This window comes from Rhipicephalus microplus, unplaced genomic scaffold, assembly GCF_043290135.1.
Source record: "Rhipicephalus microplus isolate Deutch F79 unplaced genomic scaffold, USDA_Rmic scaffold_75, whole genome shotgun sequence".
In the NCBI taxonomy this organism is placed as follows: Eukaryota; Metazoa; Arthropoda; class Arachnida; order Ixodida; family Ixodidae; genus Rhipicephalus; species Rhipicephalus microplus.
The window spans coordinates 786,460-912,647 of NW_027464648.1; the positions used below are offsets into that span (position 1 = coordinate 786,460).

Consider the following 126,188-nt stretch of genomic DNA (forward strand, 5'->3'; position numbering starts at 1 on the left):
GTCTATCGATTGAGCGGCATGAGATAGAGAAAGACGGCAAAAAGTAAATAGGCCTTTTATACCATATTTTAGGAAAACAGGATTCTTGAGCTCTCGCCACCTGATGGGCTCATGCGGCCAACCCTAACTTATCCTCGAAGTTTGAGTGAGTCTCGGTTTCAGTGGCTTGGGAACTGTGATGACCTGAGTGAATAAATCGGCCTGACTCACCTGCTTCGAAATATTAGCATCGCCGGGAAATAAGTTCTAGGAAGAAAAGAAAACCAGTGAACCGTATTTAATAATAGGAAGTTTTCTTAAAAAACCACAAATTTCTGGGTCCCCAAAGCCCTTTTCATGTACTTGCTTAAGTTATGTAATGCTTAAGCAGACGCAGTGGCCTCGAGGCCATTTCCTTGAGGCCCCAAAACTATTGGAATCCCTATTTGGGCGTAATTTCATCCGCCGTACACGATTAAATTCAGCCGCATACGAATGCGGTTCAGCTCCTGTACTTCCGTCCTCAGCCATACCGCAAATAAGTGATTCAGATGTGTGTACATTGGACATTGACGCTTCATTCGCCATGTTCCTGATTGTAAGGGGAGACTGCAATCAGTAAACGAAGTGGCAAAAAGGACAAGTGCACGGATATGTTTAACTGTTGGTGTCTTTGTGACATCATGAAAAACAGCTATTAAACAGCGGAAGTCTTTAAGCCTAAAAACGTCAGTGACCACTGAAATTCTGAAGAGGTTATGTGCCACAACAATTGCACAAGCCCAACTACCAATTACATCAGATGTGAACGCTAAACAAAAACTGTTTCGTGAAATGAAGCAGGTGAAACATGGCAAAGAAACTAATCTAGAGTGAAGTATGGTGCCGTACGAAGAACCTTATTTAAGAATCCGGAGATGTTAGTAAAAAAAACAGACAATAATTTAAAAGTAAGGCGAACAACCATACAGAGAGCAAAAATAAAGACTTGTAAAGGGAGGAAAGAATCAGACACACAAAAGAAATAAAAAACAAGGTGAGCCTGATTAAGCACGACAAACAATAATGAAAAAAGAAAGAAAAATAAACAGACACAGAGAGAAATGGATTGAAAAAAGAGGATAAGCAAACAGGGATCGAGTAAAACGAAGAAACAAAAAAAAGAAAGCAGCGAGAGATAAGGAAAAATAATAAATACAAATGACGATATTAAATTTGGACAAGGCATAGAAAGAAGCAAATTGAAAGTAAAAGATACATAAAGAAACAGAATAACCAGAAAGAAAGAGAAGAAATAAACAAAAAAAAACACGCAAACAAGGAAGGCCACCCAACTACGCTATTCTTTCAGGCTTGCCACTACTAGTGCGAAGCCGCCAAGTCATCTCACTTTCCTGTTATCGATACACGTATACTATAGCGTTTGTCATTATTTTGGAACTTTTGGCATTTATGTAAAAAGTTATTGTGCCAACATTATGATTTCGTTAACCTAAAACGTGGTTTGCCTCTAATTTTGACATCTAAAATTGCACTTTTTTGATGCCTATTAATCCGGCCTCTTATCATTACCATCACACTTGAAAAACAGAACAAGCACGATGGTGTCAAAAGACTAGAACGAAACAACACAAACGCTTCCAGCTTCCTCATCTTTCTGCCCCGTCGCATTAGCTGCGTTACATCCACTGCAATACGAAGACCTATTGCAATTATCACCAACTCACCTTATCTTGCTCGAGCTTATTCAATTCTTTCTATTTAAGTCTTCTGAGTTCTATCGCTCTAAATGATCCTCTGCCGTCCAAAACCATGCATTGTATTGCTTCGTGCCCATATAAACATATTTTATGACTATCTCTTACCTGTTCTCGTAATATGTGTCAACTTATATCGACAAAGTTAATAGCGTACTAGATATTAGCTTGAAAGTTGAAGTTTTTGGCTTATCTCAGCCACCCACCAAGCTACCTTCCTTCGAAGACGAAACTCAGCACCATCAATGGAATGGCCTGGGTTGACACTCCTGGTTGGACGCAATTAGGAACCAGGACCCTACTTTCCCATTTTCTACAGTTGCCCATGCAGATGCCAGCTCCTCTTGTTCCTGATACGTCACCAGAATCAGAAGGGCTAATAGAAGCAAATAGCGTTCTCGCACATGCTCCACAGCCCCTTCCAAAGATTTTGCGGCAGTCGTTGGGCTACAATCACTTTCCATCGAGCGCAAGTGGTTCTCCAGATATAAGCCCGATGAATTCGCCGACTGCTACTTTCAGTAACCATGAATGAACCGTCAATAATTCTCCTGAAGCCTACAGTAATGCCCATGATGATGTACAGCCATCCGGCATCGGGTCGAGATTATCTGGTATGTCACTGTACACCTCCAGACAAGTCAAGTCATGATAAAACAAAAGAAGTATGAGCGAGTAGCTCCCTAATATTATTTTGGGGATTGTAGCTGCAACAAAAGGGTTCTTCGTTTTCCTCAAGCCATGAGAAACTTGTTTTGCTGAGGAAGGTCATAAGTGACCATCGTCTCATTTTTACAATGATGCGAATGTAATCTACTTCCTGAAAGAAAGGGAAAAACGTGCTGAGAATGTATAAGACCTCCTGTGATTCTCCGGATGCCATTCGCGCTATTTCTTTGTTCATGTCACATCCGCCGCTTACTGCGTGACGCAGCCAAAGGCGACAAACCATTTCCCAGGGAAAATCTGGTTGGGCGTGGCATCACGATGCAGCTATGATGCAGCCTGCACGTTAGCAGCTTGTGCGTGCGCAGATGCTTGAGGGGCGCAGCATAGAGAAATATACTACATAAAGAGTGGCCATTGAAACATTTTCGCGGTACAACAAGAAATGGTTTGACCAATCGCTAGATGGCGTACCAATCCTCGATTTTATTTCCTTTAAGACATGTAGTAGCCTTCTCAGGAGGACATTGAATGCCCAAGTTTGGCATCGCCCCGACGTGGTGGTCTAGTGGCTAAAGAACTCGGCTGCTGACCCGCAGGTCCCGGGAATAAATCCCGTCTACGGGAGCTGCGTTTTCGATGGAGGCGAAATTGTTGTAGGCCCGTGTGCTCAGATTTGGGTGCACGTTAAAGAACCCAAGGTGGTCGAAATTTCCGGAGCCTTCCACTACGGCGTCGTTCGTAATCATATGGTGGTTTTCGGACGTTGAACCCGACATATCGATCAATATCAAGTTTGGCATCAATTCTTGCAAAGAAGAAGTTTTATTAATTTGTGCTATTTTCTATATCCACTCTACATCATGTCCCACTGAGAATATTTATGCCTTACTATAGAAAACAGTAAAGTATGACTAGAAAGTGTTGTCTTTCTGCATTTTTCGCACAAAGAGGCACATTCATGTGGTTCAGATGTGCTGGATGTACATCTATTCCCTTCGCAAAAGCGTGGGTGTGTGGAAAAGATATTCACTTTCTGAGCATGAGGGTACGAGTTCAAAACCCAGTGCCGGAACGAAAAAAAATTGCTTTTATGCTGAAAACGTTATATCCGGTCTGACCAACCATTCGTGGTGTTCAGAGCAGCGCAGTAGCGGGGCCGCAGGGCCCTACGGGACTGTCCGTTCTTTATGTAAGTATGTTTCTCCATGGGCGTAGTGCTGGATGGTTGAACCGTCACCGGCTACGGCAGTGCGCGATGGCCGCATTTTCGGGAAGTGGGGGAATTTCGTTGTAAATGCGTGAACTGGGTCGACATCGTTTATCGCGTAACTTTACGCCTCACTTGCATCCAAAATCAGTGCCGTCATCGCTGTCGCTGGGGACATGACTAGATATTAAGTGAAGTTGGAAGCTCTAAGAGTGCATTTCAGCGCCGGCGAGAGATTGCTATCTTATGCAGTTATTGTCATCGAGAAGAAGCCGTTCAGGTAATTATCTTGACTTGCAGTATTCGTGAACTCAATCTCGTTTGCTTTATCATAATCCACCCAAACGAAACTGCCAGAAATTTCAACGCACTGAAAAGAAAAGTATGATGCCAGCTCCATTCGTATATTCAAAACGCTAAGGCACACGAAGGTGCTTTTAGGGCTCTGAAATTCGTGCGCGCAATCTCGGAGGCTACAACGTGGTGCGACGCGCATGCCACCCTGTTATTGGCACGATACAGTCACGTATCTTGTGACAATGCGAGCAGCACCTGCGTGATAGTGTGCATTTTATCAAGCATGGTGACTTGAGTATTGGTTTCGAACAGCCCACTCCGGTGTTGCATTGCAGCCTAATGGGTCATAGCTGAGAGCGAATAAAAATTCCTATCATCCAGAAATTCATACAAGCCATGACTGTATCACAGAGGTTCTACTGCAATCATTACCGCCTACCAAAGGCCATGCCACCAGGTCCGTGCGCTCGCAGTCATAACCGCTTGCGATGATGAACACCGGTGCCTTGACGAGCGAGCAGCTAGCGCGAATAAAACAATAAGAACAGCCGGCGAAGTGACCGCCTTCTGTGTCAAGGTCTGGTGTCGATGAACAAACTTGACATGTTGATCCAAGTGGTCTGCTTCAGTCTCAATAAATTTTGCACGTGGTGAGTAACATGTCTTATTTTCAAAACAGCGAAGGGTTTGACGGGTAATATTTCATTATCCATCAGAATTTACTTTAACTTACCTGACATCTTAGGGTAAATGTTATTGTCAGGATCATCTGCACATTTCATACGTTTTCGTATTCTTTGTCGGTATTATTAGTTGCTTAAGTCTCCTCTCGAATATTTTAATCACAGTATTCTTCTTTTTACCTACCAGCGTGTCAGCGGTAAATAAACGCCGCCTAAATGAGTGAGTTTTTTAGTAAAGGTCTGGTCTCTATAATTATCATAAATGCCATGTTCATGTAGTATACCAGAGTTGTATTAAAAGCAATCACGTTTCCTCGATTGCTAAATCCAAAAACAATTGCTTGGTTTATTGGAGCGAGAAGTAAAGCTCGTACTTGCATAAATTAGTTTGAATATCTACAGTATCAGGTTTCTGCAAAGTCTCTCAATACTGCATTTAATGCCAGTAACAAAGAAAACAACAAGTTGTTTATTCCACAAAATTTATTTTGCTAATGCCAACTCCTACACATTTCAGTTTTAATGTCAAATGAACAAACCGAAGCAAATGGGCCGGGTCGAAAGGCCCGGCTTTGGTGCGGGTACTACCTGAGAGCTGGAAAGAAAGAAAAATGAATTTTTGAAGACAATATGCCGAGTACACTATGAAAATAGCGACGAGACTAGTGGTCCTAGTTTTCTGCAGGCAGGATGTTTTTTTTTTGAGACTAAATTTCATATTTGCCTCACTTCTTATCGACCCCAGGACGAACAATAAATGTTCAAAACACGTGTTACCTAAAGGTAAAACTGCTTAAGTACTATGTGGCACTGCTAACACATGATTATGTTTTCTGGTCGTAAGTGTTTGACAAAGGCAAATCCTACGAGTCAATGAGACAGGTCTTCATCAATGTCGTGCTCCTTACCCCCCCCCCCCCCCCCCGGTCACTGACATTTTTATGAGTGCTCAGTGAGAACTATTGCAGTTCATGGTTCGAAAGCACTGTCTTTATAAGTTTGTAGAAAACGCGAGTGAAAGAATACAACAGAGTGACTTGGTTTTATAATGATCAGTGTACTGTATTTCTGTGCCCATGATCGAGTGAAATAGTGCAGCACTGCTGCAGGAGTTCATACTGGCTTTGTAGTGTTTTTTAATGCTGATTATCGAGTGATAGATTGCAGCGCTGCTGCAGAAGTTCATGCAGACTTTAATAGATCTTATGCGAATATGCCAATAGCACGAAATCATCTCTTTGCCAGTTGCACTTACCAGCTTGGACAGTAGCTGTGGCTGCGTCTTTGAAGTGACGAGATACAGAACATTCTACGTCACTGGAATATTTGCATTCGTTTGGCATGGGGCGTAACGAACGTCTACGAAGTCAAACCTTGATTACTCATTGTCTTCATTCTGAGGCGTTTTTGTGTAGCGAATTGTATATGTTTCGTGCTTATCCTGAATTCTCTTGAGTGACTTTACTATTCCCCGAAAATATAAAGTGGGTTTGTCATCAATACATAGAAATTTTTTAGGAATGCTCGAGGAGCCTTCAGGGTCGCACATGAATTCGACGAGATCAATTTTATTTTTACTACAAGGTCTCTAGGGTCGAGATTGGCGTATGTCTCAGACAAAAATCAGCCATTTTATGAACCTGCTAGGTGCTCATCAGCTCTTTTGTGGTCCAGCTTTGCACTACTTCGTGCAAGTGACGCGACCGTATTTGAAGGATTTCATATGGCAGCCACACAGTATTCTGATGTCAATGGGCTGCTGTAAAGATGGTCCGTGAACTTTAAGCTGAAAACTTTAATTCAAAGGTGCGCGTAAGCGCTCAAGTGTATTATGTTCAGAACATTTATTACCCTAATTATTTTGGTTTAGTTGCTCTTCATTTCAGTTAAAACTCAGATGCGGAACATAACACGCCGCAACACGGTTATGATTGAGGTGGAGCGTGCTACGAAGTAGGCAGCCTTAAAAATTGGTGGTTTATTGCCTATAGTATATCGCTTATTTTCACCAACAATAAAAGCTCAATATTAGCAGTTCACACTGTACTTTGTTATATTACTGCCATTACAATGTGTAGCTTGAACGAACCTATAGGCCGTTGTAGGATACGAATTAAAAATGAGTGCGTTGTTATTCGACTTACCGCAACGACACATGCAAGGAGAGACATCTGGGTTGCAATCAATAAATTGGTCAGGTGTGCAGCTGCTTTGAAAGTTCTCAGCGATAAATTCACAAGGACTTTCTTTTTCCACTGCAACACAAACAAAAAGGTACCGTTCGAAAAAGTGACATCGAGATTATACATTGACCTATACATTCATGGAGGATAGCCACAAAAAATTAAGAGCTTCGTCGACAAATACGTTAAAATATGAGCACTGAAAATGATAGCGGTAACCTTAAGAGACAAGAAGAGTACAGTAGTTTAGGGAGCAAACCGGAGTTAAAGAACATCATACTTGAACTCAGAAAGAAGAAACAGACCTGGCCGGGTGCGTAGCGCGTAGACTGGATAACCGCTGGTTCGTCGCATTCATTGTTTCGCTCTTGCAGTGAAATCGTGGCTACTATAACGTACCTACACTTGGAATGGCGGTCCCAAAGAAAGTCTTGATTTGAACACCTACTTTCCTATTTTCATAAATATTGTATCTGTGGAACAAGCACTAAAAAAACTTGCAATGCAGGTACAATGGTCTTTGTGCGGTAATGCAATACTCCGGACAAGATCATCGCCGAATGCGTAGAAAGTTCACTTTAGTGAGGTCATAATGTATACTTCGCACCGCAATGGAGATAAACGTACCATGTACTCACCACAGAAGCACTGACATTGGTCTGTAGGTATCAAGCATCCAGCGTCCCATCCTGATACACAGTTGATAAGAGGACACTCGGGATTTTCTGAATATCAAAACAATAGACATTCAACAATAGCTGACTACCGAAATTCCTCTATCATGTTCGAAATACAAAGCGAACCAGTCGGTGTTATGGCAATATACCCAAATTTCTTAATATGAAATGCTTATGAAGAAAAAACTTGGTGGTGTAAACAGGGCGAAGCAATGCAGTGACGATACGTGTGTTGCTTTGCCCTACAATTTTTTTGTTCATTTGACGTGGTGATCTGCGGATCAGGCTAACTGGCAAAGAGGAAACATCGCTGCGAAGTGCTTATCCGACTGTGGCTGTGACGCCTTCAATCCACGCTAAGTCGGATTACACCAAAACAACCTCAAGTTTCTTATTTTGTCCTGCACCAGTGCTGCACCATCTGTTATGAACATGCCTTAAGCTACAAGCGGCTCGTCGACGCCATCTGCGCTGTGCGGGATGTCACTGCGAATTGGACCAGACCAGTTCATTAGATATTTGGTCTGAATCGCACGCACTTCCTCAACTTTAAGGAGAAACACAACCACACACTTTCGAGTGAGGTGCATTGATGCTGTAGTGCAAACTGAGAAATTTAAATTAGCCGAACAAAACAATTAGGCACGAACTGCATGTATATTGCGTCAACTTAAACATTGTTGCTTCGTTCAAGTACAAGAATACAGAAAGCAGGTTAGCACTTCCACTGCCCGTCTTTGCAGTGGTCTTGTGGTCATGGTCCTGCCAAGCTAACTCGATGCTTTACCTTCGTTTTACATCACCACGTGGCCAATTATTCTTTATCTTCACATTCTTGAATAGTCCTGAACGTACCTTACAATTTTACTTTTCGTCAGGACGATGATCATGTGTTGCAAAAGGCGTTATTTTATGATAAAATTGGTTGACCCAATGCTTTCTCCTTAATATCTATGCAATATCTTTTTAAATGCGAAGCATTCCTAATGAACTTCTGCGACTTTGAGCGTATCTACCTATCTATCTATCTAGCCGCTCACGTTTGGGTGCTCTCACGATCACCCTCTAAACTTGGCGTGAACGAAAATAAGCATGGGAGAGTAAAATGGTTTGACGAATATGACGCGCTGGTCAAGACCTGAATAATGTAACAATCCCGTCGAGTTCAGCGTCAAACACTTCCCGTCACACAGTGCCATATACACACGGGCGGGTATGTGTCGCTGGTATGCGGGTATGCGCCACAGGTGATTGATACTTAGTGTCTACCCAGGAACGACGAGAACACGCACGGGCGATTCCCACGCGTCAGCGCTAAACAATACCCGACATCGGTAGCGTCGACTTAACTAAAGTATTGAATAAATGTCAGTGTTAAGAAAAGCCATTGGCAACGCTGAACGCTGAAGACATTGGCAACGCTGAACCCCAAACGAATGCAAATAATGAACTTCAGGGTCCCAGCAGGAATTGAACCCAAGTATTCGGCGTGGCAGTCAAGCATTCTACCACACAGCTACGCCAGGTCTCGAAACTACGTATTGAATGGACGGTAATCTTCGTGAAACCTCATAGTGGTTGCAGTACTGCGTACCCAATTTCATAAACATTACAAATGTTTGATACAGCCGTCATGTCAGGCTAACGTCAATTGTGGTGAGGTGTCATGCGGTGAAGTCGATTGATATAGCAGTGTCCAGGACCAGCATCAGCGTTTTATATCAGCTTCTGGTTTTGCTGATACGCATGTTCCAGTTGACATCTTTGCGCAAGTGCAAACTAGCGTTATAAACATCAATTGTACATATATATAAATATATAGTGTCACTTTATGACTTCTCGCTGAACGAAAATTTTCCAACACAGTCACCTTTCTCTGCATGCTTCGCATATTGTTGAATCCCAGTTACGTGGAATTGGCCGAATTTTTTTTTTCGTTTCTTTTTTTTTCTAACGGCGTGTTTCGTGCTTTTTCTTGAAAAATTTGCATTTCGTAACAAAGATATTCTTGAATATTTGCTCGCAGATATTGTTCGTCAATATTATTTGCCATGAATTGACTACTTTATACACATTTGATTATAAGAGAGACTCGATAACAAATTATTAGGTAAAAGCCTTCAGAAACGATAATATCATACGAGAATTCGCCAGTGCCAGATACACACACACGAGGACGCCAACAAGCATCTTCATCACGACCCTTCTGCAGAAGAAAGAATTTAGATGTGCATATAAGACACCCTACTTTTAGTTAAATATATTTGTTTGAGAGCATATTCTGTAAAGGCCACCTTACATTGACATGCGGCGAGCATGACGTCAAATTGCCATTCAGTAGTCGCTTTCATTCTCCTATCCTTTCACACATACGATCATTTCCTCCTTGTTAAAGGGTGTGACCACACGGGTATTCCCATATTGGGCAGCGTTTATTAAGCAATTATTAAGCAGAGATTTTTTTAAGGATGCGAAAAGATACTAACTCCGCAGATAATAACGGCCGTTGATCCTTTTTAGAAATAAATGGAGGCATGACTGACAGTCATCCACAGCCGATGTTTCCGCTACTTGAACACTGTTCTAAAACACTAAAACATCAAGTAAGCATTGGAGAGTGTCCAATTGTCCGTGGGACATTATTACTTACTCATGCTTGATCAACACGGCTCTACGTTTTGCAAGATGTACCACATAGAAATGAAGCCCATCAATGTGTGCTAAAATACTTGCAACTGTGTTTTGCGGTGTAACTTTGTTTATGGCGGAAGTCACGACAAAACACTAATAAGGCAGACTAAAAACAACTGCTGAGTTCAAATACAAAACAAATTTTCAATGCAGATGGCGTATTAGTAATGTCAGTGCAAAGAATATGCCTCCAATTGGTGCGACAAAATAATTTCATGAGCCCAAAGTAAGAAGAACTTACATATACTAGAAGAACGTTGGCTTTGCGAGGTAGACCTGGGATCAGGGTTTATTTCGAAGAACATAATTTCATAACAGGTTTGACGTCCAAGATATATACGAGAGGCTTGACTCGTGAAACGGTATAAAACAAACACCTTGCACATGGGCAGGGTGCAGCTTGAGTTTCTTTGAAAGATCTTGTTACAGACGCAGACGGTCAACGTAAATATTTTGATTTTCGCACTGCCTGCTTTCAGTTCCCATAATAAATCGGGATTATTTTACTGAATTTTTTTAGCTGTTCATGCCTACGCCCTGTTTAGGCCTTGCGCCAGACGACTTCGTACTGCGAACTACATTCTTACTTTTCTATAAACATATTGATTATATATACGCTTGCAGAGAAAAAGTTAGGCAATATCTGCATGAAGTATCCTATCGCACAAAAATGCTTCATTCTTGTAGTCCCTTTTAAAATTCTTAGTTACGATAGGTTGACAGATTGTTATTCGCCACAAGAAAGATACAAGTCATAGTTCTATAGGTTCACTTTTCGACTGTTTTTTTTTTAATCGTAAGTCATGTTGTTACAGGTAAAAAAGGAAAACATTGTGACCCTACCTGTTGTATTTGACGGCAAGCCTCCTTTGACCACATTGAAGCTTTTGAGGCCTGATATAATTTAGGCATATGTGCGGAGCGATATGTTCTTAAGTTGTTATCAATAAAATGAAACAAATATAGCACTAACACTCTATATTGGAAGATGGCTGAAAAAAGTGCTGTTAGTCGATGATGCCTTGATCACGGTCTGCGCTCTGTTTTTTCGCAACCAGCTTTAGGTTATTTGTGTGGTTCGGCAAGCTTTTTTTTTTTGCGCAACTCTAACTCTGTGGCGATGTGACCCTAATTTATTGACTTGAAGTTTATACAAGAGGGTTTGTTTCGCAAGAATTTTCTGTGGGCAATAGTGCCATCGGCACAGACATGACTTAGGAGACATGAACGTTGTTCAATGGCCGTGCTTCAATCAAATATCAAAATCTGCCTGACCATCCCGTGTTCATTTCCAGAATAGGTCTAGCCGCTATGCATCCTAATGTTCCAATCATTATTTTCTTTGCTTTAGAGGGCACTTTTTGGGGCAAAAAAAAGTGTTCATAAAAGAGCGAATGTCAGTTATTTCGGACATGCACCACAAAAGATATCTAGTACTTCGGAGGGGCAAATTGGAATCGGCTCATGCAAAACACAGACACATGGAGATTATTGGGAGAAAATTTCCTCCTTAAATAGACTTGAAGCAGACTGGTCCGATAATAACAGGTACAGTGGTGCAAAGGAAGATCTAGCAAGCACTTGTTCCACTTATGCATATCATCAACTGATATTAAAGTAGACTGTATACTGTGACGACCATCAAAAGCATCGGGGTTTCTTGTGTTTATGGGCTTTTTTTTGTGCCCCGCCGCACTGGCCTAGTGGCTAAGGTACTCGCCTGCTGACCCGCAGGTCGCGGTACCAAGTCACGGCTGCAGCAGCTGCATTTTCGATGGAGGTGAAAATGCTGTAGGCCCGTGTGCTCAAATTTGGGGGCACGTTAAAAAACCTCAGGTAGTCGAAATTTCCGGAGTCCTCCACTACGACGTCTCTCATAACCATATGGTGGTTTTGAGATGTTAAACCCCACATATCAATGAATCAATCAATCGTGTTTTTGTGTTTTTCGTGCGACCATTGTTCTAGTTTTTGTGGTTTTTCATTTCCCTTCTTTTGTCTACACAAAGCACGACGATCTGTCCTTGTGCTACTTGGGCGATTCGCTACGGTAAACGTGGCTGCATGACCAGCCAAGGTGCCTATGGCTGTCATGTAGAACAGATGACGACAGCCAGCGTTGTCAAACCATTAGTTTTTAAATAAAAAGTGCTACTGCCTGCCAGCTATGTTACAGAAGTGGTTGCGATGATTCAACACCCACAGTTTACTGGTCGGCTACTAAACGACATCGTTCATTCACTCAATTATCATTCTAAGGAGTATAACTGAAGGAGGAGAATAGTTCCATTTGCAACATATTCTGGTGCCTCGCCCTAGCACTAAACTTTTCATACCATAAAATAATATGTTGGTTTAAGCAAAGTGAGTACCATGGAAGAAGTGAAATGTGTAATCTTCATAATGCAAACTATGACAAAATATTGTTATAAAATACTACCAATGGTGCTGTTGGCTGTAACTTGCATGCATACTTTGCGTTACCCAATATCTAGTTCAAAAGAAAGCATACGTTGGGTGGAAGAAGATACGGGAAATTTGCAACCGTGGGGCGTCGCCTGAGCTGACGTTTCGACAAGTGGCCCTATGGAATCCAGATCAGCTAGTCATACTGTTGCCTTTTGTAACACCCGGTGTTGACCTTTTTTAATGTCTAAAAATTTGGCGTACGTTTCTTCAACCTTGCTGGGTTTAAACTGGCACGTGCCTTTCGTTTGAGCCGCAACTAAACATTTCCGCTGAACACAAATCAAGAGGCGTTATTTCACTGCGTTTTTCCAAGCAGCTGAGTCGACCACCCACGTAGTGGTTGTGTAGCGCAATATATGGAGTGCGACGGCACGTGTGTAGCATCGGTTTACTTGAAATAACTCCACCTTCACGTATGTAAGTCACCGTTGTAGAAGCCATCTTTATCACTTTGCTATGAGTTGACTCAGGTCATCATATGTATAAACGCACGGGAATTTTGTTTCATAACTCACATTAAATATTTCATCAGATAGCTTTAAACCTCAAGGCACTCTCATGTATTGCTCAACATACTGACGTTTGATGTGCTTGTTCTCATAAATTTTGATTGAGAAACTTTTCAAGAGAATGAAATGAGGTGCGACTGGCAACGTTTCGATTATCTTTAGTGAACAATTATAGAGTTCGGAAGTTTATACCGCATAGAGTACCATTAGTAGCACCGACGAAAACATTTGCCCTTCCTCATTTCATATTGCATGGAACCATTTACGTTCTGATGAAAGGGTCTGGTCGGCAGGCTGTATAGAGATATAAAAAAAAAGCTTCTCAGCTTACATGTATGCAAGTACATTTTAAATGTATAGTATGTCTTGAAACTTTTGCCGGAATAGACCGACATAGTTTATAAAAAATAGGTTCAATAATGGAACCACTGCCAAAATATTTATTTATTTTTGGTAGGACCTGCATATTTCCACCACAAGAGAAGTAGCAAACCAACGATGACACGTGCGGGCTTCATCAGTTGCACTAACATTGTAACGCCAATAAGGCTTTGGTAAAGCTATGCGATAGGTATTCTCAGTAGACGATAATATTAAACCTCTTTTGATCTGCATACATGAACAACGTTACGTATGCTTTTGAGGAGACCTTGTTCTTAATGCATTACCACCACTAGTCTTTTGAGCAAATCAGCAGGAGAGAAGCGAAGAAGTGAGGTATCCTTTATTGTATCTGTTCCTCTCTATTTCTTTATATTGGGTAATTTCACCATCGCTCTTTTGTTCTCCGTCTGTTTTTGTTCTTTTCTTTCTTGTTATTTCTTTCTATGTTATGCTGAATTTTCTCCATCCTTTTTTCCCCCCATTCCTCACTGTTACATGTCCCCTGCTTACCCTTTCTATTACTTCCAACCAACTTTGTACGCTTTCTAGAAAAGCCTATGCTATTGTTTACTAGTGTGCCTGAATATCCGATTGGTAACAATGCTAGTTATCACATGCTTGATAAGTGGCTACGAAATCCACGCCACCAAAAAATGTTTCCACCAGCAATTTTTCCATTTCTTTCTTGCTCTCTTTTCAAGACGACAGTCTTTTTGGTACACTTTAACACAAAAAAAGTTGGCGCGCTTGTATGTCTTTCAATTTATTCACCCACCCAAGCAAAACTTCTACCTCTTGCTGAACGCCCACTAGTATTGATCGCCTGGCTGCGTTCATGATAGTGAATGCTATAAATCAAAAATCAAATATTGCGCCTGTTTGGGCACAGCATCAACACATAAGTGTTAGGCAGTGTGTGTTATTGTTTAGATAAATTCTAGATACGTAATTCTAAATATCATATTGTTTATTGTGCTGCACTTACAAGCGATACTATGAACGAAAAGGTGGGTGTTTCTTTAGCATCACTAAAATGACACGCTGCTGCAACTTAACAGTCGTTCTTTGTTTTAAAAAAGTCTCTTCTCTTTCTCTACATTACTGCTAGACGACGCCCATATCTCACGCAGCGTAAATTAACTGTATATGCTACCGCAGTGCTTCCAGACAGAAGACTATATGATCTTTCGACGTCCTTTGCAGAAAAGCAGGCGAATACGGGGCTGCTTTTTCTTTCTTTTCATTTCTGTCTTTTTCGTTTCCTTCCTCCCTTCCTCATTCTTTGTACTCGCACGCCGCACAAATCTACGAACATGTTCCAGGACTGACTCGCGTGCAGCTTCCTCATAGTAATTTTCTGTTCAAAAATCACAACCGACGGTTGGCAAAAACAGATCCACTGTTATTTTAGCTGGACCTTATGTTGGGCATGTAACAAAGAAACTGCTTCACACTACAGCTATAGAGCAGTTCATAAAATTCCATTTTCAATTGTCACAATTGTGAAAAAAAAGGCATATATTTTTCATGTGTTTTCTACCTCCAATGTTTGGAGAGCGTTGATCGTGCATACCAAGGAAACCAAAGATGTGCCTTTTGGGTTGCATCAAAATCATATCAGTACTCTTTTAATTGATAAGGAAATGTTTCAAATTTTTTGCGTATCCAGTGCCAAGCAGTGTTGACACGTGTATCAATTTTTGTGGGGGAAGATAGCCCACAAAAATAATCAAACAAGGCCACGGGCTAATGATTTCCTTTGTAAAAAATATACCGACATTTTATACGTCAAAAAAGATACGGCAGTGCATGGCCTTATTACCGTTTATTAGCGAGATATTTACAAAAATGTGGAGGCGTTTTTTTTTCATTTCAGACAATATTCAATGTTTTATTCAGTATTACATAAAAAATGTAGGCTTCATGGATGAATATATTTGATGTATCTCTTCATTGCTTCCTCCTCATGACTTTTGAACTGCGGAAGAAGGAATAGGGACAAAGGTTTGAATGCTGACACACAAAAGAGAACAACGTCACTCTGAGAACATTATACCATATATTGCATGAAGTTTTTTCAAGCAGCTCTTTCGAGTAAAGCGCTCGGGCATCAAGACTAAAACTTGGTAGCTCAAACAAAAATTATTGGCTTTGCTGAAAGGCCCATTCCACCAAAAATAGAAGCAGGAAAACTGTCAGTCGACGCATAATAATGTACTTCCGGGCCGTGTGGGAAATGAAGGTTTGTGTCTTGGGAGTGAACGAAATATTTCTAGCAACTTGGCGGTTGTAACCTGCCAGTAAAGAAAAGTAGAATGACTCTTTTGCATTTTGAATGTAATCAAATGTCATACTACGATTCGAAGTTTAATGAGCACCAACGTGATTTGCATCCCCACTCAGTTTCTGCTTAATCCCCACAGTGTGTCACGCATGCAAGGTAATAGCAAATAGATATAGCTGAAAAATCATTTCATGCTTTAATGATCTCATTGTGATTATGATATGAAGCACTAGAGACTGAGAAAGTACTGGCAACAAAATACTTGTGCGACAAGCTTGCTTTTACTAGCAACAATATCACTCGTCTATGGGAGCGAGCGCGAAAATTCTTGAATCTAGTATATGCATACGGTATGTCATTTTGAGCGACCTCAGTTGCCTTACAAACGTAACAAAGCTCGAAGTCGACGTCATCTACCTATAAAAGTTTTGTCGAGAATTGGTTAGCAGGAACGTGTAATGCATCGTATGAATCCCTGTGACGTAAAATACACTGAGAAACCACGCTTTACAGTATAAGCAGTTCTGGTTTTTGCCTGTCCTGAATATAGTTCGGGGCATGCACAGTCGAATAAGTTGCGTATTTGTGTCCTAGAAACCACCATGTGAAAACGAGAGCAGCAACGCAAACTCGTCTTTAATCAACATGGCTTGTGATTGCATTATCCCGCTGAGAAAGTCTCGTATTGCTAGGATCTGGAAACACAATTTTTGTAAGCGAATGACGAAAGGGAATGGCAGATAACTGACACAACTAACATCCACGTATTCGGGAGAATGTCAATATGAGCTTTCATGCTTATAGCATAGGTCCACTCAGTGACACTATGTCAGCATTCATCACGGTGTGCCATCCATGCATTCAAAGAAGTTTAAGAGATGGAAATTCAAGGTCAATGACACGTGCACTGGCAAATGCACTTATGTATATCGCAAATCTGTGCACAACTAGAATGGACTGCTCACGCCTACACCACAAAATTTATTAAAAAAGCTTGCATATACTTACAATAACAAAACGTAAACTTACCGCAGCGACATTTGCACGCATTAGTATCAGATATGCAATGCAAAATCTGCTCAGGACGACATGCCGTCACGTTTTTGCGAACAATATATTCACATGCGTCTTCCTCCTCGACTGCAGAAAATTAGAGAGGCTAATGAAGGACGTAAACAAGAACACATTGCCAAGGTACGCCGAATTGCTTTATAATATCCTAGACATAAACACGCGAAGTATAAAAGTACGAATTATTTTTTAATAACACAAGCGCGATTCCTATGTCATGAGCAGGAACTAGACTACAACAAGCACGCTACTTGACGGCAGCATATTTTTGCCACACTTCAGTGTGCATAGCGACGGTAAATCGACACAATGTGGTTCTTAACTATATAATGCAACACTCGTTTGGACACTTCCTAACTGCACTTTTGTTTCTTTGCCTATTCTTTTCGCGGATGTAGGCAGAATATTTTGTCTTTTGAGGGCATAGAGGGGGTGGGGTTATCTTCATGATATTAAGTGGGGGCCGGAAGGCTTATCTGGTGAAGTGCCGTTCGTTTTCAGTGCAAAGTGGCGGAAAGTTGGCACTGACGAGCTACAGCCAAACATGTGGCACTCATGGGCTGCACCACTGATTTATTCTAGTAAATGACACATTCTGTACGCCAGCATAGTACCAAATTCAGTAATTATATTAATAGTAAAAATCTTATGCTTCAAAATTACGACGTAATTATGAGGGCCACCACACGTCAGAGCGCTCCGGAAATTTCAACTACCTTGAATTCTCTAATGTTCACCACTAGTATTTGCCATCTCAGCCCCTTCGAAAGGCAATAACGGCACCCTAGACCAAACACACGAATTTTCAACTAGCAGACAAAGATGGTTCACGCTATACTACCATGGCTACATCATTAGGTGGTGCTGACTTACCGCAGAAACACTGGCATCTCTGGTCATTTATGAAGCAACCGACCGTTGATACTCTCGGACAATCAAGTTGGGGGCATGGAGGATCATCTAGGCAAAAAAAAGGAAGTACATAGAGGTCATGGGATATACGTTTCTACAAAATTTTCGTACACACGAGAAAAGTAAACATATATGTGATGCACTGACAGTGCCCAAACCAACAGCGTTAAATTTGTTCATACGTGAAATGAAAATTAACTGAACAACTGTTTTCTCTCTGACTCCTGCAGATAGCATATGTTAAAAACACTAACCTCCTTTTATGCATAGGGTACCTTTGTGCTACCCCTTTTTGTATTGAAGAAATCATGTTTTTCCAAGTTTGCATTCCCTGCAGTACAGTCATGAATATGCTCGTTCACAATTATTTTAAAGAGCTCTGTTATAGTGTGACTTATTATTATTCTTGCTGAGTGCTAATGGCGATAATATTATTGAATACTTATCAATTTATAATATGCTGCATGTATATTGCTAGTAAATCCTGCCAGCATTGTTATGACGATTGAACTCTTTTGTTTTGCTGCAGTGAATATAAAAACTGATCTTGTCGGTCAGGCACAAAACTAGCTCGTAGAGTGATCCGAACGTAGAAGTTGCCTAATATATGTATATACAGAAGGCATAATGTGTTTGTGTTCGCCAGAGAAGCGGTGTGCGTATATATTATGCTTTAAGAATTATTTATATTTCTTAATTCGTGACATACTGAATAAAACTGAGGCATGCTCAAGCATCATTGATCATTCTAACTATACTTCGCCACGCTCGCTGAAAAATTTTTGGTGAGCGTGAAACAAAAACAGCTTATGTCATTGTTGAATAAATTTTATGGGAGTCATACCTGATTTCACCAACCCAAAAATGACGAAGAATATGACGGCGAAGGTTGCGTACTTCATCCTGTTTCTGCAAACATGGGCAAAGAAATACACAGGTGTGTTGCTAATATGAGCATGTATTTTTCTTATGCTCATAATTGTTTGCCAATTGTTGTAATGAGTTACGTGACGCCAGCAGACAAAAAAAGGTGTTTTAAACTTGCCGTAATGACAGCAGTGACTGTGGTTCCACCGTTTAAACAGACATACCCTATAAAGTGAATGTAGTGATAACCGTCACCGTAGCTCAATGACATTGCATGCGTTATTCTAAGCTCACAATTTTGGTCTCTGCTGCTGGAAAGTTATCTTTTCACCCGCTTTTCGTCACAACTACATTAGGACTGCGTCTGATAACATATCCTATGCTTTTTTGGTATAATTATCTGTTACTTCTAAGTATGCTGTGTCTAAGAAAGAAAACCAGTCATTAAACTTATATTTAATTCCTGCTGTGGTAAGAGGATAATGACAACACAGATTAGCTATAAAAGGTAAAAAAAAACAGGAAGCCAGCATGAAATACTAAGAGAGACAAATAAAGAAAGACAATAGGAAGTAAAATAGCAAAAATATAGAAAGAACACAGCAAAGGCGTGAGAAAAGCAAATGAAGAGAGGAGGAAAGGAAGAGAAGCCCGAAGAGGTGCAAAGAAGGCTGCCGGGCTTAGCAGATCTTCGCAGCACTAGGGTGAAGCTGCGTTAGTTTAATCGTGTGACGGGTACTTACCCTGAGCTATAGGTAAGGGCTACTTCACAGACGTGTCTTTAAATATACTTGATGGACGAGGACCCTAGCGTATACAGGACCATCTCTGCAATGCTATAGGATTCCCCCCAAGCCCTCTTTTATGGGCGTAAGTGTTTCCTGGCGCTGCACAGTGGCAACGTTGCAAAATTATGTTACCACGATACGATATGCATCGTCAGACACTGTATCATATTATCACCTCATCAGCAATATAAAAGGACGCGTAGAGATTTTTCGCTCATTGCGTGCCCGACTACAGTACTTTAGGGTTATTTTAGTGATTATAAGGTTAATCAATGCTATTCGTGTGCTGCCCTCTGTCTCTTTTATGCATATATGGGAAGACACACATTACTTGGAAGCAGATACGCCTTTCCATCCGTCATATATCTCCATATTCATGGGCATTGTGCATACTTGGCTCAATAGTTATTGCACTGTAAGACGTAAATAGGTTACGAAACTTTCATGAACAGTGCTAACTAGAAATGATGTACCCGCGTTTTTTTCTAAACTGGCCAGTGATGAAACAGCGCAGAACGAAATTGCTCGTGGCCGGCCACTTGTGTAGTTCTCAGTGCAGCTAAGAAAAACAATTTGTGAATATCATTAGCTTATGCTGTTCCTCGGATATTGGGATCTGAAGAAAAAAGCTGTTTTAGACATCGCAGATATAATTTGATTGGTATTTGACTTGTCTTGAAAAGAAATAGCATTAGTAGATTGAAATTTGAACGATCAATTCACAACGTTTTGGTGTTTTGGAAATAATAGATGCATTGAATCTCACGGGCTTAAGAAAAGTGATTGGGAATATATACGCATCATTTTTTGCACAAAGGTAATGCTTTCATAGGTAAAATGCACTCCATTCATTCGCCTTTTATAACTTCCGCACAGTACATCGGCTGCAGCGCCCATCACCCTAATCTTTCATAAGAAAAGTTGAAGGCTTAGTAATCTTCTTCCGACTGCTGCTTGCTCAGCAGCACACTCTGCAAGTACCTTTGCTCCTGTTCAATTTTATATGATATTGAACGTACGATTCCGATAACAAATTATTGAATGTATATTGAAATTATTGAAAAAAAAACGTCCTGCTAGAGCACTTTTTACAACTTCTACAACAATCCCCTTGCAGAATAACTCTTTATGTACACCTATGTGAAGCGCCTGTCTAGGTATGGGCAGCACTTGAAATGAATACCTTAAAAAGCTTGGCTCAGAGAAGCGTAATCTAAGAGGAATGTGCTTGAGAAAGTTGAACATGAATGCTAGGAACCTATGACTTGAAGTGTATCTTATAATATCAGGACTCCTTTTTAATGAACAATTATTCACGAAGTTCTCATTTCTCACTAGAAAGATTACCGTTATGAATCAAACCGCCTAAAATTATGATCCATGAAAAAACAGTCAAGAATGCCAAAACGTGGAAACAGTTTCGTACCCAACTGAAAATTCAATGCGTCAAATCAAAGGAACAGACGTGAGAGTAACCAACGAACACTTTCGGAGCATTGGCCAAAAACCGTATACAAGAAAGCAGTGAAAAATTCTTAGCTTCATATCTTCTGTAAAGCAGATCCAGTGAAGGTGATTTCCAGTGACATAAAATGAGTTGCCTATACATAGTGCGCGTAAAACGTGTCCAAGTTATGGCAGTATTTTTTTTGCGGACGGCAGTACTTCTTTGTAGAACGCGCAAGCAGAAAATCGAAAAAGAAGTGAGGCAGGATATTGCTCTTAATATTGTCTCCCTTGTTTCTTCATTGTGTCTGCACTACATTTTTGTTGTTGTCACGCAAAGAAAATTAGCCGATGTGAATCTTAGCAGCTTTTTACCGAGCGTAGTCAGCTTAGTAGTTTCACAACAATTTGAAACTGTTCACAGGAGCTAAATATTTAAAAAATGAATAAACAGACATGACAGTGCCTAACTTATTAGTGTATTACAGCGTCAAGACCTAGAATAAATATGAATACTTCATTATGAAAAATAGCCATACCTGTTGACTCCCAACTGAAGTCGACGTACTGAAAGTGTTTATAGACCATTAAAGGATGTGTGGTTTAGCTTATATAGAGGCCTTACGTCCGCTTCCGCTGTATATTACTATGCGCAGACTTCTCCGAAATTCGAGCATGTCTCATCTCCCACTCGTGCGTAGTAGGTTAAGTATGCGGGGCCACAAAAAAAAAAAACAAGGCAGAAACAAATGATGTTGCATACCATATCTGAAATAGGATATCTCAATCGCGTCACCACGGATGCTCTGACTCTCGGCGCGCATAGCGCAAGACAATCTCGTCAGAAAGGTGGGATTTCACTTGCGACAACTATATTATTTCTTTCATGTTAATCAGAAATGTGTATATTCCTAATTTTGATATTTTTTTAGTATATTTCGCTTCACCTCTTTGTGTTTGGCAGAGAAAAAAACGTACGAGTCGCTATGCCAAGCAACTCTAAAAACATGCACGCCTTCTCTACCTGCAAAACCATGCGGATGTTTGCGAGGCACTCGCGTTATTATTTCGATCATATGCGTGACCACGACTATTATTCGTATTACTGCATGCAAAAAGCAATGAAACGAAAATATAAATGCGAAAAACACCTGATATGATGCAATTTAGTGTTTATCAGCCTTGCATTGAGTGCTTTTTTACATCGTCTCTGGGCTGTGTCAAGTAACCGAAGGTGAAACAAAAACGGTAAACTGAAAACCATTTTTTTCCCGATCGATCTTGGCAACCGGTGAGTTGCTGTGAACCGGCCGTTGGCACGCGTTTGCTGTCACGTGTGCCGCGTCTGGCGTAACTTCCGAATAGACATAGCGACAGCGATTCTTTGTAGAAAGTACGCCTGCGCGACTTCATATGTACACATAAAGGGTTGACTTCTCTAGCTGATTTCAAGGTTGAGTAAGGCTAACTAGCGTGTTACTGTTAGTTATTTTCAGCAATCGATTACACCAATATAATGTGCAAGCACGTATCCATGAGGGTGAGGTATATTTCACCATTTATTTACTCATTTCAATCTCCGTAACTTGTTCTTTTGCCTTTATTGCCATTTAATGTGCACCGGGGAAACAACATCCGTAAGTGGCAGGAGCTGGAGTAATTTCTCTAACATTACTTTATAACGTTCATTTTAATTTATTGCCAGAATAGGAACATTTTACCTTTTTTTCGCATTGCACAAGCGGCATTAGCAAGATCATTTGAAGTCAAGTGGCTCCGCAATAGCGGTATTCAAAAATGGATTTCTATAAAAAATTGATAAAATTACACAATCCTTAGAGCACCTAAAGTTGCTACAGTTGGCTCAACATAGGCCAAGATGGTGTTTTGGCAAGTTCGGGCCTTGATTTCAAAGTCTGTGCGTCACACGCATGCAAAGTAAAAATACCATCAAATATTACCTTTTATGAACACTTTGACAAAAGAAATTCATCAATTTTGTCAATAATCAACTATGAAGGACACTTCCAGAAAGCTGCAATTTGCTAAAGTTAGTCTACGTGCCAAGGAATGAAAAAAGTTAAGGCTACCGTGAAAAACTGTCCTCTAACAAAAACAAGATTCACAAAAACGCAATGAAGCAGCTCTTGAGAGGATGCGTGGACTGGCCAATCGTAGAAAATATTTTTCCCGTAGCTTGTTTCTCACCACTTCGTGAATTTCAAGCGGTGGTCACGTGCGCAAAATATTTTTTTGCTGCTCAAATTATTTTGGGAAAATACTGCACATCAAGTAGATATATGTAGAGTTTCTGAAACTTTTTCATTGAAAATTAATTTTTGGCAAGCGCCATGGTTGGAATAAATGGCGCGAAGTTAGCCCGAAACCAATTACTTTGTATATAGATGTCCGTTTAAAGCAAAACATCTCTTTCTGTAGGCTGCTAATCACTTTTCATAAGTAATCCTCAGTCAATGATTTCTAACGCCACGATATTATTTGAAACAGAGAACATGTTTCTTTAAATAATTATTATTGAGCAAAACAATATTTAGTAATGAACTCTATTTTACTCCTCGAATATCTCGTATTAGGGCACATTAAAACAATCAATGTGATCTATTGACATAGGTTTTTTTTTCAGTGTTATTGCAGTGGTTATATATCTACAGTATACACTCCTCCATACGCATAACAGTTACTCTTTCACAACTGGTACATGCGACCATGAACATATTGATTCTTATTTCATCCTTACTTTATTAATAAATATAGAGTCCTGGAGACTACGACAACATTTTAGTCTGCATGAATACTTTGCTAGCAAGCGAGGTGGGACGGTTCTCAGCTGCAGACCCGATGCGAGTTCAATTCGCCTCCATGAAAATGCAGCAGTCACATTTCGATGTGAACGACATGATAGAGGCCTGATGCCAGTGCACCTTAACAAACAGCATGTGGTCTCAAATATCAAGAGCACCCCACTAGGACGTACATGATTATGTTGTACTTTTGGGCTCGCCAACACCATGCAATTGTTACTATTCGGAGAAGTGTGCATTTCTGTCTTTGTAGCATACGCCACAGCTACTGATATACCAACACAAATAACAAGGCAGGCTGTCGCTTCACCTTGGTAAATATGCCCTACCTGTTTTTTTATGACTGCCAATAATATAAACTGAGCGATGTCATTGTTGCTTAAATGACTATATTTTCTTATTGTATTTGTGGTCAAGTGAATGAAAAGCATTTGACAACTACGAATACATTAGTAAAACTGCTCTTTTTTCATTGATAGTTACTTTTTGTTTTACTAAATTCGACCATGTTTTTCATTGGCATTGACACGTTCAAGTATGGGGCGTTCTGTTGCAGCTAATAATGTTGTAGTTCGAGTGACTGAACTTCAATACATATCTTACCTTCAATACGTATTTCTCTCTGCATGGTACCTGGATGACTACATTGTCATCAAATCCTCTTTTTCTTGTTGTCAACTTTTCCGCTCTCCAACATTTCTCTGCTCTTAAATAAAACGTTTTGTTTTCGTTTTGTGACTGACACCTAGAGCAAGGCTTATACAACTCTAAGGCTTGTAGAACGCATATTGTTTTTTTTCTTCCTTAGCGTGGTAAAAACCGTAACTTTTCGCGAGGAGGTTGAAGACAGTCAGAAGCAGGGGGATTGTGGTGGGAAGAGAGGGAGGGGGGGCTGAGGTGATAGTGCCTCTTAACAATGTCTGCCTTGGCATGCTTTATTTTGTTGACTATGGAAGGCCAGCACCATTTCTGTGGTACTCCCGGACATACAAACTTGCGATTCCGCCATATCCCCACATGGACCCACGAGTCGCCTAAAGCGCCCGCCCAGCATACAGGGCATACTTCAGGGATACGCTAGCGTAAATACACAATGTGTTCACGAAGTGTCGGACATAGGGATGTTTTTCTTATATTTGAAAAAAAAGGAAACAAAAAAGAAAACGTAAGCCTGAATGCTCTCGTGGCCGACTACCATCACTACGTGACATATCTCACACGTATCAAAGCCATCGTGACTTATCTTATTTAAAAGACCTTCTTATAGACAAGTGGCACTTCACCATGTATGGAAAGTACCACGTGATCGCGTGATCACTGATGTGCCTTAAGCCATGAATAAAGCGCCGAGGTGTCTACTAATGTTGTTTGAACTTGTCGAAACTTTCACAAGCATTATTTGCCAGCTGTCCGCACGTTCTGTCGTCACGGTTCCACGATTAGGAAAGTTTTATAACGTGCCTTGACGACCACGTTTTAGTGCTGCTACCATGTGGGTTCCTCGCTACCGGCAGAGACCCGACGTGCGGATGCGGCGTGTGATGACTTTGTTAAGGGCTAAATGCAAAGAACGTTTGGCTACTTAAATAAACGAACTTGATGCTGACCGGGGTAAAACTAGAGTGGGTAGCAATCGTATTGCCCACTCGCGGAACCCTAAGATGCATTTCACGGAATCCCTGAGTTTTGCTGAACGCAGTTTGAAAACCCATGACCTAGACAAAACCCAAGAATTATTGGTTGAATCGTCCTTCACTGCCTGATGAGTGGAAGAATGTTCATGTGTTTGAGTGAGTGATAGAGTGATTGAGTGAGTGAGTGAGTGATTGAGTGAGTGAGTGAGTGAGTTAGTGAGTGAGTGAGTAAGTGAGTGAGTGAGTGACATGCTCGGTGCTTCTAAGTTTCCTGGCCGTCATATAACTTTATCGTGTCCAGGCACCCTCAATACAATGGCAGTGCTTGAAATTAGATATGTCTTATGTTCGAAACTACGCCCTCAAGTGATGATCGACAAGAACATCCACACAAAGATTCACACGTCTGTGCTATGGAGCTATAGATAAACCTAATGCAATAAACAGCACGCCTCTGCTCAATTTTGTGCCGGTGGAATCGCAGAGTGAAAGTTTCTTAACAAAACTAGCTACCATCGACGAGCGAGAACATGAGAGTTGAATGAAAGCAGTAATGAATGACTTCATAAAATACACAAGTGAGATGTGGTAATTTATTTATTTAATTTATTTATTAGAATACCCTCAGGGCCCGTAGGGCATTACAGAGGGGGTGGGTACAACATTTTATAACACACAAGAAAAAAAGGCAAAGAAAAGAAACAAGTGTCAGATGCGCAAATCACGAAGGCAACATAAATCAACTAAAATTGTATAAGTAAGAATTCAAGCACATACAAGACAAAGATAGATAATGGAAACTGCGTATAGTTACAAACATTGCTGAGAAATTGCAGTCTTGAATAACAAAGGGTCTGTTATTGTTACAACGGAAGAGGGAAGGTGGTTCCAATCGGCGGCTGTTTTCGGCAAGAAGGCTGCTGAAAAGAATTTGGTGCGGCAAAACGGGATGGCAACCTTATACTGGTGATCAATGCGCGATGAACCACTGTTGCGTAGCGTATGTTTATCAGCTCGCGACTGCTTCTGCGCAGAGCTGATAAGACGAGCGGACGAGACGACGGTGAGTTAAACAAGGTTTATGTGCAGCATATATACAGAGGCGTTACAATTTCGGCACTGGGGCCGACAGAGACTCGAATAGCCGAGCTCTCCTCTCTAACACATAGGTCAGCCTTTCGCCTAAGACCGCTGACTCACACACATGTCGGCTCCCCGACATGGGGACTCCTCTCTCGTAGGACTGCCAATTCTAGTCGTTTCAACTCTAGGCGCTCTTGTCTCTCGGCCTCCTCGCGCTCGCGACGTTCGCGCCTTTCAACTTCTTCACGTTCGCGAGCTTCGCGCCTTTCAGCTTCTTCACGTTCGCGAGCTTCTACTTCTCGCCTTTCAGCCTCTCCGCGGCGTGCTTTAATATCCACCCAGGCCTCATCGACTTCCTCAGCCGACACTCCCTCATCCTTCATGATCTCAAGGATCGCTTGCTTTCGTTTCGCACGGCACAAAGTAACGCCGAGTTCCTCACAAATTTCGATGAGTTCCTTCACTTTAAGGTTCTCCATCGTTCACACTAGCCTCTTGCTGTTTGCCCCTGTTAACAATTTACTTGCCGTACCCACTATAAGTCAACTAGCAAGACGCGCAAGCAATTTTGCACACTCCCGTGTTTACCCCCTCCGCATTAACTTTGGTTTCAAAGCGCTTCGACTTGGCTTGAAACGATCAAAGCTCCCTTCAATGCTTCACACAGCCCTTCTCTAAACTACTACAACCTGAGCTAGAGTAGTCTGGTGAACTGAGGGGAAAACATCAGGCACTCACCGCATCGATGTCGCTGACGCCGGTCGATCCCGCAGCTGCCAACCACTGTTGCGAACGACGGACCTATCCCACCGCTGCCACCACTGTTGCGAAGCACGGCCTCCGAAATCCCACCGCTGACCTCACTGTTGAGAACGACGGGCCTATCCCGCCGAAGCCACCACTGTTGCGAAAGACGGCGACGCCAACACGGTCCTGTAGGCGCCACTGCTTCCAACTCCGCCGGGAACCTAACGTAACCTAACCTAACCTAACCTAACCCAACCTAACCTAACCTAACCTAACCTAACCTAACCCAACTCAACCCAACCTAACCTAATCTAACCTAACCTAGGTATGATGGTTGTGAATTGAGGTCTCGCTTCATTGATGGATTGTGAAAAAATATCTTATGAAAAAAATGCAGTCGCACCAGTTTCCTCCGGACAGAGACTTTTATTCGTTTCTTTTTCTGTTGGCTGGAACTTTGTTTACCTGATGAGTCACCGCAGGGCCATCCTTGAGCGGCTCGCATGGTTCATTTTCCAGGTGGGGGCTATTCTTTGCGACCTGCATGATTTCAGACCAAAACAAGCAGACATGGGATAATCGTTATCACGAGGTAGTCAACTAGCACTTAATTCATTTGCTTCCATGCATACATATTTATTTATTACATGTTGATTGTGATTACGTGAATAGGCGTGCTTTACATGAGAACTAACAAGAACAGCCATGCCATTCTACTAAGAGTGAGAACGTGAAGTTGATTATAATCGCGTAGTTAAAACAAGTTTGATACCAAGCTTCGTGTTTCTTTTTCGAAGATAATAAGATCATTTGGTCAGGATTTGGTCAGGTTATTGCGCAGTGATACCAAATAAATTGGCAAATCTAAATCATCCAAAATAACTGTTATTTTGATGTTGGTCACCAAGGATCAGCGGTGGTGTATAGTTTGTGCAGCGTAATTAATTCTTTCACAGCACATTCAACCCGGTTGAACGAGGAAGAGGCACACAGAGCCCTAAACTCTGTGCTCTGGGTGTCTCTTCATTGTTCTTCCTTCTTCCATGCGATGTGAAAGATTCTATTCTGGTAAACTATGTCACCGCATAAAAACACAGGGTGCCGCACACAAAATTTCTTCATAATTACTGTCAATATTTTCGTCTAAACATTTTGTTGGCTGCTCTTTCAATCAATATAAATAATTTTCAATCAAAACCAACAAAAGTGACTTCCTGATTCAGCGAACATTTGTATTGTTTGGAACCAGTGTTAAAGTAATGTAAGCCTCTGTTACCATAAAATTCAGGCCCTTTATTAGCACTTTTGCGTAGCCTTTACTCTGTCACCCAAAAATGCATGCCCATATACAAGAGCAGGAATAACATTTGACTGTTCATATTCCCCCACAATGGGGATATTTGTAGGTTAGTCACTATGCTGATGTCTTCATCAAAACATCATGTTTTAGCACGAGAACGTTCGGGCCAATTGAAAGGTACAGTCAGTAAAGGTGTTTGCACATACCGCAACGGCACTTGCACGTCTCGAATTCTTTTTCGCACTTGAGGACGCGGTCTGGCGCGCAGTTACGAGAGAAGTTCTGGATCACATACTGACACGGGTCGACGCCTTTTACTGCAAATGAAAGAACCGGAGGAGACCGTGTTTAAATGAATGCCTCAAAGAGCTATGTAGTATCTGCACTATGCACTACTATGCACTATCAAGCACAGCCAACAACCAAGCATTGCATTTTAATTATCGTAATGGTTACGGGTCATTGTTGCTCCTAACCAGCATTCTACGCAGGACAAGTTCAAAGATTGACTGCGAACTCATTGAGGCATACCATATCAGAAAGAATGGGCATGTTTGCATTAAGGAAGGTTGGCATATAACAGAAAAAGAGGGTTTCTTTCAGGGTGTGGCTGATTATTGGTCGCATGGAATGTTTCAGTTTGTAGCGTGTGCGCGCGCGCGGAATAAGGTGTTTACATCAACGTGAATGTGTTTATGAATTGGTTATAGGTCCGGTGATTCTGAGTGCTTGAATGTGCATTTTTCTTTTGCTCCTTTTTTTTAAGTTTCGCAGATATTGTTATCACATATAAACATGGACCAACCGGCCCGGCATTTCGCGCTACTGAAACAATAGAACCGGCTAACAAATCTCGAAATTGTCTAGATAAATTGTAGTTTAAGGCAGTTTGTTAGTTCTTTTATTAATTTGATTAAAATGACGTAAGCGCGAACGAAAGAAAAAGCAACGCTCTCCGGCTTCATATGAAGCATTTGTTAAGTGCATTTGCCTAACGGGCTTTGATTGCTTAATTCAGCAGCCTAGCTTTATATAACAGGCCGAAAAAAATTAACACATGTAGGTACTTACCGCATGAGCATTGACACCTCTGCTGCGTTACGAACAGCCGACTTTAGGTCCCGCCACGCAGTTCACAAGAGGACAAAGTGCATCATCCGCTGTGAAACAATTATGCAAGTGTTAAAATTGTATGTTTGTGTTCTAAGCCAATACATCCATAATTCATTGCAATAAAATGCAAAAATACACGCCTTCCTACTGTTTTCGCTAGCCTGTATAATATATCAAGGTAGTAACACTTTAGTAGCAATTCATCTGTAGAGCAGACGACGGATAACAACTTGCCTTAAAGCGTGTTCTTCAGGGTAATGTGGCAGTCTTCGTGCCCCAAATTATAAAAATTTGTTGTGAATCGTTTATGAACTCATTCAACATTCAATTCTCTTACCCAACGTGTTGCCAACACATGGCCGTCACAGCAGCTCCATCTGTGTTTCAGTAATGGAGAGGCACCAAATATTAGAAGTCTCAGTGCTCTACGTATAAGAGTGAATTCAGATACTGTAGAATACCGTGTTCAAAGTACTTACTTCTATCTGCTAAAACAGCCTTTCTTCACCGAATTCTGTCACGTTTACTCGCTTTTGAAGCTTATTGCCACTTTTCCGTTCCGATTATTAGATTTCTAAACTTATCAGCGCATTCTCGAAAAGCTCTGATTTGTACCACGAATATTGTCACTAAAAACAAAATAATGCAACATGTTTTTTTATAATACTGTATGATAGCCTTCTGTTGTCTATTTACGAGATTTTAAGAAAAATCAAAGAATGGGTTTTTTTTATTATTCAAATTTCAGTGGAGTACACGTTTGCCAATATAAGAACTTTGAGGCAATATATGAACATTTACATTTGCCCTACGGCATCAATAATTTATGTACCTAATAAACACACTATATCCTTAAAACGTGTCAAGTTTGAAAACGCTGCTTAGATTACTTTCGGAGAAAAAAAAGGGGATTACGTACCTTATTTTAAACTGTCGCAAAATTAGACATTTTTAAAAGCTACTTTCTTAATGTCTACAAACTTGAAACCGCATGAATTCATTCTACATTAGACATGCATTATAGGTAAAAAATATCTTTTTTTGAAACGAAAATATTTGTGTTTTTGTAGCGTCTGCGATTTTCGAACATGACAGGTGACGAAATTGGTGCCTCCGTGTTGGTGAAGTTTGATATTTTTTCTCGTAAGTTATGCCGTTAATCATAAAACAAAGTGGAGTTTCCGGCTACCTGGTGAGAGGTTCACGAAATATAAAATACTCAATGAAATCTAAAATATCAACTTTTGGACCCGTGTCGATCTCTCGTGGAATCACCCAGCTGCAGATAAGTTATATGTGAAAATCTCGAACCCTGACTGTCACTTTGCGTGGTACAAGTTAGGCAGCTAAAGAGTACAATCTTTACTGGTTGCACAAATAAATGTGTCAGTTTCCACTCTGGCAGGGTTCCGTTCATTGCTCTCCCATTTTTGCGTATGTTCCTAGCGGAATAAAACAAGGGCCAAAAAAAAAAAAAAAGCTGTGCTGTATGAGTGAAGACTTGGCTGTATCCATGACATAAGCACATCGGTCACTGAATCCCCACCATGCCTGTAAAAATTTCGGTCAGCCTGAAATGAGACCACTCAATTCAAACCTATATTTACTGTCACCATTTGAGATATAAAGAACAGCCAAAAGTTCACACTAAAGAGCTAAAAATCTTTGTATAGAGCTTTTTTCACACGAAAAAAAAAAGAAAATCATTTTAGTTTTGACTATAGAAACTTGCATATAGCACTATACATAAGCTTTTATTGGGGAAATATTTCAAGAACAGAGACATTCGGTTTATTTAGTATTGTCATTACTGGTTGACGCTTAAAGAGGCCGACTTAGGTTCAATCTGCGCCCAGTTAATAAGTTCGTTTTATTCAAAGAGAAATTGCACTTCAAGAACTTCAGACGGCCGTTATTATGCACAGCGCTTAGACCTGCCGTTGACCTTATTCTGTTTACATTCTACTCCTTGCGAATTCATACGTTGCACCTCAGTTAATTCTTTCAGAGTCTAGATGGACAATAACTCCCACCAGTCCATTCCGATCTCAAAACAAGTGACAGCAACATTGTTGTATTCATCGACTGTGGAGAATCACAAATGTCCCTGATTAATTTTAGTGTGCAGCATTTGTACCTACGATTGGGTGTGAAAAAACAGCAAAAAAAAGTGAGGCCATTGCTCAAACAGAAGTAGCTCACTCGTCTCGAGCCACCCTGTAAAATTGGCTTGTGTGGCGTGCTCTCGCAAACATTTTTTTTTTTTTGGGGGGGGGGGGGGGGGCACAGTGTAACAAAAGCATCCCTTCTACTGGCTTCTTGCATAATGAACGACATTCAAACTATTCGCTGTTGTAAAGAAGAACCACTGAACACGATCATGTAAGAACACAATTAAACTACACCCAAGCGTGGTTGTTGAAAGTTTAAGGTGTTCCTACCCCTTGTGTACTGAATGCATGGAGTTGCATATACAAAACACCTCTTGTCATTTAAGAGCCTCGGCTCCAAAATGGAGGGATCGATGGAAAATATTAGAAAAATAAGGCTTTGCTTTCGCCATGAGTGCTGCGAATAAATTTTCTTTCCTGCTGGTGTGCGGATAATTCCCAACGAAGAGGCAGTTTTCTCCTGCGACAAGCTTGATTATTGCATAGTGAGATGTACTACATAGAACTTTGCTCAGGTGGAGCTGTCGCCGGTCAGGTCTTTCAAATCAACTCCGCCTGGAGCAACATAATCACAACCGCTTCCGCAAGCACTTCTTATCATTTATACTTATTGCAAATGAACGATGCCGCCGAAAAAGTAATCTTGCCGAAGTCACCTTTCATGTTGCCATGTTCTGATGAAATATGCGTCGAGAGTGTAATACCATCGTCATAATAGTTCATCGTGATAGTTCAAGCAAGTATATGCCATCAGTCCCTAAACAGCCACTAGACCGCAGCGTGTTTTGCGGACTTTTCGAGCTTCAGAAGATAGTTACTTTCTATGCCTTTGTATTCAACCATTTGCCGAGTAGCCTTTTCACTTTGTATATTTTCATTGTTTTGGAGGTACTAGGCATTTATATTCCCACTTATCTGAACAAGAAGAAAGCAGTCTACAAAATAACAGCCACAGCTAGAAAATATATACGCTCATGACGAAACGAAGCTGAGTAAAACATTGTGTAGTAGTCCAAGATAATTTTTCCAATTGACAAGACCGACTTCATCTGCGCGACTAGTCTAGCTGACAGAAGACCACCAGTATTAAAAGTAACTTGCTCATTGCTGCTTGCTTTCACCTTTGGTAAGTGCAAATTCACCGAAGAAGGTGGTTGTGATTTTCAGTGAAACGCTGGCTTGATGCATGCACAATCAGGTTCCATCAGTCAATATATCAATTGCTGATTCCGCAATCTCGTTACTGGATAGTGGATTTTTATAAATGACTGTTAAATTACACTATCATGACGAATACTGCAACATTTCACACTACCACTGAGAACAGGCAATATGAGTCACACATATGAGCCCCGCCGCGGTGGCCTAGTGCCTAAGGTACTCGGCTGCTGACCTGCAGGTCGCGGGATCGAATCCCGGCTGTGGCAGCTGCATTTTTGATGGAGTCCAAAATGCTGTAGGCCCGTGTGCTCAAACTAGGGCGCACGTTAAGGAACCCCAGGTGGTTGCAATTTCCGGAGCCCTCCACTACGACGTCTCTTATAATCATATTTTGGTTTTGGGACGTTAAATCCCACACATTAATCAATCATACTACCCTCTCGCTCCTCCAAAAAATACCTATGTGTCCCTCTTTCCGTCCTTCCGTGCGTCTTTCCGTCCTTCTGTTCGTGCATCCATGCGTCTGTGCATCCGTCAACCTGTACGTCCTTTTGACTACTCGAAGACTTCCAAGTCAGATATTGCCACATTCCTTCCTTAAGTTTTCAAGTTTAGTTATCACCTAGTTACGCTGTAAGTAATGTCAAGCGCAAACCGCGCACGCAGCGTTCTAGAAGCTTAGGACTGTAGTAGATCATTTTGTTAAGATTACGTGCGAAACGCGAACAATACAGATTATTCTGGAGCTTACGTGGTAACTAGCAATAAGGCTGGGATATGTGTACGGCGCATGTATAAATGCCGACGTTCAATAAAAGCAAGTTAGCGTTCTGGATAGCATCGCCATATGCGAAACGTTTTTCATGGTTGCCATTGTCTATATAACTGCAAAAGTCTTCGACACTTACAATAATATCGCCATACTGGCGTGAACTGAAGTTGTCACTTGGTCATCGAGCCAACGATCGAGCATGTGTTTCTTTCTGCGTGGGTACGGTTCATTGAAGTAACAGCGAACTAAAGGATGACCTAGTCTATGTTTTTTATGATTATATGCGGCTGCGATGACACACCTGACAAAAGTGTATTGTGGAGGGCTGTTTAGGCTCTGGTGTGCTTCACTAGATTTTCACGTCTCTATGACTTCACAGAAAAACGTTACACGGAAAACTTGCGCAGTCGTGCGCATTTCGCAGCGTCAGCTTGAGCGTACGTATTTAGCCATGGACCTTACAAGTACGTAACCCCTATTGTCCACAGCATGTTGATGAAGAATTATCGCAAGCGTGTTGCGGATCAAAGTGTAGCCGAGGTTGCTCTGGTCATTTGCATGAATAAGTTTTCTGGTACATTTATTATATGCGAGGATTTATTGTAACGATTCATGGCCGCGTATTTTTACACCGCGCATTTGCATACTGTACACTAGAGCTTCTTGCTTAACTGGGTCTGTACTTGCATTAGTACAAATTAAAGTGTGCACATGTGACGTAGGCTGAGGCAACGACGATGACATTTTGCAAATGAGCTACATCGCCGCAGCTAAGATACCTCATATGTTTCGATGAGGTTCTCAAAGCTCGAGCTGCACGTCAACATAGCTCATATGTTCATTTTAGAACCCCTCCACATCCACTTCAACTTCCTCTGTTGCGCCCGCCGCTTGTAAACGTGCTGGAGGCGTCCCAACGCGCTGCTCTCGAAGGCAACTTGCGCACCTGCTGCGCTTGTCGTCACGTTGGTTGGTTGGTTGGTTGGGTCCTCAACACCTTGGCGCAACCCACCTTTATTGAGGCTAGTGGCGCACTTTAAGCTAGGATGACTGGGCGGAGTCAACGTGCCGTGACGTCACTCGGCGCTTACCATGATTACCAACATGAAATAGGTCTATACGCTTACCTCAAATGATAGCATCATTGGCGCTTTGATAAGCGGAAAAGCGGTAATTCAGCGAACAGGAATCGCTAGGCGCCTGTGCGACGCAGTTACACGGGTTTTTCGGTAGTGGAGCTGCTATACGTTAATAGTTTTCGCAGTAGTGAGTTGACTGACACTGAATTATGCTACTGAAATGACTTTGGTTCTTTATTCTTCATCCTGACTTACACTTTATTTTCAGCCCCTGTAATAAACGTAGTGGTCAAAGATATGCAAAAATACCTATCTGATGCTTATTGGGAATTATATCACGTGGTAGACAGAAATAAACTGAAGGTCATTTTTCTTTACGGCTGAATGACTGAGCGTAAGGCTCGTTTTCAAATAATGCATGCTGTGTAAGGCGAGGAGTGATCTGAAAGAAACCGAAGTCAACATAAGGATAAGTGCATTATTGTAAACAGTTGCAAAATGCTCTTCTCTGTGTTCGCTTTTTGCAAGTGTATAGGCTTGCAATAAAATGTCGCCTTAAATGAAATGATCCAAGGTGCCAAGAAGGCCACTCTAGCATGTTAGGTCGAAAACAAACACACCTGTGAAAAGGTCTTGTGTTTGCGTCCTCGACACGTGCCAATGAAGGAAATGCTTCTATTATGCGACAGGCTTTTTTATACTTGTGGCAAAAGATGATCAGATGTTGGCGTTCAAGGTGTCACAAAGTATTGGGTGCTCTGTGTCTGCGTAGTTGTTCATGAGAAAAGTATTGAAACAGAAATGTGTTACGAGACGGTTGGCTATATGAAAATTTGGGGACCTTTAAACTTTGTCTCTATAAGTCGTACGCAATAGCGATATCCTGTCCCTTGGGTGTACTTTTAACACTATGTGAATGAAACCATTTATAACTTGCTATTCATCCAGTATGTGGCCCTAAGGGGTAGTCGCAGTAACGTGTGCACCTTTAGAGTGGGTGACTAGCTTTAAACAACGATGTCATTATGATAACGATATGTTCTTTCACCCGATGGCAATGTACGCTTGTACCACGCATAATTATTGCATTATTTCTGCATTATTTTATGTTGTATTGTGAATCATGTATATAGGATGCGTGTGTTTTTAAAACACGAGTTGCTTTTGCTGCAGTTCCAAGCAGAAGAAACTATTTTCTTGTATTCCTCAGCAGACGCGTAGCCCTGTGGCAAAACACTCACTTGTCACGCAAACGACCTGGGTTCGATCTCTACGCAGATTAGGAAATGTTGTTGTTTATTTTATTTCCATCTTTCTCAAGTTTTTAGTCATGCACAAGATGATGTTGTTTAGCTCAAAACCAACAACGCGAACGACGGAAATTGGCGAGACGAGCTGTTTGACGCTAACGCGCTAAAAAGCATCAGGCGCCAAGCACCAGGTAGCTGCTCAGTGCAAGTCGCTCCACATTTTTTTTTTTTTTTTTGAAACTCAGTAACTCCCTAGTATTGCTGAAAACAATTCTAAGTTTTTAAGAGCGAAGCTATCCTGGGGCTAGGTCTGACGAGAAAGGAGTGACCAAGTTGCACGTCACCTTCCGTTTCCCATGTAAATACAAGTGACCTAATGTCTCGGTTGCAAACGAGGTTGTTTACACACCACATAAACATAAACCGTTTGACTCGGAAGTCAACGGCGCTGGAGTTCACAACAGCGATGGTTGGTGGGACCATCGCTGCTACAAATCTTTTTGAAGTATCCCTACTCTACAGCTACGTTGATCAGAAATACACACACACGCTCAGATTGAACAAACATTGCTGAAAAGCTCAATGAATATTTCCGCATTTTCCCTCATGTCCCAGCGATGGACAGTGCAATTAGAGTTGGGTGAGTAGACATCAGCGTGAGCCAGAGCTTTCACAATACAGAAGGAAAACTATAGAACCAATTCACAGCTCCTGACAGTCGGTCGCAAATTTCGCCAAGAAATTCAAAAGAGCTTTATGGATACCGGCCATTGATTGACGTCGCAGTATTTGATCTTGGTTTGCATTCAAACACGGGTCTGGGCAAGAGCTGAGGACGCCATTGAGAAGCACGGCTTCGCAGCGTACATAGCCTGAGCCTTCCCTTACCTCCCCACACCTTGATTAATAAAGTTGTTACTCACTGACTCGCTTAGTGTGTAATATTCGTGCCTAGACAGGTCCTATTTGTATTGAAGAATCATTCATTAATCCCAAATACTTTGAAAAGGATTCTCGCTCTTGCACAGATCATATGAATGCAAAAAAAAGGGGGACGTGCAGGGAGTGGGGGTGGTCGAACACAGAGCAGGAGAGAGGAGAGTGAGAAGGAGCGGTGGCGCAGATTCCACGATGAAGCCGGGCAAGGAACAACTATTTTCGATCCTGCTAAAGATTACTCCGCTTTGCTGAACTTTGCACTACCTTCCATTCCATCAATCATGCCTCTCCTCAGCTCCACTGTATCTTGTTATTTGTAACGCTAGGCTACCTAAAGATGCACATAATTTTTGTGAGTGAACACGACTCTTCAAACAGCGCCATCTTCATAGGTCAGTAAATACTAGCTACGCTTTAAAACTTAATACCATATATCATGAACGCTGGAAAAATTGATAAATAAAGCAGCCAGATGCTTCTACAGCCGCATATAAGAACGCGCCTCGAGACCAAACAGCTGTATGCATGTCACTGGAAATCTCTATGATGACTGTAACGTGGAAAAAAATTGTTGTTTGGTTTAGCGATTATAGCTGCGGTGAAACAATGTAACGCAAGCGATTACACTGAACGCCACGACTGCCCGCCATGTCCACCCACTTCACTGAATCTGCTACTAAAGGTAAATACATTAAGGACTTGTCGATAAAGATTTTCAAATTCGCATTTTTGTTATCTATCTATCTATCTATCTATCTATCTATCTATCTATCTATCTATCTATCTATCTATCTATACGTCATTATTCTCGTATATCACTTGGTCTTTCTAAATCGGGCATTCGAAGACATCAGTGTATAATGAACAATGTTCACGGGTCGCTGAATCAATAACGAAACTTACCTGTGCCGTACTTAAGGAAACCCCGGAAGCAGGCGGATGTACGTGGAACATGTCGGCATGACATGGCCGGTGGTATAAAAGCATATTGGTATGCGACACATGTACTTTACAATATATACGAATTTGGGGTGACTTACAATGGACTTATCGTTTCATAATAGTTTCTGAATCACGTATCACAGAACATCCGGTGGCACCATCGATAGCGTTGTCGGTGAATTATGAATTCCCTCGTATGCGAAAAAATGAGAAGCACGGATCTAGTACAAATCGAGCCATGTCATTCTACGTAGAATGAAAATTTTCTATAGCTGAGTCAACTCACCACAGCTCGCGCCATTTCACGTAATGGGCCATAGCAGAGATTCTGGGCGTCCCACCACGGTGTAGTGGCGAAGATACTCGGCTACTGATTTGCAGGTCGCGGGATCGAATTACGGCTGTGATGGCTGCATTTTCGGTAGAGGTGAAAATGCTGTTGTCCCATGTGCTCAGACTTAGGGGCACATTAAAGAACCTCAGGTGGTCGAAATTACCGGAGCCCTCCACCATACGACGCCTCTCATAATCATATCGTGGTTTTGGGACGTTAAACCTCACATATAAATATATCGGAGCTGCTGAGAAATGGCTGATAGGACTTGCTCGCTGGATTCCGTGCCGACCTGTTGTTCTCTCGCGATCTCCAACGTCAGCGTAGCTCTGGCTGACTGGGCTGGCCCTACGTGATCTCCTGATTCCGATCTCCAACGACAGCGTAGCTCTTACCTACTGGACTTGCCCTACGCCATATTCTGACGCCGACAAGAGCTCTCGCAAGTGGTGCCCCGTCCTCGGACTCCTGTAACCATGTTTTCATCTTTCCTATCTCTCCCATACCCTTGATGTGTGCTCGCTCGCTGGCTTAGCGCATCTATCTTTTTCTACACCTTTATTCCTATTCTTTTAATTCCTCCTCATCCCCATCCTCCGTGAGCTACTGTTGATGCAGACAGTTACGGGGCTCACTTTTCTCTTCTTTTCCCTCTCTTAGAATCATTTCAGAAATGGCTGGTCTTGGCTTAACTTGCTTCTGTGCCAAGTGGCTAGGTGCGAGAATGCGCGCACCGGTTTACTACTACAATATTTTTACGTCCATGAATGGGGTTCATTGAGACGTGACGCAGCGGGAGAATCAGTGGCTTTGAGTTCAAACCAAGGGTGTCGCTATCGCAATGCAAGTTTTCTTCTTCTTCACGTCCCTCAACCCCAGACCTGCTACACCTTGGTGCACATACTCAAACTACGATTGCAACAATATTTTTTTTTGCCACACACGGTGAGCAATCTACAATAAAGTACCGCTGTAAAGAACTTCTACTGCACGTGTATGCACAGAAATTTCACTGCGCTTACGACACTGATGTGCTGAAATAAAACAACATACGCGCGGCAAACTCTTCTTTTGTTAAGCATCTATGCAGAGTTCTCAGGCAAACTGTGAGTGTGAGCCAATTTTTGAAGACCTAATTTTCTTCCCACTACACACCGTGAACCTCCACCATAGCTGCACTCCTGTACAAAAAAACATCGCCCCGTATCTGCAGGTTCTACTGCAAATGTCCTCGAAAGACGATAGAGTCTTGCGTCTGGAGAGAGTGAACAAAACGTTTATTTGATGTTCTGTGCAAGAAAATTGGTGAATGGTATTCTGGAGGCGCTGTGCGTGAGTGCCTCGAGCATACAGCGAAGGCGAACGAGCGCATCAAGTCACGGTAAACGTGAGACTTGAGCCCCAATCGGCAGTTATCTTGGAAAACGAAGTCCGTCGGCGTGCGCGTGCTTCTCGGAGGTGATAAGGTGTACAACGCAAGGCGACAGGTAGGTGCCACTACGTTGTTGTTTTAGGAAAGCGTTGGAAACACTTGCCTTTTCGTGCAAGCGTTGCATGGCCAGCACAGCGTGATAAACGCTACGGTCCTTCGAATTATTTATCTATTCATTTTCTCAAAAAAGACACACATGCAGAATATGGACGCGCTGTTATGGTGCCTCAGATATGCACAAAAATGGCTTTTTAATTGACAATCGTACAATTATGAACGCTGAATCTTGAGCACTATTGGTGAGTGCTGCAGATGGGGAGGGCCGTTTGGGGTATCGTTAAGGGCAAACAAACAGAGAAGTGTACAGACAGACAGACAGACAGATAGACAGACAGACAGACAGACAGACAGACAGACAGACAGACAGACAGACAGACAGACAGACAGACAGACAGACAGACAGATATACCAAAACTTTTCCGTCGAAGGTCCCCAAGAAAGACATATCGTCTTTAAAAAAGCTTTTAAATGAAAAGTCTCTACAAGCGTCATGTCACAGCTACAGCAATTGTCGTTGTAGCATGAGCTATTGCCTTTTCTAGCAGTGAAATAAACATCACGTATGAAAATCCATCACTTAGGAAGCTGTGCTGAAACTTTTCTTAAGTACGCCGATGACGCCGGCTTGTATTGTCTACATATAGGCAAAATACCGTGTACTTGGTAAAATAAAGGTAAATTCTTTGTTTCAGCATGAGTGTCCACGTTTGAGGTACCATCAGCTACCCTTTGCAGCTCACTGAAGCCTATGTGATCGGCAACCTTTTGATATTCGCACGGCGTTTTACACAAAAATATTCATGTGGATCGGACTGCCTGGATGAAAGAAAAAGAATCTGACATCAGCTGATACTATTTTCTGTTGGCTCAGCATGTCACTCAACCTATCGACGTGTTGCATGTTTCAAGGTTTTGTTTTCAGTTTGAAGTTATCCTTCAATCTAAACGGCTGGAATTGCGACTACTGTCGAACTATGACAAATGTGCACAACTTGGACCAATATAATAATATTAACGTTAACCTTTAGTTTTATATAGCACTGCACTCTTTGTGCTAACTAGGCGTAATAGAAGTGTATGGCCGCAGCGTGTTGTCACATACTTCTGACCTTGATAACGTTGTTGTGATGACTACTCTCCATAGGGAACCGAAGCTCAAGTTTGCGTAGCGATGACAACGCCGAGCCTGGACCTGGCGGCGAGCTTTAGAAAACTTGAGGAGAGACGCGGGAGAGAGAGGTCACAGGCGAGTCAGTGTGTTTCGTCAAAACGGGAGCGCGTGCGACATGCGCGAAACGCGTTCTGCAGTCGGTTAGGGGAACTTAGGCGCCGTGCCGTCAGCTTGGTGCGCTAAAACGAGACGCGGCCCTTCCGCGATGGATGAAGCGGCCCCACGGAAGCGTTGGCGAGGTCCGAAGTATTGTCATGATGTGGGCTGCCACAACGATGCAGAAAACACCAAGGGACGATCTCCACGTTAAAAGCTGCATCAGTTACCCAGCAAGTCACAGCCGGCGAACACAGCCGCGTTCTCCAAAGTTAGAGCAAGCATGACACGAGAGGCGAAAAAAAAACAAGGCGAGCAATTCAGCTTGACTAGTTGTGGTTAAACTTAAACTTGAAGCTTCGTGGCGACGTGAGCGGGTGATGCACCAACAGCACGGGGGACATGACTCTAAGGTTCCTCGGACATTTTTGTTAAGACCGTAAATCTTTATTATTTGTTTATTTTTGAACATGCCGCAAATTCTCGCACATGACAGTACACGGCTGCTGCTAGGTACCACATCAAAACAACAATTAAATGGTTTCCATAAACCTCAACGCAGCACATCGATAGAGTACGCGGCTTCATGTCGGCGGAATGACACTTACCTCGAGTCATACGTCATACACAGTATTATCACGGAGGACACGAGAAATGTATTTCGCAGTGATTCGGGCGTCGTCGTCTTCCGCCTCCTGCTTCACATCATCTGCTTCACAGAGATCTCATGAAGCCGCCCACTGCAGGCGGCACAATGTGAAGCGAGCGGCCGCGCATTGGAGGGAAGGGAACATGCGCGATATACATCCTCGATTTCTACTTTTATACCAAAGATGGCTTTGCCTGTCCAGAGTCACAGCGCCACTATGCATTGCTTTCGCTTCCTATGGTGGCACGTGTTCTCGCAGTGTATGTGCTGTTATGCCTGCGAGTCCACAGCGAACGTCCGTGCCTTTGAAAAAGGCAATCTGTGTCAAAGCCAACCCGCCTGACGCGAACAACTCAACGGCGTAAACACGCGCGGCGCCTTTCTGGCGCGCACGTGCAGTGAGTCAGCGCAGCCGCGAGCCCGTCGAGTAAACAACCGGCGTCTTCCTGTCTGGCGGCTGACGCAATGCGCGGCGACGTCACTCGTCCTTGGGTGCAGCCACCTGCAGCGCCGCCTCTCCAGATTCGATGAGAAAGAAGGACGTGGCCCAGTGGCGACCTCATTGAAGGATTCTGACCTCGCGACCAGTGACGCTTCGGGTTGGACATTTGGGCTGGACTCGGGGCATATAAAAGAAGCCCTGCGGCACGTCGAAAGAGACCCCTTTGACAGCAGACCCATTTAAGAGAAGGCCTATGTGTTAGAGAGGAGAGCTCGGCTCTTCGAGTCTCTGTCGGCCCCAGTGCCGAATTCTGTAACGCCTCTGTATATATGCTGTACATAAACCTTGTTTTACTCACCGTCGTCTCGTCCGCTCGTCTCTCAGCTATGCGCAGAAGCAGTCGCGAGCTGAGAAACCTACGCTACCAAACGGCTGGTGACCTTCCCGGCGAAGTTCGAAGCAGTGGTGCCTTCGGGACCGTGTTGGCGTCGCCGTCTTTCGAAACAGTGGTTGCAGCGGTGAGATTTCGAGGCGCCCTTCGTAACGTCGTCGGTGGTGGCAGCGTCGCAACAGTGGCAACACGTGGTAGTAGCCTCGGGGATTCTGTCAAGCTTGTGAAGTACGCGAGCGATGAACAGTGCGTGGCTCCAAAAGGTCAATACAGAAGACAGGTGACTGAGGTCACCTGCCTAATATTAGTAATTATGCAACAACAATCTTTGGAGATGAGGAAATGTTACCATCTTAGAATTCACTGTCATAAGCAGCTCCTTCTGAAAGTATTGCCGCCTTAGGAGCTCTCGGGTGCTTTATGAAATGTCGTATGTTGCACTAGCTGTAACAAATCGACATATTTAATGCAGAAATTTTTAGGGTACTTTTGGTTCAAATAATTAGATTGTGGCCAATGTGAACAAAACCTGACAAAAATTGAAGAAGTTGCAGAAGCAACGAGCATTACCAAAAAAATCAAGTATCCTTTTATGACTTGGCATGCCTTAGAAAGCAATGAGGAGAAAGACATTGCAGCCATGTACCAGTATATTCAAGCAGTTATAGTTGATTGCATGAAACATTGCTTCGAACCTGTTCTTTTCCGATGAAGTGTTTCTCAGAAATTGTTGTGAACGCAGGTGTAATCATGTAGTAATTCCAAGCGCAGATTTAATTGTGTGCACCGTCATTATAACTGCATTGGACTTCCATAGGCTCGTACTCAACAAAACCGGAATTCTGACTGAAGGTCTACTGACTGTTCTATTCGCTACCCATCCCTTATATATATATATATATATATATATATATATATATATATATATATATATATATATATATATATATATATATATATATATATATATATATATATATATATATATATATATATATATATATATATATATATGTGTGTGTGTGTGTGTGTGTGTGTGTGTGTTTGTCTGTTTGTATGTACTCATGGTCGCTTTTGTAGTTAGTCTACTTCAGAATTATTTTAGAAGTATTTTTCAGTAAAACTTGATACTAGTAGAATGAACGCAAGCCTCTTTTTCTAGGTACAACGTGTAGTGCTGTATGTGTAGACGTTCGTGGCGTCTTATGCCAGGGTATAAGTAATAAAACTAACTTTTCTTCAGAGAAGCGTAAGTACTTTTAAACGTAGTGTTCAGCTAAATTCGCAGGCCCCTGCAGATATCTTACGTTTGCCCCATGTAAAATGGATGCAAATCACATATGCTCAGCAAATGCAGTCTTTGCGAAACTCTGAGCTAGCGGCTAGAATTCTGATGACTGTGGTGCGGTGAGTTAAATAATGCCATTCGCCTGTTTCGCTAGTTTACCATAAATATCCATATTAATTTTTCTGAACTAGCCACTTTCTGTTTTCGTTTAGCTTTAAATCTGAGTATAAATTCCCATTGATTAAAAAGTATGTCTGACTTGTTTAAAATTAGATATGTTAAACAATGGTAGTTGTATTGTGACATTCATGAGACGAAAAGTTCTAGACTGACAGAAGCTACTCCAAAACTTCAGTTGGTGGAAAATGAGTAAATGGCAAAGCCACATTATAGTGGGTTGTACTGTCACACGCTAGGGCGTCCACGCTAGGGCGTCCGAACAAAACTACAAGCATACTTGGCTGTCAAAATATTAGACAAAAAGCGGTCCTTGATGACTAGTAGTGTGAAACTATTGTAGTAGGCGTTGGATATCTTTACAGTGGCCATATATCTTCACTGACCAGATGGTGGTGAAAAATTTCATTTTTTTATTTGCAGCTCTTTCTTATAAACGAAAATATGTGGAACTACAGATCAACCGAAGCTGATAGCCCATGCACTTGGCGACACCGAAAATACATCAACGACACCCATGTCATTCTGCAAGAGCATTATGAGTCGGGCGGACATGTGTAAGGCGGGAGAAGTAGACGTTCGTAGAAAAAATATATTGTCTTTTTTTTATGCAGACATCATTTTCAACCAGAAACATGGAAGTTTTCTAGCGGCACTGGCACGCAAAAATCAATGGTCCTACAAGAGCGCGGTGAGTAATCTTTTGATGGCCTCACAACAGCAGTGTTATAAAAAAGCATTAAGGCCTTGTGTAATAACATAGAAATTGCCTCAGTTTTGCATGTAGTTTTGAAAGAGAAATTAGCTTTGTGAGAGATGAATATTTTGGTGTAAGTAGTGAACGCGTGTTGGGCGCAGGTCTTGGAGGCCGTAAGTGGTGGTTGCTGGAGGATTGAGATGGCGCGAGTGTTGGGTGTACAGTAAGGTTCCTAAATTAAACTTGTTTCATCTAGGGATTTTAGTGTACAGCGACAGGCAACACGTGTGCACGCGGGAATACGAGAGAAAATGGGTCGGGCATCTAGAATATGTGGCGCGGAGAAAAGAGGGTGGGTAGCGTGTGCAGTCAACATGGTAGTGGACTGTCAAGTATGCAGTCGAGTATAGCAAGTGGGAGCTCGTCTGGGATCCACATGGCAAAAGACATGGATGCGGTGACTGTGCCAGAGGAGCTTTTTTAACATTTACTGGGGCAAAGAAATGGCTCCACCATACAGCGTGAGCGAATCGAAGGACCCTCAGAGAAAGACTCATGACGGCCGAGCTTATGCCGGCAAGCCCCATGACGGCGGCATTCAAATTGACGGGTAGCTCCGCTCCACGTTTCTCGGCAAGTAAGCCACTGAGGTTAACGGGATTCAGTGTCACGCAATCAACCGAAGAATTTCCTGAACAGCTGGAAACCTTCTGACTGGTACCGGAACCGAAAAAAGGCCTCGCCACGTCGTGCGTGCTTCCCCTGAAGCTAGAGTGAAGTTGTGACTGTGTTTCGTTAAGTGTTCTTTTTATGGGATGACTTCAAGGCCTTGTTGTTCGACTTTTCTTCAATCCACACGATTATGGCATTCTGATGAGATTGGTGGCGAAGTGCCAAAACAGGAAATGGATCACCGTGTGTTGCGACAAATGTACCTGCAACACCAAGATGTGGTGGAGGGTAGGCAGTCTGCCAGTCTTGTAGAGCTCACAAAGCAGCTGATGGCCTGATGAAGCGTTGTTAGAGGTGGTTTCGATACAAGCCATAACCACATCCAACCGATCGAGTTGAGCAGAACCTTGTCTTCCACTCAGCTGTAAATGTGGCCAGCGTATCATAAAAGAGCCCCTGTTTAACGATGACACCAGCTGCCGTCCCTTTGCAGCATCCGTTGCCGGCATCTTACTGGTCATTGCTTTCCGCAGCAATACAGCTGTCCTACCACCGGAACCTGTTGCACGGGGTCCCCGCTTCCGCTTAAATGCCTCCATTCCCAGCGGCCCCAAAGCCACAAGAATACCTCTAACTCAACTGCGGTGCAATTACCTGCCATCGCTGCGTAAGCATCAGTCACATCGGCAGCGAGTGCCCTTCGGGTCGGCGTATACCAGCCTGCACCACTGCTACCTAAGCGACACAATCAGCATATACGCTCACAGCGCCCTGGAAAAAGGAGAAAGTTGGTGCTACTGCGGCGAGCACCTTCGAGACAGTGCTGTGAGTAGTTGCCTTCGCCGGCAGCAGGGGGCTTCTCCTGGGAGTTTTGATTGGGCAGACTACGTTCGTGGCCCTGCTGGATAGTTTCAAGTGTGAGCTTACTTGGAACACCAGGGGCAAGGGTTGCCGAGGCAAAAGACGTCAAATTCGGAACACAGCAATGAGCACTCAAATCAGCAACATGTAGGTTGTGGTCAACCATATTCCTAAAAATACCATTTGCCACCAGCAGCCGCATAAAAATTTTCCAGTGCTTGCCAGATTTGTGTCGCGCCATGGTGCTTGGCGGAAAGTTTTTGAGTTCAATAGGCATATCCATACCTGTAGCAATGGGTGGAATATTGAAACTGACAAACAGTGCTTTGTGCTATTTACTAAGAGTGACAGGTGTGTAACTGCTGCGCTCAGGGTAGCGGAAGATAGCGAATCTTATTGCTTGCAGGGTCCCTTTAAAGAAGTAAATTTAGGACCAGGCATAGGAAACGCTGTTTCAGCCGACGAAGGCAAAAAATCATTATTTAGATGATCGATTACTTGTATGATTTGTTTACTGCAATTCCTGGATGTACTACCCCCCCCCCCTCAGCACTGCATTGGAAGTGATCGTGAGCACGTGAGAGGCAGTCGGCGGCCAGTATATGCTATGAAGCAAAATGTCATTGAAGCATGCGGGAGCAGGTCCTTGGAACAGGGCGTTATATGACCTGGCACCAGCCCATACGGTATAGTGCCTCATTGCTTGTTGCGGGAAATCTAGAGGCTACCACCTTTCTGTGGACAACCAACCATTGAACGCACTCCTCCCAGTACCTGTTCACCCAATGTTTCGAATGGGCTGTGTGATAGCGCAATTGAACTGTGTAATTCATGGCTCTAGAGCTGCGACCTTTCACATGAGTTTTCTTTTTCCGAACTCTTGGTCAGAGGCTAATATTGCGAAAACTTCCTTTATTCGCAATCAGGGCACGTGTGAGCTAACACGTATGCCTCTGAGAGTGACGATGATCCGGAAGCTTTTCAAGCTCTGATGAATCGCCTATTGCAAGGATTAAGCCACAGCTTCGCTATGGCATTTCTAGACAATGCGCTTGTTTACTCCGAAAGTCTCGAGAACTATATCGAGCATGTAAGGCAATTTCTATGGTGCATTCAGAATGCTGGCTTTGTGATTACCTCGGATAAAATGCAACATTGCCGTCAATCCTCAAGTTTTGGGGCACGTCGCATCGCCTGGGTAGTGCAGGCCAAATGGAGAGAAAGTGTGTGCAGTGCTGCATTAATAAACACCCACCACGATTAAACAGTTGCAGGCTTTCTTGGGGCTTGCTTGTTATTATCGTGGCTTTATACCGATCCTCTCACTGACACCACATCTAGTCACTGTGCTTAAGAATAACGAGTCATGGCGGTGAGAAGAGGGCCAAGAAAAAGTGCTCACTGCACTCAGCAGTTCTTAATCCAGGATGGAGTTATGAAAGTTTCACATCTAAATCGACCCTTTGTAGTTGAAAGGAATGCAAATGGCATTGACATTGCCGCAGTGCTACTGCAAGCTGGCCCTGATGGACTGCGACCGGTTTGCTTCATTAGCAGGCTTTTCATGGAGGCCGAAAGCTGCTATACTGTGTAAGAATGGAAACGCCTTGCAGTGGTGTGGCGATGACAAATTCAGGGCGCATCTTGAGTTTACAGAGTTAGAGGTACACTTTGACCACTCGCCATTCTCATTAATGTTTAGCACCAACAAACCTTCAACCAGAGTGAAGCGTTAGGCTCTCCTGCTGTAGGGTTTCAATTGCAGAATCAGGCTCAGAGGAGGGCTGGTAAAGATGTGCGTAGGTGCCCTGAGTATGGCAGTTAAGATTGGGAAGTTGGATGTGATCCCGATGGTTCAGATGGCCATGACAACACGTTGAAGGACTGCAGAAGTCCGGTTGCTCACTTGCTTGAAAACTTCAGTTTATTTAAACACTTACACTTATTTACAAAGGCTAGGGCGGCCACTAAACCAACCGCACAGTAAGAACTGGGCTATATTAACGTCGGCGTTACTTGCCGAGTTCTTCGTATACTCTACACATCGACACCAATTTATCGATGTAGTATCAACCTTGGATGAGAGTCGGCACTAAACACGACCTGTGTCCCCGCTTCCCGACCTCGTTCTCGAGCACCAAGCTCCCCTCTTCTCCATTTCTTTCAATTAAATACCTCCCATGTCATCCGAGACCGCCTCATGGTACGAATCTGTTCTCGATGCTCCCCCAATCCAGCAAACATTTCTCTTTTCCTCAGAGAGGTGTCTCCACCTCTGCGTCCCCACACTTATCTATCCTCTTTCTCTAAGAAATCGGCTAAAAAAGAACTCAGGCATTTCGTCAACGTACAGCTTAAAAATACTTTCATGCGACAACAAGCCTGGCTGTACAGCCGGTCGGCTGTCTGGACACACCACGCTGCCGTCTGTCCACACGTATTGTGACAGCACACCACTACATTATCTTGTCGAGAGTGATGTCGTGACAGGGACCACATATTTCTCAGTCTGGCTCACCGTGAGAACGCTTCACCCATGCGGGTGACTGACCAGCGCCATTTGTGGTGAACAAAAGCTGACGGGGTTTAGATGCGAACTGCTTAGTCCGCGTCTGTGCAGCCTCTTTTCAATAACTTCCCTTTTTGTCTGGCGCCGTATACTGACTGTCCATTCTTCACGTGCCTCAAACATAACTGTGGTCTCCCTTCAATGCGAGAACCACCCCAGTGACAGCTCGCTGGAGAGACTGTTTTCCATTGCTACTTAATAATTTGAAGACAACATTACATTTGAGAAAATAGCGATGGCATTGGACGACGATGCGACACCCTCAATTGACACCGGACAACTTGTACATCGTTCTCATGACAGCCGTCTTTCAAAACAGAAAACTGTAGTCAAGAGAGTTGTGCTCCGAAGTTCAGACTCTGCTCATCGTCTTACCACGATCTTGCAGAAACAACAAAACTTGAGCAAAGTGGACTACTAGTTCAGAAAAGAGCTGACAAAGGGGTATCATGGCTGCCTTCTCACCTCAGGCACCAGGCATTAAATATGGTGCATGACCACCCCATGGCTGCCCATGCAGGGTTATTAAAAGCTTTGAGTCGAGTGGTGGTACGATTAATCTGGCTAGAATGTGGGCTGATATATCGAGTTATGTGCAGGAGTGTGCTTTCAGCGCACAAAAGCTCGGCGCATGAAGCCTGAAGGCTTAAAAGGGTCGTGAAACAAAAATGAAAATACCCGGTTGAAATTTTTTTCTCCTTTGATATGGAATAGACACCCCGATTTACAACTATTTCAGCACAAGTTTAAGTCTGTGATCAATTACGCCCATTTGAAATCACAGTTTTTGGGCTTGCTAGCGACCTTGCGGTACCTATGGCTACTATAGGTACTAACATTTGACGTCAGTGAAACGTCAGAGCAAGAGAAGTGACAAAAAGAGCGAAGTATTAGATTTGTAGAAATCTAGAAAAGAAAAACATAACAAAGCATTTCTTGCGATATTTGTGTTCTGTGCACTTACAGCGAGTGATTTGCTTGCTTCCGCTTTCAAGTACATCCGGGCTCTGTCACGTGTGTATCTTCGACTTCCCGCCGTTTGCCTTGGCTCGATGAGTGCAATATGTGCAGCTTCCTAGTTTTTTTTTACTTGTTGCGGCCAGTTGTGTGCTATTGTGTTCTGGCTGGCTTAATTATTCCTATGCCGATTGTGTGCTGTAGGGCCGCTCAACTTACCAAAGTACAACAACGTCCGTTTTCCAAGCTGCCCAGCGAGACACAGCGCCGAGCAGTGTGGAGTCGATCTATCGAACGCGATGGCCACGATGGTATGAGCACACACAGTGCAGGCTCATGGCTGGAACTTCCGCAAGTGAAGGTTCTGCGACGCGGTCTCGATACGGGCGCTTCCAGGGCGCAGGCTTCTGCGGGCATCGTCGCCACCACCGCTGTCTTGCTCTGACAATGGCCGATTTCGCAACCACATGGGTGCGTTGGCGTACGGCTCAATGCCCAAGAACCGACTCAGCTCTAGTAGGCGACGCTGTAGTTCGGGAAGGTCGTCCATCGTACGCTGTGTGTCCATGACGCTATGGTATTGTTATGTTGATGACAGTGCTGCAATCAAAATAATATGATGCCACAAACGAAGCTCAACAAAGGTTTAAAAATATTAATGTGTCCCCATGTATTCTCGACGACTGAATCCGGAGATAAGCGCACGTGCGAGTGAACGACAACGCCAGAAAACATCTATACGTACTTAGGCCACGCCATGTGGAGGTGCGTGCGCGTCACAGTGCGCTGGTGCGCAGCGCCATGACCTCTACAGCATGCGAGTCCGACGCGCGTCTGTTTCGCGCCATCTCACTGCTGATGATGAAAACGCACGGAAATCGCTGAGCTCTGACGGCCACCAATAGTACATGGTGTATACAATGGACACGCTGTTAACCAACTGGACAACCCACAATCTGTGGCACAGTGGTTTACGTACCACGCTGCAAAGCGAGAGGTACGTGTACACCTTTCACTTCGACGCCCAAGCACCGAACGTTTTCCCGTCACTTTTTTGTCAGTATATATTTTACAACATATCCGTGGCGGAAATACCTCAGCGGAACTATGTTGGAGCTAAGCATAAATGCATTTCGTGATAAAAATCTAGCAGTCCTTCCTTGTATGAATACTACTGATGAGCGATGCTCCTTAGAAATAGCACGCAAGCAACTATGCGCCGGACCTCGCTGCTGACTTTCGTGAAGGTGGTGGGGTGGGTTTGGGATAGAATTCATCCTTCTCGATGTCGGAAAAAAATTAGCCTCGGATCTGCATATTACACTGCAAATGTTGTCGAAAGACGTTAATCTGGATAGAGTGAACAAAACGTTTATTTGATGTTCGGCGCAAGAAACTCGGTGAATAGTATTCTGGAGGTGCTGCGTCAGAGTGCCTCGAGCGTGCAGCGGAGGTGAACGAGCGCATCGAGGCACGTTAGACGCGAGCGTCATCGGGCAGTTACCTTCGAAAACGAAGGAAGGCATGTGCGCCCGTGGAGCAAGCTGCGCGCCATTCTCGGAGGCGATAAGGTGTAGAACGCAAAGTGACGGGCAGGTGTTACCACCGCGTCGTCGTAGCAAAGCGTGAAAACAACTTTTTGAGCATCTCGTTGCGCTGTCAGCGCAGCGCGATAAACGCTGCAGTCCTTAGAGTTACTTGTGTGTACCTCTTCTAGTATAAACGCAGACATATAAAACATTGACATGTTGTTATGGCGCCTCGAATATGCGCAATAATTACTTTTTATTCGACTGTCGCACAACTATGAACGCTAAACGTTGAGCAATATTGGTGCGCGCTGCGGATCGGGCCGGCCGTTTGATGCCATTTGAAGTATCGTTAAGAGCAGACAAACAGACAAATGTACAGACAGACAGACAGACAGACAGACAGACAGACAGACAGACAGACAGACAGACCAAAATGTTTCCGTCAAAGGTCGCCAAGAAAGACTATCGTCTTTAAAAGGAATTATTGCTCATATCTGAGGCCCCATAACAACACATCAATATTTTTTATGAGTATATAAAAAGTAAAAACAAAGAATATCGTCTTGAAAACTTAGCGAATGACCATGCAGCGCGAGCCATCTGCCACCGTGCCTGTTGCTTTGCTCGGCGCGCTTGCCCGGCGCAGGAAGCTTTGACGGCAGCGACGGTGACGGCAATCTGTCGGCATGAGGAGCTTCACTTTTGAAGAAAGATAAATAAAGAGCATGAAACAGATGAACCTAAAGCGGAATCGTCGAGTCTAATGCAGTCACTAAGTAAGCAAGGAACAGGTGAGGATTACGAGTTCAGCCGCACGTCTGCATCATAAACGGCATCGCTCGCTGCTCCGCGTCACAGTCAGTTAAGGAGGTCAAATCACATGCAGAATCGCATTGAACACAATTGTTAGCACAACCCTTCAAGTCCCATAAGCTGTTGTGGCAGCCGCACGTGTGGGTGAGATCGCGTGTACACTGCACGCTGATGTCAGGGAATGTTTATGGGGTTGAAACGAAAATTTGAACTAAATTAGTTTCTGCGAGCCATGTACTTCTAAGCGGCTGGCCACGTTAACGCTTGCAATCATAGATACCAACGCTTCTGTATAGGCCCATCGGCTTGTATCGCGGACCCACAAAGTTAGGTGTACTGCACGACTGCAAAGACCTGGCAAAATATACACAGCAAAAGAAGCTGCGTCGATGCAACGTTTGCTGACCTCGGTAATTTTTATATTCTGAGTGCGAGCGTAGAGAAGCTGTCAACATATAGTACGATTTGACGTCCGATCCAACATGCTGAACTATATGCTCCGGCATGTGGCTCACGAATGTACACATGAGAACGAAAAGCGAGCGGGCTCTATGCCACTTTGGGTTGTAGCAGCACTGGACCTTTGCACTTATTTTGTTTTTGAAAAGAGGGCCTCAATATCTAGGCTGGTGCCTATGCATGCCTTCATTTAAAGAGTGCAATACACAGCGCCCACACTCACCAAGTTTCAAATAACAGGCAATTAAGGGTCACCATGTCCAAGAATAATTTCAGTCCCATTGATATTGCGGTCTCGAGCATAACCATTACTGATTTGACGTTTAACGTCAATGGCTCCAGGTCACGACATTCTGCGGCTACGTGACGCAAGCTGTATTACATTTCTAGAATCATACCCCCGACCGTAGCTGCACAGTTTCAATCAGCATTATATATTCCTGAAACATATTCATTTGCAACGCACACTAAAACCCTACGTGCAACATTGCATTTTATCAAAAATATAGGCAATATAAGCACACTTTGCACACATTATACACCTGCGTGCATGCGCTTATTACCTTCGTGTGTTCATTTCTTTGCAAACGCAGGCAAAAATTCTCTTAGTGAGAAGCTACTTCATAAAAATCAAGACTGGAGCTGTGTTGTGATCCAACGCATGAAAACCTTTTACATCGGTGAGAAACGTTGTCCTTTTGCCCGACTTTATCGAGTGGCGCCAATAAAAAGAATACAGCATATTTTAAGAAAAATATTTCATGTTGCTTAAACAAGGAAACGCCATGACGTAGGACCCCTACTTCGCAAAACCACTGTAACAAATGAATTACTGTCCGATCCCTGAGTATGCTGCCGTTACATCTACGCTCCGACCACTATATTGCTGTCAGGGAGGTATGAAGGGAGGTATGAAGAAAATACTGCCTGAAAGTACTTTTTGAGACAAAAAACGCATTTATTATATATACTTAATAAATTATCTAGAAATTATGGTACATCATAAAGACAAAATAGAAGCGGTTTAACGCCTGTGCTATCTGCTGAGCACACATCGAAGCTGGTAACCAAGCACCACCGCTTCTAGGAAGCCGAGTGAAACATTTCTCTATCTTCTCCATTCTTCTTTCTGTAAGCTTTCTCTAACTATTCTTTGTTTGTGTTCACTTTCTCTTGGAGCTCATACTCACTATGGCGGTTGGCCACGAATTGAATGCCCTTATGAAATCTTACGGAGTTTTAGAGTAACTGCATTAATAAAAACATTACAAATTTTCACATAAAATTTTGATGCTCGAAAAACTCACCGAAAAATTAAGCTTTTAATCAGTAATGGATGGTAAATTAAATCAGCACCCTAATAGTGCAATAAGAACATTATTAAATAACAAAACTTATGCATAAGCCAGCACAGAAGGATGATATTGTATATTAGCTTGTATGGTTCCAATCAGACAATTCTGCTCAGCTATGCAAACTTACGCACTGGCAAACTGACAAACAGAGGCTCCTAAATACAGGTTCACAGGCACGGATAAAGTCATTCAAATAGCACGTAAAAGACTTCCCAACTTGTATCTTCTAGCTGTGGTAAAACACCTACAGGTCGTAAAGAATAACCTTTGTAGTTTTCAACTCGCCACAGAAAGCGCACATTGGAGAAAGTGCCTGACAACACCTTCCTCGGTACAAATTTAGTTTCAGTTCCTGACAGCACAGCTTTGTAATTGTTATTTCTAGTTTACGTGTAACATGTGATCGACGCCAGGAATATAATAGGTGCGTATATTATGTGGAATTCCTGGGTGACATACCTGCAAAGCATTCTAACAATGTTACGCCTGCGAAATCTGACAGCCGTCACGCAAGCGGCATAACTTGCCCAGTTGTTGATGATTTCGCTAAAGAATCGGCCAATCTATTTAAGAGCAGCCCTTCATGAACCTGGCACCCAAGCTAATCGAACTAGTCTCAAATGTGGGGAATTAATTTCCAAAACGCCTTTATTATGAGTGAGTCAGAGCAAACAGAAAGCGCAGCAGAAAGACACAGAGAACAAGCTGTTCGTCTTTCTTTAGATATTTATCCACGGGCTTCATTCATCTTCAAGAAAACACGCTCCCCAGATCATTTGTAGTTTTTAGCAAAAACTAGACGTAGATGGTCTATTAGGTCCATACACATATCAAAAGTGGCCGGAAAAGTATCTCAGTGCAAAACAGGTCCTATATAGAAGTCGTCGGCTGTAAAGCCTGCCTACCTCTTGAAGCCGCCATTCCCCCATGGCGTCGATGACGTATCATGGGGCGGAGACCAGTTCCGTCGTCTTCTGCCACAGTTTCAGTATACCACAGGTTGTGTCCGCTACCAATAGTTTAGCTCCAGTGCTGGGCAGAAAAAAGCTAAGATATCCTAATCTCATGCGCAGCTGACAACCAAACAATATTGTGCGCAGGAACGCAGGCAATGGCACAGCCTGCTTCTGTCTCTGTCAACAATCTATGGTGCGCTAGTATTGCACGATTCTCCGTTTCTCGCTTGTCTTCAACAATATTGAACAATAAATTTGTTCCTCGGCGGAATTCGCTAAGATTTAGCCAGCGAATTTATGAATATTCAATTACAGAACATGTGTCAGAAAATAAGTTACAATTACAGAAAATAAGTGTCATGGCCCCTTTACTACTCGCATGTTTTCTCGTCATTCTCAATTCTTTTTCGCACTTCTCGCTATGCTTTACTGCTTTTATACATCTGTTCATTCATTGCTTCTCGCCCTCTCACCAGTCTTCCCCGCCACTTTTCTTCAGTGAAACTTTGCTAAACTATATCATGCAAAGCTTTCACTTGCCCTACACTTTCTCTCTCCTTTTTTCTTTCATGCTTGAGTTCACATTGCTCCCCGTTACATCCCCACAGTCCCTGCTTCCTATATCAAATGCATGGCACCTTAATAAACTACAATATACAAGGTTAAGTCATGCTTTATCCTCTACCACCCTTCTCTTGCCTGCTAATTCCTCATCGTGTCAGTCCTCTTAACTAAATCTTTTTTTACATATTTTTGCTATACTCTTCCTACCAACTGCTCGACACATAGTTGCTTTCTGCGACGCATCTCACCCAAGGTTACTGGAAAAACAGCCAGCACAACTTCAAGACGTGCTGCAACACTTTTTCCACGTGTCCACTTAAGCGGTGCCTTATAGTTCGTAATGTAATTTTATTGGCGGTATAACTAAACTTTACTGCTTCCTGCAAGTTGGAGACCGATTTCGTTAACAGTATCTGGAGTGCATTTAGAATGACTGAAAGTTGTGATGCCGATAAAAGTTCGTGATGAAACAAGCACCAATAAGTACGAAGACTCATTAAGGACACAGGACCAGTGCTTACTAGTGATTAAATACATTTTTTAATTTGAAATGAAAACTAATATACGCCTAACATGCACGTGCGTAATCACAAACCACCCCATTATTATGAACAACGTGAAATTACGTAAAACCTACATCCATAACCCATGGCATATAACCGGAAAAACATCTTTGGAAAATCTTTTGGGAAGCTATTTTTCGGCACGTTTGAAGATAGACAGTATCGCAACTTCGTGCATCAGAGCCATCCTCTTGAAATCGAGTGTAAATTTGATTAATGAGCGCATTTTTTTCGCAGTTTGAGTGCTTGAGGGACGCTGGTTACCCAGATGGTTGTCTCGTATTGGCTTGTAAACATAATGACTGAGAACTGAAGACAATATGCCGCACACGAAAAAGAGACAGACAATTTCGGCATAAAAAATAGCGAACGATGGTCATCCCTTATCTGTATAATATTTCACCTTGGTAGAAAAAAGTTCCATTAAGCAATGTTGTGCGCGTTCTTTTCTCAGCTGAAAACAAATTGTCGAAGATTTACCCTAGAGTAGAAAGGTTAGCAAAAAATGAAAGCTCAAAGAAAACAGGTGAACTTATTATAAAATAGGGCAGAAGGCAGGTTAAGTGCAAAAAAAATGTCATGCAAGGAGTTCCTGTCGCATGTGGAAAAGAATGCGTTGGTCAGGCAGGTCGTTTCCTCAATGTGTGCCTTAGTGAAAATAAAAGTTGACTAAAGGGAGCCCCGTATACTCGCACTTAGTGATTCGCTGCAAGAAGTGCACTCACCAAACGCGACTTTATTATAAACACATTATTGGCAAGCACAAGAAGCGTACAATGAGAGAAAAGGTGGAGGCATTTCGCATTAAGAAAGCAATTGACAAGTGCGTCAGCCAGGCGTGTCCTGCTTGTAGATTCTGAATCAGATTTTTCGGGCGTAACACGAATAAGTGCATTTTTTCTTGGTTGTTCTTGTTTTTTGTGGGGGGGGGGGGGGGGGGCGGGAAGGCGTGACATGTGTTTCTTTCGCTTGTATGCCGTCGATAATGGGAGTGGTCTTTCGTTATTTCACGTTGTTCGTAATACTAGGGGTGGTTGGTGATTACGCACATGCGTAGTATTAGTGTTCGTTTCAAAAGAACCTTTTGCAGTTGCTAGTACACGCTTGTCCTATGTCCTTCATGTCTTCGTACTTATTGTCGCTTGTTTCATCACGTTATAAAGTGCAAATTCACCAGCAATAAAGACGTTTCTACTTTTGGAGCTAAGAAGAGTGCCCGTTTTTTTTTTATGAGATTGTATGTGAGCAGCGTACAACTAACTTTTTTTCTTTCTTTTTAATAGGAGAATACCGACAACACACCCATGGTAAGTGAATAATAATTTTCAAGACGCCCAGAGGCTACTTCGTCCTGTACATGGAATGTACAGTGTGGCGCCTAAATGGTAGCCTGTGACTCGACGCAACGTTGCCCGTTTACGCTCACAAGATGATGAACTCCCTCTATAATACACACTGTGACTGACTCAGACTTCGACTTAAAGAGACCGTGAATCACCCCTCGGTTTTGTTCCAAAAACAAATCTAGCGCAAAGCAGACACGACTACGAGCTGTCCAGCCAAATATTGCAGTTGTGCACGCCGCTAAATGTTGAAAGAAGAGCGCGAGCTTATTGCTTTCTGAGGCACTTTTTTTTTCAAATAGAGCCCTATTTCTCCCTATCACCAGTGGACAGTCGTCAGTCATTGCTCTAATCCAACGGCGAAAACTATGATTGACGTAAATCAATAGTACTATTTGTACGAGATGAGCTTGTTCCAGGGAGATTTAAGCTATTTCGTCCTGAAAACGCTTACACACCGCGATGGTCTAGCGGCTAAGGTACTCGGCTGCTGACCCTTAGGTCGCGGGGTCGAATGTCGCCTACATTTTCAATAGAGGGGAAAATGCATGAGACCCGTGGGCTTAGATTTAGGTGCATGGTAAAAATCTCAGGTGGTCAAAATTTTTTTAGCGTTCCACTACAGCTTCTTTCACAATCATACGGTGGTTTTGGGACGTTAAATGCGAACAATAAAGAGCTTCATGGTGAATTAAAAAAAATGACTCACTTTCGGTAGGGGGTATGACCATAGTCTGCTCAACTCTACGCACCGCGTAAGTTCAGGCGTCCAAGAAAGCTGAGTGCCACTCACATCTGCGGTTAGAGTAGCATAATTTTCGACAGAAGCTCCAGACAGGCGTTACAGTCATGAACCACACGTAACAAAAAAAAAAGAGCTGTCTTCTGTTAGTTGGCGGCGAGTACCGAGAGACACAAGTGTGCATTTTTAAACAAAGTAATGAATACAGAGACAACCGAAATTATGCTTTGAGTGAAAATAGCCTGCTCGAATTTGGAAGAGTAATATAGCAGTTGCATGATAGTTTCACGTTGCTGTGTGCATCGACGAAGCAGGATTCACCCTCGCTTACTCGTGTTTTCTTAAATATTTTTTCCAGTGCTTGTGTTCTGGTCAGAATTACGATCTGACCATGACCAGTATTTTCGAAGGCAGTTTAAAAGGCCCGTTTTGGTTGAAAACGGGAGTGAAGTGCGCGAGCGTCAAGCTTGCGTGGTGCACAGTGCGCCAGCCTCAAGGCTCTGTGCCACACTAGTCCAATCATTGTGTATGGCACCGCCAGGACCCCAGCGAGTTTCCCAATAGGGTAGTCCGTAATGAGCGCACGCATCGTGGCACCCGCACGCGTGACAGAACGTAGTTACGCCCGAAGTCTGCCTTTACCTCACCACTGGCGTCAGTTTATTGGTTTATTTAATCAATTAATAGTTTATTAGTTTATTTTTACCCTTGCGATCCACAGATATTAAAGAGAGGAGTGGGAAAAATTATAATAAGTAGTTTTAGGTACAAAGAGGCTATACAATGTTCCTGGTTATACAACAAGAGATTATCACACGTAACAAAAAAGAAAAACGGAAAATATTAAAATGGCATACAGAAAAATAGTAAACCGAAGGATGCATTTTTATTAAAAAATAAAAAATAAAGACATTTTTTCAAAATAATATTACAGTATTCGCTGTTGCAATTCTGTACAACAGGTGACAGCAAAATGATCTTATTTATACAAATGCGTAAGATGAAAGCTGCTAACAGGTATTCAAAAAATCTGTTATTGCAGTCACAAATGTGTCACATTCTAAAACTGTTACAAACAATGCGGGACGGCAATTACGATTATAATATGTGCGCGGTGCGTATGATTGTCGAAATGACTCAGTTTGAGATAATTGAATGCCTACTTTATGAGCATGATCCAAACTTCGAAAAACCTCATGCTGCAGAAGGATTCGTAAATCACGTAAGTATAAGCAGTGATAAATTTTGTGAATAAAGGGTTAAGCGGAGTGTTGTACGACGAAAAGAAAGTGAAGCTAATTTAAGGTTAAATTTCAGCAGTATCTTGCTCGCGTTGTGATCGTAATTAGCAGTTATGAAGCTCACAGAGTCATTTTGTATTATTTCTAATGAATTCGCGAAATTACTGTGACATGAATCCTAAACGAATGCAGCATATTCAAGCTTAGTATGAACTAGCGTTTTATACAGCATTAGTTTGATGTCAGGTAATTTTATGAAGTTATGACAAATATATCCGAGCGTGCTATTACCATTTTAAACAACAATACAGTTAATATAAGTATTCCATGTTTGGTAGTTACTGATATGGACTCCGAGGTTCTTGTGTGAAGTGACACTGGGAGTTATGTATACGTTATATGGAAGTAAAGCAGTCATCTTTTCTGATACGCGCATGAATTTAAAATTTTTGCTGTTTAACTTCGTGAGTCATGTGTTACTCCATGCAGTTAGAGACAACAGTGAGATCAGATTAACGAAGAGCGACGTCGTTAGCTGCAGTTATTTCACAAAAAAGAATTACGCAATCATCGGCAAACAGATGGACAGATGAGGTGGCGTTAGATGACAGATCATTAACGTAAATTCAAAAAATAAGCGAACCAGGAACGGAGCGCTATGGTGCACCAGAATGTACCACTTATTCCCTAGAGTTAGTTCCATTAGCTGAGAAATTGGTCAGTGGTCAGTAAGGAAACTTTCAATTCAGGCTAGAAGGCAGAGGTCAAGTTTAAACAGTAATAATTTATAAATGCGCTGTTAGTGGCACATGTTGTCGAAGGCTTTAGAAAAATCGAAGTAAAAGAAGTCAGCTAAGGAGCTGTTGTCAAAAATGATATTGAGTCTATGTACAAAAAATCTTAATCGAAATTTGCAGGAGTATATTTTGCGAAATTCGTGTTGCGATTGGGTGAAAAATGAATGTGACTCAAAAAAGTTTTCCAGCTGAAAAGCCAAATTATGTTCTGATATTGGACATAGGATAATAGTGAGAGAAATGGGTCTGCATTTTCGAGGGCAATGCTCAATACCTAATTTGGGGTTAGGAACTACCTGCCCAACTTTCTACTCAGATGGGAGAACACCGTCAATGAGAGACTTAAGAATTTTCGTTAGTATTGTGGATGAATAACACACAGTACTTCGCAGAGAGTTTACATTTATTTGATCGCTACTTCGTGCCGACGGTGGTTTCAGTCAGTTAATATCGCTTGCGACACCATGATAATAGAAAATTACAGGACACATATAGTCGTGGTCGTATGGTTGCGCATTGGGAGCGTTGGTGGTGGTGGGTAAGGAAAAAGTTTTTTGAGAAAACACAACCAGGTATGTTGGAGCATCAGTCGGGCAGTACAACGTTACCGCTGAGATCGTTAACGAAGATTACAACACTCTTTTGAGGATTGATCACATGCCGAAATTCTTTAGGATTAGCCTTCAACATCGTAGGTAAGGTGTTGCTTAAAAAGCGATCTTTGGCAACGTTTAGGACCTGTGCCTATTCATCAGTGCTCACCTTGTAAGCTGACAGATAAGCCCTGCTATTACCAACTTTCGTCGATTTGCAGAGACGCTTCCTTTTCTTAGACAAGCGTTTGATCTGTTGGTTAAACTGTTTTTTTTTTTAGGGTCGAGGGGATCGCGTATGTTGGATGTACTTATGTGTTGATTTCGCAACCTTAGCAAAAAAAAATACTGCAGTTTGACTGAACGTTGCAAAATCCTAAATCACTTAAGCAATCATCTAGAAATACACCAATTTCATTTTTGATGTGTGAAAGACGGCCTTGTAGTAATTTCTTGATGTCTTAACCAATTTAACCATAATACATGCGCTTAACTGAATTTCCAGCGACACGGCCACAGTAGATGACCATAACAACGCTCGTGCGTAGTGACGGCGTTGATATACGAAGTGAGGCTGGCAGTCATTTCATTTAGATTCGATCTCACGTAACTCCTCAACACACTGTGGATAGCGCAGCCCGCAGAAGCTCTAGCTTGCCGTGAGAGCACATGCTATGCGCTGACAGGTGTCGTAATAGCGCCCCCTCCCCCCCCCCTTGCCCGCTCACGAGATAAGCGCGCTCGCAGATGACCCCGGCCGGTAAGGCGATGTTCGCTCCGTAGCAACAGGAGGCTAGTGCATCCTTCCCCACATATTTATAGATACATGTCCATATAGGTGAATGACAGCGGCTGTGGCGGCGGCGGCAGTGGTGGCGACGACAGCAGTAAAAACAAGCTGACACTTTCCATATAATTTCTATCACAATAAAAAAAATTCTCTTTTAGCAGGCGAACGTTCCACCTGTTCACGCTGATGGTTTCTTTGAGACATATTGCATGGCATGGATGTAACAGCACTAAAATTTCATTGTGGCATAGGCACTGCAGTTTTAAACGAGCCACATCATTAACCGAAGCATAGTTTGAAGTGGGGGTTCTAAGAGGGAAAAGAAGAGAAAAGTGAGCCCCGTACCTGTCTGCATCAAGGTGTGGCACCTCAACAGTAGCTCACAAGGGATGCAGATGAAGAGGGATTGAAAGAATAGGATTAAAGACATATATAGAGAGAAATATGCGCTGAGACAGCGAGCGAGGACATATTGAGGGATAGGAGAGGAAAGATGGAAACACGGTCACAGGAGTTCGAGGACAGGGCGCTACTTGCGAGAGCTCTCGTCGGCGTCAGGAGATGGCGTATGGCAAGTCCGGTAGGTCAGAGCTACGCTGTCGTCGGAGGTCGCGAGGGCACAGCCGGTCGGCACGGAATCCAGCAAGCGAGTCCACCGCAGCATGGTTTCGAGCTGCTGTGCGTGAGGCCACTGAGAGTATTCTCACTCAGTGCGCAAAATTTCTGATTGGAGATTACCAGAACAAATGAAACATAAAACGAAGAAACTCTTTTGCCTTGCGTTAGGGTGAGGTTAACAAATACTCAAGAAATATAAAGCGAAGTTCTCGCCGACATTTCTCTTATCCCAATGAAAATTCATGTGATTTGAAACACGATATTATCACTATGTGCATAACCTCTTGCGCAGTTATCTTGCTGCGTCTTATGCCTACAACATATTTGCATTGTTACGTTGCTCTGTTAGACCTGATACCCAAACTTGTAATGCCCTCATTATCGTTTCAACAAGATCAAGCCATAAAGACACGCAGTGTCAAGAATCTCTGCGGTTTACATTAAAACGTATGAAGTCTCCAATATTACGATTTATAACTCGCCGTGGGGAAGCGTACATGCAGCTTCGGCAATGCTACTCATATATGGTCGTATATTTCAGTCCTGAGAATATGAACTTCCTTTCTTCTACTGCACGGACCTCAAACGCTGTTTTGCTAACCACCACCTTGCACGTCTGACATCACGCTTTGATACACCCCGGTAGAGGTCTATTCCTCGCAGTTGATTGTCAAAAGCTCACCTTCCCTTGACGCATTGTCTAGTTACTTGCCTAATGAATTTGTCAGCGTTTCTGAAGCTTATCTACTTGCACAAGCAAGCACTCGGTCCCGTCCGCATAAACCAGACCTAAAGATTAATAACAAAATAATTTGCATCACTATAGCTGTACAGTAAAAATCTCACACGCGAAACTCTCAGAACTCACTTACGCTGAAAAACGAGGCGTGCTACGCTATATACAATCTCCCAAACTGTTCCACAAAAAATACTCAAATATCAACTCCTAGGCATTGTGAACAGCATTCCTGGATATATAGCATAAAAAAAGCGTGTAAACGCGTTCGTGTTCCCATACGCTTCATCCTTCTTATACATAATGACAAAACAATATCTTTGAAGAGTCAAGCTCCACTTTACAATGTGACAGCTCTTTGAGGTCGAGGTTTGCAGCCAGGTAAGGGGACAATGCTCTGTCTCCGATGTGAATGTAGCACTTCCTATACAACTGTGCAATTTTTGAATGGCCTACATTACGTAAGCGCACTCTTCTTTTTACGCACAGGGCGCCCTCTTACGAGAGCAGTTTCAGCACAGAATGTTCATTACCGTCATCACCCTTCTGACATAGAACGGCACCAACAGCTCAATCGCTGCATCACGCCGGACCATCCATTCTCGTAATCCACCATTTCTAAAACTAGATGGCCTATCAGTGCTGCCTTCAGGCTTATATAAGAAAGCAGCTTCGTTTTCGTTGACAACATTCCTCGATTCCCTCCTGCGGAAAGCATCTGCAATGACATTTGCCAACGTTGAAATATCTCGGACGTAATAATTTTATTAGACAGTTGGCCGTACGATGTCCCTAACGTCCGTCTTTGTTTTCGGCTGTGGATAGTTGGCTACTACTGTGAAAGTGGGCTCATAAGCTTTCCTGAAATCTTGACCTAAGTTGTGACCTCAACTTCATGGCGACAGTTGATCTCGCAAAACAACACTTCTCAGCCTTTATACGGTGAGTCATTTCATACACATACGGCTGAAAGCGTCTCCTAAATGCGCCATTTGATCCTCCCCCAATGAGCTAAAAAAGTTATTTCACCCACGTAAGGCCCGGTTATTGCCTTAGAGCTACTTAGACCCCATCTACGAGGCGCAAGAAACAAAACAAAGCAGTTTCAAGACCAAAATTCATCATTGTTGGTGGACAGCTGATTGTTGGTGTTAAGAAAGCCGCATATCTTCTGGCTCGCTCAGTGAGCAGAACTTGTCGGAAAGCACGAGTAAGGTCTAGCGTAATGATTTTGCGTGATCTGCTGCCTTCTCCATCCTTTCTTCGATGTCAGGAACCGGACGCACTTGATCCTTTGTTAGAGCGTTTAACTTGGGGCAGTCTACTACGGGTCTCGGGCCCTAGCACAGAGCATCCATGAATATAAAAGGAGAAGAGTATTTCGCTGTCTGAGGGTTTAATCCTTCATAATTAGAGCATGCGTTTCATTTTTGTATTGATAATATATCTCGGTCGTGGAGATAATCGGTAACATTTTGACTTCACGGGTTCTGAAAACAAGACTCCGGGAGTTTCTAATCAACCGTTTTCTATATATTTTCGTTTTTATCGATCTAAATATTCTAACATGAGCTGTGTGTCACTATAATGAAGGTCTCCAACGTACCTTTTCTCTTGAAGTAACCACATTATCCATTCAATATGTGTGACAGCTGGTTTTTAAATACAGCTAGTCTTCCACCTAAACACACATGTTTTATGGTAACGTGCACCCGCTACTTTACCTTTGGTGCGAATACTTGTTGAAGTAAAGATTGCGTTGAAGTACTTTGATATGGCTATGGTAACTTGTAGTTGTTGAAAACGTTATTGTTGTAACTTGTATATCAAAAAGACGTTAGATTTACCACATTTCGTTTTCAAGGCGGCCCACAATAATACCTCAGTACTTGAAATCGTAATAGACAAACAGTTGAAAAAATACTGATAAAATATTTTTGTACACGTATACCTCACAAATAGTATAATAACATTTGTTGACTATGGGAGCTTTTATCTCACTTTAGAGGGGTTAGAACGTTCCAAATGAGGCCAAAAAATCCCTGCTTTTCTTCTCATACAAGCACTATGGGAAAACATACACTCGTACGGAATGTTGTTTCTGTGATGTGAAACGTGCAGAAAGTTATATTTTTCAGTTATCAAATATATTAATTTTTTTTCCTTGGCACGAGATTCAAAATATAATTTTTTAACTATGAAACACTGCTAGGATATGACGAGTGCACGGTGAATTTTGCTGCTACATGTGACCTCATTTTAAAATATCTGTTATTTTCCCGGTTTTGTTCAATATAATTTCACTGTTTTGCAGTTTGACGAGTTAATGTTTTCTTCCAGTCGAAAAGAATTACTACCTATACACCGGCGTCACGAAACCTGACATGGCAGCGAAAGAATGCGAAGGCCTATACCTTCGATACGCTAAAGATCGAGACCAGGAGCACTATGACAGTTCCTGTAATAGAACGCTAGACAACCCATGCCAGGAATATCGCATACCTAAAATATTTTGACGACCAGCTCTATCCTTACATTACGCTTTCAATGTCAATAAAAGAACCCTGTATGAGGAAACACGTTGTGTATCGCTTTTAGACATAGTTTGAAACTCAACGGTATATTAGGCGCGGGAAATTCATAAGCGAACATTTTCCTATTTTTTGATCTAATTTGAAGTCTGATTTGTCTAAGTGTCATAAGAAATTATTGTGGGTATTATATGCATTTTCTTTTATAATAGTTGACCAGTAGAAACACACCCGAATATTTTGTCGATTGTTGCATATACCGTCGCGTGATGCTCATTGCATTTACCAACATAGCAAAACAGTGCCAGACAACTGAAACAAGTCATGTGAGCTTCTCGAACAGTTCTAACTGTTATACAAAACAATTTATTGTGCAATGTGACAAGGTCTGAAAAAAGCGCAAAACGAGGCCAAGTTGGTGACGTATTTTAGGTCCGCCGGCATGCTTTCTGTAGGTTCAGCTTAGGTGCGATTGCAAATTAGCAAAGCAATAACTCTTACACAATATGATAGACTTTCAGATGGCTGTATAGCAGTTACCAAAGAGTTCAGGGAAAGCAAGACGGGAATCTTAACCAAGGCTTAGCTAAGAAGCTTAACCACGTAGAAACCACATGTACAAAGGCTGTTGAATGTGAAGTAAAAATGCTGCATAATTTAAAGCTGAAATAACTCAGACTGCGCGCTCTCTTCTCTCTATGGAACCTATGCATGCGTGCATTTTTATAAAGACCATCCTGTAACTGTCATTCCTCGAGCTTTCGAAAAAAGTATGGGCTGTGTCAGGTTTCAATGTAATCACAGTAAGTTAGCTGGAACTTCTTAGGGCACCTATCAATTGTGTTTCATACATTAGACACTTATCAGCAATTACAGCCACACTAGTCCGTCTACGTGAATAGTAACAAAAATATTGGTGCCACTTGAGTTATGCCGTGCAAATCTGGGTTACAGCAGAGCTGGTAGATAGATAGGGCTGGCTTGGCTAAACTTTTGGCCCTGCACCTGTCTTTTATACTATACGAGGCTAAGCTTGCTCTCACTATTGTGTTTTTCAGACGGTATTCTTATGTCCTTCGATTGTTTTCTGACTTTCTTTATTTTTTCGTATTTTTCTTTTTCTTTTTCTTTCTCTTTATTTGTATTTCTCAGTATAGAGAGAGAGATAAGAGAGAGAGAGAGAGAGAGAGATAAAGATGCAAGGAAAGGCAGGGAGGTTAACCAGACGCGCATCCGGTTTGCTACATGCACTGGGGAAGGAATAAAGGGGAGAAAAGAGGTTGCAGAGAGATGAGAAAAATGCAAGGAAAGCAGGGAGGTTAACCAGACGCACATGCGGTTTGCTACTCTGCACTGGGGAGGGGATAAAGGGGAGAAAAGAGGTCGCACGGAGATAAGAAGGTACACACAATCACGAGTATACTCGGGGGAGCACGCACACTCTACAGGCGGTCGCTCAGGTTTGTTGACTTTAAGTAAAGTAGGAGTGCTTTAGTCGCTTTCTCCGCAACTGAGGCAGATGCCCAAGGTCCTAGAATCTTCTGCACACAAAATGGTCTGGAGTCCTGTTGATTCAAAACCATCCGGAGCTGACATCGCTGTGTGTCGTAGCAAGCGCAGCTGCACAGGACGTGTTCAGTGGTCTCTTCAGCTCCGCAGTAGTCGCATGTAGAAGTGTCTGCCATACCAATGCGAAAAGAGCACACCTTTGTGAACGCAACACCCAACCAAAGGCGGCATAACAGTGTTGCATCGGAGCGGGAAAGTTTTGAAGGTAGCTTTATCTTGAGCGAAAGATCCAGTTCATAAAATTGACACCTTTGGAAACCGGTAGACGACCAGAACGTGCGTGTAAGATCTCGAGCCAGCAGGTAAAGTTGTCTTGCTGCATCATTCCTTGATAGAAGAATCGGGATCACACGGGTTCCTTCATGGGCTGAGCGGGCTGCATCATCGGCTAATTGATTTCCGGTAATACCGATATGTCCAGGCAGCCATTGATATATAATATCATGCCCTCGTGCTAGAGCTTCATGATGGCAATGTCTTATTTTATGTACCAATTGTTCATGATTCCTCCTACGCATGGCAGACTGCAAACTCTGAAGCGCTGCCTTCGAATCACAGAATATGACCCATTTTCCTGGACGCTCTTGAACGAGATATTGTAAAGCAGCCCTTATAGCGCTACAGCTTGCCGGTGCTGACTAACACTTGCAAATGCAATACAATTCATTGGAGAGTTTGCAGGGTCAGGCGCTGCGTATCTGCGTAGGACTGCCCCGATGCGCTTCTACTTATGCCACAATCATGCTTGCCAAAGACCATCCGGTCAGGACATATAGAGTTGTTGATTGCCTCAGAGCACACATTCGACATGCTAGCCGTGTCCCCGACCATCACTTGGCCCTTCTACCCTCCGGAAGACCACGTGGCACATTTTCAGACGTCATAGCCAAGCACCTAAACAGCATTCCATCAGGATATACGCCAGATACGAGAATGGCATATTTTTTGTGGTGCCTCGACCAGCCGCAAGTACGTCTAGAAATTCCAGCTATCAAAAAGAAAAGCAATCACTCCAGAGTAGCAATGAAGCAAGCAACACTGCTATTATTACATGAGTTGTACTTGGACCGAACGCAGGTATACACTGATCGGTCCGTCTCGTCCAGCAGCTCATCAGGTGCAGCTGTAATTCCAGCTGCAGCATTGGCAATCAAATTTATGTTGTCGCATATGACTACATCTACGGCATCAGAGCTTGTTGTATTTCTCAGTAATTATATGGCCTACCATCTGCCTTGTTTCTCGACCGTATCGTATCATTCCTAATGTAAAACGTCTAGACTGCCTATGTGCCACTCAAATGCGCCAAATTCCGCTAATCTCCACTATGATCCATTAAATATTACCAAGAAAATGCGCAGGTGGCAAACACGGATAACGAGCCACTTGTTCTAGCTTTTTTTCAACCATTTGTATTGAATGCTTCGGTGCTGATGGAGCGCGTGACAGGTGATGATGATGATGAGCATATATCTACGAATGATGGCTATAGCCAAGTTCCGTTTGTGTTCTTCCGCTCACCTCGCTGGTGGCGCGACATTTTCTGCTGCCGCCAAAAAAGCCAAAGACGACATTTTTCATCTGCTGGCACCTTCAGGAAAGGACCACTCAGACATTATTTTGATAGAGACATTAATTCGTTTTCCTTTTTTTCGTTCTCCTGTCCCTGCACCCCTGGTTTTATACCCTAACTCTCCATTCAACCACTCTCACAGTACAACGAGAACACAGAAATTTCTCTCTCCTCGACTCCCGGTTGGCTGCCGTTGAAGGTGGTGGCACGGAGTACTCCCTCCTTCGATCTTTCTCGAAAACGTTGATGGCAGATCCACGAGGTGAATGATGATGAGATTGGGCGAAGCTTCTGGAAGTAATACCGTAAAATTTTCTTCCGTTAATTCGCCCAATAAAAAGACGTGAAACAGTTGATTAAATGTTTTATCAAACTTTTATTGGTGGTTTTCGTTGTCTTTTCATTATGACCCCTTTGTGGTCGGTAAAATGTAGGCAAAGTGGTTCTTGCACTGGTTGCAGGTGAAAGTTGGCAAACACGATGTCGATGCAGGTGCCTCTGATGGGGGTTGGGCTGGGACACGAGCCGGCGCTTGAGATGAACGTCGATTGCCATGTCGTCCAGAATGTCACGAGGCAGGGATTGAATCGGGTTAGGAACGTTTATAGGAACGTTGACTACTTGACCCTTGATGCCATATGGGCCGCTTCCATGCGTTAATCTTCCAATACTCATGAAGGGAATACGAGGTGCAATGAGGCGGTCTTCTACTGGCTTTAGGGGAGGCAAGTTTGGTTTCGGTTGAGACTTGTAACCATGTGAAACGCTCATCAAAGGTACCTTGCCACCCGTCAGAGAATCTTTACAGTTCGAGCAAACCTTGTAATCCTCGGCGGTTGGTGCGGGAAACGCGCGCTGCAACGTAGCGATGATAATATTGCCAGACTGTTCGTTTCTTATTGACGATATCGTGATCAGGTTGTTGGAGAACCAGAGTCTATCGCACACGTTACAGCTATGCCCAAAGGTGATATTCAGGAAATATCTATCGAACCGGGCGTCTGCATCTTCATGTTCTTTCTCGGCACTCTTTGCAGACGCCTCGCGTTCTCTCATTTCTGGGTTCGCCTGGTGATATGCGCGCTTCCTCGCCGCTTCCCATTTTTGAACGTTTTCAAAATCTGCTTCGCGACGTTGACGTGCTGCCTCGGCCTCTCGTTCCCGCACAGAAAGATCTAGCCGATGCTGACGTGCCGCTGCAACTTTTCGTTCACGTACGGCGGGATCTTGCTGACGCTGCCTTGTTGATATGGCTTCTTGTTTCCGTACAGCAGGATCTTGCCGACGCTGACGTGCCGCTGCAGCTTCTTGTTCACGTACGGCTGGATCTTGCTGACGCTGCCTTGCTGATGTGGCTTCTTGGTCACGTACGGCGGGATCTTGCCAACGCTGCCTTGCTGATGTGGCTTCTTGTTCCCGTACTGCAGGATCTTGGCGGCGACGTCGCGCAACTTCCCTGCGCGCTTCGGCCTCCCATGCTCTCATTTCATGGTTCTGTCTGCGGGCACGCGCCGCCGCTGCCCTGCGCGCCCACCTTTCGGCATCCTTATCCATACGAGCACACACCGATGGCAACGAGCATCGGCAACTACAAACCTGTATCGATATTGTTTTGATTATAAAACCATTGCTTTAGAAAACACCTGGCGTCTTTCATTAAGCAGCTGGCGTCTTTTTTTTTGTTTTGCTTTAGAAACATCTGGCGTCTTTTCGTTTTGCTTTAAAAAAACATCTGGCGTCTTTCGTTGGTTTATTTCATCAATCAACGGCATTTTGAGCAAACATTTTTATTGTTTAATTATGCACAGGAGAAATATCCCCATTCACTTCTTTGGAGGTAAATAATGGCTGCTACTGCTAATGGCTGCTACTGGGCTGCTACTGGCTGCTACTGGGCTGCTACTGGCTGCTACTGGGAAGCGAGATTCCTCGGTGCAGACAACACCGAGGAAACCACCGCGTCAACGAGCCAGACAACACTGCTATCTCGAGGAATGCTACAACAGTCGTCGCAATTTGTCTCGCCCGGGTTTGCGTATACGCCGGACATTTGTGGCACGGGCAGCTTCAGGACACAGATTCAGCAGTCACCTTCATCGCCACAGCATTACCCTTTCTAGAGCTACACGTGACGTCACGAGACTAAGATGTACCAGAGACGAATTGGGACGACCATTGAAAGCGACTACATGCAACACAGGGGGTGATTGGCTCACATGTGCGCTTGTGTGCCACGTGTGGGCGCGCGTTTATACGCAGGAACACCGGCCGTGTGTACGGGTCTTTGGTGATTTGCCGCGCGCCCGTGTGTGAGTCTGTACATGCAACAACAGTCGTGCGAAGCGAACGTTTGAATTTCCGTGACATAATGTACCACGAGTGTGATCCACAGTGTTGGTGTGGTGAATAGAATACTTGAAACTGTTGCCTTTATTGCATATGCACGGAGGTAGCGTAAGTTAATTAATTATCGTCTACCATTGTCTCGCGGCTAAAATAACGTAGCCCGCGGCACGTCGTTAGTGGAGCTCAGGGGAGTGGGATGAGTCGGTAAAATTTTTAAAAGGGCGTGGTGAACACTCGATACGAAGACGGCGTCCCAGCAGCGGTGCGCCGTGCGTGAGGTGCTTTCGTAATAAAACAAACGTGGCTGATAGGAATAACTAAAACATGGAAGTGAAATGTCTTCGCAGAGGTAATTAAGCATTAATGGAGCATCGTTTCGCCACAAGCGCGAGAAATGAATGCGACAGCAAAAAAGTTCAATGTCACGCCAAGAATTGGAAGCAGCGCGAAACCTGCAGCGTACACATCAAGCAGAAACACCGATGGTTAGAGTACTATACGAGCATGGATAAACTTTTCTGTCAATTGCCACTGGAGAACTATAACGCGTTACAGTGAACCAACGGACACCCGTCCATTCATGCGTTGTCCGCCGTATCTCCTTGTTGTACATAACCTAATGCGCTCATCTACGTCTCGTCTCCTGTTACTTAGACTCCTCCCCGAACCTTCGCAATGCCTATAGATCGCACTTCTTTCGAATGTGAGACTGTTCGATGACTCGAGGAGTTCAAAAAAGGTCAACAGCCACACAGCAGAATTGTTTAAAAAAACACTACATCATTCAGGTTGCATCAATATATGATTATAAACTAAGCCGTTTATATAAGTTCGGTTTATTGAAAAATAATGATACGATTGCTAGAATAGCCAGGTTAGAGAAAAATTTTCCTGCTTATAATGTACGTCAACCTGAAGTGTGGCATATATCAAAATGTAGAACGAAATACGGAAATCAAATGTTAAAGTTTCAACTGCCTACACTTCTAAACCGCATAATTAGGGAACATAACATTGATATATCTAGCATATCACCAAAAAAATTGCGATTAGTGTTTATATAATAATGTGATCTAGCGACTACCTCGGTGATCTTTCATTGTAATCTTTCATTGTTTCTTTCTTTAGTGCACATTGTGAAACACTTTTATTTTGGTTGTCCTTAGCCGCACGTCTTTCTGTGCTACCCTGTGTACTAGGGGGTCAGGGCTTCTCAAGCTGTTCTCACAGCTTTTACCTGCCCTCCTCGTAACATGTATTTTGTTGTTGCGGAATAAATTTCAATTTCAATTCAATTTCAATTTCAAAGACGCATCAAGGGTAGAGCGTCGAAGAGCAGCGGACGCCGAGCAAAAAGCTGGCCAAGCGCGAGCTCGTGACTATAGTGCTACTACTGACAAAGTGGCTTGCTCGCTCGCTCGTGGGCTTTGTCATCGTACTTTCTTCGCTACAGACAGACAGACAGACAGACAGACAGACAGACAGACAGACAGACAGACAGACAGACAGACAGACAGACAGACAGACAGACAGACAGATAGATATATGGATAGATAGATAGATAGATAGATAGATAGATAGATAGATAGATAGATAGATAGATAGATAGATAGATAGATAGATAGATAGATAGATAGATAGATAGATAGATAGATAGATAGATAGATAGATAGAGAGACAGACAGACAGACAGACAGACACACAGACAGACAGACAGACACACAGACAGACAGACAGACAGACAGACAGACAGGCAGACAGACAGACAGGCAGACAGACAGACAGATAGATAGATGGATAGATAGATAGATAGATAGATAGATAGATAGATAGATAGATAGATAGATAGATAGATAGATAGATAGATAGATAGATAGATAGATAGATAGATAGATAGATAGATAGATAGATAGATAGATAGATAGATAGATAGATAGATAGATAGATAGATAGATAGATAGATAGATAGATAGATAGAAACCAACGCAAGTTGGTGTCATCTACGATGAATTGCACTTTTGCACGCTTAGGCTACAGTGAAACGGTCATTCCAATTTTCTTCGTGTACAAAAAAAGGTGACGCAACATTTTTTTTTTGGTTCTTGCAGACGAAGACGAAAGCATTCATTAGACAAGAACCAGACTGACTGCTTCAAAATCAGGAAATAAAGACAGTGTTGCGCCTTTAGAGTTGAGTTTGCAGTAAAATAACACATCTGGCTTGTATTATTGAGAAATGCCCATCTAAATAGTGTTTATTTTGAATGTTCGTCGTGGAGTTTGTGAATTAGCAACGCTAACAATTCATTAATGATTTTTCTTGTCACTCACTGTTGACATCTGAAATACGCGCGTGGTTTCAGCCTATACAAAAACTTTCCGCTTCGGCGGTATTGATTTGCCCTCTAGTGAACAGTCTTGTAGGTAAAACGTGTGTAGTTTTGGCTAGTGCCGCATCGTGGCGGTAGTATGCATCATTTACAATAAGCGTTATAGCTCCTGCAATACTAGAAACATCTGTGCGCAATTGAGTGTGCCTTACGGTTTAGTTGCGAAATTTGAAATGTGAGTACGATTCACACAGCAAGGGAGTCGGAGCGAATATAAAATATATGAAATATATCTGGCCAGGCATTGTTTCTCATGTGCACTTAAATTTAAATACACAGCCGATTTCGCATTACAAATTTGTCCCCGTGTAACTCTGTTATAAGGGCGTTTTATCTGAATATTTATCTGAATATACTTACCGTCGGATTCACCTTCCGCGCTGATGTCTGCAAACGACATTCAGACCCTTGAATCCCGCAGACGCGAACAACGGCTGGATTTCCTTCAATTATTACTTAATCAAAAACTCGCAATCGATTCATCGCCTTACTTATCTTTTCTGTCAACAAGGAACACACGACATCATCATCCCAATTTGCTAACCCCATTTTTTGCGAGAACCGATGCCTTTATGTATTCTTTTTTTCCTCGAACAGTGTCGGACTGGAACAAGTTATGCGACCCTCATTCATTGTAACATATGTGTAACGTATTGTAAAGTACGACGTATGCAATGTATTGTCGTTGTTTGGCGTAAGTTACTACTTGTGTTGTGGAACATAGTGTAATGTAGTGTTGTAGAACCGGGTGTGTTGTTGCTTTGCATATTGAAGTTTATTGTAGTGTATAGAGCGAAGCGTGATGTTGTTACATAACGAAGTGTATTGTAGCGTGTAAAACAAAGTGTGTTTTTCGTATGATGTACGTCATTACGCCTGTGGTATACGTGACGTGCCCTTCCTGCTTGGACCACTTAGTGTCCGCAGTATGTATTAAATAAATAAATAAAAATAAATATAAATAAAAAAATTGAGTTCAGTTGCGAAACATGCTACCCTCTACGCTACCACGTTAGGCGTACTTATAAACTTCGAAGCCTAGAGTATGAATAGGGTTAATTATATGCTATCATACACGCACTTTATAGAGCATTTTGTGCAAATTCTTCAGTGAATAAGTTAAGCGTCTAAGAATTAAATGTATCCCGGAGTCATGGAGAACACCAGCACGTATAACAACGATGTTTAAAAAGTGAAATTTTTTGTGGTTTTCCCTGAGATCATCTGACATCAGCGCTGAGAAAGTGAGAGTGCAATGTCAGTTTCATATAAACTTCACCCTTGTGAATCCAAAGTCGTTGCGCCAATCACTTAATGTTGTTGCACTTTCTTAAAAATATAACCAAAAGATTATTCCGCAACATAGCCGGTTGTCGAGCTCCAACTGCTTCGACTTTAAGCTCTGCTGTCACTTTAAGTTGTTTTGCTACATAATTAGACAACCTTGCTTTGAAAGAAATTTCACAATTCTTCCAGAAATGTAAAGTGGCGTATTTCATCAAAAAGCACGTTAAACAAAAAAATCGCTCATAGTAAAACGTCTGTGTTTGACACTAAAGAAAACATGTAGCTATTCTTTTGCAGTTATTGGTGCATTATATCTCTACAAGATGAAGTATTTGCGGGCAACCTAAATCTAACAATTTAGTGCGAAATGCTACATCGTCGTGACAAAAATAAATACAGTCATACTCGATTGGTTAATAGTTTTATTGGAATTTTAACGGTGATAAGTTTGGTTGTAATGTGTATACTTCAATTCTTCATAAAAGGGCATAGTAAGAGTCGGTCATTGAGTAGTTATATAGGAATCTTTTCATTTTGATAATATTGTTCTGCACACTACGGCACAATTCATTATGTGTGAGAGATTTGAAAAACCGCGGTATATATACTTAAACGCATCGCGCAAGTTATAATGTAATACATACGAAAGTAATAGAAACTTGCTTGTGGGGTATGGCTTCAGTGAGTTTCATGCAATGCTAAAATTTTTGTCCAGAAATTAGGGTAAATATATGTCAACTTCTACTCTACAAAGTGGTTGCGTAAGCAGTTTGAGTAGAACGACATAAACTGGAATTCAAGAAAGTTATTTCATGCATACCGAGGTGGTATGAGAGCGATACGGCTGTAACTTGGGTAGCGAAAAGCGCAATGCACCATCACTCTTCACTTGTAGCCCCATTTAACGTGCTTCTGAGTACCTATCTTCTACCTCTTTCCTGAAAATAAAGTTGTATTCTTCATTGTCACGAGGGAATGTTGTGCGTTCAAATAATTTCTTTTCTCGTGATGACGTCATTAGTTTGTTCGCGTTTGGGCAAGCTATTCAGGCTGAACTGCTCACTGAGTAAGGCAATTACTGTGATCATGCTACATTGGCTTTCCTCGTTCTATGCTTTCCATGGGTGATCCCTTATGGCAGACGCAGGTCTTCCCAAAGTGACATAACATCGCTTCCTTGAGTCCTTTCAGTGATCCACTTCTTCGTGCGAGCTATCTGTTCTTGTGTGAAGTATTCTTTCCATTCACCCACTAATCCTTTCCGAACAAATTGACCACCTTCGTGCATCTCTGCATTCCCCTCGGATGCCTTCTCAGTCGTTTCAAGCCTCTGAAGGTACTTCTCTGACACTTTCTCAGCAATCTTTTTCGACCGCGCGCTCACGTTCTCTTTTAAAATAGCCCTCATGCTCTCCATACTGCAGTTTCTCAGTATTTTCTGAACAACAGTATCATCCCTACAAGTGGCAGCATGTTCCGGACCAAGAAAATGTGCGATCTTCAGAACCATTCCTTTGGTGTCAGCCTGGAGCTGTTCATAGGTGATGAACAGTATGTTGGGCTGGTGGCGGTGTTCGTACCAAGGGAGTACATGGTCGAAGTAGTCCCCATAAAAAGCCTGAAAACGTAGAAACTTACATGACACGCTTCATTCGTTACCCTTTTTATCACAGATAACTTCCCATCTTATGCCTTTCACAGCAATTTGACTACGAGCACATGAGGTTACGTGCTGTTCAGGCATTGTGCCACATCCATAATGCACCGGTGCTGATGAAGCTGGCATACGACTGATTTTATGAAATCGTGCTCGCAATTACCCCTATTTGATTTTTTTTTGCGCCGGTCTAGCTGCTGCACATGTTTATAAACTTTCTTACTGGTGTTGTGTATATCTAATGCAAACGTTGCATCACTGTTTAGGCATACACGTCACTAAATTTGTGAAACTCTGAAGTAATCAGCACATTATATCCCATATGCAAATGTAACTTCTTTTCATGTTGCGCAACGTGAATAAGTGAAATTCTTAAACATTTAATTCAAAAGTAGAATAATGTCCTTAGAATGTTTATTCGACAAGACTGCCTGCAAGCGCCGTTCAGCCTTCCGAAATATTGGGAATTTTGTGCACAGCATGAGACCTAGTTCCACCGTATGTCCACAGCATTCGCAATATAGATGTAATATGCTAGGCAGTGGACGGCACGGACTTCGTAAGCCACTCATGCTGCGCATGCAATGACGAATATATCTCTTTGAGTGCTTTTTGCTTTTGTACGTGAAGGCTACTCTCACTGTACGGCCATATGAACTTTGATTTCTTTGTGTTCTTAACGAACGCTCTGCTTAGATCACGCAGCCTTGTTTAGCTTTACAAACCTCGATAATTCCTTTGACTACTCGAAATTCATGAACTTTTTTGTGAAGAATTTGTTCTAAAACGTTTCTTTTTCTTTGAATAAATAGCCACAGTCTTTCAAAAACTGCCTTTACAGTAATCTGAGTTAATAATAAAGGAAAACGATGAATAAGCCACGCCTTATTTCCCTGCTCAAACACCTATTGAAACGTATTCACATGCAAAGAAAATCTAAATAAAAAAGCAAGACGCCAAAGAACGTTATACATATTATTTTTTTTCAGAAATAATGTGTGAAACTATCTTTGGCTATGTTTAGGCTGTCAGCCTTACGTTGGATGATATGTGAGTATTTTTATACCATTGATCGCTATGGCAAACTCCACTCGGCTGTTTTGTAAGGCACTTTGCTTTTGAGTGGACGCCAAAGCAAAGCAGTCAAAGGTCCATATTCACTGCAAAAATATTTAAAGAATGTTATATTTAATTCAGCGCGTGCACTCTTCCGCCTATTCTTATTCACATTAATTCAGGCCAACACCGAAATTTTGTTGTGCCTGACTCGTATGCTTTTTCGTGTTCTTGAAATTCACGATTTCACATTTACTTATTCCAGAAAATACTAATTGGTTAGGTTACTAAATATTAAAAAGCATTCCTTTGTGCAACGGCTATATCTCGCGGCCGGCAGTTTTCAAGTTGTGTTCGCAGAACACAAGACTGCATATTGCGTTGAATTGAAAAACTTCATGTCTCTGCCTGTCTATATACTTCAAGAATTAAGCCAAACTGAAAAAATTACCTTTCCTGACAGAAAAAGGCGCAGAAACTTGTCAAAAGAAACATCCGTGTATGTCTTTGGAGTCAGGCCTTTCAGGAAGTGGTACATGGAGACGGCACAATCATAGGGATTCCGGGCCACGTACACGTACTTAGCCTGGTCGACCAGCGGAAAGACTTTGTACGGAAAGTGAGTTGCTATGGGGCCTGTCCTGCATGAGTCTTCCACCACTGTGGCCCCAGTTACTTCAAGAAACGGAGACCTCAGCCCAAGTTCTATCATATCTTTAGGTTGCTGGCCTCTTGTCATAATGTTCCAAATTATGAACTGTGTCCAGTTGCTGCCGCTCTTGGGATATGAAACCAAAATAATGTCTCCGCTTCGAGGTTTATAATTCTTTGCCGAGCGGAGCGATTCCTGGTTGTATAAGTCTAACAATGGCAGTCCATCAAAGTCCTTGTACAGTTCTTCGTCCATTGTAGTGATGACCGTAATTCCTGCACATAAGATAACATTTAAGTAAGGAGTGCAAATGTCACGCCTGTATTGCATCACGCTTTTTTTAAGTGATAGTACTTTCGATGCCCTGTTAGTTTCTAATGGTGGTTGCTAAGTTTGCGGCGGTTCATGAGAGAATAAAGATACGTCGTACTGTAGTTTGGTTTAAAAAAACCGGGTTTTATATGTGTAAAGTTTGGCCTAGTCAGGTGACATTTCTTCTAACGTCACCTTATGCCATCATCACCACGACAATCTTGTATTGCTGCTCAAATTAAGAAATAAAATAAATAAAAATAAACAACAATAAAATAAAGTAGGCGCTGATTGCTTTCACTCATGCTGCTGATGCAGAGGTTGCAAAACTGTGATAAAGCAATTTGAGCTAGGTGTTACTACTCCACTATACAGATGCGTAGGTCATTCTTACATCAAAATACTAACGTAAGGCTAAAGGCATCAGAAGTCAAAGCAGTTAAATTAGTTTTTATTTCCAGAAACACAGAAGAAGTACTTTGAAACGTTATACGATGCAAAGTTTTCAAACTCGCTTGTAGGGTCACCCCTAACATTGACTGCGCAATTTTAGTGCAACAATGAGATGCAACGATAGCAATGTTATTCGTCTTCTAACTTTATGTGTCTCACATTGGAAGCCTTGGTAACTCAAACGGACATGAAAGCAATATTTGTAAATAACCGAAGCGTTAATTTTCTCTATCAAGGACCGTTAAAGCATTTTCGTGGGACTTCGAGGCATATTTTGCAAGTTCTTTATCATATCGCCGCTACAGAAACTTTTGTCTTTGTGACGCCGGTAATATTCAGTTAAAGCGGAGGTTGAGCACACATTTTAGGATTGCATCTGGGGAGAAAATTTTTTCTACGTTGCTTTGCGAATCAATTACATACTTCGCGGTCTAGACTGTCCCACATAATTTAGGACATTTTTCACTGAGTGCTACTTCATAATATACTGCACTAAACAATTCGCGGGACAGTGCTTTTAAGCGCGTAGTAAAACTAACTTAGGTACGCATGTGCTGTAAATGTAATGAATGAGCATTAAAGGCAGTCAGACAATTGATGCAGTATGAACTCCTCATCTAACTAAGGTTACACGCGCATGTTTGCAGCTTTCTTGCATTTTAGAAAGATTTGTTATTGGTAGACCTAGACAGCCAGCTTATCGTAGAGTGATCGTGTATTACATCACCACAACGAGTAAGTACTTGCGAAATATTGATTATGACATGGTTGCTTGAACTTTTCAAGCTAATGTTACATGTATAACTGCTAGTGCCAGCGAGACGTATAGTTGAAAGTATTCTAGGATCAAATTGCTGAAGAGCTCAGGAGTGTTACGCCAATAACATACTAGTCATTTTGTATCCTTTGTACGGTAATTTTATGTTTGCCACATGTGTTTATTATCTGATTTACGTTGCCCATGCATAGAATGAACAAAATAATGTCAGAAAATTCACGAAGTTTTACTTACTGTACTGTTTTTTTCCCTGAAAGTGCAACTGCAACTAATCCTACAATACAAAGTTTTTCGGTATTTCAAACAATTAAAACATATGTATTTGCAGTACTAAGCCTCAATTTACGTGAAATGTTAGTCACGATAAATAATGAAACACATAATTCTTATGAGAAGCGTTCACCAACAACAACTCAACGTAAAAGTACTTGAAAGATGACATACAATATAACAGTTCTCTATGTTAGGCCAAATTTGCTAAGAGAATGACACTTACAAGTAAGGCTTCTACGTTGCTAGCCACCAGCACCCACCTCTACAGCAGCTCAACTGCCGAGAGCAAGAACGTGTCGAAGCGCTGCTATCTGCTACATTCAACAGCGTCAATAAAGTGTTATCGCATTGTTCTTCTTGAAAAAGAGACGAAGTCCATTGAAGCAGAGAGATCAAAAAGGAAACAAGACAGGCATCGCATTACTGCTGGAGAAGGGGAACATCATTATAGCACGACATGTGTAGACAGATCCTTATCCAACATTAAACGAGTACGAAAAATATTAAAATGTAGCTTGACGCTCATGATATTTGTTGTTGAAGGAGAACGTCGTGCAATCGCGGTATGATTACAAGGCGCGCAATAGTTGACAGCTCTGAACATTTTGAGCATGTTAGGCTCTTCAACGTGGACTTAAATATTAGTGCGTGGACCTCAAGCATTCTTGCTTCTGGGAGATCACAGGGGTGCAGACAAGGAAATTTCGCGATTTTTTTTTGCGGAATGTTTATGTGTGCTGGGGATTTCTCTCACAAAAGAGAAATCCACATTTGTTTTTAAAAAATCTTCAAACTATTTTAGAAAAAAGGGTTTTTATCAGCAGATGGAAAAAGCTGATCTTGAGAATTTCATATTTTACTGATTTTTAGGCCTATCACTGAACATTTAGGGCATTTCGGCCTACAGAAGCCATTTGTTATAAGTTCACACAACTTGTTCTGTGGGTCTAAAATAATTTAGGTTTACATCAATGAGAGTACATTTTTTATTGACAATCATTGATTTTTGAGCAACTGCTTCTTACTGACCTACAATACAGGAGTCTCGTTTTCGCGAAGGCTGCTCAAGCCAAAATATTTCCCTAAAATCTAACAAAAGTATCATGCTCAATCAGCAAAAGCTTTTCATCCACATTTTATATTTATTTCCTAGTAAAACTGGAAAAAATTTGATGATTGCAAACTTGGTGAAAATAGAAACACCAAGGAGCGTTTTAAACATAATCAGTGTCGAGTTTTACGAAAATGAAGAAAAATGTTCGACCAAGATGGTTAAACATCTCAGTGTGCTGCGAAAACATATCACAATATTTTGATTTAACTAACAATAATAGGCCTATTTAGTCCCCATATGTCATCTAACGACTTTGTGTGGCACCTTTATGATAAGATATGATAAGATAAGATTACAATATGTAGTCTCTAGTTTACTTGCTCCTCCTCGTGAAGACTAGTGACCCAGATTTTCCCCCCTTTTTTTCAATTTGGATTAACAGAAACATGAGCGCGAATTTGCGGGACAACTGTGTCTACTCAGGTATACGGTTAGGCAAGAGACACGTGAGGGTGCATGAAATAAAAGAGCACTATAATCGAACACGTCAGTCAAGACGGGAAACAAAAGTTGGTATAACTGCTAAACCCGATGACAGCTTTTGCGGATGTAAAGTTTCGTAGTGTTCACTACACCGTATGTTTTCCCGTTCGAATTTGGAGGAGTAACCATTACAACATTCTGTAGGGAGTCAAGTGGACCACAGCCTTTGCACACTTCAGTGATGCACAGCATTAAACCACCGACATATTTCGTAATCCACACGCTCTCACATCTGGTGAAACTATGCCGCGGAATTTCACATTCGTCAGGAGGCTCATCCCAGTAAATTAAATTCTTGTGGAGATTTTTTTTCATTAAATGAGCCGGTCTAACGCGTAAGTATCTCCGCGACAAAACACCTGCTTGCCATGCAGAAGGCTCAGGTTAGAATTTTACTTGGACTAGTCATTTCATTATTTTTATAATTGCATCAATCTCTTAATTTGTCTCACTAGCAATACCAATTTTTTATCACAATCTGCGAGGCAACCAGCACTGAAGAATGTTTGCGAAACAAGCTCTGTAGCTGTAGCTCTTTCAGCTGCATATTTATGAAGTGTGCAAAACGAAATATATAAAATGTACCCTCAAGACAGGTATTCTGTTACTTCAAGTCATCTTGGTCATTGTGATAGTGTTTCAAAAGGGGGTTACAGCTTTCTGAGATACATAATAAGATTCTGGACTTGGGACTCGCATCGACTTTGCTTTCTCCAACTTTCAACTGCAACCTCTAATTTAAGATCCCCTCGTCACATACTTCACCGATCACAATATTGTAATCTTCAAAGAAAAACGCGTCCCCCAGTTCTTCGATCAGCAATGTAATGCTTCTCTATACTCTCACTAACATAAAAATATATGTCTTGTGTATATATAGGTGTACATACGATCACCCTTATAACAACGTGCCACGTCTTTATATGAAAGCAGATTACTTGTATGGTGGATTTACGGGTTCTCCCAATTATTTCTGAGCAAGCTCCCGTGCCATCATTCACTTCGTGAAGATGGCAGATTTTGATTTTAATATTATCGCCCCCAGTTTTTTATCTTTCTTCGCTAACATCAATTAGAAGTAGTTTTCCGCCTGATGGCACATTTTCTTAATTGATAATTCTTAATTGATAACCGGTTTTCGATTGCTTAACCAGCATCTAAAATATGCATAGTTAACAGGTGCACTGCGTAACCTTTAAGCATTACCAACGAATATGCTTGGTCGAGCTACCCTGTTAAAAATTTGCGAACCGTACTTGCTTTGCATAAACATTTTCGTATTGACTACGCAACATGTTCTAACGTAGCCGTTCTCTGAGAAGCACTACCTGTAACAATCTCTCGAGTACCCATCAGCTTGTGGATGTGTTGCTTTTTTTTATAACAAGGGTGATCGCAAAAATGGGCGAGAACAAGCAGGGTGACGCTTATTTCCCACTACGAAGCACAATCACAAAGATTGGGACGACAGGACGCTTTGTTCTGTGTCCTTCATAGTGCGCCACATGAAGATTAAAAATTTGTCCGATATCACGTATCTGGAAATTACCGTTACGCGAAGCTGCGAAGGGAAAGGGACCATGTTGAAATTTTTGTTATTGAGAGACGTCGTGAAATGACACTAAATACATGTACAAATGTTGCACGCGCAGGCATAAGGGGAAGGGTTGCAAGAGTTTATATAGCCAGTTATTTGAACTTGTGCAACGATGCCAACTGGAACATGCGTATTTGCAACACCAGAAGCTGATATGAATTGTTGATGCTCGCGAAGATGCTGGCCCTCGACACTGCTACATAAATCGACTTCAGCGCATGGCAACTAACCACAATTGTCGTTAACCCGGCATGACGGTAGTATCAAAGGAGTACATACGTAATGTTTATTAAATTGGGTGGGCAGCATTGCAACCACTATCGACGTTGCACGATGATTATCATCTATTTGAAAAGCAGTTCTGAGACCTGGCGTAGTTCCGTAGTAGAATGCTTGCCTGCCACGCACAATGCTTAGGTTCAATTCCTGCTGGGACCCTGAAATTTATTATTTGCATTTGTCGGCGGGTCAACGCTGACTATTTCTGTTTCTTCTTAACACAGACATTCATTCTATGCCATCGCTGGGTGGACGCTACCGATGTCAAATAATGCTTAAGGTTCACGCATTAAAATTGCCCGAATGCGTTCTCGTCGTTGCTGGGCAGATAATAAGTGTCAATCACCTGTGGCACATAGCCGCCCGTGGGTATGCGCCACTGTCTGGCGGGAAGTGTTTGACGACATACGCAACGGGATTGTGACATTATCCATGACTTGAACAGCGCCTCATATTTGTCAAACTATCTTACCCTCGCGTGCTGATTTTGGTTTATGCCAAGTTAAGCGCGTGACCACGAGAGCACCCAAACGTAAGCGGCTAGTTAGATAGATAGATAGATAGATAGATAGATAGATAGATAGATAGATAGATAGATAGATAGATAGATAGATAGATAGATAGATAGATAGATAGATAGATAGATAGATAGATAGATAGATAGATAGATAGATAGATAGATAGATAGATAGATAGATAGATAGATAGATAGATAGATAGATAGATAGATAGATAGATAGATAGATAGATAGATAGATAGATAGATAGATAGATAGATAGATAGATAGGTATGATCGAAATCGCAGAAGTTCGCTAAGAAATGCTTCGCATTGAAAACCTTAATCTTTTATTATTTCTAGCCCAAGTGTTTCAGTGTCCAAACCCCAAACAAACTAGTATCGCATTATTGTGGGTGCACATACTGTGCTGTTCACCAGTCTTTATTTCATTATTATCTTCCTACCCTCTCCTACTCTTCAGTGTAGTTCGCTGGCAGCATCGGACTAGCACCGCAATTACAGAATAGATACGTGTGCTGAAAATAACGCTTGATTGCGTATGGAAGTCTACAACCACGCTTGTTTTGGTGTTTTATGGTTGGTTTACAGAAAGTATGGGTTCAAGATAATGCGCCTAATCAGTGAACGAGCTAAGAAAATTCAAATAAGAGTTTCTCGGGCATTGATGTAACGAACACTCTTTTTGGAGGTTCTTTGACCATGACGCACTTAGCAATTTATCTAGCTCGCAGTATTTGTTTTTTGAAATTACACTATACGGTGAGCAACCCAGACTAGAACAAACCATAAAAGGAAAATGCATGCACTCCACACACGCAGGGCGAATTCTAGACGTCCAACAAGAAAAAGAAAAAATAAGCAAGCCTCAAAGATTTGCATCCTAAAAGACAATCTCGCAATGGTCGTGTATGTTCTTTTGAAAGCTCGACACATTGCCTAAATAACCGGATGATCCAAGAATAGAAAACGATGCCTAGAATCTTGGGCTACAGGCCAGTAGTTCGTAAGAAGCCCAGTAGCACTTGCATGGCTTTCTTCTGTGACGATGAGTCATGACGATGGCGCAGTATACTTTCTTCTGACAGCGGCTGGTCATCTAACCTGTTTGCTTTATTAGAAAGGTGTTGTCTTTCCAGGTTGTATTCCGGGCAGTCACACAGTATATGTCGAATTGTTTCTTCATCTCCGCAGTGTGCACAGTCGGCGGTGTCGGCCATACCTATGCGGAACGCATACGCACGGGTAAACGCGACGCCCAACATAGTCTGCACAGAGCACTAGCGTCGCCTCGTCGAATTTTTGTTGGAAGCTGCATGCTTAACGTTGGATCAAGGGATCGTAATCTTGCATGCGTAAAGAGAGGCTCATTCCAAAGAGCCATGGAGCGTTGGCGAGCAAGCATGCGGAGCCTCCTAGCAGCGTCCGTCCTTGAGAGAGGTATTGACTGGTCGTCGTCTTCTGTATGGGCTGAACGGCCAGCTTGATCAGCTCGTTCGTTACCGAAAATTCCAGAGTGGCTTGGCAACCCCTGAAATATAACGAGGTGCACTTTCTCTGTTATATGGTGAAGCATTTCTGCTGTTTCAAATACCAGCTGCTCGTGTAGACCACGGCGTAGATTTGACAGAAGTGACTGCAGTGCCGCCTTGCAGTCGCAGAAAATCGTCCACCATTGCGTGCTTTGGTTGTTAATGAAACGCAGCGCAGCATGAAGCGCTGCAAGCTCTGCTGCCTTTGTTGTGGTTGCATGATCTGTCCTGAATTTGATGGTTGTGGCGTGCGTTGGAATAACTACCGCCGCAGTTGAGCTGTTTGGCAGGACGGAGCCGTCGGTGTAGACGTGGGTGCAGTCTTGGTACTTCTCGTACAGCAGAAGTAAAGCGAGCTGCTTGAGGACTGGTATTGAGAAATCTAGTTTTTTCTGGATGCCTAGTATTGTCAGGTTGATGATTGGCTGTTTGAGGCACCATGGAGGAATTGAAGGTCTCGCCGCGGGCGTAAAACCAGTTGGTAGGGAGTCACCATGTGTAGTTATTGTCCGACAAAAGGAAGTATGAGGTCTATCTACTGGTAGAGCGGCTAGGTGGTGATGAGGAGTCCGGTCCACATATACCTAAACGACGTAGTAAACATTTCCTGAACACCTGACAGTTATCGATCTATTTGACACAAATCTACTCTTCTCTGGACCAGACATTGACGACCTTGAGTTGAAAGCAAATCAATTGTTACAAAATCTATCTACTTAGCTCAGGTCCAGCAGGTTAAATCTGAATGTTACAAAAACCTCGTAACAAAACATACACTAGCGTAAATATTAGCTTTGAGGGACAGCCTATTTAACATCTTACGTCTCTCAAATTCCTTGGTGTCTTCTTTCACGAATGTTGGGACTGGTCTGTGAATATAAATTAAATACGAAAAAAAATATCTCTCGAGTAGTTGGCATATCCTGCACGTTGTGTCAGTTAATACCAGTATGGTTAAAAAGACAGATTTCTTACAGAAGAATACATTAACCCCTTCACTGTTTTCTTCTGACATGAGGAACATTAACAAAAACTAACCATGGCTGTTTATATATATTACAAAACGAGCTGTGTGATTAATTCAACGCCTGTATTTTTGTGCGCACATGTCCCCCCCCCCTCTTTTTTCTTAAAAGCATGAACTGCTAAACATTATTATTATCCAATATAATAATTAGCAATGATCATATATCAAGAAGCTAAATGTAACCAATTTTCCTTTTTGAGAAAGTTTCACCAGTGGGACCACTGCCATAGTTTACGACACATCAGCTTCAATATTGATAAGCTTTTTATTGACATAAAATATAAATAAAGGAGTTGTTGTCATTGTTACTCTGCGATGGCTCGAGAAGGTGACAATCGAGAAGCTCACAACCCTATAAACACGGCCTACTAGTACAACTGCGCAAAAGGAAGAAGTTCGGTATGAAACGGATAAAAACGACCATGCTGGCCTGAAGGACTGAGTGAGAAGATTGAGAGGCAAGTGATTTTCTGTAGTGCATTTCATAAAGCCCCTAGTTTGGTCATTGATGTCACTTTTTTCATGTGAATAAATTCATATACTTTTGAAGGTCTCTTTTATAGCTTCTCAGAATATGCTTATGTGCTTATATACGTTGGTTGTGCGTTTTAGTGATTGTAATAATATTTATCTACACTAAAAGAGGATGTATTAATAAGAAGGCACCTGTTTCTGTATAACTATCACTATAATATACACCCATAAAAATAAATTCAATAAATATAACAGGAAGATGAAACCAGTGAAGTAACACACAGAGTGAAAAGAACAGTCACACCGGACAAATATGGCGTTGGACTTATACTTTATTGTTTATTTGAAAGTTTCATGCACTCCCCTACATGAATCAGAAGGGCATGCGTAAAAGCCATCTCAGCCATGTCAAACTTGCACACCTAAATGTACAGAGCGTGAAACGTGTGAAACACCAAAGAAAATTAAGTACGAAGCTTACCAGCTATCTAGAGGCGCAAAATTTTTTGACTGTGAAGAAAACTGAGGGTTGGCTCACGCATGAGAGTTTGCCCTGCTACCTAATTTTGCAGGCCCCACAGATGCCACGTTCATTCATGTTTCACCTTTGCGAATTAATAACGATCCGTGATTTGAAATCTGGGTCACCACCGCAGCTTTTGCAATGGAGACGAAAGTTTCTATACCAGTCTCTGTGGGGAGGAAAAGGCAATGTTCACGCAGCCTGAATGACATTTTCACCTAAAGTTTCAGTATGAAGCAGTTCGATTGTCTAACAATTAACAAAAATAACGGATTTACAATAATCACAAAACACAACCACAGACACTGATGTTAAGATAACACGTTGCATATTTTCAAAGGTTGCCGGAGAGAACGCAGCTGTGAAATTCGGCTGATGTTGGAAAAGATCGGCATTTTTCCATTCGTTTTAATGGGGCGCAAAAACTGACAGCAGTCGATTGACAGCGCAACAACGCGGCTACACTTTCAATCTAATTTACGCTCAGTAGGCAGAATGTCCTTTGGCCTGCGGGGCCGAATGCAACTGTTTATGCGTTCTCTGGCTACGAGAGTAGGTGGCCGTGGCAGAGACAGCTAACCAGTAGCACCACACGAGTGCGTCAACGCTAAGGTGCGGCTACCGTTGGGACCTTACCTCTTCATTGCATTCGCCCCAGGGCAATGGCGAGCGTGTAGCGAGGTGTCACATTAAAGCGCAAGTGATGTCTCTGGATTTCAGAAGCTGCGTATTGATAATGAAAAATAGCACAAACATGGCTTTGCCGTTTTTTTTTCTACGAGACTCAAAATAAATGTAAATACCATTCAACTCTATACTTATGCTTGCCGTTTACTGCTGCCTGATTAAAGGCCACACACGTTTTTTCAAACCAACGAAATATTCGAAATATCAAATTAAGGTTCATCTGTTTACTGAACCATTGTTGTAGCCACGTTCCACTTGGATCAAATGCCACCTTTGTCTTGCCAGCAATTTGGAGCAAGTACAATGAACTCAACTGAAGAAAAAAAAAAGGCGAAATCACTGTATCTAAATTAAGGCTATGTCGATGCGCAGGTACATACCTGTGTGCCTTTATTTCATTTGTTTCAATTACGTCGCTACACGCAAATTGATCTATTTATCTCAAAATGGAAGGAACATTCACAGTAAGGAGAATTGAAGCACAACTATAACTAATGATTCAGACGTACACGATTGCAGATCGAAGCAGCCTAATCTACCTCATTTGTGCGTAGGCACCTGCTAAGATTAATAGACGTTCTCCCTAAATTACCTGTGCATTGCGGGCAGTAAGAGATGCAAGAAATGTAGGAAGTATATTGAATAGAAAAATCATTACCATTTGAGTGGTGAAATCAATTTTAGCGGCACGCTTTGTGATCCTTAGGCCGCCATTTTGAACTTGCAGTTTTCCAAGCTACCTCCTGAACGAACACAGTACAACGGCAATTTCAGCGAATCAACGCAGCGTGAAAATGCACTACCGACATGTTAGGCGGCGTTTTTTCCAGGAAATGTATTTAGGGAAATAATGACACGTTTGAAATATCCTTTTTGTGAAGCAAAACTGAACCATGATGAGAGCAACTCACTTGGGGTGCATTTTCATCTCCTGGATTACTCTTCTAGGTACCTGTACTGAAGTACAAGTGTTATAATGGTTGTACGATAAGTGTTACAGATTTCTAACTGCATGATCTCTCTTAAAATTGGGTTGCCGCAAATTTGTCCAGTGTGGCTCTGTTGGTGTAAGAACTACTTGCCTTATTGTGTAATAAGTTTAACTGCTACCTAGGTAGGGTTAAGGGAAAAATGAATAAGACAATGAAAACGCAAGCATAGAGGTGATTACGTTGATGAAGCACTGGTTCTTTCTCATACCGTGGTTTACTCTGTCTATGCTGCAGTCCTACCCAAGAGGGGCTGTCGCCTCGTCAAGCTACTCCCTGTAGTAGCTTTTTGTGGCAGCTCCTATCTTTCATTTCTTCAAAAGGTGAAAAAACTTGATTTGATTTCATTTCATTTGATAATATTTAAATGTAATAAATTGTATAGAGGAATGTAACGACGCCGTGGTCATCACCTGTGCCCAATATATGCGTATTTAGATTTTTCGGTGCTTGCGGAACGGTATTGTTTAATATTTCAAACCCATACAGCAGTCTTTTAGGTTTTGCGCATAGTGAATTTGCTATTCCAGATAGTAGAGGTAGCACTCTGTGGTGCCATTCCGGGTGTTAAAATCTCGTCCAACGTCGAGATGTACATTGTGCCCCTCGATTTAATTTTATTTGTTAGTTTCTTAATGTACCTATAGTTATGGACATAGTATGCGACAGCTCATGTAGTAGCTTTTACAAATTTATTAAAGAAAGGAGGAGGAGGAGGAGGAGGAAGGGAAGAAATGAAAGGGAGGGAGGTCAACCAGACGCACGTCCGGTTTGCTACGCCGCACTGGGGGAAGGGGTGAGGGGATTAAAGGAGAAGAGAGAGAGAAGTGAAGGGCAACGTGTGTGTAGATATGACCTTGTCCATTGCACGCTTGTAAGCGGTCGCGTATAGTCCGGTCGTCTTTAGAAAACTTAGCAATGCCCGCATCGCTTTGCTGGCCAGCGACGCGTAGAGCCATGAGCCAAGTATCTTCTCTTCGGAAAAAGGTCTACTGTCTAGTGTCTCTAACGTTTCGCGTAGCAGGTTGCGTTCGCTCGCAAAACGTTCACATGAACACAGTAGATGTTCTATTGTCTCGCCAGTGTCGCACGATTCACATCGGGAGCTATCCGCCATTCCTATGCGAAAGGAGTACGCCTTTGTAAAAGCTGCTCCTAACCACAGGCGGCACAGTAAAGTTGCATCCTGACGAGAGAGGTCCGATAGAACTTGAAGCTTTCTCGATGGGTCCAATTTGTGTAGGCGGCGGTTCCTGACACTGGGGTCACTCAGCCAAGTTTTCAACATGGTGTTAGCGAACGAGTGCAGGCCCCTTGCAGCGTCGGTTCTCAACAATGGAATTGGGGTTGTTTGGGCGTCCGCGTGGGCGGATCAGGCAGCATTATCAGCAAGGTTATTACCGACAATACCACAATGTCCCGGTAACCACTGGAACACCAAGTCATGTCCTTTCGATAAAGCTTCTTGAATCAGTTCTCTTATTTAATTCACTAGTTGTTGATGCTCCCTCTGTCGTAAAGCTGATTGCAAGCTCTGAAGGGATGCTTTGGAGTCACAGAACACAGCCCATTTTTGAGGTCGGGCTTCCGCGATATAAAGTATAGCAGCACGTAAGGCGGCAAGCTCCGCTGCTGTGGATGTTGTCCTATGCGACAGTTTGAGCTTTATAGTGACCTGGTACGCCGGGATGACAACAGCACCTGTGGAGCTGTCAGCCGAGACCGATCCATCGGTGTAAATGTGGGTCCTCTGGCCGTATTTTTCGTTGAGTAGCGACAATGTCACCTGTCGTAGGACCACTGTTGGATGATGGCTCTTGTTCGTTATTCCCGTAATAGTGAGGCACACCTGTGGTTGTTGTAGGCACCACGGGGGTGACCCTGGTCTTTTTGCTGGAGTGAAGCCAAAAGGGAGGCATTCCCTATGGGCAGAAATAATCTTTCAAAACATCGCGTGTGGTCTTTGAAGTGGCAACGCTGCAACATGGTGACCAGAAACTCGGCAGAGGTGTCTTATGTGGGCTTTCAAATTGTCAGTGGTGATGTACGTTCAAATTGGATGCTCTCTTGCGATTATAATTGCCCCGTAGGTTGAGGTGCATCGCGGCAATTCTAAGCACACGCGTAGTGCTTGTCCTTGCAGACTTTCGAGAGTGCGGATGTTCGTCTTGCACGTACTTGCCAGTAACGGCAAGCTGTAGCGCAAAAATCTTAGAAACAGTGCCCTGTATAGCTGCATCATTGACCTTATCGATGTGCCCCAAAATTTTCTGCAGAGGAACCACATTATAAGGACGATCGAAGTTCGCCTTCTCTTCAGGTAATTGCAGTGGGCACTCCACGAAAGGTCTCGGTCAATAATCACACCCAGGAAGCGACGGTTCTTCTGGTATGGAATATTTTGTCCATTGATGGTAACGGGGTATAGTGTCATGGCTCTGCGAGTAAACGCAACCAATGCACATTTCTCCGTTGAGACGGAAAGACCTTGCTTGCGGAGATATGAGCATGTCAGGGTGGCAGCCTGCTGGACTCTTGCACGTACTTGTAGACGAGTTACAGCCGAAGTCCATAGACAAATATCGTCAGCATCTATGGATATGAGGATAGTACTTGGCAAAATTTCACGAAGTCCTTCCATCACGAGGTTAAATAAAGTGGGACTTAATACGGCGCCCTGAGGGACGCCACGGGAGGTATAGTAATTGGTGGTAGGTCCATCTGAGGTTTGTACAAAAAAGGACCTTCTCGTCAAATCATCCTGGATCCACTGGAACATCCGACCACCGATTCCAACAGCTTCCAACGAGTCTAGGATGTCTTTATGTGTTACATTATCATAAGCCCCTTTGACGTCTAGGAAGAGTGCCAGTGGTATGCGCTTGAGGCTCTTCTGTTGCTGGATAAATGTTCTGAGATCAATCACGTTGTCAAGAGATGACCTACCTCACCGAAAACCCGTCATGCAGTTTGGGTATACGTTGTAGCGCTCGAGGTACCATTCTAGGCGTGTAAGTATCATCCTTTCCATGACTTTTCCTACGCAACTTGCGAGGGCAACAGGGCGATGTCAAATCAAATAGTGACTTTCCTGCTTTGCGTAGTGGCACAAGTCGACTTATCTTCGAATCCTGGGGAACATTGCCCGCCAGCCATGAGTGGTTGTAATAGCTCAACAACTGTCCCCTTGCCTCCTGTTGAAGGTTGGCTAGAGTGGCGTAGGTGATGCCACCGGGTCCTGGTGAAGATGATCGTCGGGAAGCCGCCAAAGATGCGTCAAGTTCTTCGATAGTGAAAATATTGTCCATTTCGTAAATGCGGGGTTCAGGGATAACATTCCTAATGGTGCCAGCGGACAAGGCGGACACACCAGCAATTTGCGTACAAAACTCATTTGCCACTTCAAGTTGAGTGTGGCCTGAATGTAGGGCTAAAGCCATGAAAGGATGTCTTTGTTGGAGAGTAGAGCGCAGGCCACGAATAGTGCTCCAGATGCGTGACAACGGCTTTCGGGGATCCAATGATTCGCAGAATGATTTCCAGCGTTCTTGTTCAAGTATGTCTAAACGTCGTTCGACTTTTTTCTGTATGCGTCGTGCCAGCCTCAAGTCGCATATTGCTTTCGTCCACCTGTATCTTCTTTCCGCCCTTCGGCGAAGCGCGCACAGTTTTTCCAGTTCAGCGTCGAAATCTGAACGCTTGCCGGTGAACGGGAGGAGACAGGAAGCTTCCCTCATTGCCTCTTTGACGACATCCTCCAAGTTCTGGTCAGGGTCTTCATGGCATGCATTTTCCATGAGTCGCTGAAACTTGGACCAATCAATTCTTCGTATTGTGGTCTTAGGAAAGGAGTTAGTAAGACCCCTTATTCGCATATAGGTTGGAATGTGGTCACTCCCATGCGTTTCGATGTCTGAAAACCAGTGCCCTTGCGACCGGAAGTTTCTGGATACCAGAGTCAAATCGAGGCAACTGCTGTACGTAAGGCCCCGCAGGTATGTAGGACTGCCATCATTTAAGAAACATAGGTCATGCTTGGAAGCGAATGACACGAGGTTTCGTCCTTTAGCGTTGATCGTCGAACTACCCCAGATTAAGTGATGTGCGTTGAAGTCTCCAGTTATAACCCACGGGCCGTAGTTGTTGTCAGTATGTCCCGTAGTCGGTCTTGTTCAAATCGTCCGGATGGTGATATATAGACACCAATGAGTGTGAATGACATTTTTTCCTTTTTAACACGTAAGCAGACATATTGATTGTGATCATGCGGTTGAACTGCATGATGCACATATGTGAAATCTGTGCGAATGTAAACAACCACCTTGCTGCGTTCCTCGCACGTTGAAGAAACGAAAGATTTATACCCTGATAGTTTAGGAGGTTGTTGCACGTTTGGTTCACATATAACTATCATAGGAATACGATTCATGAATATATACTGATGGAATGAAGAGATGCGGGATCTCAGGCCTCTCGCGTTCCACTGCATTATCGACGCTTGTCGGACCTAGTTGCGGAAGGAGAAAATTGGTCGAGCCATGGTTGCTACTGGAGACTTGCAAATACTGTACTTAGAGCATCCAGTACTTGTAGTGCACTCTGAGCGAGTGGAGACTTCAGGCTACTGCACAGCTTTCGCATGGCATCCAGCAGTGTTCGGAACATTCTGATGACTTCTGTGTCCTCCTCAGTCAGCTTGTCAGCGGCTGGCTGGAGTGATGTGACTGTCGATGTGCGCTTGGAATTTGCAGGTGGCTGTGATTTCGGCAATGAAGGCCAAACTGATTCATCTGCAACAGTGCTGCTCGTTGGTTTGTTGACCGCGCTGGCCGCCTTCGGTCTGGGAGGCAAGGGCGGTGGAAGAGAAGGGTGGTGGAGTGGTGCTTTCGATGCAGCGTCTGCAGCATTCTTTGATGAACTGCGGCGACGATGACGCCGCTTTCGGACGGTCCTGGCAGCCTCTCGATGCGACGAATTGTCTCTGACCATTTGTTTCAATACCGCTATTTCTCTTTGGATTTTGGGGAATTTTTTTGACGAAGCTGCATGTGACCCATGACAATTCGAGCATTTGAGGGTAGTTGCTTCGCAGTCATCCGCAGAATGGGCTTCCGCGCAACGAGGACACACCGTCCTATTTTCGCATACGCTTCTCACGTGGCCCATCTTCATGCAGTTATAACACTGTAAGGGCTTCGGTATGAAAGGTCGCACTGAATGCCGAAAATGGCCCACCTTTACGTGTGAAGGAAGGGAGTCACCCTTGAACATGATCTTCAAGCAGCGTGAGTTTCACAAACGGACAACTTTTGCGATGACGCTGGCTTCATTTGCCGGTTTGACCAGAACCTTGAAGTCGCAGCTGGGAATGGCAGTATCCACATCGTAGATGACTTCAGTGACGACGTTAGAGTTCACAGGAATGTAGGGGGCGAACTTTCATTCCCCCTAACTCGTTGACGTTGCACAGTACATTAAGTGCCGCAGCATGCAAATCGTCGATGGCCAATACGTTCTTACGCGTGTTCACTCTGATTTCTGTGATCTCGTTTGGCACGAGTCCTTCCAGCATCACCGAAACAGATTGCCTGTTGAGGCGCTTCATGTTACCATCTGGTACCTCAGGGACAAAAAGGATAGTGTTTGTCACGGGTCTCCTTGGCACTCTGTCGTTCAACGTACTCGATGATGAAGATGTTCTGACGTTCCGCCTCTTCGCTTTACGGCTCAGCACCAGCTTAAAATTGTCGTCGTCAGAAGGCTCTTCACTGCTCATTGAGTAAACAAGAGTGTCCTCGCTGTCGTAGTCGCTTTAGAGTCCCGTACGCTTCCTGGATGCGACCACCGCCGACGCCGCCGTAACTGGCGGACGTCAGTGGGGGTCCACGTCCATCACCGACGGACACGAATGTGATATTCGCGAAGTTCACTTAAAATTAGGTGAAAAAAGAGAGCACCTACTGAAACTGCGATCTGCCGAGCAATCACTTCGTCGTCGTCTTCCTATTGAAGAAACAAATTTCGTGTTTCAATGTGCCTAAACCACAACACATGGCCCCCTACCTCCTTTATGAGCATCGCCAGGGAAAGGCATGTACGCCAACCATGGCACCATGCACCAAAACCCATCTAGCATTGCCCACTTAAGGCTAAAGACCATGCGATGATGATGATGTGTGGTGTAATATAGCACATGGGTCATTGGATGGCCCAAAGAGCGCCAGGTCATGGGAAGAGATAGGTAGCCAATGGTTGTGGTAGGTGGCTGTACAAAGGCTTTATTGTTCCTCGCGCTAAAGTGATTAAAACATGTCAGCATTGGAATCATAAATGTCACATAATGTGTGTAGTGAGAATGAATACCATAGCAAAAATATGCTGGTAGGGCTTAGTGAGATGCCGGTATACATCATAACGACCACATTTATGGTACAAAAATGAGTGCTAAAATATTTCCCTGTTTTTTAACGCTTTACGTGCTGTCTGTTGCTCAAGTGTTTAGTAGTATTTCCTCATTTCCGATGAAGTTACCTTACATAGGGCGCTTTTGACTTCTAAGCTTCAATAAATTTATGGCAAAGGCAAAAAAAAGCACAAATTAAACTAATGCGAATATGGCGCGGAGTAGTCGTGCCAGCATGGGGTTGTCACATATATAATTTTTTATTTGATTAGAGCCGTTTAAATGACTTTAGGAGCACTTCAGCGGAAAGTCACAGCCGAGAATTCGGCAATGTTAGCCCAACTCACTCTGACTTACAATCGTACGGCTTAAAAGACCTCCTAGCAATGATGTTACCTGGAAAGCGTGTGGGTTACTTTTAGCAGAATAAAGCTCCTTTCATTATCTTGCAACTTCATCTTTTTTCTTTTTCGCAGTGAATTTTTTTCGCTTATTTTTCCTATATCTGCGAGTCACCATATATAAAATGATAAAGATCATCCCCATCGGTGGAACAGTGGCTACAGAGCTTGACTGGTAATTCAAAGGTCAATGGTTCGATCCTGGCCACGGCAGTCTCATCTCGATGAAGGCAAAATGCGTGAGGCCCCTGTACTGTGTGATGTCATTACACGTTAGAGAACACCAGATGGTTGAAATTTTCGAAACCCTCCACTACGGCTTCTCTCATAATTATATCATCGTTTTGGTACTTAACAACAGATATGGTTGTTATTATTCATATTACGATAAGGACCAGTGTATGACTGTACTGGACGCTAAAAAATAGAAGACGTTAAAGTTATACAGGTGCACCAAACTGCTCAACTGACCGGAAAAGACATTACCTCCCCATTTTTTTGGTCCAGTAGATATGTTCGACCAGATCCATCGGTGCACAAACAGCTCCCGCCAGGAGAAGAAATGGGATCACCGATATGTGTACTAGTATATACAGTAGGATGCTCCTGTTCAGTGAACCGAAGCTTCCCGGCGCTGTTGCTCCTTATCGGCGGGAGATTCCTGCGTGCGCAATATTGATCTATTCGGACAGCTAACTTTTCTGGATGATTTCCAGATCACAAAGTTGTGCTACCCAAGCTTCATTAAACCATCTATAGGATTGTAACATTTCTCAACCTTTTCTGAAAGAGATGTATCCAGGCCACTGATCAATATGCTTGCCATCTCATCAAAGTTGTAGAGATATAAGCTATGGATTTCCATCTTGTAAAAAATGAGAAAGAAAGTTGTGATTGTGGCCACTGCTTTAATCAATCTAATAAATCGATTTGATGGGGGTTCTCTTCGCAATACAAAAGTATTTGATAGCATCTTTGGCGAAAAGAAGCTGTAAGCTGCAGGTTAAAATGTCAAGTTTCTTTTGTGAAAAAAATAGAAATCAAAATTGCTATGTATGCATGGTCTTCGTGAAAAGGGCATCTGTGACTACTACATAAGTTCCCCAGAGAAAGTGTAGTTCGCTCAACACAACGTTTTTTTCAATGCAATTTCGATGAAGTTCGAAGTACTGTTTGTTCAACGAGTATGCCTTATTTGTTGCATAACTTTATTTGCTGCTAAACTGCAAAACGTTTTCTCCTAAAAAAAAGAAATGCTAGACTTATTTTACTACAGCAGAAATGTGTGAATTTTTTTTAAAAAAAGAGACTGCACTCATTTTACGCATTTCATGATTACAAAGCACGTGATAAAGCCGTGCAACTATAGGAACGCGTCTGAAATCACAAAATGTCGCGTATTAACTAGTCACGTGACTAGAAACACGAATATCACGTAACATCTTGTCACATCACTAATATTCCGTAATATAATAACTACATAAGAAACATACAAAAAAGGAATCTTTAATGTGAGTGGGGATTGAACCCAGTCCGCCCATGTGACATGCAGGCGTTTTACCACAAGGCGAGGCTGCTGCTGGAATGCGATGCTGAGAAAAAAAAAAGACATCACTCTACATGACTTGTGGAAGAGGGAGGTTACTTCACGCGCGAAATATTGCGTGGCTGAAACGTTGAATCACACCGAATCCCAAAACACTTGAATGCGCAACGAGTAGCTGCTTTAACGGCTCACCCATTGCGAAGCGCTCAAACGTACGTTCACGTGTTTTCTTACGTACGCGTAGCGGGCGCTTCGCCACTTTGCAAAGAGAGCAGTTATGGCGCAGTGGGGGCAATTAAGGATTGTATTCGCAGTAGACATTCGAGAATGCGAGGCTATCGATTGAGAAGATAACGCGTGTGGTAACTACCTGCACTGTCGTATCCTAGAAGTTAAGACGAAGCTCAAGTGTCCTCCGAGTTTTCAGAATCAGTTTAAGCTTGCCAACTTTGGCTGCATAGTGATTGGCTATGTAACTATACGGCACATTTATTTGTACTTCGTAACCTCACATGCACAAGGATACACCGCTAGGATGCACCGCTGCCCCATATCACGCATGCGTAACCTCGAATGCGTGATATGGGGTAGCGGTGTATCCTTGGCCTTGGCAGAGGATGTCCTAGGAGTTTTCCTATGGCGTGAACGCCGACGTCGCACTTTGGCAGCAGCCTCCCTGTGGGTGGAACCATCTCTGGCCATCTGCCTCAGCACTTGCATCTCCTTCTTCACATTTGGGCGCTGCTTTGATGACGCCTCGTGAGGACCTTGGCAGTTGCCGCATTTGCGATGTTCTGCCTGGCAGGCTTCCGTATTGTGTGACTCCGAGCATCGGGAGCACACAGCAGAACTTGTGCAAACAGCACTCACAAGTCCTATCTTACAGCACTTCCGACACTGAAGAGGTTTCGGCACGAACGGCCGTACTGTGTGTCGAAAATGACCAACTCTTACTCGAGTTGGGAGGCTGTCACCCTTGAAAACTAGTATCACGCATCGTGAGTTCCCGAGACGGCGGGCTTGCAAGATTATAGTAGCTTCCGTCAATGGTTTGATTAGGAAATTTAAAACTCACCGATATACTAGGCACGAGAAATTCATAAGCGAACATTTTCCTAATTTCTGATTCAATTTGGAGTCTGATTTGTCTAAGCGTCATAAGAAATTATTGAGGGTAGTATATGTATTTTCTTTCATTATAGTTGACCAGTAGAAACACACCCGAATATTCCGTTGATTGTTGCGTATACTCTTGCGTGATGCTCATTGCTGTTACCAACAGTGCCAGACAACTAAAGCAAATCATGTGAGCTTCTTAAACAGTTCCAAGTGTTATACAAAACAATTTCTTTCGCACTGTGACAACGTCTGGGAGAAGCGCAAAACGAGACCAAGTTGTTGACGTACTTGAGGTCAGCCTGCATATACTTTCCATAGGTTCAGCTTAAGTGCGGATGCAAATTAGCAAAGCAATATTTTTTATACAACGTGATATACTTCCAAATGGCTGTAGAGCAGTAACCAAAGAGTTCGGGGAAAGCAAGAAAAGATGGAAATGTTAACCGGGGCTTAACTAGGAAGTTTAACCACGTAGACGCCACATGTCCGGAGGCTGTTGAATGTGATGTAAAAACGCTGCATACTTTCGAGGTAAAGGAGGTTAGACTGCGCGCTTTCTTCTCCTTACGGAACTTATGCATACGTACTTTTTTTTTTATGAAGACCATTCTGTAACTCATTGCGTGAGCTTTTGAAAAAAAAATGGGCTGCGTCAGGTTTCAATGTAATCATAGTAAGTTAGCTGGTATTTCATCGGGCACCTATCTGTTCTGTTTCATACATTTGACACTCATCAGTAATTGCAGCTACACTAGTCCGTCAACATGAACAGTAACAAAAATATTGGTACCGCTTGAGTTATGCCGCATAAACCTGGGTTGAAACAGAGCTGGTGGATAGGTAGGGTTGGCTTGGCTAGGATTTTGCCCCTGCACCTGTCTTTTAAACTATACAAGGCTAGCCTTGCTCTCACTACCCTGTTTTTCTGTCAGTGTTTTTGTGCCTTTCTATTGTTTTATGCCTGTCTTCCTTTATTGTCCTTCTTTTTTTCCTTCTTTCCCTTTATTATTTTCTTTCTCGGTAGTTATACTGCTTTCTATCTTTCTTGCTTCTCGACAATATCGTATCATTCCTACTGTAAAACATGTATAGCTCCGAAGTGCCACTCAACTTGGCTAAATTCGACTATTGACCTCTATGGTCCATCAAGTATTAACAAGAGAATGCGCAGGCGGCCAATACCGATTACGAGCCACTTGTATCAGCTTTTTTTGTCAACCATTTCTACTGAATGCTTCGGTGGGGATGCAGCGCGTGCCAGGTGATGATGATGATGAACTTATATGTACAAATGACGGCAACAGTTAAGTTCCGTTTTTGTTCTTTCACTCGCCTCGCTGGTTGCGCAACATTTGCTGCTGCCGCCAAGGAAGCTAAAGACGAGATTTTTCATCTGCTGGCACCTTGTGGGAAGGACCGCTTGGGCATTATTTTGATAGAGACGTTTACTTGTTCCTCTTTTTTTTTCTCCTGTCCCAGCACCCCGGGGTTTATACCAGAACTCCCATTTCAAACACTCTCACACTACAATCCAAAAACCTCGACTCCCTGTTGGCTGTCGTTGAACGTGGGAGACATGGAGTCTTCCTTCTTCGGATATTCGTCGAAGAACCACCGCCTCTCGTCGCCGCTCAACTTCGTTCACTCCGGTTAACGGAACGTTCGACGTCCGGCGTCGCTGAGCACTAAGCACCTTGGCGACGTGAATGTTAGCGTCCTTTATGGCCGACAGACAGGTGCCGTTCCGCCAATTCAGTGACACCGCTTCCGTCATGGCGAGGGCTCACTGTCAGCAGGGGGTAACAATACGGAGGTATTCGGCGAACGCACCAAGTTGAAATCCGGCAGCAATCGTCGACCCTAACACATTTGCTGTGAAACTTCTAATGCACGCAAGTGCTGCACAAGTTAGCCAGATGTGCAGCTACCAAAAAAAAAGATACAATTCGTCTTATTCAGACATTTACTCTCTAAGCAGACAGCAAGTGAGATTCCTCGGTGCAGACAGCACCGAGGAAACCACCGTGTCGACGAGCCAGACAACACTGCTACCTCGAGAAATTCTACAACAGTCGTCGCAATCGGTCTCGCCCGGGTTTTCCTAGGCCAGACATCTGTGACACGGGCAGCTTCAGGACACATATTCAGCAGTCGCCTTCGCCACCACAGCAGTACTCTTTCTAGAGCCACACGCGACGTCACGGGGCTAAGATGTACCAGAAACGAAGTGGGACGACCATTGAAAGCGACTACATGGAACACAGGGCGTCATTGGCTCACGTGCGGGCTTGTGTGGCACGTGTGTGTGTGCGTTTATACGCAGGAACACCGGCCGTGTGTACGGGACTTTGGTGATTTGCCGCGCGCACGTGTGTGACTCTGTACATGCCACAACAGTCGTGCAAAGCGAACGTTTGAATTTCCGTGACATAATCTACCACCAATGTGATACACAGTGTTGGTGTGGTGAATAGAATACTTGAAACTGTTGCCTTTATTGCATATGCTCGGAGGTAGCGTAAGTTATTTAATATCATCTACCATTGTCTCGCGGCTAAAATAACGTAGCCCGTGGCACATCGTTGGTGGAGCTCAGGGGAGTGTGATGAGTCGGTAAAATTATTAAAAGGACGTGGTGAACACTCGATACGAAAACGGCGTCCCAGCAGCGGTGCGCCGTGCGTGAGGTGCTTTCGTAATAAAACAAACGTGGCTGATCCCACTTTTAAGGAATAAGTAAAACATGGAAGTGAAATGTCTTCGCAGAGGTAATTAGGCGTTCATGGAGCATTGTTTCGCCACAAGGCCGAAAAAATGAATGCGACAGCAACAAAGTGCAATGTCACGCCATGAATTGGAAGCAGCGCGAAACCAGCAGCGTACACGTCAAGCATCAGCACCGATGGTTAGAGTACTATACGAGCATGGATAAACTTTTCTGTCAATTTCCAGTGGAGAACTATCACTCGTTACTGTGAATCCAGGAACACCCGTCCATTCATGAGTTACCCGCTGTATCTCCGTGTTGTACATAAACCTAATGCGCTCATCTACGTCTCGTCTCCTGTTAATTAGACTCCTCCCCGAACCTTCACAATGCCTATAGATCGCACTTCTTTCGAATGTGAGACTGTTCCATGACTCGAGGAGTAAAAAAAGGTCAAGACGCATCAAGGGTAGAGCGTCGAAGAGCAACGGACACCGAGCAAAAAGCCGGCCAAGTGCGAGCTCGTGACTATAGTGCTACTACTGACAGGGTGGCTTGCTCGCTTGCTCGTGGGCTTTGTCATCGTACTCTCTTTGCTACAGACAGACAGACAGACAGACAGACAGACAGACAGACAGACAGACAGACAGACAGACAGACAGACAGACAGACAGACAGACAGACAGACAGACAGACAGACAGACAGACAGACAGACAGACAGACAGACAGACAGACAGACAGACAGACAGACAGACAGACAGACAGACAGACAGATAGATAGATAGATAGATAGATAGATAGATAGATAGATAGATAGATAGATAGATAGATAGATAGATAGATAGATAGATAGATAGATAGATAGATAGATAGATAGATAGATAGATAGATAGATAGATAGATAGATAGATAGATAGATAGATAGATAGATACCAACGAAAGTGGGTGTCATCCACTATGAATTGCACTTTTGCACGCTTAGGCTACAGTGAAACGGTCATTCCAGTTTTCTTCGTGTGCGAAAAAAGGGGACGCAACAATTTTTTTTTTTGGTTCTTGCAGACGAAGACGAAAGCATTCATTAGACAAGAGCCGGAGTGACTGCTTCAAAATCGGGAAATAAAGACAGTGTTGCGCCTTTAGAGTAGAGTTTGCAGTAAAATAACACATCTGGCTTGTACTATTGAGAAATGCCCATCTAAATAGCGTTTATTGTGAATGTTCGTGGTGGGGTTTGTGAATTAGCAACGCTAACAATTCACTAACGATTTTTCTTGTCACTCACTGTTGACATCTGAAATACGCGCGTAGTTTCAGCCTATACAAAAACTTTCCGCTTCGGCGGTGTTGATTTGCCATCTAGTGAACAAACTTGTAGATAAAACGGGTGTAGTTCTGGCTAGTGCCGCATCGTGGCGGTAGTATGCATCAATTACAATAAGCGTTATAGCTCCTGCAATACGAGCAACACCTGTGCGCAATTGAGTGTGCCTTACGGTTTAGTTGCGAAATTTGGAATGTGAGTACGATTCACGTAGCAAGGGAGTCGGAGCGAATATAAAATATATGAAATATTTCTGGCCAGGTATTGTTTCTCATGTGCACTTAAATTTATATACAAGGCCCTTTTCGCATTACAAATTTGTCACCGTGTGACTCTGTTTTAAGGGCGTTTTATCCGAATATTTCAGTTCAGTTGCGAAACATGCTACCCTCTACGCTACCACGTTAGGCGTGCTTATAAACTTCGAAGCCTAGAGTATGAATAGGGTTAATTATATGCTATCATACACGCACTTTATAGAGCATTTCGTGCAAATTCTTGTGTGAATAAGTTAAGCTTCTAAGAATTAAATGTATCCTGGAGTCGTGGAGAACACCAGCACGTATAACAACGATGTTTAAAAAGAGAAATTTTTTGTGGTTTTCCCTGAGATCATTTGACATCAGCGCTGAGAAAGTGAGAGTGCAATGTCAGTTTCATATCAACTTCACACTTGTGAATCCACAGTCGTTGCGCCAATCACGTAATGTTGTTATACTTTCTTAAAAAAATAACCAAAAGATTATTCCGCAACATAGCGGGTGCTCGAGCTCCCACTGCATCGACTTTTAGCTCTGCTGTCATTTTAAGTCATTTTGGTATACATACTTTCACAACCTTGCTTTAAAAGAAATTTCACAATTCTTCCAGCAATGTAAAGTGGCGTATTTCGTGAAAAAGCACGTTGAGTAAGACATATTCAATCAGGGTAAAACGTATGTGTTTTATATTAAAGAAAACATGTAGTCATTCTTTTGCATTTATCGGTGCGTTACATCTCAACATAATGAAGTATTTGCGGGAAACCTAAAGCTAGCAATTTAGCGTGAAATGCAACATCGTCGTGACAAAAATAAATACAGTCATGCTTGATTGGTTAATAGTTTTATTGGAATTGTAATGGTGATAAGTTTGGTTGTAGTGTGTACACATCATTCTTTCATGAAAGGGCATGATAACAGTCGCTCATTGATTAGTTATATATGAATCGTTTATATTTGATAATATTTGTCTGCACACTACAGCACAATTCATAATGTGTGAGAGATTGGAGAAACCGCGGTATATATACTTAAACGCATCGCGCAAGTTATAATGTAATACATACGAAAGTAATAGAAACTTGCTTCTGGCGTATGGCTTCAGTGAGTTTAATGCAATGCTAGAATTTTTGTTCAGTAAATAGGGTAAATATATGGGAACTTCCACTCTACTAAGTGGTAGCGTAAATATATTGCGTAGAACGAAATAAACTGGAATTCGAGAAAGTTATTTCATGCATACCGAGGTTGCATGAGAGCGATAAGGCTGTAACTTGGGTAGAAAAAAGCGCAATGAACCATTATTCTGCGCTTGGAGCCCCATCCAACGTGCTTCTGACTACCAATTTTCTACCTCTTTCCTGAAAATAAAGTTGTATTCTTCTTTTCCACGTGAGAATGTTGTGCCTTCAATTAATTTCTTTTCTCGTGATGCCGTCATTATTTTGTTCGCGTTTGGGCAACCTATTCACCCTGAAGTGTTCACTGAGTAAGGCAATTACTGTGTTCATGCTACATTGGCTTTCCTCGTTCTATGATTTCCATGGGTGATTCCTTATGGCAGACGCAGGTCATCCCAAAGCGACATAACATCGCTTCCTTGAGTCCTTTCAGTGATCCACTTCTTCGTGCGAGCTATCTGTTCAATTGTGAAGTATTCTTTCCATTCACCCACTAATCCTTTCCGAACAAATTGACCACCTTCGTGCATCTCTGCATTCCCCTCGGATGCCTTCTCAGTCGTGTCGAGCCTCTGAAGGTACTTCTCTCACACCTTCTCAGCAATCTTTTTCGACCACGCGCTCACGTTCTCTTTTAAAATAGCCCTCATGCTCTCCATACTGCAGTTTCTCAGTATTTTCTGAACAACAGTATCATCCCTACAAGTGGCAGCATGTTCCGGACCAAGAAAATGCGCGATCTTCAGAACCATTCCTTTGGTGTCAGCCTGGAGCTGTTCATAGGTGATGAACAGTATGTTGGGCTGGTGGCGGTGTTCGTACCAGGGCAGCACATGGTCGAAGTAGTCCCCATAAAAAGCCTGAAACCGTAGAAACATAAAAGACACGCATCAATTGTTACCCTTTTTGTCACAGATCACTTCCCGAATCACGCCTTTCACAACAATCTGACTACGAGCACATGAGGTTACGTGCTGTTCAGGCATTGTTCCGCATCCATGATGCACCGGTTCTGATGAAGCTGGCATACGACTGGTTTTATGAAATTGTGCTCGCAATTACCCGTATTTGATTTTATTTTTGCGCTAGTCCAGTTGCTGCACACGTTTATAAACTTTGGCACTGGTGTTTTGTAAATCCAAGGCAAACGTTGCATACACGTCAGTAAATTTATGAAACTCAAAAGTAATCAGCACATTATATCCCACATGCAAATGTAACTTCTTTTCATGTTTCGCAACGTGAATAAGTGAAATTCTTAAACATATAAATCAAAAGTAGAATATTGTCATTGGAATGTTTACTTGACAAGACTGCTTGCAAGCGCCGTTGAGCCTTCTGAAATACTGGGAATTTTGTGCACAGCCTAAGACCTTGTTCCAAGGTATGTCCCCAGCATTCGCGCTATAGATGTAATATGCAAGGCAGAGGACGGCACGGACTTCGTAAGCCACTCATGCTGCGCATGCAATGACGAATATATCTCTTTGAGTGCTTTTTGCTTTTATACTGGAAGGGTCTCTCTAACTGTACGGCCATATGAACTTTGATTTCTTTGTGTTCTTAACGAACGTTCTGCTTAGATCACGCAGCCTTGTTTAGTTTTACAAACCTCGATAATTCCTTTGACTACTCGAAATTCATGAACTTTTTTGTGAAGGATTTGTTCTAAAACGTTTCTTTTTCTTTGAATAAATAGCCACAGTCTTTTAAAAGCTGCCTTTACAGTATACTGAGTTAATAATAAAGGAAAACGATGAATAAACCACGCCTTATTTCCCTGCTGAAACACCTATTGAAACGTATTAACATGCAAAGAAAATCTAAATAAAAAAGCAAGACGCCAAAGAATGTTACACATATTTTTTTTTTTTTTCAGAAATAATGTGTGACACAATATTTGGCTATGTTTAGGCTGTCAGCCTTACGTTGTATGATATGTGAGTATTTTTATACCATTTATTGCTATGGCAAACTCCACTCGGCTGTTTTGTAAGGCACTTTGCTTTTGATTGGAAGCCGAAGCAAAGCACGCAAAAGTTCATGTTCACTACAAAAATATTTAAAGAATGTTATATTTAATTCAGCGCGTGCACTCTTCCGCCAATTTTTATTCACATTAATTCAGGCCAACACCAAAATTTTGTTGTGCCTTACTCGTATGCTTTTTCGTGTTCTTGAAATTCACGATTTCACATTTACTTATTCCAGAAAATAGTAATTGGTGAGGTTACTAAATAGTAAAAAGCATTCCTTTGTGCTACGGCTATATCTCGCGGCCGGTAGTTTTCAAGTTGTGTTCGCAGAACACAAGACTGCATATTGCGTTGAATTGAAAAACTTCATGTCTCTTCCTGTCTATATACTTCAAGAATCAAGCCAAACTGAAAAGATTACCTTTCCTGACAGAAAAAGGCGCAGAAACTTGTCGAAAGAAACATCCATGTATGTCTTTGGAGTCAGGCCTTTCAGGAAGTGGTACATGGAGACGGCACAATCTTAGGGATTCCGGGCCACGTAGACGTACTTGGCCATGTCGACCGGCGGAAAGACTTTGTACGGAAAGTGAGTTGCTATGGGGCCTGTCCTGCATGAGTCTTCCACCACTGTGGCCCCAGTTACTTCAAGAAATGGAGACCTCAGCCCCAGTTCTATCATATCTTTAGGTTGCTGGCCTCTTGTCATTATGTTCCAAATTATGAACTGTGTCCAGTTGCTGCCGCTCTTGGGATATGAAACCAGAATAATGTCTCCGCGTCGAGGTTTATAATTTTTTGCTGAGCGGAGCGATTCCTGGTTGTATAAGTCTAACACGGGCAGTCCATCGAATTCCTTTTACAGTTCTTCGTCCATTGTAGTGATGACCGAAATTCCTGCACATAAGATAACATTTAAGTAAGGAGTGCAAATGTCACGCCTGTATTGCATCACGCTTTTTTAGATGCGGAGCATCTTATACTCGCGCCTTGTAGTGCGCCGTCCGCGCCGTCCGCGCCGTCCGCACCGCTTCTCGAACATTCGACAGCTGACGCGCGCGCATGCGCCGTCGCGCCGTCGCCCACTCTTCCACCATCTGTGCATCCCTTCCTCCTCTACACACCACGCGCGCTTCCCTCCTCCACCATCTCTGCACCCTTCCTCCTCTACACACCGCGTTCGACATCTACAATTCTCCTGATTCTCCAGTGGACGCGCATGTGGCGTCGCGCTTAGAGAACATTCAACAGCTGACAGTTCATGCGCCGTCGTGCTGTATATATACTCAAGGTCGGCGCTCGCTCGCTCAGTTGCCGCTCGTCGGTTGGTTTGTACGGCGCGTCGACGTCCAAGGTCGCGGTGAAATGAATTCCAACGAATCCACAAACACAATGTTCGACGTCCCTTCGACCAGCGCCGCCCTTTCGCATACGTGTGTACGTGTTCACTCATTTAACACCCCCTCCTACAACCACGTTAACCAATTTAGCCATCGACCCAAGTATGTCGCAATTTAACACCCCATTTCACAACCACGTTAACCAATTTAGCCATCGACCCAAGTAAGTCGCACTTTAACACCCCGTTAACCAATTATATGGTCCGCATCCTCCTCAGTGCTCCCCCGAGGGAAGCTGCGGGCAATTTTTTTAAGTGATAGTACTTTCGATGCCCTGTTAGTTTCTAATGGTGGTTCCTAAGTTTGCGGTGGTTCATGAGAGAATAAAGATACGTCGTACTGTAGTTTGGCTTAAAAAAACCGGGTTTTATATGTGTAAAGTTTGGCCTAGTCAGGTGACATTTCTTCTAACGTCACCTTATGCCATCATCACCACGACAATCTTGTATTGCTGCACAAATGAAGAAATAAAATAAATAAAAATAAACAACATTAAAATAAAGTAGGCGCCGATTGCTTTCACTCATGCTGCTGATGCAGAGGTTGCAAAACTGTGATAAAGCAATTTGAGCTAGGTGTTACTACTCCACTATACAGATGCGTAGGTCATTCTTACATCAAAATACTAACGTAAGGCTAAAGGCATCAGAGGTCAAAGCAGTTAAATTAGTTTTTATTTCCAGAAACACAGAAGAAGTATTCTGAAACGTTATACGATGCAAAGTTTTCAAACTCGCTTCTAGGGTCACCCCTAACATTGACTGCGCAATTATAGTGCAACAATGAGATGCAACGATAGCAATGTTCTTCGTCTTCTAACTTTATGTGTCTCGCATTGAAAGCCTTGGTAACTCAAACGGACATGAAAGCAATATTTGTAAATAACCGAAGCGTTAATTTTCTCTATCAAGGACCGTTAAAGCATTTTTGTGGGACTTCAAGGCGTTATTTCGCAAGTTCTTTATTATATCGCCGCTAGAGAAGTTTATGTCTTTGTGACGCCGGTGATATTCAGTTGAAGCGGAGGTTGAGCACACATTTTATGATTGAATCTGGGGAGAAAGTTCTGTCTACGTTGCTTTGCGAATCAATTACATACTTCGCGCTCTAGACTGTCACACATAATTTAGTACATTTTTCACTGAGTGCTGCTTCAGAATATACTGCACTAAACAAGTCGCGGGACAGCGCTTTTAAGCGCGTAGTAACTTAGATACACTAACTTAGATACGCATGTGCTGTAAATGTAATGAATGAGCATTAAAGGCAGTCAGACAATTGATGCAGTATGAACTCCTCATCTAACTAAGGTTACACGCGCATGTTTGCAGCTTTCTCGCATTTTAAAAAGTTTGTTATTGGTAGACCTAGACAGCTAGCTTATCGTAGAGTGATCATTTATTACATCACTACAACGAGTAAGTACTTGAGAAATATCGATTATGACATGGTTGCTTGAACTTTTCAAGCTAATGTCACATGTATAACTGCTAGTGCCAGCGAAACGTGTAGTTGAAATTATTGTAGGATCAAATTGCTGAAGAGCTCAGGAGTGTTACGCAAATAACATACTAGTCATTTTGTATCTTTTGTACGGTAATTTTATGTTTGCCACATGTGTTTATCGTCTGATTTACGTTGCCCATGCATAGAATGAACGAAATAATGTCAGAAAATTCACGAAGCTTTACTTATTGTACTGTTTTTTTTTTCCTGAAAGTGCAACTGCAACTAATCCTACAATACAAAGTTTTTCGGTATTGCAAAGAATTAAAACATATGTATTTGCAGTACTAAGCCTGAATTTACGTGAAATGTTAGTCACGATAAATAATGAAACACATAATTTTTATGAGAAGCGTTCACCAACAACAACTCAACGTAAAAGTACTTGAAAGATGACATACAATATAACAGTTCTCTATGTTAGGCCAAATTCGCTAAGAGAATGACACTTACAAATAAGGCTTTTACGTTGCTAGCCACCAGCACCCACCTCTACAGCAGCTCAACTGCCGAGAGCAAGAACGTTTCGAAGCGCTGCTATCTGCTACATTCAACAGCGTCAATAAAGTGTTATCGCATTGTTCATCTTAAAAGAGAGACGAAGTCCATTGAAGCAGAGAGATCAAAAAGGAAACAAGACAAGCATCGTATTACTGCTGGAGAAGGCGTACATCATTATAGCACGACATGTGCAGACAGATCATCATCCAACATTAAACGAGTACGAAAAATAATAAAACGTAGCTTTACGCTCATGATATTTGTTGTTGAAGGAGAACGTCATGCAATCACGGTATGATTACAAGGCGCACAATAGTTGACTGCTCCGAACATTTTGAGCATGTTAGGCTCTTCAACGTGGACTTGAATATTAGTGCGTGGACCTTAAGCATTCTTGCTTCTGGGTGATCAGAGGAGTGCAGACAAAGAAATGTCGCGATTTTTTTTGCAGAGTGTTTATATGGGCTAGGGATTTCTCTCACAAAATATAAATCCATAATTGTTTAAAAAAATCTTCAAATCATTATAGAAAAAAAGGGTTTTTATCGGCAGATGCAAAAAGCTGATCTTGAAAATTTCAGATGTTACTGATTTTCAGGCCTATCACAGATTATTTAGGGCATTTCGGCCAACAGAAGCCATTTGTTATAAGTTCACACAACTTGTTCTGTGGGTCTACAAGAATTTAGGTTTACATCAATGAGAGTACATTTTGTATTGACAACCATTGATTTTTGAGCAACTGCTTCTTACCAACCTACAATACAGGAGTCTCGTTTTCGCGAAGGCTGCTCAAGCCAAAATATTTCCCTAAAATCTAACAAAAGTATCATGCTCATTCAGCAAAAGCTTTTCATTCACATTGTATATTTATTTCCTAGTAAAACTGGAAAAAATGTGATGATTGCAAACTTGGTGAAAATAGCAACACCAAGGAGCGTTTTAAACATAATCAGTGTCGAGTTTTACGAAAATGAGGAAAAAGTTTCGACCAAGATGGTTAAAGATCTCAGTGTGCTGCGAAAACATATCACATTATTTTGATTTAACTTACAATATTAGGCCTATTTAGTCCCCATATGTCACCTAACGACTTTGTGTGGCACTTTTATGATAAGATTGGATAATATAAGATTACAATATGTAGTCTCTAGTTTACTTGCTCCTCCTCGTGAAGACTAGTGACCCAGACTTCCCCCTCCCCTTTTTTTCAATTTGGATTAACAGAAATATGAGCGGGAATTTGCGGGACACCTGTGTCTACTCAGGCATACGGTGAGGCAAGAGACGCGTGAGAGTGCGTAAATTTAAAGAGCACTATAATCGAACACCTCAGTCAAGACGGGAAACAAAAGTTGGTATAACTACTAAACCCGATGACAGCTTTTGAGGATGTAGAGTTTCACAGTGTCCACTACACCTTATGTCTTTCCGTGTGCGATTTGGCGAAGTAACCATTACAATATTCTGTAGGGTGTCAAGTGCACCACTGCATTTGCACATTTCAGTGATGCGCAGCATTAAACCACCGACAAGTTCAGTAATTCGCATGTTCTCGCATCTGGTGAAAGTATGCCGCGCTATTTCACATTCCTCAGAAGGCTCATTCCAGCAAATAAAACTCTTGTGGAGATTTTTTTCTTTGATTAAGGAAGCCGGTCTAATCACTGAAGTGTCTCCGCGATGAAGCACCTGCTTGCCACGCCGAAGGCTCACGTTAGAATTTTAGTTAGGCTAGACATTTCATTATTTTTATAATTGCATTAATGCCTTATTTTGTCTTACAAACAATACGAATTTTTATCACAATCTGCGAGGCAACCAGCACTGAAGAATGTTTGCGAAACAAGCTCTGTAGCGGTAGCTCTTACAGCTGCATATTTATGAAGTATGCCAAACGAAATATATAAAATGTACCATCAAAACAGGTATCGTGTTACTTCAAGTCATCTTGGTCATTGTGATAGTGTTTTAAAAGGGGGTTACAGCTTTCTGAAATACATAATAAGATTCTGGACTCGGGACCCGCATCGACTTTGCTTTCTCCAACTTTCAACTGCAACCTCTAATTCAAGATCCTCTCGTCACATACTTCACCGATCACAAAATTGTACTCTTCAAAGAAAAACGCGTCTCCCAGTTCTTCGATAAGCAATGTAATGATTCTCTATACTCTCACTAACATGTGAATATACGTCTTGTGTACATATAGGTGTACATACGATCACCCATATAACAACGTGCCACGTCTTTATATGAAAGCAGATTACTTGTATGGTGGATTTACGGGTTCTCCCAATTATTTCTGAGCAAGCTCCCGTGCCATCATTCACTTCGCGAAGATGGCAGATTTTGTTTTTATTATTATCACCTCAAGATTTTTATTTCTTCGCTAACATCAAATCGAAGTAGTTTTCCGCCCGATGGCACATTTTCTTAATTGATAACCGATTTTTGATTGCTTAACCAGCATCTAAAACATGCATAGTTAACAGGTGCACTGCGTAACCTTTAAGCATTACCAACGAATATGCTTGGTCGAGCTACCCTGTTAAAATTTTGCGAACTGTACTTGCTTTGCATAAACATTTTTCGTATTGACCACCCAACATGTTCTAACGTAGCCGTTCTCTAAGAAGCACTACCTGTGACGATCTCTCGAGTACACATCAGCTTGTGGATGTTTTGCTGTTTCTTATAACAAGGGTGACCGCAAAAATGGGCGAGAACAAGCAGGGTGACGCTTATTTCCCACTACGAAGCACAATCACAAAGAGTGGGACGACAGGACGCTTTTCTCTGTGTCCTTAATAGTGCGCCACATGAAGATTAAAAATTTGTCCGATATCACGTATCTGGAAATTACCGTTACGCGAAGCTGCGTCGGGAGAGGGACCGTGTTGAAATTTTTGTTATTGAGAGACGTCGTGAAATGACGCTAAATACATGTACAAATGTTGCACGCGCCGGCATAAGGGGAAGAGTTGCAAATGTTTATATAACCAGTTATTTAAACTTGTGCAACGATTGATTGATTGATTGATTGATTGATTGATTGATTTGTGGGGTTTAACGTCCCAAAACCAGTATTTGATTATGAGAGACGCCGTAGTGGAGGGCTCCGGAAATTTTGACCACCTGGGGTAAACTTGTGCAACGATGCCAACTACAATATGCGTATTAGCAACACCAGAAGCTGATATGAATTGTTGATGCTCGCGAAGATGCTGGCCCTCGACACTGCTACATAAATCGACTTCAGCGCATGGCAACTAACCACAATTGTCGTTAACCCGACATGACGGTAGTATCAAAGGAGTACATACGTAATGTTTATTAAATTGGGTGGGCAGCATTGCAACCACTATCGACGTTGGACGATGATTATCGTCTATTTGAAAAGCAGTTCTGAGACCTGGCGTAGTTCCGTAGTAGAATGCTTGACTGCCACGCACAATGCTTGGGTTCAATTCCTGCTGGGACCCTGAAATTTATTATTTGCATTTGTCGGCGGGTCAACGCTGACTATGTCTGTTTCTTCTTAACGCAGACATTTATTCTGTGCCATCGCTGGGTGGACGCTACCGATGTTGGATAATGCTTAAGGTTCACGCATTAAAATTGCTGAATGCGTTCTCGTCGTTGCTGGGTAGATAATAAGTGTCAATCCCCTGTGGCACATAGCCGCCCGTGGGTATGCGCCACTGTCTGGCGGGAAGTGTTTGACAATATACGCAACGGGATTGTGACATTATCCATGACTTGAACAGCGCCTCATATTCGGCAAACTATGTTACCCTCCCATGCTGATTTTGGTTTACACCAAGTTAAGCGCGTGACCACGAGAGCACCCAAATCTAAGCGGCTAGATAGATAGACAGACAGATAGATAGATAGATAGATAGATAGATAGATAGATAGATAGATAGATAGATAGATAGATAGATAGATAGATAGATAGATAGATAGATAGATAGATAGATAGATAGATAGATAGATAGATAGATAGATAGATAGATAGATAGATAGATAGATAGATAGATAGATATGATCAATGTCGCAGAAGTTCGCTAAGAAATGCTTCGCATTGAAAACCTTAATCTTTTATTATATCAAGCCCAAGTGTTTCAGTGTCCTAACCCCAAACAAAATAGTATCGCATTATTGTGGGTGCACATACTGTGCTGTTCACCAGTCTTTATTTCATTATTATCTTCCTACCCTCTCCTACTCTTCAGTGTAGTTCGCTGACAGCATCGGACTAGCCCCGCAATTACAGAATATATAGGTGTCCTGAAAATCACGCTTGATTGCGTATGGGAGTCTACAACCACACTTGGCTTGGTGTTTTATGGTTGGTTTACAGAAAGTATGGGTTCAAAATAATGCGCCTAATCAGTGAACTAGGTAAGAAAATTCAAATGAGAGTTTCTCGGATATCGATGTAACGAACACTCTTTTTGGAGGTTCTTCGACCATGACGCACTTAGCAATTTATCTAAGCTCGCGGTATTTGTTTTTGAAATTACACTATACGGTGAGCAACCCAGATTAAAACAAACCATAAAAGGAAAATGCAAGCACTCTACACACGCAGAGCGAATTCTAGACTTCCAACAAGAAAAAGAAAAGATAAGCGGGCCTCAAACATTTGCATCCTAAAAGACAATATCGGAATGGTCGTGTATGTTCTTTTGAAAGCTCGACACATTGCCTAAATAACCGGATGATCTGAGAATAGAAAACGATGCCTAGAAGCTTGGGCTTTAAATACCGCTTTTAGAACACAATCAGTAGCCACACTGGCATTATTAATGAAAGTTGGTGCAGCGCAATGGGTTGGAAAATTGCCTTGTTCCTGGAAATGATTTCAACATTTCGAAACTGTATACGCGGGACGTCCTATATTCAGTTTTTCACATCAAAAATGCAACGGCTCCTCACTAAGACGATAAAAAAAAAACAGCGTTGTCAATACTAGGAATGTAACCAAAACATATTTTCCTTTGGTATCACTTTCACTTGTGTATGCGCAGATTTTATTAGATATTCTAAGGAAAACCACCAGCTTTGTTTTTTTTAGGTTCCAAGCAGTTCAGAGGTACGGCGATTGTCGTCGTGTGTTATGTAGTCACGTTATATTTAAAACGAGTGTGGGCGATTAAAATTTGGGTAAATCCCACTACTTGCAGTCCACCCAATAAAACACAGTTAGCAAGAGTTAGCTCAACAAATAGTCGATGAAGTTTCTGGAGGCGGAACACCTAACATGGTGCAGAGTACTGAAACAGGGCACATAGGGACGACGAAGATGAACCCTAGGGTAGGCTGCATTTCGATGCAATTTTCTAATGACGTTAGTAGATTAGAAAAACAATCACCACGTGACTAGTGTCAGGCTTGGCGCCACGAGTTCCTCATCAAAAAAATCTCACCGCCGAAAAGCTAGCTCACCATGACGATACCCCAATCACGAAGCCGATAGTCCTGTCGAACTAGACCCAACATCGTCTACGGCTGCTGCTACCAACGGCTCCCTCTGACAAGCGGGTGCCAAGCGTTAATCCACTGCCGCCCCGAGCGGAGACTTGCCTGGAGGAACGCGAGCGGTGACTACAGCTTCGTCGGCGGACCGCAGCGCCTCGTCTGCTGCATGCATGTACGCCATGGGTCACTCTTCAATGCCTGCGCGCCGCAGATATGGTGGCGAAGAAAAGCCTGAGCAGTAAATTTGCTCCTGCCCTGCCATGGCCGGTGAACGATGTGAGATCGATATGATGACAATAACATTACCATTGTGAAATCTCAATTAGGTAAAATTACACGTGGAGAGTGACCAGAGTTTATTCTTGGCCCACTCTTGTTTATTATACACCTAAACGGCGTAGTATACATGCCCCGAACACCTGACAGTTATCTATCTCTTTGACACAAATCTATTCTTTTCTGGGCCAGATATTCATGACCTTCAGTTTAAAGCAAATCAATTGTTACAAAATCTATCTACTTGGCTTAGGGCCAACAGGGTAAATCTGAATGCTAAAAAAATGTTTTTAGAGCTCGTAACAAAAGATACACTAACGTAAATATTAGCATTGAGGGACAGCCTATTTAACATGTTACGTCTCTTAAATTTTTTGGTATCTTCTTTCACGAATATTTAGACTGGTCTGTGAATATAAATTACGTATGAAAAAATATTTCTCGAGTAGTTGGCATACCCAGCACGTTACGCCACTTATTACCGGTATGGTTAAAAAGACAGATTTTTGACTGAAGAATACATTCACACCTTCACTATTGCTTTCTGATTTGAGGAACAACAAGAACTAACTACAGCTGCTTATATGTATTACAAAATGAGCTGTATGATTAATTGAACGCCTGTCCACGCCCCGCGCCTTTTTTTTGAAAGAATGAACTGCTAGTCATTATTATTATTATTCGATATAAAAATTAGCATTGATCTTGAAATGTGAAGTTATAAGTAACCAATTTGACATTTTGAAAAAGTTTTACCAGTGGTACCACAGCCATAGTTTACGGCACATCAGCTTCATTGTGCCGCACCGCGGTGGTCTAGTGGCTAAGTTACTCGGCTGCTGACCCGCCGGTCGCGGGTTCGAATCCCGGCTGTGGCGGCTGCATTTCTGATGGAGGCAGAAATGCTGTACGCCCGTGTGCTCAGATTTGGGTGCACGTTAAAGAACCCCAGGTGGTCGAAATTTCTGGAGCCCTCCACTACGGCGTCTCTCATAATCATAAGGTGGTTTTGGGACGTTAAACCCCACATATCGATCAACCAATCAGCTTGAATGTTGATCCGCTTGTTTTTATTGAAATAAACATAAATAAAGGAGTTGTCACCGTTACTTGGCGACGGCTACTGATTTGCACTTGAATGTTACAAATACGATACGCTTCGTACTTACTACAGTACACAAAAACTAACTTACCTAATTTCCCACTACCTTAATGAGAATTCCACTGTGACAACAGTAATTGAAAAACCTTCCTCCATTTATGTTTCCAAAAAGAAGATACACACGTTTCTCCTAAAAACTCAGACTGTCATATCTCTTTCGATTCATCTTTTTATCATGTGTTACTTGCAAGCGGCCCTTACCTGTATATTTATCATTTTTTTTATTTTGGCGGCTATTGTTTTGAATATTTAGGTTCTCAATATTCCTTATGTCCGAGTCACAATTATGTACACAGTTTTATGTCCAAAGACTTCACGTCAGAAAAACTTCTGTGTTATAGTATTCTCTACATTCGCTTTTCTCTTACATATAACAGCTATTGTATGTGTGTACACATGGGTATGGTACTTTTTCAGCCTTTCTTTGCCTTTATGCCAATCCCCTATGTAACTATGCACAAGGATTGTCTGATATGCAAATGAAAAATTATTGGCAGATCCAATATACCGTGGGAATCGATGATATGCGAAGCAAGAATGAGGAAGGCTAATACGTCACTTTAAAATCAGCATAACGTTACAAGGTGGACGTAAATTATGTTGTATATTACTTCAATGTGATGATTATTATGTATGCTTATTATTCACGCCTCGTAACACCAAATTTGTTATATTTGAAGGTAGTGAAACGGCCAAGAGCACGCTGTGAGCGTAGCATGTAGTCATGTTTTACATCGCACACATGTCAAGATCATCATGTTTAGACGTGTCATTTACCTTCGTCGTCTATTCACGTCACGTGATAGCAAATTTGCTATATGTGAAGCTAGCGAAACGACCACGAGTGCGCTATGAGCGTAGCATGTAGTTCTTTTTCGGGACTTTTCTTTCCTCTATTGTGAGAACTAGGCATTCACCCAGGTGCTTAAAATTCCAGCACTTGTGTTAACACAGGCAATAGTGAGTGTGACGCACGAAGCAACGAAATGTTACAATTAATACCAACACTGAACTGTGGAAACCCTAAGTGACGACTGACGTTGACGAAAAATTTAATTATATCAGAAATAGCACGTTGCCGATAGTCCCACAATCGAGGTGTTGCCCCTATAAAAAACGCCCGCAAGTGATCTTGTGCAAAGCAATTTACGTTCGGTGTGAAAGGGAGAAAAACGATCTTGCCGACTTAAAGGACTAAGGGAGAGCATTGAGTGAGAAGCAGGTTCTTTTCTATAGTGGATTTCATAAAGCCCTTAGTTTAGTCATTGATGTTACTTTTTTGATGTGGATAAATTCATATACTTTTGATGGTGTCTGTTATACTTTGTCGAAATGTGCCTATATACTTATGTACGCTGGTGGTGCATTTTAGGTATTTTATTATTATTTATCTACACTAAAAAAACATGTATCAATAATTAGGCACCTGTTTCTGTATAACTATCGCGATACGTATTCATCCGTACAAGTTAATTTAATAACTATTACAGGACAATTAGACCAGCGAAAAACACAAAGACAATAATAAGAATAGTCACACCGGACAAATTTGGCACTGGACTTATACATGGTTGTTTATTGAATAATTTCATGCAAACCCCCCCATAAATCGGCAGGGCATGCGTAAAAGCCATCTCAGCCATGTCAAACTTTCCCCTAACAGTACGGAGCGTGAAACGTGTGAAACACCGAAATATGTATGTGTATATATATATATATATATATATATATATATAAGCTTGCCAGAGGCAAGTTTCTACCAGTGCCTGTGGGATGGAGAAGGCGATGTTCACGCAGTCTTAATGACATGCTTTCACCTAAAGTTTACTTATGAAGCAATTTGATTGTCAAAATATTCACCAGAAAGAACCGAATCACAATGATCGCAAAGCGAAATCTGAGAGGCTGATGTTGAAATAACGCGCTCCATACTTTCAAAACTCAGAGGAGAAAACGCAGCTGTGAAATTTTGCAGATGTTAACTAAACATGGCCTGTTTCCATTCGCTTTAATGAGGCGCAGAAATTGACAGCAGTGGTTTAACAGCGCAACAATGCGGCTACACTTTCGATCAAGTTAGCGCTCAGGAGACAGAATGTTCTTTAGCCTGCGGGGCCAGATGCCACTGTTTATGCGTTCACTGGCTATGAGTGTGGGTAGCCGTGGCAAAGACAGTTAACCAGTAGCACTCCACGAGCAGGTCAACGCAAAGGTGCTGCCGCCAATCTGGCTGTATCGCGATTGCATTCGCCCCAGGGCAATTGCGAGCGTTTAGCGAGGTGTCACATTACAGCAAAATTGGTGTTTTGAGTTTCGGATGCTGCGTATTGATAATAAAAAATAGCATACAGTTTGTCCGTTTTCCAATACGAGGCTCAATAGTAATGTAAATACTATTCAACTCTATATTTTGGAATATCGTTTACTGCTGCCTGTCCAAACGCAACACATGTTTGTTCAGGACAGTGGAATATTCGAACTACCACACAAAGGTTTATTTGTTTACTGAAGCATTGTTGTCGCCATATTCCACTCGAGTCAAATGCCACCTTTGTCTGGCCAGCAACTTAGAGCAAGTACAATAAACTCAAGTAAAAAAAAGAAAAGGCGAAATCAGTTTATCTAATTTAAGGCTGTGTGGATGCGCAGCCGTATGCCTGTGTGTGTTTTTTTTATTTGTGTTGATCACGTTGCTACAGACAAATTGATCCACTTTTCTTAAAATAAAAGGAACATTCGCAGAAAAAAAGTTAAGGTGTTAAGCATAGCTATAAATAATGATTCATACGTACACGATATCATAATTTAGTACCCTAATCTACCTCATTTGTGCGTAGGCACGTGCTAAGACCATTAGACATTCTCCCTAAATTACCGGTGTTTTGCGGGCAGTAGAAGATCGATGCAAGGAATGTAGGAAGCATTGTGAATACAAAAGTCATTACAATTTGTGCGGCAAAATCAATTTTAGTGGCACGCTTCATGATCTTTAGGCCGCCATTTCGAACTGCCAGTTAGCCCAAGCTCCCCTCAGAATGAACACAGTACGACAGCTATCTCAACAAATCAATGCAGTGCGAAAATGCACACCCACATATGAAGCTCCGCTTTTCACGGGAAATCATCATCATCATCATCATCATCATCATAATCATCAGCCTGACTACGTCCACTGCAGGACAAAAACCTCTCCCATGTTTCGTCAGTTAACCCAGTCCTGTGCTTGCTGCTGCCAATTTACACCCGCAAACTTCTTGATCTCATCTGCCCACTTAACCTTCTGTCTCCCCCCTAACTCGCTTGCCTTCTCTGGGAATCCAATTAGTTACCCTTTATGACCAGCGGTTATCCTGTCTACGCGCTACATGCCCGGCCCGTGTTCATTTTCTCTTTTTGATTTCAACTATGGTATCCTTAACCTCCCGTTTGTTCCCTAATCCACTCTGCTCTCTTGTTGTCTCTTAAGGTTACACCTACCATTTTTCTTTCCATTGCTCACTGATTTGATTGATATGTGTGGTTTAACGTCCCAAAACCACCATATGATTATGAGAGACGCCGTAGTGGAGGGCTCCGGAAATTTCTACCACCTGGGGTTCTTTAGCGTGAACCCAAATCTGAGCACACGGGCCTACAACAATTCTGCCTCCATCGAAAATGCAGCCGCCGCAGCCGGGATCCGAACCTGTGTCCTGCGGGTCAGCAGCCGAGTACCTTAGCCACTAGAACACTCGGCGCGGCTTCCATTGCTCGCTGCGTCGTCCTCAATTTAAGCTGAACCCTGTTTGTAAGTCTCCAGGTTTCTGCTCCGCAGCTAAGTACCGGCACAATACAACGGTTATATACCTTCCTCTTGAGGGATAGTGGTAATCTACCTGTCATAATTTGAGAGTGCTTGCAAATGTGCTCGATCCCATTCTTACTCTTCTAGTTACTTCAATCTCGTGATTTGGCTCCGCGGTTATTACCTGTCCTAAGTACACATAGTCTTTTACAACTTGAAGTGCACTATTACCTATATCGAAGCGCTGCTATTTTACGAGGTTGTTGTACATTACTTTCGTTTTCTGCAGATTAATTTCAAGACCCACCTTTCTGGTCCCCTTGTCCAACTCCGTAATCATGAGTTGCAATTCGTCCCCTGAGTTACTCAGCAATGCAATGCCATGGGCGATTTGCAGGTTACAAAGGTGCTCTCCATTAACTCTTATCCCTAACTGTTCCCCTTCTAGGCTTCTGAAAACCTCCTGTAAGCACGTGGTAAATAGCATTGGGGAGATTGTGTCCCCCTGCTTTACACCCTTCTTGATTGGTATTCTGTTGCTTTCTTTATGAAGCACTATGGTAGCAGTTGATCCCCTGTAGATTTCACGGGAAATATATTTACGTAAATATTACCATGTTTCAGCTACGTTTTTTCTTTGAAGGAAAACTAAACTATGATCAGGGAGATCAGGGGCAACTTAATTTGTGTGTATTTTTACACTATGAGTTTCTCTTTTGTGCACCTGGTCTGAAGTAAAAATGTTATACGTGTAGTTCAAGTGCTACATATTCCTAAATGCATTATCACCCATAAAATTGTGTTTGCGCAAACCTGTCCAGTGTGGCTCTGTACATGTAGGAACTACTTGCTTTATGATGAAATAAGTTTAACTGCGGCCTAGGTATGGCTAAGGGGTTATGAACAAGACAATTAAAACGCAACACCAGAGATGAATTTGTTGATGATGCAATGGTTCTTTCTCTTACCATTGTTCACTCTGTCTATGCTGCTATCCTACCCAAGAAGGGCTGTCACCTCGTCAATCTACTCACTGTAGTAGGTTTTTGAGTCAGCTCCTATCATTCCTTTCTTCGAATAATGAATCAATTTCATTTGATTTGATAATATTTAATTGTGATAACAAAATAGTGTAGTGGATTGTAATGACACCGTGCTCATCACCTGTAAGGAATATATGCGTACTTAATTTTTTTGTGTTTGCGGAATGGTATTGTTTATTATGCCAAACACAACAGCAGTCTTTTCAGTTTTACACTTAGTGAATTTTCAATTCCAGATAGTAGATGTACCACTGTATGGTGCCATTCCAGGTGTTACAATCTCGTACAACGTCGACTTGTGCATTGTGCCCCTCCATTTCATTTTATTTGTTAGTTCTCCAATGTGTTTTAGTTATGGGCTTAGTATGCTACAGCTCATGCAGTAGCTTATACAAAATTATTGAACAAATAAAATGCGTGTTTCGATGTGCCGAAACTACACTACATACCCTCCTACCGCCTTTGTGAGCATCACCGGCAAAATGCATGTATGCCAACCTTGACACCATGCACCAAACGCCATCTAGCGTTGCGCACTTTAGGCTAAAGACCATGTGATGATGATGATGTGTGGTGTTCTACAGCGCAAGGGTCATTAAATGGCCAAAGAGTGCCAGGTCTTTGGCCATTTGAAAGAGATATGGGAAGAGATATGTACCCAATGGTTGTGGTATGTGGCTGTAAAAACGCTTTATTATTCTTCTTGCTAAGGTAGTTAAAACATGTTAGCATTGGAATCGTGAATGTGACATAGTGTGTGTAGTGAGGATGAATACCATAGCTAAAATATGCTGGTAGAGCTTAGTGAGATGCCGATGTACATCATAACGACCACATTTATGGTGCGAAAATGAGTGCTAGAATATTTCCATGCTTTCTAACATTGTATGTGCTGTCTGTAGCTGATGTATTTAGTAGTATTTCCTTATTTCAGATGAAGTTAGGTTACATAGCGCACTTTTTACTTCTAAGCTTCAATAAATTTACGGAAAAGAAAAAAAGCACAAAATAAAATATGGCAAATATGACGCGGAGAATTCGTGGTAGCATATGGTTGTCACATCAATATATTTTTATTTGATCAGAGCCATTTGAATGACTTTAGTGGCATTTCAGCCAAAAGTCGCGGCCGAAATTTTGCAAAATTAGTTCAACTCACTCAGACGTACAATCGTACGGCTTGAAAGACCACCTAGCAATGATATTATCTCGAAGGCGTGTGGGTTACTTTTACCAGAATAAAGCTATTTTCATTATCTTGCAACTTCACCTTTTTTTTTTCGCAGTGAAACTTTTTTTGCTTATTTTTACTATATCATCGAGTCACCATATATAAAATGATAAACATAATCCCCATTGATGGAACAGTGGCTACAGTGCTTGACTGGTAATTCAAAGGTTGAGGGTTCGATCCTGGCCAAGGCAATCGCATCTCGATGAAGGCCAAATGCGTGAGACCCCTGTGCTGTGTGATGCCATTGCACGTTAGAGGACACCTGATGGTTGAAATTTTCGGAACCCTCGACTACGGCTTCTCTCATAATTATATCATGGTTTTGGTACATAACAACAGATATGCTTGTTATTATTCTTATTATGATAAAGACCAGTGTATAACTATATCAGACGCTAAAAAAGACAGAAGATGTTAAAGTTATACAGGTGCACCAAACAGCTCAGCTGAGCGGAAAAGACATTACCTCGCCATTTTTCTAGTCGAGTAAATATATTCGACCAGATCAATCGGTGCACAAACAGATCCAGCCAGGAGAAGATATGGGATCAAAGATAAGTGTACTGGTATATATACTAGGATGATCCTGTGCAGTGAACCGAAGCTCCATGACGCTATTGCTCCTTATCGGCGTGAGGTTCCTGCGTGCGCAATATTGATCTATTCGGACGGCTAACTTTTCTCGTTGATTTGCAGGTCACAAACTTGTGTTATCCAAGCTTCATAAAACGATCTATAGGAATGTACCATCTCTCAACTTTTTCCGAAAGAGATGTATCCAGGCCACTGATCAAAATGCTTGCCATCTCATCAAAGTTGTAGAGATAAAAGCTATGGATTGCCATCTTGTAAAAAAAATGATAAACAAAGTTGTGATTGTGGCTACTTCTTTAATTAATTTAATAAATCGATTTCATGGGGGTTTACATTCGCATTAAGATTGTATTTGATAGCATCTTTGGCGAAAAGGAGCTGTAAGCTGCAGGTTAAATTGTGAAGTTTCTTTTGTGAAAAAAAGAGAAATCAAAGTTACTATTCATGCATCGTCTTCGTGATAAGGGCATCTGTGACTACTACATACGTTCCCCAGGGAAAGAGTAGTTTCCTCAACACAACGTTTTCTTTTTATTGCGATTTCGCTGAAGTTCAAAGTACTGTTTGTTCAACGAGTATGCCTCATGTGCTGCATTAACTTTATTAGCTGCTAAACCACAAAGCGTTTTATCCTAAAAAAAAAGAAATGTGAGACCTATATTACTATAGCAGAAATGTGTGAATGTTCTTTATAAAAAAAAGAGACTGCACTCATTTTACGCCTTTCATGATTACAAAGCACGTGATATCAACGTCCAACTATAGGAATGCGTCTGAAATCACAAAACGTCGCGTATTAACTAGTCGCACGACTAGAAACACGAAATATCACGTAACATCTTGTCACATCACTAATATTACGTAATATAATAACTACATAAGAAACATACAAAAAAAGAATCTTTCATGTGAGTGAGGATCGAACCCAGTCCGCCCATGTGACATGCAGGCGTTTTACCACGAGGCGAGGCTGCTGCTGGAATGCCTTCCTGAGAGAAAAAAAAAAAAGATATCACTCTACATGACTTGTGGAAGAAGGAGGTTCCTTCACGCACGGAATATTGTGTGCCTGAAACGTTGAATCGCACCGAATGTCAAATAACGTGAATGGCACAACCAGTAGCTCCTTTAACGGCTGACCCATTGCGAAGCACTCAAACATACGTTCACGTGTTTTCTTACGTACGCGTAGCAGGCCCTTCGCCACTTTGCAAAGAGAGCAGTTATTACGCATTGGGGGCAATTAAGGATTGTATTCGCAGTAGACATTCGAGAATGCGAGGCTATCGATTGAGACTGTATCGCGCGTGGTAACCGCCTGCACTGTCGTATCCTAGAAGTTAAGACGAAGCTCAAGTGTCCTCCGAGATTTCTGAATCAGTTTAAGCTTCCCAACTTTGGCTGCATAGTGATTGGCTATGTAACTATACGGCACATTTATTTGTACTTCGTAACCTCGCATGCACAAGGATACACCGCTACCCCATATCACGCATGCGTAACCTCGCATGCGTGATATGGGGTAGCGGTGTATCCCTGGCCTTGGCCGAGGATGTCCTAGGAGTTTTCCTGTGGCGTGAACGCCGACGTCGCACTTTGGCAACAGCCTCCCTGTGGGTGGAACCGTCTCTGGCCATCTGCCTCAGAACTTGCATCTCCTTCTTCACATTTGGGTCCTGCTTTAAAGACGCCTCGTGAGGGCCTTGGCAAGTGCCGCATTTGCGATGTTCTGCCAGGCAGGCTTCCGTATTGTGTCACTCCGAGCATCGGGAGCACACGGCAGAACTTGTGCAAACAGCACTCACATGTCCTATTTTACAGCACTTCCGACACTCAAGAAGTTTCGGCCCGAACGGCCGTACTGTGTGTCGAAAATGACCAATTCTTACTTGAGTTGGGAGGCTGCCACCCTTGAAAACTAGTTTCACGCATCGTGAGTTCCCGAGACGGCGGGCTTGCAAGATTATAGTAGCTTCCGTCACTGGTTTGATTAGGAAATTTAAAACTCACCGATATACTAGGCACGAGAAATTCATAAGCAAACATTTTCCTATTTTCTAATTCAATTTGGAGTTTGATTTGTCTAAGTGTCATAAGAAATTATTGAGGGTAGTATATGCATTTTCTTTCATTATAGTTGACCAGTAGAAACACACCCGAATATTCCGTTGATTGTTGCGCATACCCTTGCGTGATGCTCATTGCTGTTACCAACAGTGCCAGACAACTAAAGCAAATCATGTGAGCTTCTCAAACAGTTCCAAATGTTATACAAAACAATTTCTTGCGAACTGTGACAACGTCTGAGAGAAGTGCAAAACGAGACCAAGTTGTTCACGTATTTGAGGTCAGCCTGCATATACTTTCCATGGGTTGAGCTTAAGTGCGGATGCAAATTAGCAAAGCAATATTTTTTATACAACGTGATATACTTCCAAATGGCTGTAGAGAAGTAACCAAAGAGTTCGGGGAAAGCAAGAAAAGATGAAAATGTTAACCGGGGCTTAACTAGGAAGCTTAACCACGTAGACGCCACATGTCCAGAGGCTTTTGATTGTTATGTAAAACGCTGCATACTTTCAAGGTAAAGGAAGTCAGACTGCGCGCCTTCTTCTCCATACGGAACCTATGCATACGTACTTTTTTTTTATGAAGACCATCCTGTAAGTCATTGCGTGAGCTTTTGAAATAATATGGGCTGCGTCAGGTTTCAATGTAATCAGAGTAAGTTAGCCGGTATTTCATAGGGCACCTATCAGTTCTGTTTCATACATTTGACACTCATCAGTAATTACAGCTACACTAGTCCGTCTACATGAACAGTAACAAAAATATTGATACCGCTTGAGTTATGCCGCATAAACCTGGGTTGAAACAGAGCTGGTGGATATATAGGGCTGGCTTGGCTAGGATTTTGCCCCTGCACCTGTCTTTTCAACCATACAAGGCTAGCCTTGGTCTCACTACCGTGTTTTTCAGTCAGTTTTTTTGTGTCTTTCTATTGTTTTATGCCTGTCTTCCCGTACTTTCCTTCTTTTTTTCTTTTTTTCTCTTTACTTTTTTCTTTCTCGGTAGGTATACTGCTTTCTATCTTTCTTGCTTCTCGACCGAATCGTATCATTCCTACTGTAAAACATCTGTAGCTCCGAAGTGCCACTCTAATTGGCCAAATTCGACTATTGACCTCTATGGTCCATCAAGTATTAACAAGAGAATGCGCAGGTGGCCAATACCGATTACGAGTCACTCGTTTCAGTTTTTTTTTTTTTTTGTCAACCGTTTGTATTGAATGCTTCGGTGGGGATGCAGCGCGTGCCAGGTGATGATGATGTTGAACCTATCTGTACGAATGACGGCAATAGTTAAGTTCCGTTTTTGTGTTTCACTTGCCTCGCTGGT

At 42.5% G+C, this 126,188-nt stretch overlaps 3 protein-coding genes across 3 annotated transcripts; 1 reads left to right on the top strand and 2 right to left on the bottom strand.

Annotated features, from left to right (window-relative positions):
* The first annotated feature begins 37,484 nt into the window (after nucleotides 1–37,484).
* On the top strand, nucleotides 37,485–65,361 carry LOC142790187 (uncharacterized). Its single transcript, XM_075885186.1, has 6 exons — nucleotides 37,485–37,626; nucleotides 44,350–44,483; nucleotides 44,541–44,617; nucleotides 53,080–53,166; nucleotides 57,208–57,231; nucleotides 65,125–65,361. Exons 2-6 carry the CDS (start codon nucleotides 44,371–44,373, stop codon nucleotides 65,298–65,300), a joined length of 477 nt encoding a protein of 158 aa, XP_075741301.1. The 5' UTR covers nucleotides 37,485–37,626; nucleotides 44,350–44,370; the 3' UTR covers nucleotides 65,301–65,361.
* Nucleotides 65,362–74,885: 9,524 nt separating this feature from the next.
* LOC142790169 (amine sulfotransferase-like) lies at nucleotides 74,886–79,948 on the bottom strand. The gene is made up of 3 exons (XM_075885170.1): nucleotides 79,885–79,948; nucleotides 77,645–78,120; nucleotides 74,886–76,098 (listed from the first exon to the last, which is right to left on the bottom strand). Exons 2-3 carry the CDS (start codon nucleotides 78,098–78,100, stop codon nucleotides 75,613–75,615), a joined length of 942 nt encoding a protein of 313 aa, XP_075741285.1. The 5' UTR covers nucleotides 78,101–78,120; nucleotides 79,885–79,948; the 3' UTR covers nucleotides 74,886–75,612.
* Nucleotides 79,949–103,517: 23,569 nt separating this feature from the next.
* LOC142790175 (uncharacterized) lies at nucleotides 103,518–106,693 on the bottom strand. Its single transcript, XM_075885173.1, has 2 exons — nucleotides 106,224–106,693; nucleotides 103,518–104,686 (listed from the first exon to the last, which is right to left on the bottom strand). The coding sequence occupies exons 1-2, from the start codon at nucleotides 106,308–106,310 to the stop codon at nucleotides 104,414–104,416; spliced, it is 360 nt and encodes a 119-aa protein (XP_075741288.1). The 5' UTR covers nucleotides 106,311–106,693; the 3' UTR covers nucleotides 103,518–104,413.
* Nucleotides 106,694–126,188: the final 19,495 nt, after the last annotated feature.

Bases quoted from the DNA above. Each gene is read 5' to 3' on its own strand.
- LOC142790187 (XM_075885186.1), top strand. From the start codon at position 44,371: ATGTGGAACTACAGATCAACCGAAGCTGATAGCCCATGCACTTGGCGA. The intron at 44,484-44,540 runs GTAAGGCGGGAG...TTTTTTATGCAG, and splicing joins TATGAGTCGGGCGGACATGT to ACATCATTTTCAACCAGAAA. The intron at 53,167-57,207 runs GTGAGAAACGTT...TCTTTTTAATAG, and splicing joins CATGAAAACCTTTTACATCG to GAGAATACCGACAACACACC.
- LOC142790169 (XM_075885170.1), bottom strand. From the start codon at position 78,100: ATGGACGAAGAACTGTACAAGGACTTTGATGGACTGCCATTGTTAGAC. The intron at 76,099-77,644 runs GTAATTTTTTCA...CTACGTTTTCAG, and splicing joins GCCTTTTTCTGTCAGGAAAG to GCTTTTTATGGGGACTACTT.
- LOC142790175 (XM_075885173.1), bottom strand. From the start codon at position 106,310: ATGTACCACTTCCTGAAAGGCCTGACTCCAAAGACATACATGGATGTT. The intron at 104,687-106,223 runs GTAATCTTTTCA...CTACGGTTTCAG, and splicing joins GCCTTTTTCTGTCAGGAAAG to GCTTTTTATGGGGACTACTT.